We start from the raw sequence: 123,983 nt of genomic DNA, 5'->3' as shown, positions 1-123,983 counted from the left end.
ACTCTTGGACTCAAGCGATTTTCTGGTCTCAGTCTTCTAAGTAGCTGGAACTATAGGTGCCCACCACAACTGGCTATTTTTAGGGAAGGGATCTTGCTCTTGCTCAGGCTGATCCACTTGCCTCAGCCTCCCAGAGTGCTGGGATTACAGAGAAACGATTAATTTAAAAAATGTCACCTATAGATCCTCTATCATAATGCAAGAATAAACCTCAACAAATAGGAAATATACCCTTTAGTAAACTCACTTCAAGAATACTTAGCTGGCTCAGTGCCATAGCTCAGTTGAGTAGGGCACTGGCCACATACACCAAAGCTGGCAGGTTCAAGCCCAGCTTGGGCCTGCTAAAACAACAACTGCAACAAAAAAATAGTTGGGCATTGTGATGGTGCCTGTAGTCCCAGCTGCTTGGGAGGCTGAGGCAAGAGAATCGCTTAAGCCCAAGAGTTTGAGGTTGCTGTGAGCTGTGACACCACTGCACTCAACCGAGGGTAAAACTTGAGACCGTCTGGAAACAAAACAAAAAGAATAGTTAGCTGCAGGACAGTCCAATGGGGGCGGGGAGCATTGTTTCCGTTGAGTTGACCTATCTGGCTTTCTATCTTTGCTTTAAAAAAACCAACAAACCCCAAAACTAAAAACTCAAGTTTCTGTGCACACAGCTTTCTCATTAGATAGCTCCTGCAAGTGAACAGCATTCAAATGTTGCTGAAATCCTGATGGAACTTCCCAAATTGAGATCTAGTCAATAGGTTAGAACCACCTGCCCCCCAGGCCCCAGCCCTGAGCAGGAGCAGAGCAGTAAAGTCACAGGGGTTGGGTCTGGGTCTGGGAAATTAAAGTGCAGCCCCTGCCACCCATGCTGCCCATTATTGCAATTTCCAAAGTTTCTCTCCTAAAGTTTTGTTACTTTGGAATGGGAGAGTGGAAGTGTCAATTCATACTCCCACTAGTGGTGCAGAGGCTGATTCATCACTTGCACCATGGAAAAGCAGTCACTCCAGCATCAGCCTGAGGAGCCCTCACGTGCAGAGACCTTCCTGGCCCAAACCCCCTGGAGCATCACTGCCTAGAAGCCAGCGCCCAGGCACACGAGAGCGGGCCCAGCCTTTGACCACACAGATCCTTACTTCTGCCTGCCTTCAAGGTGGGGATCCTTCAAGTGGGTAAATTAATGGGCCTTGAGTCACACTTGACACCCATGCCTCCAGGGGGTCTAGGGAAGAGCAATGGCTGGGAGTTGGGTGAGACTTGCTCTGTCCTCTCTCAAAGGAGGGGCCCTGAACCTGGCACATTATTTATGCCCATATTTGCATTTTTCTTTTGCAATCAGAAGAGTCTTCAAAAGAAACTGAGGAAGCTAAGATTGTGGTGGATGAAGCCAAGGTGCACCAGAATAAAGTGCCATGGCTGGCAACCTGCCCACCTCTGTGCTGGCTCGCCACCTCAGGGCTAACGGCAGGCAGGGAGGTCAGACTCACATGCTCACTTGCTTGTGTGGGTTTGAAAGAACCTTCCAGGTTCAGAGTGCAGGCTGGACCCTGACACTCCTCCCAGTGAGAGCTGGTGGTCCTAGGTAGGGGGACGGTTAAGACTCCGGTGAACAAGCTGAACCGGGATCACCTTTGTGTTCTAATCTGAGACATCTGGATACTGAACAGTGCAGCTAAATTTGAACCCCAAGTTCTTGGCTGTATCCCAGGAGGAGAATTCACCGCAGAGGGCAGTGGGGATCTCTGCCTGGCATCACGAAAGCTGGCACCCCAGACGTGAGCACCAGCACTGCTGGCCACATGGAACCTGGCTCCAGTGGAGTGGCTGGCTGGGACTAGGTTTCAAGGCCAGCTCAGACACTTGGTAGTGCAGGGAAGGCATTTAATCCATCAGAGTCTTGATTTCTTCCATAAAGTGGAGAAGGCAGCCAGGAGGGTGCAATCATCTGACTCCCTGGCAGTGCCCAGTCTTGGTTGGGCCCAGCACGGGAGGTTTCATTTTCTTTTCCTCGGCCTTGCATGGCACATTGTAGGAGATAGGTTCAGTAAGGATTAAAAACCTTTCCAATCAATTGTCTGCTAGAATTTGTTGCCCTGCATACTGCTAACCTGAATGGGCCATGAGGTTTTATTTGTGAAGTTTTAACTGCAATCAAGCTGTTCTTTTTTTTGAGACAGAGCCTCAAGCTGTCGCCCTGGGTAGAGTGCCATAGCATCACAGCTCACAGCAACTTCCAATTCCTGGGCTCAAGCAATTCTCCTGCCTCCGCCTCCCAAGTAGCTGGGAAGACAGGCGCCTGCCACAACTCCCGACTGTTTTTGGTTACAGCCATCGTTGTTTGGCGGGCCCTGGCTGGATTTGAACCCGCCAGCTCAGGTGTATGTGGCTGGCGCCTTAGTCATTTGAGCCACAGGCACAGAGCCTTAGGTGATTCTCTTGCCTCAGCTTCCCGAGTATCTGGGACTATAGGCGCCTGCCACAACGCCTAGCTATTTTTTTGTTGCAGTTTGGCTGGGGCTAGATTTGAACCCACAACCCTTGGTATGTGGGGCTGGCGCCCTACCACTGAGTCACAGGGGCCACCCATCAGGCCGGGTTCTAATCCTCACCAAAGAGCCTCACAACTGAAGTACACATTACAGATCGGAAGCTGGGCTCCAGGGATGAAGGCACATATCCAGGGTGGCAGAGTAGGCTGGGGTGGTTGGGGGCCATGCCTAGGTCTGTCGGTGGTATAGTCCAATCCTGCAGTTCATAGTCTTTTTTTTTTTTGGACAGAGTCTGACTCTGTCACCTTGGGTAGAGTGCCATGGCATCATCATAGCTCACTGCAACCTCAAACTCTTGGGCTCAAGCAATCTTCTTGCTTCAGCCTTCTGAGTAGCTGAGACTACAGGTGCCTGTCACAATGCTCAGCTAATTTTTCTGTTTCTAGTAGAGAGAGGGTCTTGCTCTTGCTCAGGTTGTTCTCAAACTCTTGAGCTCAAAGGATCCTTCCATCTTGGCCTCCCAGAACACTGGGATTACAGGGTGAGACAAGCACCCAGCCTCAGCTGTCTTTTTTTTTTTTTTTTTGAGACAAGGCCTCAAGCTGTCACCCTGGGTAGAGTGCTGTGGCATCACAACTCACAGCAACCTCTAACTCCTGGGCTCAAGTGATTCTCCTGCCTCCGCCTCCCAAGTAGCTAGGACTACAGGCACCCGCCACAATGCCCAGCCATTTTTTTTTTGGTTGCAGCCACCATTGTTGTTTGGCGGGCCCAGGCTGGATTCGAACCCGCCAGCTCAGATGTGGCTGGCATCTTAGCTGCTTGAGCCACAGGCGCTAAGCCCAGTTCATAGTCTTGACACACAAAGGAGCTGCCTGTGGAAACTGGAAAGATGGCTTGCCGCCCGTAGTTCAGTGGTTAGGGTGCCAGCCACATACACAGGGGCAGGCAGGTTTGAACCCAGCCTAGGCCTGCCAAAACGACGACAGGTGCCATGGGTGGCACCTGTGGCTCAAATGAGTAGGGCACCGGGCCCATATGGTGGAGGTGGTGGGTTCAAACCTAGCCTCGGCCAAAAACTGCAAAAAAACAAAACAAAGAAAAAAAAAAGAGAAAAGAAAATTCTTTGGCAGTGCCTGTGGCTCAAAGGAGTAGGGCGCCAGCCCCATATGCCAGAGGTAGCTGGCTCAAACCCAGCCTGGGACAAAAAAAACCCCAAAAAACACAACAGGCTCGGCGCCTGTGGCTCAAGCAGCTAAGGTGCCAGCCACATACACCTGAGCTGGCGGGTTTGAATCCAGCCCGGGCCAGCCAAACAACAATGACAGCTGCAACCAAAAAACAGCCAGGCTTTGTGGTGAGCGCCTGTAGTCCCACTACTTGGGAGGCGGAGGCAGGAATTGTTTGAGCCCAGGAGTTAGAGGTTGCTGTGAGCTGTGATGCCATAGCACCCTACCCAGGGTGATAACTTGAGGCTCTGTCTCAAAAAAAAAAAAAAAAAAAAAACCACAATAAATAACTGGGCATTGTGTGGGGCGCCTGCAGTCCCAGCTACCTGGGAGGCTGAGGCAAGAGAATCGCTTAAGCCCAAGAGTTTGAGGTTGCTGTGAGCTGTGATGCCATAGTACTCTACCAAAGGTGACATAGTGAGACTCTGTCTCAAGAAAAAAAAAAAAAAGGAAACTGGAAACATGTAAAACCCAAGTATCCACCTGGTATCCAGATCTATGACAAACTCCTACAACTGAAGGACAGAAAGACAAGCAACCCAATTTAAAAACGGGTAAAGGACTCTATAGACATTTTTTCAAAGAACATATACCAATGGCTAATAAGTCCATAAAGAGATGGTTAATGTCATCAGATAAATGCATATCAGAACCACATGAGATGCCACTTCTCACCCACCAAGATGCAAACAAAGGAAAAAGAGGGAGATGTGTGACTCTTCTCGCAATGGCTACAGTCATTTTTGAGTCCTGGGTAGAGGGCCACTGTCCAGCAGAGCTGACCTTCCCTAGAGAGTGATCTGGACCTTGTGCTCCTTAACACGGGGAAGCCACAACACTTTCTCAGTTTCCAGGACAATGAATGGCCACCTGGTCCTAGTTTACTCATTTCCTAAGATAAAGGGAACAGGTCTGAGGAAGTGACCCTCACTACCCTACCCTGCCCTCATCTGTTTTGAGGACAAAAGGGACGAGTATGTCCAGGCTGGTGGCAAAGGCTGCATTTCCGGGGTTTCTTAACTGTAGACGCTGTGTCTGACGAATTGGCTCGTGGTCTTTTACTTCTGCCCTCGGGCCCTTGGGTTCTTCCTCTACCCTGTTGCCAGGGTGGGACTCCAGAAGTTCCTGTGGGAAGAATTAGGGGAAGACTGCATTTAGAACTGACACACAAAGTGGCAAGAAATACAAGTCACAGTGCAGGGTAGAGGGTGTCCCAATATAGTCACATCTACCTCATAGGCCAAGCCTCCCTCATTCTCTGTAAGGTCGAGATATATTTTATTTACCAGATATAATATATTTACCATCTAGTGTGATCTGATGCCTCTCCTAAAGAATCTTAAGCTCCTGGAGACATTGCCTCATACTCACTGCCCTGGTAAGGGGGTACTGATGTCACTGTGCTGGATCTTTGTTAAGAGGTGGTTAGTGGTTAGCTTAGTGGTTAGGGTGCCAGCCACATACACCAAGGCTGATGGGTTCAAACCTGGCCTGGGCCTGCTAAATAACAGTGACAACTGCAACAAAAAAAACAGCTGGGGGTGGCACCTATGGCTCAAAGGGGTAGGGCGCTGGCCCCATATGCTGGAGGTGGTAGGTTCATACCTAGCCCTGGCCAAAAACTACAAAAAACCCAAACAAACAAACAAACAAACAAATCCGGCCAGGTATTGTGGCGGGCGCCTGTAATCCCAGCTACTTGGGAGGCTGAGGCAAAAGAATCGCTTAAGCCCAAGAGCTGGAGGTTGCTGTGAGCTGTGATACCACAGCACTCTACCAAGGACGACATAGTGAGACTGTCTCAAAAAAAAAAAAAAAAGTGGAAACCCAAGCAGACAGCTGGCCTCTGGTGAGGCAGCAAAGACACGTAACCTGTGACCTGCAGCCTGCTCCCCATCTATCTACAAGAGGACCTGAGCTCTGGACCCTGCCAGTCCCAAGCAGGTCTCTTGGTATCAGCTGTCCAACTACTCAAAACTATCCATCAGGTGACATGGAGGTCAGACACCACTTCTGTCTAAGTGAGAAGGGAAGTGGCCCTGGCCACTTAAGTGTGCAGGCCAGACTGCTCTCACAGTCTGAAAAGGTGAGTCTGCATGGTGATACTGTCTCTGGTTCCTACAGCACCAGCAGGTGGCTCAAAGGCCTATACGTTTTACCAAGCCTCTGGGTGCCAGTTTTTATGATACACATTTTTGTTTGTTTTTTTGAGACACAGCCTCAAGCTGTCGCCCTGGGTAGAGTGCCGTGGTGTCACAGCTCACAACAACCTCCAACTCCTGGGCTCGAGAGAGTCTCCTGTCTCCACCTCCCAAGTAGCTGGGACTACAGATGCCCGCCACAGTGCCCTGCTATTTTTTGGTTGCAGCCATCATTGTTGTTTGGTGGGCCTGGCTGACTTCGAACCCGCCAGCTCAGGTGTATGTGGCTGGCGCCTTAGCTACTTGAACCACAGGTGCCGAGCCCATGATACATATTTTTGGGACAATGGCTCAAGCTGTATAACCCTTGACAGGTTCCTAAATATCACCAGTCAGTCTGTTCATCTAAGAAATAAGACTGATGGTAATAATCCTGCAGGGGTACAAAGGTTGAGGACTGGGCAGACCTACCTTCAAATCTTGGACTCTGTCACTGTGTGACCCTGTGCAAAGGCACTTGTTCGTTTGGGCCTCACTTTCCTTACCTGTAACACTGTGAGCACAATGCTCGCCTTAAGAGGATGAAGAAGAGTATATGTGAAGCACACTTAGCACAAGCTGGGCACGCAGACACACTAATGGTTACACTTCAAGCTAGAATGAGGACTGTGTGTTCATCGCCTTGCTAAAAGTGAGGACACCAAGGCATAAGGCAGCCCAGGTGGCCTTCCTGATCCCACATGACACGGCCCTGCCTCCCCTCTGCTGTCTCTGGTCTCTGAGGTGGGAACACTGTGAATGCCTAAGGCAGGCGCCTGCCTGCTACTCTAGGCCTCACCTGGGGCCATGTTCTCATCAACCCACTGGAAGAAGCCGCACTGGTGCTCTCTCGGCTTGGCACACGTGTGGAACTGGCGCCCCTTGTTGGGCCCATCCTTCTGGACAGTCCGTGTTACGGCTGGCTGGCTGCATAGGCAGGATGTGCCACCACCGCTATTACCAGGGTTGGCGAACCCACCCAGGTGGCTCCCTGAGCCTGGCAGTCGTCCCAGAGAGCTGCCTGTGGGTCTTGGTACTTGAACAGGAGGCCCTTCTCCTTGCAGATGGCTACTACTGTCTGCCCATAGGAAGAAGTTACAGCCATTCCCGCTGCACCTATAGAACTGCCGTCCCTGGTTGGGGCCCTCCTTACGGACAGTAAGCAGCACGGCCTCCTGGCCACAGTTGCAGGTCACGGAATTGCCTTCACCAGTGGCAGTGGGTGGTGGGAGGGTCTGAGCTGGAGCCTTTGAGGGCCCAGTCTGTCTGAGGCCAGGTAGGGGGTGGCCGTCCTGGTTGCCATCCATCCTGTTCATTGACTGGCTAGCCTGCAGGTGGCTAGAGGGCTGGCTATCTCTGGGAGGGCCTCGTGAGAATCTTAGGCCCAGGGTCTCCCTCAGGGTCTCATCACATCCGCCGACGCAGCTGACAAACTCTAGAGGCATGGTTGGGGGAAGGCTGCCACGCTTAAACTTGAACTTCAACCTGGTGAGGTCGGGAGATGAGACAACATTAACAAAAAGATGCCAGCATTTCCCTGCTCCAGCCCTAGACCTCTCCCTCATCGGTCCCCTAGGATCCCGAAGTCATCACAGAGGGAAGCAGTGCAGATGACATCCAAGGCCCTTGTCCAAGTGCTCAGTGACGTTACACCCGATAAGCCCCATCTCTCTGCGCCAGCCACTCTCAGAGTGTGATTCCAGGGTCCCTGAGCACTCCTAAGCCCTTTCAAGGGGAGGTCAGAAACTATTTTATAATAATGCTGGGAAGTTATGTTTATATTGCTCCTGTTCTTCCCTGTGGGTGCTCTAGAATTTTTCAGAGGTTACAGTACACACAGTAACTCAGCAGACTGTGGAGGCAGATATGGAAAATAGGAACTTTATTATAAAAACCAAGTTAGTTATCTATGTTAGTAAACAATGCAGTTACTGTAAATGAATAATTATTTTAAAAGATGTCTTTAGGCTTGGTGTCTGTGGCTCAAGCTGCTAAGGCGCCAGCCACATACACCCGAGCTGGCGGGTTCGAATCTAGCCTGGGCCTGCCAAACAACAGTAACTGCTGCCACAAAAAATAGCCGGGCGTTGTGACGGGTGCCTGTGGTCCCAGTTACTAGGAGGCAGAGGCAGGAAACTGCTTGAGCTCAAGAGTTAGAGGTTGCTATAAGCTGTGATGCCATGGCACTCTACCTAGGGCGATAGCTTGAGGCTCTATCTCAAAAATAAATAAAAAAAGATGTCTCCACTTTAACTGTGAATATGGTATAAATTGATAAATGACCCATGACAAAGCTCTGTGGGCTCCTCAATGATTTTTCCGAGTGTGAGGGGTCCAGTGACCAAGCAGACTAAAAGCCACTATCCTACACCAGGGCTCTTCATTTTCAATGCGTCATTTCCTGAGCCCAGTGCAGCTATGATCTATCTGGGGAGGGCAAGGAAAGGTGCCCTCCTGGGTGGGGACTTGCCATCTGGAGCCTTCTCTCAGGCTGGGCTGAGGCAGTGATGGCATGAAACACAGCAGAAGTGGCCCAGGTCAGGTGACTGGCTGCTGCTAACTGCAACTGGAACCCTGCGGGGCCTCAGTTTGAGATTCCCAGGGACTCACTTCCCAGAGGCAGGCCAAGATGGGCACTAGGGCACCACACTCACTGAGAGGTAGTCCCAACCACACCAGCCAGCTCACCTGTACACGGGCTGCGGGTGACAGACTGGACACACGCTGCCATCCCTGCTGGCCTCCAGCACCGAGTCAGGAAACCACAGGGCTGCTCGACACTCTGGGAAACCCACGCAGCTGAGGTAGAACCTGGGGACAAGGCTTCAGGTCAGACGATGTCACTGGGTATACAGGCATTGATACTGAACAACTCAGAAAAAGGAGCCTGTTTAATTCCAACTTCTCTAGAAATGAAGGCACGACTGCTGAGGCTCCTGCTTTGTACTTAAAACAACAACCAACCAAGCAGGAGATGCTCATTTTGCTGCCTGCCAGTTTGGGGTAGGGCCAGCACAACCTCTGGTTTGCAGGTGAGTAAACAGAGGCTTGGAGCGCTCCGGAAAGCTGCCCAAAGACATGCATGAAGGGAGCAGGAGCCACATGGGGGAGGCATCTGCTGCCAGGGGCCTAGTGCCCAGCGCCCACGCCACTTAGTGTTCCTGGTCAACACATCTCAATTCCTTCCAGTCATGGAACTTCAGGGTCTGACTAGTCCACACGCGTATCACTTATAATCCCTCTGAGTGTGCCTGGGTATGGCTAGACAGGAAAAACCAACACTAAACCCCAATTACTTAAATAGGAAATTCACAAACTGAGAGATGGAAGTTATCAGATGAACCCTGATGTGCTAATTCCATGAGACAATTTCCAGACTCTGAGAAGCATTCCTTTGTTATCAAGTACCTGGAGAATGCGGAGCTAAAAAAACAGCAGCCTTTCCCTTATATTCTAGTGATCACTGATCTAGTAACCTACTCATGTGGCAAAGAAAACCACTGCCAGCACTTACTCCACACAGAAATGTGCCCAGATTCTGGGCTGAGCCTAGAGTGGCACTGGCTGCTGTCTGTGGGTGGCATGAGCCCTGCTGACCTGCTTCCAGGCCTAGCCCACAGACCTCCTGCTCCTGAGAGCTGGAGGGTGCCTTCTCTTCCTCTAGGCCACCCAGTAACCTGGCAGCTGGAAGCGAGGCAGGAAACCTCCTTCCTCACTCAGCAGCAGGCAGGCAGCACAATGCTGCAAGCCAGGCAAGAGCAAGGGGCAGTGAAGTCCTGGGTTCAAACTCTGCCTTTACTGCTTGCCAGGGTTGTCTGACTCTGAATAGTGACCCACCCAATAAGCCTCAGTTTTCACTCTTTAAAAAACAGGGGAAAAAACATCCAAGTATCAACTCCAGCCGCCCAGATGCTGGCACTATGGTCATGGCAGAGGGGATGGCTGTGCTGAGGAGGAACAGGCTGGGCACTAAAGCACAGGATTTCTATAATTGGCCTGATGAATCACTGGATGAAATGGGACAGTACACTAGCTGTTCAGCAGTATATTCAACAGAACAGAAGAGCAGACTGCTTCAATACTGACAAAATTCTTGAACCACCTGAAGGCCAAGATGAAGGTGTATGGAAGTATGAACATTTGAGGCAGTTCTGCCTTGAGCTAAATGGACTTGCTGTCAAACTTCAGGGTGAATGCCATCCAGATACTCGTACTCAAATGACAGCAACTGAACAATGGATTTTTCTTTGTGCAGCTCATAAAACTCCAAGTGTCCTGCTATAGACTATGCTAGATGCACACGTGATAGTGCTGCATGTCCTCTGAATAGCAATAAATATTTTCCCAGCAGGGTTAGCATAAAGGAATCATCTGTAGCAAAACTGGGATCAGTATGCCATAGGATTTACAGAATATTTTCATATATATATTTTCATCACTGGCAGGTATTTGATGAATGAAACATTTTTGTGTCATCGGTTTACTAAATTTGTGATGAAATACAATTTTTTTTTTTAAGAGACGAGTCTCACTTTGTAACCCTCAGTAAAGGGCTGTGGCGTCACAGCTCACAGCAACCTCCAACTCCAAGTCCTGGGCTTAGCCAATTCTTTTGCCTCAGCCTCCAGAGTAGCTGGGACTACAGGCAGCCGCCACAACACCCAACTATTTTTTTGTTGCAGTTTGGCCAGGGCCGGGTTTGAACCTACCACCCTTGGTATATGGGGCCGGCGCCCTACTCACTGAGCTACAGGCACTGCCTCTTGAAATATAATTTGATGTCCAAGAATAACCTGATTGTACGAATTTTAGAAGAGGAAGTTCAAAATTTAGTTTGTGAGGAAAATGAAGCATGAAGGAATCGTATAGAAAAATATGTACCGATCACATAATTAACATTAATTATGCACTGTATATATATATCATTTTAGACACATCAATCATGTATTCGTATTATAGCTTCTTCGTTTAGTGTAGTTTTGTATGCTATGTTTGCCTTTTAAAATGGGAAATACTTTTTAAGTTATTCATAAGCTGTATATTCACTGGTGTGGCACTCATGGTTTTTAAATAAGATTAGTATTATCTGTTTATAATGCCTGTTAATAAAAGAATTTACAGTTTGGTAAAAAAAAGAAAAAAAAAAAGAAGGAAAAAGGGGCAGCGCCTATGGCTAAGGAGTAGGGTGCCGGCCCCATATACCAGGGGTGGCGGGTTCAAGCCCGGCCCTGGCCAAAACTGCAAAAAAAACAAAAAAAACAGGGAAAAAGGTCAGGCATGGTGGCTCACGCCTGTAATCCTGGCACTCTGGGAGACTGAAGCAGGAGGATTCAGTTCAAGAGTTTGAGACCAGCCTGAGCAAGAGCAAGACTGCATCTTTACAAAAATAAGAAAAATTAGCTGGGCACGGTGCACACCTGTAGTCCTAGCTCCTTGGGTGGCTGAGGAGGATCGCTTGAGCCCAAGGGTGTAAGGTTGCAGTGAGCTTTGATGACGCCACTGCACTCTATCATAAGCAACAGCACCAGACCCTGTCTCCAAAAAAATGGCAGGGGGAGAATCCTTGCCATGCAGAATGCAGAGTGGTTATGAAGATGGAGGAAGACAATGTTTACAGAGTACCTCGCATCATGCCAGTGAGGGACAGCCCCCAGTGAATGCCAGTTGTGACCCCTTTTCCAGCACTTCTTTCCCCGTGAATTTCCTCCGGTGGCCAGTCACTAACTTGGACAACTAGGCCAGACTAGGCAATCCAATCTGGGGATAAACTGTCCGTTCAGATCCAGTACACTAAAAACGAACAGGGAATTAAGCTTCCCAAGCCCAATTCAGAACAAGTACTTGGTAAGCACTTCCAATGATCTAGCAATATGCTGCACAATCTTTTGTTTCTGAAACAGAGTCTTACTCTTTGTCACCCTGGGTAGAGTGTCATGGCATCATAGTTCACAGCAACCTTCCTACTCTTGGGCTCAAGCCATCCTCTTGCCTCAGCCTCCTAAGTAGCTGGGACTACAGGTGCCTGTCACCCTGCCTGACTAGTTTTCCTATTTTTAGTAAAGGGGTCTCACTTTTGCTCAGGCTGGTCTGGAACTGCTGAGCTCAAGCGTTCTACTTGCCTAGGCCTCTCAGAGTGCTAGGAGCCACCACATCCCATCCTGATGTACAGTCTTGATCCTTTTCATCAAATCTTCATCCTTAGCACGGCTTGTGAGGAATATACCACTGGCCTTGTTTTATGAAAGAAGAATTTGGGGCTTAGAGTCATTAAGTAAGTTGCTTTAGGTCACACAGCTTACTTCAGAGAGAAGTGGGATTTAAACCCACATCTATCTGGATCTACAGCTCATCTCCCTCCACCATTCACTATACATTGGGTAAATGATGTCCCACCCATGGTGGACCAAAAAACCCATTATCACTCAGTCCCTCACCTCCTTTGAATTCCCATAGCACTGCACACTTCAACTGTGCTATCCTTTTAGTCCAATACCTTGCTGGGGCTATAACAGCAGGTGCTGGGGAACAGAGGCAGGGGAGAAGCCAGGACACTGACCCACCGCTCTTCTTAGTCTTGAGGACCATGTCCTTGTTGCACTGTGGACACTTTCTGACGGGCTCTGGCATGGTTGGGTAGATCTCTTCCTGCTGGGCCACCTCTGCTCCTTCCCCAAAGTACTGGGCCAAGGCCTCGTCCAATCTGAAGAAAAGGCAAAGACACATACCAGCCAGCCATCATTGCAAACCACTCACAACATTCTGATGTCTATACAACATTTATGACCTTGGAACCAGCTGGTCAGTGAGCCACAGGCCTACTGCAGAGAACAGAAGCAGAGAGAAGAGAATGAGCTCACCACAGAGCCCTGGCTCCTGGTTCCTAGCTAGTTATGTGGGAGGAGTCTAGCTATAGGCAGATAATTCTGTCTTGTCATGGGCCCCAAAGTATACAATGACACAGGGTCTACACATAAACTCCCAAAGTATCTGTCTGCCTTAAGTTTAAACCAGTGCATGCATTTCTTTTCAGAATTAGTGTGAGGTACTCTGAAAGGCAGGAAAAACTAAATTTACTTCCTATTATACTCTCACAGCACACTTCTGATATCAGATGTGTGGTTTTTTTAACCACAGGCCAAGAAATTCCCCAGCAGACACTAGCTAGGTGTCCTCTGATTCAATTCAATTCTGACACTACGTACCTGGAAACTGTTCCACAATTAAAGGATCAGTCACAAATCCCAGTCTGTGACCTGTGGTTCTGTACAACCAGTTATAAACCAGAAGGTCCCCAGGACCACCGCTTGGATGGAGTTAACTCGCTAGAGGAACACTTTATTTACACTTGTCCATTTATTACAAAAGAAACAGATAAAACCAGATGGAAGAGACACACAGGGCCTTGGGGGTGGGTGGGTGTGGAGCTTCAAAGCCCTTTTGGGATCACCACTCTCTAGGAGCCTCCACATGTTCAGCTATTTGGGAACTCCCCAAATCCAGGTCATGGGGGTTCTTATGGCAGCTTTATTACTTAGGCATGACTGATAAATCACTGGGCACTGGTGATAAACCTGACTTTCAGCCCCTCCTCCCCTAGAGGTGGGGGTGGGTGGGACCAAAAGTTCCAACTTTCTAATAACATGGTTGGTTCCCGGGCAACCACCCCCAACCTGAGGCTGTCCAGGAGCCTCCAACCCTCAGTCACCTCATTAGGAGACAAAAGAAACTTTGGAGACTTTAAGGGTTTCAGGACCTGTGTGCCAGGGAATGAAAACTAAATACACATGTACCTTATTATGTATCACAGGTAGAAAATATGTCATTTCTAACAAAATGCACTTATTGCTTGCCAAATGGACACCTGATACCTTTGAATAAAGTTACCACAGCCTAGCACTTGGCTTTACTGATTTAAAAGACTATGCTGCTTAACTCAAGACAGCATTAATATCAAAAAAAGGGCATCTGGAAGCCAAGTTGGGCGGACTGCCTGAGCTCGTGAGTTCCACACCAGTCTGAGCAAGAGCAAGACCCTGTCACTAAATAATAGTTGGGCACTGTGGCAGGTGCTTGTAGTCCCAGCTATGTGGGAGGCTGAGGCAAGAGAATCACTTAAACCCAAGGGTCTGAGGTTGCTGTGAGCTAAGATGCTACCTCATTCTACCATGGGTGACCAACTGAGACTCTGTCTCAAAGAAAAAAAAGAAAGGCATTTGTAGAACCATTAAACCAGAGTAACTACAGCAGTTCCTTCTGACTGTTGTTTCTACACAAAACTCCTAGGAAGGAAACTCAAAGGGGAGAAGCAGTGTGATGAGCCGCAGGGCAGGAAGCTGCTGTTGAGCAGGAACCTGGCAGGGGTGAGCAGCTATAAGACCTCCCACTGCTCCCTGAGGAAAGTTACTGCCCAGGCAGGGGAGCAGCATCGGGTACTCACTTCTTTGCTTTAGCCACTGCTTCAATGAAAACCTGCTTGTATTTTTGCACTTGCTGCCTCAGAACCACATATTTGTCCTTCTTGCCCTCACAGATCAGCTTCAGATCAGCTTCCAGCTCAGCCCGGAGGTCAGGCTTGGACATCTCATAGCCCATGGAATCATAACCTGCAGGAAAAGAGTGCTGCTCTGTCAGCCCACCCAACACCACCACCCGCACCCCTGCAGGTCCCCTCCTTGCTTACCTTCTACAAGCCCCATGCCCAGGTGCCCAGGAAGGAAGCGCTTGTCTGGGGTGAGGCCCACATACATCCGGGCTTTGATGGTCTCAATGTGTTCAGCATGGGTGGCATCAGTACCTGGAAGCCATTTCCCAGTTACACTGAGGTGCAAACAACTGTACTTGGAGGGCGCCTTGCTCATCCTGGACCCCTTCTCTGCCTGGACAGCCAATATAGGCAAGATGCCTCCATTCCCATATGGCTTATGAGAGAAATCACAATGGCACCCTCAACCCTCACATCTGATTACCCATCACAGCTGTGAATTCCACCTTCAAACCTCCTTTAAATCTTTCTCTTCCCTTCATGTGTCAGAGCTGCATCATCACAACATCCTCATTCTATTTCTGGTCTTTTCCACCACCTAACCCATCCTCTAAGCTGTGGGAAAAGGACCTTTTAAAATGTAGCTCTGTGGTGTAAATCAAAACCACAATAAAATACTTCATAGCCATTGGTACAGTCATAATCAAAATGATTATACCTAGTGTTGGTGAGGATGTGGAGAAACTAGAACCCTAGCACATTATAGTGGGAATGTAAAATGGTATAGCCACTGTGAAAAACAGCTCAGCATGCCTCAAAAGTTTGAAAGTACAGCTACCACATGACACAGCAATCCCACCCTAGACATACACCCGAGAACTGAGAACACTTGTTCACATAAAAGCTTGAAGGTGACTGTTCACGGCAGCATCATACTTTTGTATGATGGCCAGAAAATAGGAAAAAGCTGAATGTCCACAGACTGGTAAGTGAACAAACAAAATGTAATCTATATACACAATGGAATATTATTTGGTAATAAAAAGAAACAAAATGAAGTTTTTTTTTGTGGCCCAGGTGACACCTTGATTTCAAGGAATGAAGTTCTCAAGCCAGGTGCAGGGGCTCACGCCTATAATCCCAGCACTCTGGGAGGCTCCTTGAGCTCAGGAGTTTGAGCTGAAGGAGCCTCATTTTTAGTAGCGATGGGAAGTGAAATCCCATCTCTACTAAAAATAGAAAAACTGGCTAGACATTGTGGCAGGTGCCTATAGTCCCAGGTACTTGAGAGGCTGAGGCAGGATCCTTTAAGCCCAGGCCTTCAAGGTTGCAGGAGCTATGATGCTATAGCACTGTACTCAGGGCAAGTGAGACTCTTTCTCAAAAACAAAAAAAAAAACAAAAGGAATGAAGTTCTGACATGTGCTGTAACATAGATGAACCTGAGGACAGTTACAAAAGGCCACATACTGCATGATTCCCTCTATAGAGAATGTCTAAAATAGGCAAATCTCTCAATCAGAAAGCTTAGTAATTGCCTAAGGCTGGAGGCTTAGAGGGAAGGATGGAAAGTAACTGCTATAAGGGTACAGGGTTTCTTTTTTTTTTAGCCGGGGCTGGGTTTGAACCCGCCCCCTCCGGCATATGGGACCGGCGCCCTACTCCTTGAGCCACAGGCGCCGCCCAAGGGTACAGGGTTTCTTTGTAAAGGGACCAAAACATTGTAAAGCTGATTGTAGTAAAGACTTCACAACTTTGCAAATGTACTAAAATGTGAATTATACATTTTTTTTTTAGACAGAGCCTCACTATATTGCCCTTGGTAGAGTGCCGTGGCATCACAGCTTACAGCAACCCTACCTCTTGGGCTTAAGCGATTTTCTTGCCTCAGCCTCCCAAGTAGCTGGGACTACAGGAGCCCACCACAATGCCCAGCTATTTTTTTGTAGTTGTCATTGTTATTTGGTAGGCCCAGGCCGGGTTCGAACCTGCCAGCCCCGGTGTATGTGGCCGGCACCCTAACTGCTGAGCTATGGGCGATAAGCCTGAATTGTACATTTTAAAACAGGTGAATTGTATGGTGTGTGAGTTATAACCATACCACTATACTCTGGCACAGGCAACAGAAACCGTTTTTATAAAAATAAATAAAAGCCCTGCCCCATACTGGGCTTGCCTTCATCGATCAAAAAGTCTTACCATGAGGTTCCAGTCTGGTGTAAATGAAAACCATGCCCCACCCATGACATTTCTTCCTGCTCCCCACAGACCCATCATATTGTATTTAATGTGTTGGTTTGGTTTGGTTCTTTTATTAGACTGATCTTTGCAGGGAAAGATAAGGTCTTATTCTTCTTTGGGCCCCATGTGCCTAGTCCAAGGTCTCATTCTGTCGCCCTCTGCAGAATGCAGTGGCATCATAGTTCACAGCAACCTCAAACTTGTGGGTTCAAATGATCCTCTTGCTTCAGCCTCCTGAGTAGCTGGGACTACAGGTGCCCACTACAATGTCCGGCTAGTTTTTTTGTTTTTAATAGAGACAGGGGTCACACTCTTGCTCAGACTAGTCTCTAACCCAAGTTCGAGCAATCCACCCACCTCAGCCTCCCAGAGTGTTGGGATTACAGGCATGAGCCAATGTGCCTAGCTGGCCTCATTCATTCTAATGAAGTCATGATGGTGAACCCTCTCATTTCACTTCAGCCTCCAGGTGTTCTGGGGATCTCAATGACAGCCATCGACTCCAGGTTGGAGGACCTTTTTTCTAAGTCATAGGATCAGGAACCCCCTTTGTAGGTGAGGCAGGTGTGGCCAGGATGGAAAAAACAGTTTCCTTAACATATGTAAAGGGCTCTCCTTCTATTACGCTGCTGGCCTTCTTGGATAAGGTTTTGCTAGAGACAGCCCAAGAAAGCTATGATCAAAAGCGATGGAAGGACAGCAGATCTTTCACAAGGACCCACCTGCAATGCTTTAGGCACAAGACTTTTTTGGAAAAATGTAATTCTGGTTCAGTGGGTTTTTTTTTTTTTTTTTTTTGTGCTTTTTGGCCGGGGCTGGGTTTGAACCTGCCACCTCGGGCATATGGGACAGGCGCCCTACTCCTTGAGCCACAGGCGCCACCCAGTGGGGTTTTGTTTTTTTTTTTTAATAAACCTGATTTCTGATTCCTAAGCAATATGGGAATTGCTTTAACAAAAAGCTAAGAATCCAGATGGCGCCCACAGTTCAGTGGGTAGGGAGCCAGCCACATACACTGAGGCTGGTGTGTTCAAACCCAGCCCAGCCCTGCTTAACAACAACTGCAACAAAAAAATAGCTGGGCATTGTGGTGGGCACCTGTAGTCCCAGCTACTTGGAAGGCTGAGGCAAAAGAATCACTTAAGCCCAAGAGTTGAGGTTGCTGTGAGCTGTGATGCCATGGCACTCTACCCAGGGTGACAACTTGAAACTCTTGTCTCAAAAAAAAAGCTAAGAATCCAGCCACCTAGGGCTAATAGCAGGGTCTTGCCATGTATACGCAGTGAGAGGGCAGTGTGCGCACAGACATGTGGGGACAGATGACACCTCACTCACTATTCCACAGGGAAAGGAGGCCCAGGCTGCCAGGTCTGATACTTCAAAAGATAACTATGTAGTTTTTTTCCTTTTTGTGTTTTGTTTTAAAAGGTAATGACACAGCTTAATTGTCGATACCTTATTTGTTTCACTTTTTCCTTTGTGAAACAGTCTTACTTTGTTCCCCACAGTAGAGTGCCATGGGATCACAGCTACAGCAACTTCCAACTCTTGGGCTCAAGTGATTCTCTTGCCTCAGCCTCCCAAGTAGCTGGGACTACAGGTGCCCCTACAACGCCAGGCTATTTTTATTTATTTATTTATTTTCCAGCTATTTTTAGAGATGAAGTCTTGCTCTGCTTCAGGCTAGTCTATTCACCCACCTTGGCCTCCTAGAGTGCTAGGATTACAGGCATGAGCCACTGCAGTCAGCCTAAAGAACTACAAATCCCCTTGCAGTCAAAGGGTGCTCCTAGCTGAGTGCTCTGAGTCAGAGGAAATGTGTCACATTGTGTTGGAGTGCAGGGATCCCAGAGCACCGATCATGGAATGATTTGGATCAGGTTAAATAACACACACTATATAACCTCAGGTAAGTCCTTCACCTCTGTAAGCCTCACTATAACTATTAAATGGGGTTAGGAATATAGCACCTGCATTAGTGAGTCATTTGAAGACTAGAGATTGGTGCCTGGCACATAGTGAGTGCTTGGGAGATATGAGTCACCCAGAGGAGAAACTGACCAATGCCGTGCTTCTCCATGAGGGCAATGAGGTCAGCCTCGGTGAGCAGCTGGGGTGGGCTGGTCTCCCCGTCCACCATCTCCACGGTGCTGGGTTGAAAGCGGGAGCCTTGTTCATAGACAGGGAGGATCTAAGGGAGCAGCAAGCATGCAGTCAGACCATCTATCATCACACTCAGGGAAAAGACAACCTCCATTTCAAATACAGTGTCTCTCTACTACATGGCTTAGGGCTAGGACACAACTGTACTCCCTTCTCCCCGGGCCCCACCTCTTTATCACCTTATCACTCCAGCAGTCATATGGATACACATCCAGATAGTTTCGAGCCAGAATCATGAGGCCCTGGGCCACAAAGCGTTCCTGAGCAATGTCAATCTCCACATTGGTCTCCCGTCCCTGAGCATCCTGCGAGCAGCAAGCCAGAAAATGGCGAACAATAAATTCATACAGTTGCTGTTCATCTCCCTAGGAAGAGAAGGAGAATTTGAAAGTCCTTTGAGATTATTCTCTCTTGTTTAAACCTGGTTCTGCCTAGAAAAGGCTGTACTGCTCCTCAGGCCCTGCTGACGTGGGGGCCAGGAAAGTCCTAAGGAGTGGGTGGCTTTAGACCAGTGGTTCTCAACATTCCTAATGCCGCAACCCTTTAATACAGTTCCTGTGGGTCATGACCCACAGGTTGAGAACACACCTCACCCTCCAGTGGGGCAGAGGGAAACAAGGGAGCCACCTTCCTTCCAGACCAGGAAGTGGTTCCTTCACATAAACCTTGGGAGACAAACAAAAAAAAAAAATTGCTAGGTACTTAATTGGTCTATAAAAAACAGAAAGCACTTGGTACTACCTGTAACTACCCATCTCAAATCGCTAACTCAACTGAACACAAGGTGAGCTACAGTGAGAAGCAGAGAACATGATGAAAGCCTAAGCTAGCTTGCGACGACCCAATACGAGACACACAGTAACAATGTGCTTGACAGCCTGAGCCCAATCACATGCACACGCTCAACTAGTAATTTGTTGGTGTGAGTTTTGATCAATTGGGTAAATCAAGGATTTAGTGAGTCTCACTCCATAAAAATTCCATGAGACGTTTATATGCACATCTCATGATCTGCCATCTAGCAAGTTATTCAAATGAAGTAAAGATATACACAAATGTTAACCATTTTTTAATTTTGAGATAGTTTCATTTTGTTACCCTCAGTAGAATGCCGGGGCATCATAGCTCACAGTAACCTCAACTCTTGGGCTCAAGTGATCCTCCTGCTTCAGTCTCCCAAGTAGCTGAGATTACAAATGCCCACCTGCAGGATGCCCTCGAACTCCTGAGCTCAGGCAATCCACCCAGCTTGGCCTCTGGAGACCAAGGATTACAGGTGTAGAGCCCCCATGTCTGGCTCCAAATGTTAGATATAGTATAAGATACATGAGAATGTGTGAACAACTTACTGTTCCAAAAACAGATTTGACAAAATATAGTACATCCATCCAATCATCCAATGTTTTTTTTTTTTTTGAGACACAGTCTCACTCTACCCTCAGTAGAGTGCTGTGGCGTCACAACTTACAGCAACCTCAAACTCTTGGGCTTACGTGATTTTCTTACCTCAGCCTCCCAAGTAGCTGGGACTACAGGTGCCTGCCCCGCTATTTTTTTGTTGCAGTTGTCATTGTTGTTTTAGCTGGCTGGGGCCAGGTTCAAACCTGCCAGCCCTGGTGTGTGTGGCCGGCACCCTACCCACTGAGCTATGCACGCCACCATTCAATGTTTTTTTTTTTTTTTTTAAGAGACAGAGTCTCACTTTATCGCCTTAGGTAGACTAACGTGGCGTCACAGCTCACAGCAACCTCCAGCTCTTGGGCTTAAGTGATTCTCCTGCCTCAGCCTTCCAAGTAGCTGGGACTACAGGTGCCTGCCACAACGCTCGGCTATTTTTTTGTTGCAGTTTAACTGGGGCCAGGTTCGAACCCGCCACCCTCAGTATATGGGGCTGGTGCGCTACTCACTGAGCCACAGGCACTGCCCATCCAATGTATTATTATTATTAATATTTTTTTGAGACAGAGTCTCACTCTGTTAGCTCTGGGTAGAGTGCAGCAGGTATCATCCTATCTCACAGCAACCTCAAACTACTGGGCTCAAGGGATCCTCCTGCTTCAGCCTCCCAGAGTGATAGATGTATTCTTTAAAATCAGAAGGAATGTGTTATTAAAGGAAGAAGAAGTGCTCATGCCTACAATCTTAGCACTTTGGCAGGCTCAGGTGGGTGGATTGCCTGAGCTCAGGAGTTTAAGACCAGCCTTATCAAGAGCAAGACCCCATTTCTAAAACTAGTTGGGTGTTGTGGTGGGCACTGGTAGTCCTAGCTACTTGGAAGGATGAGGCAAGAGAATCACTTGAGTCCAAGAGTTGGAGGTTGTTGTGAGCTATGACTCCATGGCAGTCTACCAAGGGTGACAAAGTGAGACTCTGTCTCAAAATGAATAAATAAAGGAAGAAGGACCAAATTTCACTCAGCTCTGTGATAGCTTGTAGAAGGCAGCAAGCCTAGCAGAGCCTATCTCCACTGAGTCCATCATACAGAGTCAATGGGAAACACCACCACGGTTAAAGCACAAGAGAAGGGTGGCGGCAAAGTCTCAGGAAGGCAATGGAACATGATGGACTCCTTGTCACAGGAGGACAGACAGAATTCTCTAGTCACAAGGGACTATAAATGGATGTGGGGCGAGGGCTGAGCAGGGGGTAGGGATGGCCTGGGCTGTGTCAGGGTCAGGGAAGAAGCACTGGGAGCCCAGTGTTGCTAGGGCTAGAGCAAGGGTAATGCCCACCAGGGGGTCTTCATGAAAGCCAGGCACAAGACTGTGAAATAGGAAAATTTTGACACTGACTTCCTTTTTCTGAAATGAAGGAGATACTTCAAAACCACTTATTCCCTGCCATCAGAGCCTGCAGGGTAAATTCAAATCTGACTATAGGCTGTCAGCACCTCACTCTGGGTCCCAGTGGGCAGCCCAGTCAAAGAAACCTACCTGCAGGCTGCTGGTGTATTTGGTGGGGTGGATGGGAGGGTGAGCTTGGTCAGACTTGTTCCCGTTGCGTGGGGTAGGGCCACCTTGCTCCAGAATGCTCTGGGCAAAGGCTCCCCAGCGTGCATCTCGGGTCTGCTGCTCCACCAGTGCTGTCAGGTTTAAGTCTCTGGGAAAAATGTTTGTTTCCGTTCGGGGATAGCTGATATACCTAAAACAAAGGCAAACAAACTGAAAAAGAAATTTCTAGGCTCTTAATTGGCTTATACACAACTGATAGCACCTGGCAACACCCGCAACCGCCCATCTCATAAAGCCAACTCAACTGAATGCAAGTGAAGTTACCTATACTGAAAAGGTTCTGAGGTACCCCTCAGAGTGAAAAGCAGCCAGCTCTGCCGCCAGGGTACTCAGAGAAGCCAAAGGGGAAGGGAAAGGGCCAGCTCCGCACAGGACCAAGGCCCAGGACTCTTGACAACACCTCCTGGCTGAGGGCACATCACAGGCGCCTCACTGCTCCAGCAGCTCCAATAGTTTGCACTTCTCCAACTTTTCTTAGAGTACAAAGAACAATGCCACCCAATAAAACTACTGCAAAACACTTCGCAATTTAAATCTTCAATGAGCTACTTAAAATTTGAGATAGTTTATATTCTATTTTCATACAAATCTTAAAAATTCAGTATATAGGGGTGATTTTCACAGGTAAACAACTCTCAGAGGTTCTGCTTGCTCTTTGCCACTTGCCAGGGCACCACCAGTCGAGAGTAGGACCTGGATTTACTCATGGGTTCTCAAATTGAAATGCCCTTTTCAAAGAGGGCACAACGTCCAAATCCTTCCACATCAGAGCATGGGTGATATCTCAACTATGTGTATTTCCTCATAAAGTTTATTTCTAAACTTTCATCCTGATAAAAATGCTTCAAACTCTCCCCCACATCCAGAATACTCACCCTTGAGTATAGAGCTTTTCCGCAATCCTCATGGTTTCTTTAGCATTTATTCTCAATTTTCGTGAAGCCAGTTTCTCAAGCTCCTGTAAAATGGGTCGATAGACACATCAGGTATGAGTTGGAGGCATGGTCCACTACACAGCTCATCTGCTCAGACCAGTCTGGGCCCTGTCACTCTGGGCTCTTTTGAGAGTAAGAGAGAGTCTTTTGAGTTGCCCAAGAATGATCTGTGGGCCTGGCAGCAGTGTATCCCAGCCCAGTGGTCTCAGTCTGATGTGTAAGATTCACACAGGAAACCAGCAGAGTCATGGGCACAGTCCCCTGGGGACACGGACAGAGCAGGGCAGGACAGAGGCTGAAATGTGCACTTTCTTTTTTTGTTTTGTAGAGACAGAGTTTCACTTTATTGCCCTCGGTAGAGTGCCGTGGCATCACACAGTTCATAGCAACCTCCAACTCCTGGGCTTAGGCGATTCTCCTGCCTCAGCCTCCCGAGTAGCTGGGACCACAGGCGCCCGCCACAATGCCCGGCTATTTTTTTGTTGCAGTTTGGCCGGGGCTGGGTTTGAACCCGCCACCCTCGGTATATGGGGCCGGTGCCGCCCGAAATGTGCACTTTCTAACATGCAGCCTAATGGATGCCTAATACATGCAATCTTTTTAAGTCGATTTTTTTTTCTTTTTGCAGTTTTTGGCCTGGGCTTGAAAATACATGCAATCTTAAGAGTCACATTTGGGGCTTGGTGCCTGTGGCTCAAGGGGCTAAGGCGCCAGCCACATACACCTGAGCTAGTGGGTTCAAATCCAGCCTGGGCCCACCAAACAACAATGACAGCTGCAACCAAAAAATAGCTGGGTGTTGTGGCGGGTGCCTATAATCCCAGCTACTTGGGAGGCAGAGGCAGGAGAATTGCTTGAGCCCAGGAGTTGGAAGGTTGCTGTGAGCTGTGATGCCACAGCACTCTACCCAGGGTGACAGCTCGAGGCTCTGTCTCAAAAAAAAAAAGGCTCGGCACCTATGGCTCAAGCGGCTAAGGCACCAGCCACATACACCTGAGCTGGCAGGTTCAAATCCAGCCCAGGCCTGAAAACAACAATGATGGCTGCAACCAAAAAATAGCTGGGTGTTGTGGCCGGTGCCTGTAGTCTCAGCTACTTGGGAGGTAGAGGCAAGAGAATCGTTTGAGCCCAGGAGTTGGAGGTTGCTGTGAGCTGTGATGCCACGGCACTCTACCCAGGGTGACAGCTTGAGGCTCTGTCTCAAAAAAAAAAAAAAGTCACATTTGGGAATCCCATCCAAGCCCCAGTACAAACTCCCCTGGGGGATGAAAACCATTCCTTGAGGCCCCTTGGGGAACAACCAATTGTTCTCTCCAGGTGACATACCAACAATGCTGTTGACTATTAAGTCAGAGCACATTTAACCAGAAAGGAATAAAACACATATGCCTTGTAATCCTAGCACTCGGGAGACTGAGGCAGGTAGATTGCCTGAGCTCACAGGTTCAAGACCAGCCCAAACCAGAGTGAGACCTTGTCTCTAAAAATAGCTGGGGGCGGTGTCTGTGGCTCAAAGGAGTAAGGTGCCAGCCCCATATGCTGGAGGTGGCGGGTTCAAACCCACCCTCGGCCAAAAACTGTAAAAATAGCTGGGTGTTGTGGCGGGCGCCTGTAGTCCCAGCTACTCAGGAGGCTGAGGCAAGAGAATCATTTCAGCCCAAGAGTTGGAGGTCACTATGAGCTATGACACCACGGCACTCTACTGAGGGTGATAAAATGAGATTCTGTCTCAAAAACAAAAACAAAACCCCACATATGCCTCATATATAAAATCAAGCCCTGACTTTGCCTCAGAATCCCTGTACACATACACAAACTTCCTGCATGCATGCTTCCTAGGTTCACATTCTGTATGATCAACTTCCTGCGTTAAGCAAATTAAGACAGTAGCTCTACACTGAATGTTCCTACTAAAGGGTGCCTGGAAAGGCACACTCTTAATGTCATTTACTTAAACTTGTGTCCCATGGGATGACTCTTCCTGTGGTCAAAAATGCAAGAAGCCATGTGCTAAGGTAGGTTCGTATAGGTTCACATTGCATATTATTTAAAATAACACAGATTATGCAGAAACAAAAAAATGCTTGGGTGGAAAAAACAAGCTACTCTAATCATGATGCTGTAAAAAATATGAATATGAAAAAAAAATCAAGGAAAACACCAAAATTACATCAGCAATTATGTGAAGATTGTGAAGTTATAGGTCACTTGTATTCCTCTTTTTCTCAAACCTCACATAAAGCAGTTATATTGCACTTGATAACTTAAAAAAAAAAAAAAAAACAAGCGGTAAGATGCAAGCAGGAATGTATCTTTCCCAAGTGTTCTGCTGTGTGGCCTGGTGATAGCTGATATTTCCTTCCACTGGGCCACAGTCCATGCAGAGCTATAGCCCCAACCTCAAGAAGTAATTGCTTCTTAGTGCCTGAAACTGTCTGGAACGTACCACAGTGTCCAAAGCTTGAGGCCGCCACTTGCTCTTGGGCTTAGATCTGACCTCTACCACAGTTGCCATGGGATCCTAGGAGTCAGGAAAGCAAAGATAACATGATCCTGTTGGTGAGTCATCTCAGCCTTGTCATAGGCTGCGTTGCTCACCATTCCAGGCCATGCTGACCATGTTTAGGCCACAGCAGTAGCCCCAGAATAAAACCTACTTAATGGTGTTTGTAGCTGACAGTGTGGTGGACACCATCACCCCTTTCCTAACCCAAGCTAAGATTCTGAAGGGCAATTTTCACAAGCTTTAGAGTGCCTCCTCCAGAGCCTATGAAATACAACAGCTTCTGCAGCTCCTGAGTGCGGTTTGGTATGTACACATGAAATGTGGTTAGAAATAGGAGAAATTATACAACATAAGCTAGAGAACGTTAAATCTTAAAAGCAACTTCATGCTTTTAAGAGCCTATAAATCAGTGGTTCTCAACCTGTGGGTCATGACCCACAGGAACTGTATTAAACAGCTGTGGCATTAGGAAGGTTGAGAACCATTGCTATCAACGAACAAAGAACTCAGTTTAAGTGGTTTGCTAAAGAGGATATTCATCTATCAAAATCCAAACCTCTCAGTCTCAAGAGACTGGGTACCAGTCACTCATAAGCTCATAGCACATCACTGCCATGTGTCCCTGCAACACATCCCAGTGAGGGAGAGATACTATAGTGTGGTATGGGTAGACACCTAGGCAGGGGCACACTGGTGCCCAGTGCTCTGCTGCATACCACCCCTTAAGTCTGTGGGTAAGTCACTACTTTCTCTAGTGTTCTTATCTATAAAATGGAGATGCCATCACCCCCCTCATAGGCATTATTAAAAATTTGTTTCTTTTTTTTTTTGAGACACAGTCTCAAGCTGTCGCCCTGGGTAAAGTACTGTGGTGTTGTAGCTCACAGCAACCTCCAACCTCCAACTCAGGCTCAAGTGATCCTCTTGCCTCAGTTTTTCTATTTTTAGTAGAGATAGGGTCTCACTTTTACTCAGGCTGGTCTCAAACTCGGGAGCTCAAACAATCCATCCGCCTTGGCCTCCCAGAGTGCTTGAAGTACAGACGTGAGTCACAGTGTGTGGTTGCGTTATTTATTTATTTTATTTTTTGTTTTTGTTACAATTTGGCCGGGACTGGGTTTGAACCCGCCACCCTTGGTATATGGGGCCGGTGCCCTACCCACTGAGCCACAGGTGCTGCCCTGCATTATTAAAATTAAACAAAATATCATGAGGAAAGAGTACCTGGTTAGGCGTGGTGGCTCTGGCCTGTAATCCTAGCACTCAGGGAGCCTGAGGCGGGTGGCTTGCTGGAGCTCACGAGTTTGAGACCAACCTGCGTAAGAGCAAGACCCTGTCTCTAAAAATAGTTGGATGCCTGTAGTCCCAGCTACTTGGGAGGCTGAAACAAGAGAATCATTTTAAGCCCAAAAGTTTGAGGTTGCTGTGAGCTGTGATACCACGGAACTCTACCCAGGGTGACACAGTGAGACTCTGTCTCAAAAAAAAAAAAAAAAAAAAGGAAAGCATGCCTGGTGTACACCAGGGGCTTTTAGTTACCACTCCCTTTACCAAATTAATAACAGTCCTGTCAGTAGGCTACAGCCAAGAAGCAGCCACAAATCATCAACCACAGAGGTTCACCACTACGTACAGCCCCTGGATTAGACCAGGCTGACTGACAGGAAGTGGCACCACAAAATGGACCAGTTCAAGGGCCAGGAAATGTGAAGGTGGGGCCCCACTGTGTCACTGACTGGCTGTTGTGCCTCTGCACGTATTCTAAGATGCAGCTTCTCCTGCTCTCCTGCTCCTACCCTGGCAGCCCCTACTCAAATGCCACCCTTCTGGGAGGCCATTCATGACCACCACATCCAGAACAGCCCCTCCCTGCCCCTGGGCTTCTCTATCCTTTTCTTCTTTCTTTTCTTCCTGGCTTTTATCACCACATGCAATTAACGTGTTCATCTGTGACTTTCATCTCTCTAGATTTCTTTTTTTTTCTTGAGACAGAGCCTCAAGCTATCACCCTGGGTAGAGGGCCATGGCATCACAGCCCACAGCAACCTCAAACTCCTGGTTTTAAGTGATTCTTTTGCCTCAGCCTCCCGAGTAGCTGAGACTACAAGCATCTGCCATAACGCCTGGCTATTTTTTGGTTGTAGTTGTCATTGTTTGGCAGCCCATGTACGCCAGCTCTGGTGTATGTGGCTGGCACCTTAGCAGCTTGAGCCACAGGTACTACCCTACCCACTCTAGATTTCTTTATGTGACCAAAGTAAAGGGGACAGGTGTTGTTCAAACTGCTTCACATAGATGCCCTAGGAATTTATGATCTGGACGGCTAGCTAACCTTTCCTATAGGATTTGTGCTATATAGTTCTCAAAATTTCTGAATTTAAAAGGTCTACAGATCCTTCATTTCCATATTTTCAGTGCTATTTTCTGCAAACTTAAAGCTAACGTTCAGTGGGAGACAGTGGGCTTAGGAGGTGTGCAGAATGTTTCTTAGATCATTGGGATTTCAGAGAACTTCTTACCTCCATACATAGCTGATAGAGAACAAGACAAGCTGTGTGGTTGAAGAGTCGATACCTTTTCCAGTTGAATTCTACAACACCATCTTTGTGGTCATGAGTTACTGTATTGAGAGACAAAGAGAAAGGCTGTGTCTCAGGGAAACCACATAATATGACGGATAGAAAAATGTATTTTACAGTTAAAGCCAAAAGAATATGATAACAAAGGAAACATTAAATAGGTTCTGAATATATTATTGGGGCAGGGAGAAGGACAGCAAGATTTTTTTTTTTTTTGAGACAGAGCCTCAAGCTGTCGCTATGGGTAGAATGCCGTGGCATACAGCTCACTGCAACCTCCAGCTCCTGGGCTCAAGCAATTCTCCGCCTCCCAAGTAACTGGGACTACAGGTGCCTGCCACAACACCCGGCTGCTTTTTGGTGGCAGCCTTCATTGTTGTTTGGTGGGCCCAGGCTGGATTTGAACCCGCCAACTCAGGTATATGTGACTAGCAACTTAGTTGCTTGAGCCACAGGTGCTGAACCAGCAAGATTTTCCTTTTTTAAACACACTTTTATTTACTGAAACCAGAATATTACTCTATCACCCTCAGTCGAGTGTCGTGGCGTCCTAGTTCACAGCAACCTCAAACTCCTGGGTTTGAGTGATCCTTTTGCCTCAGCCTCCCAAGTACCTGGGACTATAGGTGCCCACCACAACACCTGGCTAATTTTTCTATTTTTTTTTTCTTTTAGTTGAGATGGGGCCTTGCTCTTGCTCAGGCTGGTCTCGAACTCCTGATCTCAGGCGATCCACCTGCCTTGGCCTCCCAGAGTGCGAGGATTACAGGTGTTACCCAGTCAAAAATCACACCTCTAATCAGTATTGTTAATACCACTCCCTGGTCCCGTTATTCCTGGGCCCTGGGCGCCATCCAGAAACAAGCCTCAGCCTGACCTTTAATCCTGTGGAATGCCTCTGGAACGAAAGCCTGAATAGCTTTGAACCTCTCCACCACGAAGCCTAGCGTGGGGAACTGGCAGCTGCCATAACTGATGAGTTGCTCCGCCAGCACCTCTGGGAAAATCCTCTGAAGCCGCAGGGTCTGGAACCTAGTGAATGCAGCTCCTGGATAGTGAGGTTGGAAGAAAGAAAGAAAGAGAAAACAATGGATGCCAAGGTCAGAGCTGGCTACAAACATTTATACAGAACCTCATTTTTGGTTTCCTAACCCAACATCAATGTGCCCCACAGCTCTGGGAGGGATCCGTCTGGCTACTCACCGATTCTCAGGTCCAGCTCCTGCCTCACATCTACAGCATTGCTCACTTTCTCATCAGGCTGGGTAAGGTTTTCACAGGCCATCCTGACGGCACGGGATGTGATCTCAGAAAAACGGGCTCGCAGCACCCACAGACTGGGCTTCACTAAGGAATACAAGGTGACACCAATGTCAAAGTTAGATCCACTGCTTTCCATCACAAAGGGCTTACTTTTCTTAAATTACCTTGAAATAAAGGCAAACCAGTTCAAGAAACTGTGACACACCCAATTTACCTATACATCAAATCAGTGTCTAAACGGGAAACATCACTATAACCATCAAACTGAATGACATCAGCAATAATCACAGAGTAAATTTTAGCTATCAACTACAATTCACTTGATGAGCCTTTTGAGACTTCAATCTTACTTGTTTTCTCAGGTCTTTAGGGGAAAGAAAAACTTAGTTAATTAAAGGGTCCTATGGGGGCATTTCATGTCCCTCTAGGAAAGAATGTAGGACATATCTATCACTTTTGAAAGTTAAATGCACTGAAATTTCCAGGAGTCATTATAGCTGGAAAATACCACTTAGGGAAAATAGCCACCCCACAATGTGAGCCAGAGAATGGCGTGTTCATCTCTTCCTCAAAGTTACCTGAAATCACTAACACTGTGCAAGCCACTCAAGTCCATTTTAAACAGTACACTCAGACAAAAAAAAAAAAGAAACCAGCAGTTGAAGTTGCTGTCAGCTATGATGATGCCCCTGCACTCCAGAGTGAGCAACAGAGAAAGATTCCATATCCCAAAAGAAAAAGAAAACATTTTAGAATTACTATTTACACTATACTTATGCAGAAGAATATGTCTATTCTTCTGCATATATTCAGTATACAATTTTATTTTTATTTATTTATTCATTTATTTATTTTTTAGAGAGAGTCTCACTTTATTGCCCTTAGTAGAGTGCCCTGATGTCACAGCTCACACCAACCTCCAACTCCTGGGCTTAGATGATTCTCTTGCCTCAGCCTCCCAAGTAGCTGGGATTATAGGCACCTGCCACAATGCCCATTTTTTTTTGTTGCTGCAGTTTGGCCAGGGCTGGGTTCGAACCCACCACCCTTGGTATATGGGACCGGCACCCTACTCCCACTGCCCGATTTAAAAAAATTGATTAGGGCAGCACCTGTGGCTCAGTGAGTAGGGCACGAGCCCCATATACCAAGGGTGGTGGGTTCAAACCCAACCCCGGCTAAACTGCAACAAAAAAATATAGCCAGGTGTTGTGGCGGGCGCCTGTAGTCCCAGCCACTCAGGAGGCTGAGGCAAGAGAATCACCTAAGCCCAGGAGTTGGAGGCTGCTGTGAGCTGTGTGATGCCATGGCACTCTACCCAGGGTGATAAAGTGAGACTCTGTCTCTACAAAAAAAAAAAAAAAATTGATTATAAGGTCTCCCTGTTCTTAAAAATCTAGGAATCGACTTACACTTAAGAAGGAATAAGTCCTGGGCTAACTGGTCTACACTATCATTAACTCATTTAATTCCCATAGCCTCCATAGGTTATGTGTCGATTGGTCCCACAGGAGGAAGTCAAGGCTCCCAAGGATTCAGTGATCTCCTCCAGGACAAAGAATGTCTGCAGAGGAGCTCAGCCAAAGCCCACATATATACATATACAAGAGAACTCCACTATGGGGTTCCAAAGGACAAAATTCTAAATGCAACAGCAGCAGTAGCAGCAGCACTTACCAGCCCTGCACACATGGATGATCTCAAATCCAATGTTTTCACCTTCTCTATCACAGTCAGTCCAGATCACCAGAGCCTGACACTGCTGTGTCTCTCGTTCCAGAGTTTTCTGAAGTTCATGGTGGGGAAAGAGCAGTGAGAAGACAATTATAGCTGGGCTTGGTGGCTCATACCTGCAATCCCAGTACTCTGGGAGGACAAGCAGGTAGATTGCCTAAACTCACAAGTTCAAGATCTGAGTAAGAGTGAGACCCCATCTCTAAAAAAAAAAAAAGAAATAGCTGGGCACTATGGCAGGGGCCTATAGTCCCAGCTACATGGGAGGCTGAGGCAAGAGAATTGCTTGAGCCCAAGAATATGAGGTTGTTGGGCAGCACATGTGGTTCAGTGAGTAGGGACCCAGCCCCAAATACTGAGGGTGGTGGGTTCAAACCCGGCCCCAGACAAAACACAACAATAACAAAAAAAATAGCCGGGCGTTGTGGGAGGCGCCTACAGTCCCAGCTACTCAGGAGCCTGAGACAAGAGAATTGCCTAAGCCTAAGAGCTGGAGGTTGCTGTGAGCTGTGATGCCACTCTACCCAGGGCAACAAAGTTGAGACTCTGTCTCTAAAAAAAAAAAAAAAAAGAATATGAGGTTGCTTTGAGCTATGATACCACAGCACTCTACCCAGGGCAACAAACTAAGACTCCATCTCTAAAAAAAAAAAAAAAAAGAGAGAGAGAATTGCAGTCCAATGACTTTACACCTTGACACTGAAGGACTCTTAACTGTTCTCGAAGTGTGTCATCTTGGCAAGGGAAATCTGCTTGTACTAGTGTTAACTCCAGACACACAAATGAGCTTTTCTTTTTTATTTATTTATTTGAGACAGAGTCTCACTATGTCACCCTGGGTAGAGTGCCATGGTGTCACAGCTCACAGCAATGTCAAACTCTTGGGCTTAAGCAATTCTCTTGCCTCAGCCTATAGCTGGGACAATAAGCGCCTGGCACAATGCCTGGCTATTTTTTTGTTGTAGTTGTCGTTGTTTGGCAGGCTTGGGCTGGGGTTGAACCCGTCAGCTCTGGTGTAGATGGCCAGCACCCTAGCCACTGAGCTATAGGTGCCGAGTCCACAAACAAGCTTTTAGAAGACAGAGAGTTTAATACAACTGCGTCAATGTGATGAGACCTAAAACTCAGCTCTCTTACAACTCAGGTGATTCCGATTATGTCTTGTTTTAAAAATAAATGCCAATGCAAATTGAATTTCATCCCAAGGTGTCCCAGTTAGCAGTGAATTAACCGTAGGCACCCTGACTGTTTAGGAATTGGCAGTTTACTGTCAAACAACCATTTATACTTTGTAGCCTCTCCCATTCTAACTTGGGGTGGGATGATGGTTAGCACTAATAATTTAACAATACTTATTCCTAGGATATAAACAACTACTATTCATAAAAAGGGCTTACTTTAGTCTCTTTGCCACTAAGTTCGAACAGTCTTACTTACACAACAGGTAGGAATTAACTTTTAAATTATAGTACTGAGTTTGGTAGAAAACCTTATCGATAAATTCTAATGAATTAAAAATACACACCCGTAATTCTAGCACTCTGGAAGGCCAAGGTGGGTAAATTGCCTGAGCTTACAGGTTCGAGACCAGCCTGAGCCAAAGCAAGACCTCAACTCTAAAAGTAGTCGGGTACTGTGGAGGGCACCTGTAGTCCCAGTTACTTGGGAGGCTAAGGTAAGAGAATCGCTTGAGCCCAAGAGTTTGAGGTTGCTGTGAGCTATGACGCTACAGCACTCTACTGAGGGCAACAAAGTAAGACTGTCTCAAAGAAAACAAAACAAAACAAAACAGAAATCACTCAGTTTGATTCTTTATGGTTGTTCCAATTTCAATGCCATATATCTTCAAAGACCCTACCTTGATGTCTACAAAATTCTCTGGGCAGTACTTTTCAATTTTTGCTTCAAAGAGGACAAGAGGATTACAGCTCTGCCTAGAAAAGAAAAACAGAGTCCCACCTCAGCTTGCAATGGAGAACCCCCCCATTCCAACCAGCACAAACTGCTCCAGTGGGTTCATGGTAAATACCCAGCAAACTGAAAGGAAGTCTATGCCCCTCTGCAAAGCACACTGTCTGCTTCTCCATAAGGATCAACAGGAGCTGCAAAAACATTCTGGAATCCTTTCATGGGTGGGTGCAGTTGGATAAATACAATCTAATGACTGCATGAAAAAGGTCTGGCTATTTTGGGAGAATTCTTTAAAAGTATCTATTTATTCTAAAGATCTGACACAAATTCACAATGAATTAGATGATTCTGGGTCATCTTATAAATTACACAGTAAGATCAATATGCCTCAAAATTCCTGTAATATTTCAAAATTTACTGCAATAATCTGTAAGTCCTTCCCCAACGAATTGTACTGACCATTTTCGAAACTGCATCTGGAAATCATGAGCCAGCAAATGTCCAGAAACTGACGTCATTATCATGGTAACATTCTGAATGATGACAAAACTCAAGTTAGTCTTTTTGCAGTTATATTTTGCCAAATTATCAAATGGAAGGGAGGAATTTCTTTATTTTATTTATTTATTTTTTTTGTAGAGACAGAGTCTCACCTTATCGCCCTTGGTAGAGTGCCGTGGCATCACACAGCTCACAGCAACCTCCAAATCCTTGGGCTTAGGCGATTCTCTTGACTCAGCCTCCCAAGTAGCTGGGACTATAGGCGCCCGCCACAACGCCCGGCTATTTTTTTGTTGCAGTTTTGGCCAGGGCTGGGTTTGAACCCGCCACCCTCAACATATGGGGCCAGCGCCCTACCCGGAAAGGGAGGAATTTTCTATTAAAGGAAAAAAAAAAAAAAACTCAGCTGACTGGGAAGACACAAACGTAAATATAGCTCTTCAAAGCCAAAAGCCATAGGAATATAATCACCATTCTTTTTATTTAATACCTATGATAAGACTATCACTATTTTGGCTCCACGCCCATAGCTCAGTGAGTAGGGTGCCAGCTACATACATCGAAGCTGGTGGGTTCAAGCCCTGCCTGGGCCTGCTAAACAACAATGACACCTGCCACCAAAAAATAGCCAGGCGTTGTTGCAGGCGCCTATAGTCGCAGCTACTCGGGAGGCTGAGGGAAAAGAATTGCTTAAGCTGAGTAGTTTGAGGTTGCTGTAAAAGCTGTGATGCCACGGCACTCTACCGAGGGTGACATAGTGAGACTTTGCCTCCAAAAAAACAAAACAAAACAAACAACAAAAACACAACAACAAAAAAAAAACTATCGGGCAGTGCCTGTGGCTCAGTGAGTAGGGCGCAGGTCCCATATACCGAGGGTGGTGGGTTCAAACCTGACCCTGGCCAAATTGCAACAAAAAACAATAGCCAGGCATTGTGGCGGGCGCCTGTAGTCCCAGCTATTCGGGAGGCTTGAGGCAAGAGAATTGCCTAAGCCCAAGAGCTGGAGGTTGCTGTGAGCTGTGACACCACAGCACTCTACCAAGGGCGACAAAGTGAGACTCTGTCTTTTGGGAAAAAAAATAAAAAGACTATCACCATTTTAATCCCAGTACTATTATGTTTGTCGTATCATTTAAAATTTCCTCAAGCTATTGTTTCTTTTTTTTTTTTTTGTAGAGACAGAGTCTCACTTTATGGCCCTCGGTAGAGTGCTGTGGCCTCACACAGCTCACAGCAACCTCCAACTCCTGGGCTTAAGCGATTCTCTTGCCTCAGCCTCCCGGGTAGCTGGGACTACAGGCGCCTGCCACAACGCCCGGCTATTTTTTTTTGTTGCAGTTCGGCCGGGGCAGGGTTTGAACCCGCTACCCTCGGTATATGGGGCTGGCGCCGACTGAGCCACAGGCACCGCCCAAGCTATTGTTTCTTGTTATAAAGAGCTGATACAAAACCATATTTTAATAGAAAGAGGAAATTTGATTAAATTTCCTTATAAATTATGAAATGATCACCTGTAACCAGGGACTCTTAGATCATAACAATAGTTACTCTTAAGACAGTGACTACTCCCTCTTGGTTGAAGAACTCTAAAGCAATTTAGGGAGAAGGCTCAACCCAAGGATAGTATACCAAATAACACATGGACCTGAAAGCACACTTCAGCTTCATCATGGCAATATTTTAGCACATACCTGGCCATACAAGTGGTAATCAAATTCGTAGATCTTGTTGAATTTAGAAAGTCCTTCTCTCTGTAAAATAAAACAAAATCAAAAATATAAATTATGTCTAAAAAAATCAAATGCCTCCTCAGCATCAGCAGCAAGCAAAACCCTAAGATGTGGGAATATTAAAAATGTAAAATAAGGCTGGTCAGGGCAGCTCACACCTGTAATCCTAGCACTCTAGGAGGCTGAGGTGGGTAGATTGCTTGAGCTCAGGAGTTCCAGACCACACCAGCCTGAGCAAGAGTGAGACCCCATCTCTAAAAAATAGTCAGGTGTTATGGTGGGCATCTATAGTCCCAGTTACTTGAGAGGCTGAGGCAAGAGAATCACTTGAGCCCAAGAGTTTGAGGTTGCTGTGAGCTATGACACCACAGCACTCTACCGGGAGCAAGAAAGTAAGACTCGGTCTCAAAAAAAAAAAAAAAAGGGCGGTGCCTGTGGCTCAAAGTGACGGGTTCAAACCTAGCCCCAGCCAAAAGCCGCAAAAAAAAAAAAAAAAAAGGCTGGCCCCTGTAGCTTAAGCAGCTAAGGCGCCAGCCACATACACTAGAGCTGGCGGGTTCGTACCCAGCCAAACAGTGACAACTACAACCAAAAAATAGCTGGGTGTTGTGGCAGGCACCTGTAGTCCCAGCTATTTGGGAGGCTGAGGCAAGAGAATCGCCTAAGCCCAGGAGTTGGAGGTTGCTGTGAGCTGTGATGCCACCGCACTCTAATCAGGGTGATAACTTAAGACTGTCTCAAAAAAAAAAAAAAAAAAAGAAAGGTGAAATAGTATTTGTTTCCTATAGAATAAAAACTAGGCTAAATTACTAAGATCATTTATTAATGAACCCCTCAAAAATAGCTGCCAAACACATATTCAACAGACTCTATTGAATTTTCTTTATAATTAATTAATTTATTTTTTGAGACAGAGCCTCAAGCTGTTGCCCTGGGTAGAGTGCTGTGGCATCACAGATCACAGCAACTTCCCAATTCCTGGGCTCAACCGATTCTCCTGCCTCCACCTCCCAAGTAGCTGGGACTACAGGCACCTGCCACAACGCCCAGTATCTTTTGGTTGCAGCCATCGTTGTTGTTTGGTGGCCTGGGCTGGATTTAAACCCGCCACTCAGGTGTACATGGCTAGTGCCTTAGCTGCTTGAGCCACATGTGCTGAGCTGACTCTATGGAATTTTCATGCTGAAAGGTAACCCTGAGATCTGTTAATATGTATAACATTTTTATATAGATTGAGAAATGGACTTTTCCAAGGTCACACAATAACTTAATGACAGATGTCTCTTTTTTTTTGAGACAGAGTCTCGCCATGTTGCCCTGGGTAGAGTGCCGTGGTGTGAAAGCTCACAGCAACCTCAAACTCTTTGGGTTTAAGCGATTCTCTTGTCTCAGCCTTCCAAGTAGCTGGGACTACAGGCACCCACCACAACACCTGGCTATTTTTTGGTTGTAGTTGTCATTGTTGTTTGGCAGGCCCGGTCTGGATTTAAACCCGCCAGCTCTGGTGTAGGTGACTGGCGCTCTAGCCACTGAGCTACAGGTGCCAAGCCTAAGACAGGTCTCTTGATGATTTTCTTTTTCCTTCCCATACATTCCTGCTGTTTCCTGGCCATACCAACAAACTGGTGACCACGGGCAAGTCACTCAGCTTTCTAAGCCTCAACTTATTCCTGAAGTCCTTATTTCTGAGGTTCATTTTTGGCTCTGAAACTCAATGCCACCAGGCACAACTGGAATCACATCCTATCTACAAAGCACTTCTTCAGCTGCAATTATGGACAATCAAGACCTTCTCTGAGTAGATCCCACCTTCTTCCACAAATGAACTGAAAGCAGTGAGGCCTGTGAATTTTTACACCAGCACTGAACAGAAGACAAGAGAAAAGTCAAATGGGGCCTGGGGAAATGCTGAAGGACCAAGAAAGGCCAGTATCAGAAAATTCTCCCTCAGTCTCAAAAAGATAATTTTTCTGTGTGTAGCCAGGCAGTAGCTCCCACCTATTGTTTCAGCTATACAGGAGGCTGAGGTAGGATTGCCTGAGCCTAGAAGTTCAGAAGGCCAAGGAGGTAAATCCCATTTGAGAAAAGGCCTAAGAATTCTGGCATTGGACATCTGGCCCAAAAGGGAACCTCATCTGCTTTGTCATCTGCCCCACTGCCACCAGTTGCGGTGGTAAAACAGCTACTACCTATAAGTAGCCAAAGCGTCTCCTTTGACTAACCAATTTACCCGGGCCTTGGACTGCCAAATAGTTACTCAATTACTCCAGCAGGACGACAAGCACCGACCAGAGAAAGCAAGAGAAACAGAATCACATCCCATGCTACTGGCCTGCGGAGAAGTTGTTGCTAGCAAAGTTGTCCCTACTCAGAGACCACCTGTCCTTCAAGCAAGGGTTAATACCAAAGGCTCAGCTAGTAGTGACCACATATAACATGGATCCCACTGAATTAGCTGTCCTCCTGCAAGCCCAGTGTTGAAAGATAGAGATTTCCTATTGCATCGTTAAGGGGAACCCAAGACTGGGACCTCTAGTCCACAGGAAGGAAGACCTGTACCACTGTTGCCTTCATACAAGTTAACATGGAAGAAAAAAGAGCTCTGAGTAAGCTGTGCAAGCTATCAGGACCAATTACAATGACAGATATGGTGAGATCTGCCATCACTGAGGAGGCAATATCCTGGGTCTAGCTTGGTAATGTGAGCTGGACGTTACCAAGCTGGAAAAAGCAAAGGCTAAAGAACTTGCCTTTAAAGTGGGTTAAATATACACTGTTGAGTTTTCTGTATGTAAAAATAACAGAAATTCCTTGTTCCTCCCACCATCCCCCCAAAGCTTTTCTTTTTGACCAGAACTGCCATCTGGTCAAAAAGATGAGGCACCTCTGGGCCATTTAGCAAACATGGAGCCACACTTACAAGAATCAACAAGAAATGTGATATTGCAGACATCAATGGGTGTTGTTCAAAAAGGATTGTTTTTGAATCCCTAGTGGTATGTACAATAGTCCCAACTACTCCAGAAGCTGAGGCAGGAGGACTGCGTGAACCCAGGAGTTAGAGGTTGCAGTAAGCTATAATCTCATGTTGAAAGGTCTACAATGTTACCAATGTTACACACCATGCTATTGACTTTTTTTTTTGAGTCTCACCCTTAATAGAGTGCCCTGGCATCAAGCTCACAGCAACCTCAAACTCTTGGGCCTAAGTGATCTTCTTGCCTTAGTCTTCCAAGTAGCTGGGACTACAGGCGCCTGCCACAACACCCTGCTAGTTTTAGAGATGGGGTCTCACTCTTGCTCAGGCTAGTCTCAAACTCCTGAGTTCAGGCAATCCATCAGCCTCAGTTTTCCAGAGTGCTAGGACATTGTTGCAAATGAAAAAGTTAAAGACCTGAGGCACCTGTGGCTCTAAGGAGGTGGTGGGTTCAACCCGGCCCCCAGCCAAAAACTGCAAAAAAAAAAAAAGTTAAAGGCAAGCTCCTTGCCCAGAGAATAATATGCATACTAAGCATATTAAGTTCCTGAAATGCAAAATGATTAAAAAAGAAGGAAGCCAAAGAGAAAGATATCTGGCTCAGTTCAACTGAAGCACCAGCCTGCTCCACCCAGAGAAGCACACTTTGTAGAACCAATGTAACTACAGAAATCTATTCCCTATGAGTTCATGGTTATACAAAACAAACAAACAAACAAACAAACTGACTTCTGGACTGGAGAAAGGGAGGGAAGAGGAAAGAGAAATCAAGATTTTAGCAGAGCCCTGAAGGATAGAGAAGTTAGGTATAGGTCTCAAGAGGCCCATGACCCTAAAAGTGCCCTGGTCACCAGAACTTCTTGACTGGAGAGCAGTGAAAGCTCTCAGCCAGCATTCACACAACCTTAGCTCCTGCCCCCACTGTCTCTGAACTGGAAACAGATCCAAAGATCCTGGGATCTGAAAAAGGGTGTAGGGATATTCCACTCATTCTCTTAGAAATGTCCTCCAGAAAACCATTCTAGGATTCACTTTGGTTATTTGATTTTCCTGAATAGCTCTTTACTGTCCCATCACCTCCGTTACGAAACATTTTAACTTTCCTTTCCATTTGTGCCTTGAGTGTGGGTAGAACACATTCTTATCCCTTACTTGCGTCTCTTGGAATCATTTCACAGAGGTAGGAACAGGGCTGATCCCCAAACCTTGCAGTGCTGCCCTGTCGGTGTGCACTTTGAGATGGCAAAATCACAAAGGCTGCAGGACGCAGGGGCTGAGGCCCAGAATGGGGAGGACTGGGTTAGGTGGGGGAACGACCGGGAAGAGCTTGGATGCCAAGTTAAGGAAACGTGTTCAGTGGTTTCTAACTGAATTGAATTTCAGAACCTTGAGGGAATGTTAACCCAAAGCTTTAGCCAGTGCCGGAGGCGGTTGCGAGAATCAGACAAGGTAGGAAAAGCTGCTGTAGGCAAGGAAAACAAAAGGTCTTCAAACAAGTGAGTGAAACGTCTAAACTACACTTAAAAATGCCTATCAGTTGGAGGAGAGTCTATGGCTTGGAAAGGCAGACAAGAGGCCACAGCAATAGTCTGGGCGAGAGGTGGCACGTTCTCAGAAACCGGAGAAATAGCCTTCATTTCGATTCCGGGCATTCCACGGGGTCCTGCTCGGTGGGCCTCCCTGAAGGCAGCTGAGATGATCCGAAACGCGTTTTCTTACCCGCCTCATGCGACCGCTGGATAGCAGGTCGGCAATGCCCTTGGCCGCGTCGTTTTTCTCGGCCACACAGAGGACTTTCCTCACCCCTCGGAAAGCCACCTCCATGGCGGCGCGGGACAAGGCACGGCCTCCGAGCCGTCGGTGCCACCGGAGCGCGAAGTGGGCAAGAGGAAAGATCATTCCCAGGCCCCGCGCCCTCAGCAGCTCCCAGGGTGCCCGTGCATGTTGGGGAAGCCAGAAGCGAGGCCCGGCGCTCGCCGTAAGGAAGCTAGACCCTCCGGGAGCTGCCGGGGCGCGGGTTATCTCCACACAAACCCACTGTGTTTCGCTCCGTGACAACTACGCGTTCTGCCAGCCCCTGCCGTGGTCTTTACGCCAAACGCGAACCTTAGCTGCCAGCTTCCGTCCGCCGATCAGGTCACTTCCGCCGGGCGCGCGCTCTACAGAGATCGCAAACTACAACTCCCAAGTGCCCCGCGCCTGCGGAACCCTCGTCTTCCTTTCCTCTCTGTCCCCACGCCCACTTTTTCTTCCTTCCTAAAATTGGTTGGTTAATCGGACTACTCCCTGGGCGAGGCCGTTAAACAGTCGAGTCCTTAGCGCTCCGTTTCTCATAATCTTCTTCCTCTCCTGCTCGGATATTTGGGCGGACGCTTCCGGGGGACGCGGCGCTGATGCCAGAGGTCATGTGACATCAAGATGGCGGCGCCGCAGTAATTGGCTCCAGGTTGTAGTGTCCTAGGAACCGCGACGGTTTCTGCCCTCAGGGCCGTGGGGGCGGCAACGCTTAACTGACCCCTGCAGCATCCCGTAGCTTCCAGTTAAGCACTGGTTCAGGGCAGGGGCTGTTGCTATCGCGGTTCGGAGGAACGCAAGTGACCTCGCCGCAGGTTCCTTGTGCCGGCCGCGCTGGGTGGAGGAAGCGGAGGAAGGAGCAGCGCAGGCAGTTACTCGGGTCTTCTGGGCCTGCGGCTTTGAAGTTCATGAGACCTTCAAAGGAGCTCCACCTTTGAGGCGGCCGCGGGAGTTCACGTCCTCGGGTGTGTGAGAAACAGCCTAGATCCTCAGGGGAGCGCAAACAGGGCCGCAAGGACTTCGTTTTTTCTCCAGAGGCCTAGCTTCCCCGCGTCTGTTAACTCCATTTTCCTTCTCACCACTTCTCGATGTTTTCTCCATATATCTGGAAATATGATCAGCGCCCCTGACGTAGTGGCCTTCACCAAAGAGGACGAGTATGAGGAAGAGCCTTATAATGAGCCGGCCCTGCCCGAGGAGTACTCTGTGCCTCTCTTTCCCTTCGCCAGCCAGGGTGCCAACCCATGGTCCAAACTGTCTGGGGCCAAGTTTTCCAGGGACTTCATTCTTATTTCCGAGTTCTCTGAGCAAGTGGGACCCCAACCCTTACTGACCATTCCCAATGACACCAAAGTTTTTGGCACTTTTGATCTCAATTACTTCTCTCTACGTATCATGTCTGTGGATTACCAGGCTTCCTTCGTGGGCCATCCTCCTGGTTCTGCATACCCCAAGCTGAACTTCGTAGAGGACTCCAAGGTGGTGCTGGGAGACTCCAAGGAAGGAGCTTTTGCATATGTGCACCACCTTACTCTGTATGACCTGGAGGCCCGTGGCTTCGTAAGGCCCTTTTGCATGGCTTATATTTCAGCAGACCAGCATAAAATCATGCAGCAGTTCCAGGAGCTTTCCTCTGAATTTTCCAAAGCTTCTGAATGCTTGAAGACTGGCAACAGGAAGGCATTTGCTGGGGAACTTGAAAAAAAGCTGAAAGACTTGGATTACACCAGAACAGTGCTGCACACAGAAACAGAGATTCAGAAGAAAGCCAATGACAAAGGCTTCTACTCATCTCAGGCAATTGAGAAAGCCAATGAACTGGCCAGCGTGGAGAAGTCCATTATTGAACATCAAGACTTGCTGAAGCAGATCCGCTCATACCCTCACCGGAAGTTGAAGGGGTCTGATCTGTGTCTTGGGGAGGGATATACCCAAGATCAGGCTGACCGCGCATCCACTACCTCTAACCCTGATGAATCTGCCAGCACAGACCTTTACACTTGCAGACCAGCATACACCCCAAAACTCATCAAAGCAAAGTCCACCAAGTGTTTTGACAAGAAGTTGAAGACCTTAGAGGAACTTTGTGACACTGAATATTTCACCCAGACCCTGGCCCAGCTCAGCCACATTGAGCACATGTTCAGAGGAGACTTGTGTTACCTCCTGACCAGTCAGATTGACAGAGCACTTCTAAAACAACAGCACATAACAAACTTCCTCTTTGAAGACTTTGTGGAGGTTGATGATAGAATGTTGGAGAAACAAGAGAGCATACTCACTAAGCCAAGTCAAGACAGGCTGCCTTCCAGGTCTCTGGAAGAATGCCCCATTCCTAAAGTGTTAATTAGTGTTGGTTCTTACAAGTCCAGTGTGGAATCTGTGCTGATCAAGATGGAGCAGGAACTTGGGGATGAAGAGGAAGTGCAGGTGACAGAATTGAGCAGTTTTGATCCACAGGAAAACTTGGACTATCTGAATATGGATATGAAAGGGAGTATCAGCAGTGGTGAAAGCATCGAGGTTCTGGGCACAGAGAAATCTGCCTTTGTGCTGCCTATGTCTGACAGTCAGGCCAGCCTCACAGTACCATTGAGCCCCCAGGTAGTCCGAAGCAAAGCAGTTAGTCATAGGACCATCAGTGAGGACAGTATTGAAGTCCTTAGCACCTGTCCCTCGGAGGCCCTCATCCCTGATGATTTTAAGGCCAGCTACCCAAGTGCCATTAATGAAGAATCATATGCAGATGATAATGAGGAAGCCATCCACTTCCAGGCAAGCATCAGTCCTCTGGAGCTCGGTGAGGCAGAGGAAGGCAGCTTAGAAAACACCCAATCAGAAGTAGACTCCTCCTGCTGTATTGGGAAGGAGAGCAATGGTCAGCTGGTGTCACTTTCTGTTCCAGCTCATGCACTCTCTGATGAGGACAGAGTGGTGAGCATCCCCCCACAGCGCCATAGGCAAAAGGACCAGGGGTTCCATGTCGACTTTTCAGTGGAAAACTCTTCTTCCCAAGACAACAATTGCGAAGGGTTCCCTGCTTATGAAGTGTACCCAAGCCCCATGCTGGCTAACCGGGATATCAGCAAGACTAGCCTGGACAACTACTCAGACACCACCAGCTACATGAGCAGTGTAGCCTCCACCAGCTCAGACAGGATTCCCTCCACTCATCCTGCTGGCCTGTCTTCCGAAAGGCATAAAAAGAGGGCTGGTCAGAATGCCTTAAAATTCATCCGCCAGTACCCGTTTGCACACCCAGCCATCTACTCCCTGCTCAGTGGGAGGACACTTGTTGTCCTGGGGGAAGACGAGGCCATAGTCAGGAAGCTTGTGACAGCACTGTCCATCTTTGTCCCCAACTATGGCTGCTATGCCAAGCCTGTGAAGCACTGGGCCTCCTCCCCTTTGCACATTATGGATTTTCAGAAGTGGAAGCTTATTGGCCTACAGAGGTAACTGGTTCCAGGTGGTGGGGAGGGGCTCTGGCCGTTAAAAGTGAGGCAGATTGGGGTGGTGGAGCCAGAATCAGGAGATGTGGCTCCTAGGCAGGGCCCACCCCCAACTCACTGAGCTACTCTTTGCAAGTCCTTCCCCTCTATTTTCTGCTTCCTTGTCTGTCGTGAGGAGGCTGCACTTTTCTAAGTGGTTTCCAACTGCAGTCTGTCCCCTTGCTGTGTTAGAATTATTTGAGAGAATTTTTCAAGTTGTGGATTCTGGCTGGGTGTGGTGGCACCCACTTGTAATCCCAGCATTTGGGAGACTGAGACAGGATGATTGGTTGAGCCCATGAGTTATGCAGTGACATTGATGTTGCCACTGCACTCTAGCATGGGCAACAGAGCCAGACTCTGTCTCAAAAAAAAAAGAAGAAAAGTATTTTTGGTCCTCACCTTCAGAGCTTCTGATTCAGTTGGTGTGAGATAAAGACCTGGAATTCATCTGGTGTACAGGAAGGTTTGTACAGGAAGGTTTGAGAACATCTGGACCTCAAGCTCTCATGTCCTTGCTCACTGTCTCACTCATACTATGGTGTAAGTGACAGAGGCGGCCTGCTTCTGAGAAAAGGCTGTGATAATGATGGGGAAGGTAGCCATCATTGGTGTGAGGACATCTAGGGGCTCCAGTGGCTTTCACTCCACTGTCCTGTTTTTGTTTTATTTTTTTATACATAGTCTCAAGCTGTTGCCCTGGGTAGAGTGCCTTGGCATCATAGCTCACAACCTCCAACTCTTGGGCTTAAGCAATCCTCTGGCCTTTTTTTTTTTTTTTTAATTTTTAGTAGATATGGGGTCTTGCTTTTTGCTCAGGCTGGTTTCGAACTTGTGAGCTCAAGCATTCCACCCACCTTGACCTCCCAGAGTGCTAGGATTATAGGCATGAGCCACAGCATCTGTGCTGTCCTGTTTGTTTTAAAAAGCCTTTTTTTTTTTTTTTTTTTTTTTCGGAGACAGTCTCATTCTGTCACCCTGGCTAGAATGCTGTGGTGTCATAGCTTAGACCAAACTCAAGCTCAAGGGTTCAAGCGATCCTCTTGCTTCAGCCTCCCCAGTAGCTAGGACTATAGGCACCCACCAGCACACCTGGCTAGTTTTTCTATTTTAAGTAAAGATGGGGTCTCCCTCTTGCCCAGGCTGTCCACCCACCTCAGGCTTCCAGAGTGTTGGGATTATGGGTGCGAGTCTGGCCAAAACCTGTCTTTTTTTTTTTTTCTGAGACAGAGCCTCAAGCTGTTGCCCTGGGTAGAGTGCTGTGACATCACTGCTCACAGCAACCTCCAACTTCTGAGCTCAGGCGATTCTTCTGCCTCTGCCTCCCAAGTAGCTGGGACTACAGGCGCCCGCCACAACGCCCAGCTATTTTTGCAGCCGTCATTGTTGTTTGGCAGGCCCAGGCTGGATTTGAACCCGCCAGCTCAGATGTATGTGGCTGGCACCTTAGCCGCTTGAGCCACAGGTGCTGAGCCAGCCAAAGCCTATCTTACTGAGGAAAGGCTAGCACAGTCCCTGCTTCCTCCCTTGAATGCTTTCTCTGTTTTTCCCTGGGTTACTTGTGCATTAATAGGTCCTTCTGTGTTTCAGAGTACTGTTTGACAGATTTGGCTTGAGGGACTCCCTCAATGCATGCCTTATGTTTGGTTTCCTCATTTTGTGACTGTAGACAAGTCACTTTCCTTCTCTGAAAAACAAAGGTGCCAAACTAGGTGATCATCCACAGTCCCTTGTAACAGAGACAGGCTGTTCTTCCCATGCCACACAGAAAGGGCAAAGGTGCCAAATTAGGTGATCATCCACAGTCCCTTGTAACAGAGACAGGCTGTTCTTCCCATGCCACACAGAAAGGGCAAAGGTGCCAAATTAGGTGATCATCCACAGTCCCTCCTAACAGAGACAGGCTGTTCTTCCCATGCCACACAGAAAGAGCAAAGGTGCCAAATTAGGTGATCATCCACAGTCCCTCCTAACAGAGACAGGCTGTTCTTCCCATGCCACACAGAAAGAGCAAAGGTGCCAAATTAGGTGATCATCCACAGTCCCTCCTAACAGAGACAGGCTGTTCTTCCCGTGCCACACAGAAAGAGCAAAGGTGCCAAATTAGGTGATCATCCACAGTCCCTCCTAACAGAGACAGGCTGTTCTTCCCATGCCACACAGAAAGGGCAAAGGGATTTCATACACCCTGCAACCAGCAACTGTGTGTTTCTACTTTCCTGGGTTAATCTTACGTGGGTCCCTAATAGCAGTGAGGTTACCGTCTCTCTAGTACTCTGTGTCTGCCCCTCTTGGAAGTCACCCACCCCTTGGAGCCCTTGCTGCGGCTTTACCTGGGGTTGTGGGGGCAATTAACAAGTGCAGCTTCCACATTCTGACTTAACTTGCTTGTTGAGAATCCACTCCAGGCCGTGCTGGCAGGAGCTGGGTGCCAGCTGGAGGTCCCTGAGCAAGGCCACTGCTCTGGAGGAGTTCCCAGCCCAGGAGAGGGGATAAATGGGTGACCAGAGCATTGCGCATCAGGGAAGATACAAGTTGTGGTGGGAGCAATTCAGTGACACACAGGAAGGGAAGAGACTGTTGGTGGTGGTCTGGGCCTTTCGCTTGAGTGAGCATGAGGGTGGGTTTGCAAGGCACTGATTTAGCCAGAAAGCACAGTGAGGGCCAGTTGTGAGGACATGCTGAGGTGGGGACTTGGGACAGAGCGCCTGGGATACACCTGGAGAGCCCTGGCACCGCAGGGTCACCATCCTGTTCTGCCTCTGGATGTGTGTCTGAGGCTTAGAGGGTTCAGTGTGTTCATTTCATTCTCTGCCAGGACCCTGTCCCTCTGCACCAGTGCCACCCATCTCTGGACTCTCAGGTTTGAGCAGTCTGTCCCCCACAGGGAAGGTTTTTCTGGATTCTTTTTTCCTATTGTTCTTCTGGAAGGATGGCTCAGTGTCTCTGTTTCAACTCCCCTAACCCCAACCCTTGACTTTGACTTTTTTTTGTTAGTTTTTTTTTTTTTAATTTCAGTTTAATATGAAGGTACAAACAACCAGGTCACAATATTAGAATTGTGACCCTCTTGTGGTTGTGTCCCACACCCAAACGGTATGCCATCCACCCATACATTGTGCTCATTAAGTGGGAGTGCACCACAAATACCCTCCCTCCTTTTTCCTTTGTTCTCCCTCCCCCAACTTGAATTGAATTTTTTCTCTTGTGTGGGTGTGTATTAGATTGTCTACTGGCTTCATATGAGTATTGAGTACATTAGATACTTGCTTTTCCATTCTTGTGAGACTTAGAAGAATGTGTTTCAACTCCATCCAGATTAATACAAAAGATGTAAAGTCACCATCTTTTCTTATGACTGAATAGTACTCCATGGTATACATGCACCACAGCTTGTGAATCCATGGGCATTTAGGTTGTTGCCACATCTTGGTGATTGTAAATTGAGCTGAGATGAACAATTTAGTGCAAATGTCCTTATGATAAAATGATTTCTTTTTTTTGGGTAAATGCCTAGGTGTGGGATTTGGGGGTCAAATGGGATGTCTAATTTGAGTTTTTTGAGGATTCTCCATACTTCTTTCCAAAGAGGCTGTATAAGTTTGCAGTCCCATCAATAGTGTAAAAGCCTTGGGTGGCGCCTATGGCTCAAGGAGTAGGGCGCCGGTCCCATATGCCGGACGTGGCGGGTTCAAACCCAGCCTCGGCCAAAAACCACAAAAAAAAAAAAAAAAAAAAAAAAAAGTGTAAAAGCCTTGACTTTGTTGTTTCTCCTAAAAGGTGGCACATCCAACTGACACAAGTAGGGATAGCTCATCAACTTGTCAGCATGAGATGGCTGATCCCAGCCAAAGTTCAGGAGGGGCTTTCCCTTTCCAGGGGCTTTTCCTAAATTTCCCTCTCAAGAATGGGCAGCTGGCTGGAGTCCTTTGCTGAGAAGGCTTCTGAGGGCTCTGCGGGGCTAAGTTTCAGAGACTGGCTGTGATCAGCTAATGATGTTGAGGAGGGTGTAGAGAAAGCAGCTGGCAGGTGAGCAGTGTTGGCCCCAAGGAGGGGAAGAGGAGGTCTGAGTTCTGGGGTCTGCCCCACCAATTGGCTCATTTTCAGTGGGCACTTGGACAAGTCACTCCTCCACTGTAAGAAACGCCTGTAGTTCAGTGGCTAGGCACTGACCACATACACCAGGGCTGGCTGGTTGGAACTGGGCCCAGGCCTGCTAAACAACAATGACAACTACAACAAAAATATAGCCAGGCGGGCGGCGCCTGTGTCTCAAAGGAGTAGGGTGCTGGCCCCATATGCCGGGGGTGGTGGGTTCAAACCCAGCCCTGGCCAAAAAAACTGCAAATAAAAATAGCCAGGCATCGTGGCGGGCACCTATAGTCCAGCTACTAGGAGGCTGAGGCAAGAGAATCGCTTAAGCCCAAAAGTTTGAGGATGCTGTGAGCTATGATGCCATGGCACTCTTGAGGGTGACATGTGAGACTCTGTCTCAAAAAAAAAAAAGAAAAAATGAGAGGGTTGGATCACTGACCATTTACCAGATATTGAGAGTTCTAAGTGCCAGGCATTGCTGAGTGCCAAAATTACAAAGTGGTCCAGCTGTGGGGTATCTTGTGATGGCTGAGTGTGCTCTGTCCCCTCTCCACTGTCACCACAATGTGGGCTTCACCTCTTTGACACTGTTTCTTCATCTGCAGAAGGAGCTAACAGGACCTACCTTGGGACAGTAGATGACACAGGGCCTGATGGTCATGAGCACTTCTGACAAGTCTAGCAGACTGTGTGAGGCAGGCAGGCTGGGACAGCTGGAGCTCAGACCAGGGAGCATCCTTCTGTGAAGTGTCAGTTGAGATCTGTGCACAGACTCCTAAGGAGGGCTGTGTCCGACTGTGCCCATTAAACTCTCCTCCCTGCACCTTCTAAGCACATGCAGATGTTGGGCTTTGGGAACATGTACCTCTGGTGGCCTGCACGGGCCTGAGGCAGGGTGGGGGTGGGAAGCCTGTGCCATCGGGGACGGTTCCTTGGAGTGTCCACTGAGGGGCCAGAACTGGATTGGCAATGGAATGATGACAGCTCAGCCAGAGTAGCCCTGGGGGAGGGGAACAATGGGCACTATGTTACTGTCAGGAGATGGAACCATGGGAGCAGCTGTGGCAGGAGCCGTGGCAGTCACAGGGAGCAACAGCTGGTCTGGGTCAGGTCCTAGTGCTGCCACTACTAGTGAGTTCAGACCAACCATCTCCCCATATTCATCCAGTCACCAGGTGTGGTGAATTCCTGCAGGGGACTCCTGGTGCCCACCTTCTGCGCTGTTGGAAGCTCTGGCACAGTGCCGGAGGAGAGGTCTGAGAAACTGGACAGGTGGCCTGAGACCCACCTGAGCCTCCTTTAAAAATCACAATGAGTGGGAGGGGTGCCTTTGTGGGTGTGACCTTCCTGTCCTGGAGGGGCTGAGCCGTAGAGGACTGGTCCTGTGTGCTGGGTTAATACAAGAACAAGTGAGCCAGGAGCATCTCTCCCTACTCAGGTCCTTTGACTCCACCTAAAACCAGCTGAGATGATGAACTGTCTCTAAGGACTGTCATCTCAGACCAGCAGTCTCACTGGCCCTTGATTATGTTTTGTTTTTAAACTAACATAGGCCCTTTGCATGGAAGTATTTGTTAGTTGGATCAGCCATTTGAAGGAATAAGAGGTGGATAAACTGATCAAGCTGGGTCTCCTGTCATTTTATTCATTTATTTGTTTATTTATTTATTTTTTGAGACAGAGTCTCACTTTGTCGTCCTCGGTAGAGTATAGTGGCATCATAGCTTACAGCAACCTCAAACTCTTGGGCTCAAGTGATTCTCTTGTCTCAGCCTCCCGAGTACCTGGGACTACAGGCGCTTGCCACAAAATCTGGCTATTTTTTAGAGACAGGGTCTCATACTTGTTCAGGTGATCCATCTGCCTCAGGCTCCTGGAGTGCTAGGATTATAGGCATAAGCCACTGTGCCTGGCTCTCCTGTCATTTTAAATTAACACCAGGGATAAGTGTATCGCTTACTAAGCAGCAATAACAAACCCTAGACTGTAAAACAGAGCTCACTTCTGGCTGGAGAAAGTGCTAGCCCAACATGGGCCAGAGCTCCTGGGTTGTGTCCTGGCTTAGCCTCTTGCTAGCTGGGTGACCTTGGACAAGCCACAGCCACATCTGGGTCTCAGTGTCCTCATTGGGGAAGAGGTGTCCTCCCTACTTTGAGGTGGGCCTTAGCAATCTAGGGCATGTATATGAGGCAGAGGGTGAGGCGCTCAGTTGGGGTACCAGGTAGCTGAGGGACCGAGGCCGGGGTCTTCCTCCTTCCCCTGTCATCTGGCCTCTGGAGGTCATTTTTGGAAAACAAACACAGTAATAGTTAGGAATAGCATCTTTCAAAAGAAGTAGAGCCACCATTGGGGGTGTGCCAGAGCTGTGTTGGGGGGGCTGGGCCTGAGAGTAGGTGTCCCAGCAGAGACAGGGATGGGAAGGATGGAGGTGAGGCCGGGTGCTCTGCTGCAGTGGGGATAGCTGTGCCAAGCTCAGCGCTGGCCCTCCTTGGGGGAGGTGAGGGTGCCTTAGGAACAGCCTGAGCAGGCAGGAAAAGGCGTAGGGCGTATTTCACAGACATCTCTCTGCCCTCGTGAGCAGCAGTCTGTAGGCCCTGATCTCTCCTGGTGGTCTACAGCCCACTGCTCTCCAAAGGACAGGATGAAAGAGCTGGGTAGGTCTCGGCCATTGTATCTCTGTGATCTTGTTCTTGCTGGTCTGCCACATCTTGTGCAGTCCCCAGAGCCCACCCTTTTTCCAAGGCCCAGCTCCGAGTCCACTCCACGAACCTCGGTTTTCCTGTGTGCGTCTGCCCTCAAGTCACGGTGCTCATGCACATTCGTGTCTCTCGTTGTCCTGGTCAAATTGAGCTCATACAGGACAAAAATCCTGCTCATTCTTCTCTAGTCTCAACTCCCAGGGCAATGCCTGGTGTATAGTAGATGCTCAATACATGATGGTTAAATATGTAAGAAGGTAAAACCTAAGAAGTAAAAAATAATTGATATTCCTTTTGTCTGGCAGGCCCTCTTACACGATACCTATGTCTGACACAAGCCCTAAACGTCCAAGACATGTTATCTGTAAAATCTTAGCTAGCCAGTTGCCAGACTGTGCCAATCCCTGCTCCTTGAGGTATACTGCTCTAAAAGGAGATATTTAAGGTGCATCTTCCCTTACTGAGCCAACATTGCCTTCCTGCTGCTAATGTGCCAGGCATGTGGGGCATGAGACCAAATTAGATGGAGTCCTGGGTCTCTAGAATCTAGAATGTCCTTCTGTGGTGATGGTGGTGAGGGTTATAAACAGCAGTCACCACACTGGTCAGTGCTAGGCTAAAAGTCATGATGAAGATGACAGCTCCTACGAGGGCTAGCCCTGGCTTGGGCTCCACTCATGTGTCTATTTAGCAGCCCCATGAGGAACATCATAGTAGGAACTGTTATCTCCAACACAGAGGTGAAGCTCAGAGAGATTAGGGGACTTGGCCAAGTTCACATCATGAAAGCAGAGGGGCACAGAGGTGGGATCAGGGAGGGCTGAACGGCGTTTAAATTGGCACAAGCCAAGCACAGGAGGGAGAGGGCCCTCCAGGCAGACCAGAGGGGTTGGTGATTTTCAGGTGCTGCTGAAAGCTTGACATGGCTCCAAAGGAGAGTGCACATGGGAAGTAATAGCTGAGGCTTCAGAGGCCAGCGGGAGTCAGAACGGAAGGGCCTTGTGGACCAGGCTATGGTGTTTGACCCTTGGTCATGAGTGCTATGAGGAGGCCTTTGAAGATTGTGGTGACTGGGTCTGGCTTCTGGGAGGAGTCAATGTGTGCTGGCTGGGTGGGAGCTGGCTGGGGTCTGGAGGCTGCATCTCCCAAGCCTCTGCCTTCCTAGCCCTTACCCTTCTTCCTGATTTTGGCCTGTCTGTTTGTTTCAGAGTGGCCTCCCCTGCTGGTGCTGGCACCCTCCACACCCTGAGCCGCTACAGCCGCTACACGAGCATCTTGGACCTGGACAACAAAACCCTGCGCTGCCCCCTCTATAGAGGCGCCCTGGTGCCCCGCCTGGCAGACCACCGCACCCAGATCAAGCGAGGCAGCACCTACTACCTGCATGTGCAGAGCGTGCTCGCCCAGCTCTGCTCCAAGGCCTTCCTATATACCTTCTGCCACCACCTGCACCTGCCCTCCCATGACAAGGAGGCTGTGCAGTTGCTGGCCAGCCGCCAGGCCAGCTTCCTGAGGTTGACCCTGGGCCTGGTGAATGAGGATGTCAGGGTGGTGCAGTATCTGGCTGAGCTGCTGAAGCTGCACTACATGCAGGAGGTTCCTGGGACCAGCCACCCTGTGCTCAGGTGTGACTACGTCCCCAGCTTTTTGTACAAAATCTGAAGTTGGTCCCAGCCACTGTGACCAAGGCCTGTGACTCAGGGTATGGGGAGAGGAGGGCTTGGCCTGACCAAACTGTTGGCTTGAGCTGGGCTGTTTAGGCTTCTGGTATCTGGCAGCTGTGGTTCCAAAGTGGCTCACAGCAAAGGCAGCAGCTTGGTTCCCTGTGAAGGTATCTGGAAAGACATTGACAGTTGTTCTTGGGTCCCTGGTGAAGGTTGGCCCTGGATGGGGGGGAGGAGGGGTTGTCTTGACTTTCTTGGGACTGGCAGCCAGGGCAGAAGAGAAGCCACCAGTCGATGAGGGGGAGGTAAAGGATGAGAAGGCCAAAGGCTGTGTGGGAGGAGCATCCTGGCTACATTCAGCATCACGGGACACTTGCCTGGCAAAATCAGCAAGGGCGGGAGCTGGTTAACTGATGGTTTAGTGGAAAACAGGACAGAATGTCCATCACTGCATTCAGACCCCGGCTGCAGCTGTGTATGTGCCTCCTTGAGCCCATCACTCCAAGGGAGGCCCCTGAACATGCAGGTGGAGAAAGCCCAGTGCACTCTGGGTGGTGGGAAATGCACACTCTCCTGGGCCCTAAGGCGCAAGAGTGTGAGCAGTACCCTGTCATGTCCTCACCTGGGAGAGAGACTGTGTGGAGGGCCTGAGGATTCATTCCCCGTGGTCAGCAAGAATGAGTGGTCACTAGTTGCTTTGTGAAGCAGGCACAGATGACCAAAGCCAGTGGTGAGGACCGCCCTAGGGACTGGAGAACACAGTAGACAGAGCAGGGCCCCTGTGCTATGAGGCCATCACTGCTGTGCAAGAGAGGAGCAGTAAGCAGCTCTCCTGGGCCACTAGCTGGGTTCTGCCCACCAGAATTCATGAGCACTGATGGGGAAGGTCTCCAGACCCTCCAGAACATGGCAGTGGCCGCCCTCCAGCCCTTACCCATGCAAACCTCTCCAGCCACTTCACTACCTCTCACAGGTCTCTTGGGCACAGCAACAGCTCAATCTGTTTAACCAGTAGGGCTGCATGGTCAGGCCACCGGGTGAGACCTCAGATGGCAGGGACTTCCTGGACAAACTCCCACTTGGTACTCTCCGGGGTATACCTTTGGGAGGATGTGTGCATCTCAGTACCCAGGGGAGTCCCTCCTTTGAGGAAGAAGTTTGAGATGAAAAGAGACACCCTCTGGTTCCCCCAGCTCCTCTCACTGACAGTGACCGCCAGCCCCTCAGGCTCCTTACAAAGTTGCCACTAGTATGTAGATGGAGGGTTTTATTCCTTGATTTTTAAAGCTGTTTCTCCCCCCAAGTGGGGACAACTCTGGGTATTACTGTGGCTTTTTAATTTATTCCACAAAAATTGTGCTGAAATGGACCTGAATCAGCCACATATGCACCTGCTGGGGCTTGTGCCCGCATGACTGGGTCTCCCACGGGAGCAGCCCGATTCCCTTCTTGACAGGGAGGCAGAAACCCTAGGTGGAAGGCAAGAGCGACAGAAGAGGGCTTTGTGTCACATCACTCCTGTTACAAGTCCCTTCCTTGCCCCATCTTGGCACAAGGACACCATCTGTTGTTGTCTGTGGCTATCAGCTCCCATTAGAGGGTGTGTGGTTTTGCTCCTGAGGCTGTGACCCACAAGCTATGTGGCACATGCCCTTCCTACATCCCATGGGTTCTCTATGCGTGTGTTCCTGTGGTGCAGGTTCTCAGATGGGAGTTGCCAGGAATGCCTTGGCCGGCAACTTGTTAGCGCGACACATGTGTTGTCTGCAGGGGAGGCAGGTCACACAGGAAGACCCTTGGCCGGCAACTTATAAGCGCGACACATGTTGTCTGCAGGGGAGGCAGGTCACACAGGAAGCCGGCTCCTCCTCATGGCTCTCTTGTCCGTACCCCCTTCCCCCCTGCATATTCTTGGGACCGCTTTGTTCTCTCACCCTCCAGCTGATTGCTGTCTACTGATGCTGCTAAGGACATTTTATCTTGAGGGAAGGTCAAAAAGATTTTTGGTGCTAGTGCTGTTGAGTTCTCATGTGTCACATCAAGTCAAAGACTCAGAGCTAACATTCTTCTCACTGGGAAACTTGCAAAAGGCAGAAGACAGGTTTGGGGCAGATGCTGGACTGCAGCCATATGTGGCCTTCTAGAAGCTGAAGCTGTGTGCTTAGTGGTCTCAGTCCACTTGGGAGTATTTATTTGCCAGATATCAGCCTTGGGCGTGGTTCAGGTCATAAAGAGGCCAGTGGGGGAGTGAATGGAACAAGTATTTTGTGGGCAGCCCTGGAGATGGCAGTTGGGCAGGTCTCCATTAAGTAAAGATGGCTTCATTGGCTAATGTTTGAACTCCAGGAAGTAGACTTTGGTTGAAAGCTAATTTTTCGATGTGCCCCTTTTAAAGGATTACTTGATTCAAAGTGTTTCCTTTCAAAGATCTTAAAAGTACTAGCACTGAGTCATAGTGGGCAAAGGCAATTACTGTGAAGCTCTGCCCTCCCTAGCCCCTGTCCATTCTGGGGAACTTGAACCTACCAGAATTCTCACCTTTTTAAGCCTGCATGGCAGGGAGTCTCGTCAATTTGTATTTGAGGTGTCTCCTAGTCAACAGCATATTTTAGTAAGAAATTTTAAAACTACTTCCCAGAACATGGATGATAGCAGTACCCCATCTTGCTGCTGCCCAGGGCCCAGGTACTGAAACTGGTTGTCTGAGGTGCCAACTTTCCCTCCAGCCCATCCCCCTGGCCCCTTCCTAATGCAATCCAGGTGAAGAATGTGGAAGAAGCTGCACTGCAGAGATGAGGCTGTAGCCCTTAGGGCGCCTGCTTCCCTGGGAACCTCATGGACCTCAATAGCTTACCTGTCATTCTCCATTAATCTCTAACTATTTTGCTTCAGCTCAATGCTGTATTCAAGGCATAGATTTCAACTCCACACAAATAACAAGGCCCATTTCAAAATCCTAGGCGGCCAGTTCTTGTTATACCAAATGCCAGGGTTGTTACAGTTGAGCTATTTCTGGAGGTCCAGAGCAGACATCTGCTTGCCAGCTCCCTCGCACACTCTGCCTGCCCCCTCTGGTATGCTCTGGGCCCAGCATCACAGGTGGGTCGGCATTTCCTGCTGCTCCAGTCTGCACCTGCATAGCCGTTAGCACTGGGGGAGGGTGTGCAAAGCCTCTGGAGGGACTGAGCCCCCAGGGTAGGCAGGCAGGTTTCTTCCAGCCTGTATCTTCCTACCTCCCTGAAAAGCTCAGAAGAAAGTGCCTTAGTTTGTACTTTGAAGCAAACCAGCCAGCTTTTTGGCTTTGCCCCAATACTGTGATTAAAATGTAATTTTAAAAGAGATGTACTAAAAGGAAAAGCCTCAAATTTTTGCTTCTGGCTGGAAAGCAAAACCAACCTCAGCTGATAAGGCTAGGCAAACTAAGTTCTCCTGAGCCCATTCTCCTTCCAGCACTGGCCTGATCTGGCCTTCTATGAGTAAGGTTTGGTTGCACCTGTGGGAAGGAGGTGGCAGGCATGGATGTGGGGAGGGCATGGGCACCACAGCAAATTACCTTGCTGGTGTGGGGCCAGCTTCCTGGGGGCTGTGCATAGTGGGTCCTGGAGATGTCTTATCATGTCTTCAGCTGGGAGGAGTTGTGCCCTAGACTTTAAGACTGCGTTGGCAGCACATTAGCTCCCAGTGGAGGCAGAGATGCAGGGACTGGCCTGTTACCTACACCTGGTAGACTATAGAAGCTGTCCCCATGCAAGGCTGGATCCCAGGTTGCACGGGCTGCTGTTTGAATGGTGGGACTACGGGGTGTCTAACCCAGGCTGTCCAGCACTGGACGGTGGGAGTCAACAGGATGGATCAAGATAAATGCCACCCTTGAAGTTGCAGTGAAAATACAGTCTGTGATGAATTCGTATTTGTTATTTTTAAAAGAGCTATTTTATTACTGCATGTTCCTGTTCCTGTCTGTGGACGCTGAGTCCCAACCCCCATGAGCTGCCGTTGCAGTGCCTGGTGCATGTGTGGTGGTGTCTCATAGGTGCAGCTGCACAGGGGCTGACCAGAGTCAATGCCAAACATATAGTATGAGAACTGTGTACTTTTTAAGAAATTAATTTATTTGAGTTCAGATATTTTTGGAATATAAAAATTGGTTGTATTTTTTAAAGCTATAATTCTTGTAGACATTCTGTGGTTAAAAATTTGACTGTGCTTATTAAAAATGGTCACCTATGTTTTGCACTTCAGCTATGTGAAAAATAAAGTTTCTTCAGGAAGGTGACATTGGGTTTCCTGATTACGCAGGGCATTGTTCTCTCAGGTGGAGCAGGAAAGCCCCTGGTTGGTTTTCACAGGGTGAGGCTGGGGACTTCCCCACCTGGAGGGTGGAGATGTTTCTACAACACACAGAGCTGCTGAGAGCACACCATGAGCCCTGTCTCACTTTCCCTTCCAACTCACAGCACACAGCAGTGTCTTCAGAAGTTCCCTTTTTAGGTGTAACGTCCTAATTCATTTCTCCTCTGGCACCATGCTGGGTGACAGGCTAGAATGGGCAGTGTTCACAAGCTGTGAGCTGGGGCAGGGAAAGCCCAGTAACTCTTAGGACAGCGGTTCTCAACCTCTTGAGTCAAGACCCCTTGGAGGGTCAAACAACCCTTTTTTTTTTGTAGAGACAGAGTCTCACTTTATGGCCCTTGGTAGAGTGCCGTGGCCTCACACAGCTCACAGCAACCTCCAACTCCTGGGTTAAGCGATTCTCTTGCCTCAGCCTCCCGAGTAGCTGGGACTACAGGCGCCTGCCACAGCACCCAGCTATTTTTTGGTTGCAGTTCAGCCGAGGCCGGGTTTGAACCCACCACCCTCGGTATATGGGGCCGGCGCCTTACCGACTGAGCCACAGGCGCTGCCCCCAAACAACCCTTTCACAGGGGTCGCCTAAGTACATCCTGCATGTCAGATATTTACATTACGATTCATAACAGTAGCAAAATTACAGTTATGAAGTAGCAACGAAAATAATTTTATGGTTGGGGGTCACCACAACATGAGGAACTGTATGAGGTTATACCATTAGGAAGGTTGAGAACCACTGTCTCAGGACAAAGGTAAGCAAAACCCTGGAATCTTCCTGGAGGCTTTGCCCCATACCATTGTGTAAACAACTTAAGGCTAAATGGCTACATAGTATTTTCTCTTTCTAGAATAATTATATACAGTGGTAAGAAAGTGAGATTTAAATTTGTTTTTTTTTTTTTCGAGACAGTCTCAAGCTGTCACCCTGGGTAGAGTGCTGTAGCATCATAGCTCACAGCAATCTCCAACTTGGGATCACACCATCCTCCTTCCTCAGTTTTTCTATTTTTAGAGATGGAGTTTCGCTTTTGCTCAGGCTGATCTCAAATTCATGAGCTCAAGCAATCCACCTGCCTCAATCTCCTAGAGTGCTAGGATTACGGGCGTAAGCCACTATGCCTGGCCTAAATTTGAATTCTTTAATAACCTGTACCAGAATTACTCATAAGGGAACTTAAATTTTGGTTTGTGAAGAAACGTGAAAAAAGTTCAAAAGAGACTCCCTCAAAGGGCACACAAAGAAGCTAGCAGGTCCCCTATGGGGCAGGTCTTCTGTCGCAGGAGCCTGGGTCCTCCAGCAGGCTGCTTCCTGGATAGCACTGTGCAGGCGCAGAGCAGGCAGCTCTGTCAGAAGTTAGGCAGGCCGGGCAGAGGGAAGACTGAAGCAAAGTTCTCCACCTCCTCCCGGAGAGCCTGCACGGTGCCCCGGTACATGTCCCCCGCCAGTCTCTCCTTAAACTCCTTCAGACTGGCTCTCACACCGACATCGTCCTGGATCAGCAGAGTCAGCTCTATCCCTGTGCAACAAGACACAGTAAGTCCCTGCCAGGTCCATCCCAAGCCACACTCCTGGAGTGGGGAAGGGAGGCTGTGAGCCAAGGTGCGGCTGCAGAACATCCCCACAGTTGGGAGCAGGAGAGCACTCGGCCCCTGTACCCCTTGGAAAGGGTTCTTGGGTATACCGTTCCCTGAGCAGACAAGTGGTTTTTGCTGTCTCCCGCCCCCAGCCTCAGCCTTGACACAGTAGTGTCTTCAGTGATGGGGTCTCATCTACTGTCATAATCAAACTTCCAAAATTTTATCCTCACCTCTGTGAATAAAGTGGGCTACTTTTTGAAAGTCTTTTTCCAAAAGTCCTCGGGATGTCAGTGCTGGGGTCCCTAGTCGCAGTCCGCTGGGCCGCAGGGCACTTCTGTCACCTTCAAGATAAACAGAGCTCTAAGCCACACCCAACTCACCATTGTGACCACTGTGCATTTAAAAAGGGACCTGTGGGCAAAAAAGAATGGGCCTGAGGATACTGGTTTGATCTACCAAGAAGAGTACCACTGATGAAAAACCTAGAAACCAAACCCAAGTTGGAGTCACATTGTGGTCACTCTGTTTTCACTAGGCCAGTAAGTGTTCTGTGACATGAGAGAGGGGAACTTCTGTCTGGATTTGAGATGCATCACCTATGTCTTACTGACAATGAATTGAGAAACACATCTTCTGGTTTCAAGGGCCTCCTCTATCCCCATTCAGTGACTCCCATCTCCAAGGGCTCCATGAGACAGTCTTTTCATTTCTGCTTATGGGGAGGAGTGGAGCTTGGTCCAAATGCATGGCCAGGACAGAGCCAAGGTTTAGTGCTCTCCAGTCATCTGAGGTCCGTCCCCAGAGCCAAATACTTTCATCAGCTACAACTCTGGTCAGAAGAAATGCAGATAGGAAAGGCTGGGAAAGAGAAGATCAAGGAAGAGTCTCACCTGGGCAGGTGTTCTTGTTGCAAGCAATGGAACAGGCTTCTAGCACCTTCTCAGCCCTCCCACCATCTGTGCCTTTGGAACGGAGATCCACAAGGATCAAGTGGTTGTCAGAACCCCCTGGAAACGAAGTTGAACACACAGATATGCGGACAGTTGAGCACATACTGGGTGAAGGAAGCTGTCTCTTTCTAGGAAATGAGGGTCGGAGTGTAGGAGGCCAGGCAGGAAGATGTACACACCACCACATGGCCTAGAATTTTAATCACCCATGACAAAAAAGATGCTTCAGCCTAAGAATCAGAAAGAAAGGACATAGCACTTTAAAAAGGGGTAAATGGGAAGGAGTGTGAGACTGATGGGTCCAGCAGCTTTTGTGGCACAGACAACCCCTTTCCTTTACAGCAGGGGTCCTCAAACTGCGGCCCGCGGGCCACATCAGGCAGTGTGATTGCATTTGTTCCTGTTTTGTTTTTTTACTTCAAAATAAGATACGTGCAGTGTGCATAGGAATTTGTTCATAGTTTTTCTCTAACAGTCTGAGGGACAGTGAACTGGCACTCTGTTTAAAAAGTTTGAGGACCCCTGCAGTTTACAGCATAATAGGTGCTAACGCAGGGGCCTGAAGCTTCTCTGGGTAAAGGATGGCTTGCTCAGGCCACTCATGGCTTTTGTTTTCTCTGAAAAGTTCCCTGGGAATTTCCCAAGTGTCTGGCATTGATCTTAAAGGCTCCCTGGAAGGTAGCATCAGAGTAGTGGGCAGTGGTTCAATTCCTGTATTGGTGGGGTTATGACAACACTCACCAAGCACACCTTAGATGCCAGACACTGTGCTGGCCTGTCATGTATTTTATACTGAGTCCCGTGAGGCTGACAGTAACATCAAAGTGGGAAGATGAGGTAGGGGGGCTGACAGAGCTTTCTGGACCTGGCCCAAGTTCCCACAGGAGTCTTTAGAACCTCTGGATCTTTCTGCCTTGAAACTTCATTCAACTAGGGTGTTGACTGGGGTGACAACAGTGTCCTCACCTCTGCTACTGCGCTATGTTGCAGAGATGAGTTCAAAGATGCAGGTGAACTATGGAGCCATCTTGGTGTGCAGCCCACAGCTGATTCCACTTAATTTGGTGTGTGGCTTTCGTCAGGGAGCTCATCATTTTGGAATCTCAGATGCCCATTTGTTAAAGACCAACAATTCAGTGGCTGTCAGATTTAAATGAGATTCTAGACATGGTCCTTGCCACTGCATCAGGCACAAAACAAGTCCTCAAAACCATTACGTGCTTCAGCTGTCTGCATCATGAGCGAGGAGCAGTGAACACAGAGTTAGGGCAGACCCGGGGCTGTGGCAGGCAGAGGACACTTGTTCTCCTAAGACTCACTAGGAGTCCTAGGGCAGGGCTGCCAGGAGATGCCTGTGGGGCAATAGACTGTGGCCTAAGCCCTTGCAATGCCAATGGTGGCTCCCAGACCACATCCCCTGGGAGCTCCCACCCCAACCTGCATTGCAACAGGACCCCAGGAGGTCAAGTGGACATCCCAGTGTGAGAATCAGTGACCTAAGGGGCCTGAAGGTCACAGTCCACACTGGGAGTTCTAGGGCTTTATTACTGGAAGAGAAAAAGGAGAAAGGCCAGACAGGAAGGAAAATAGAACACAAAAGATGGTGCAGCCAGGATTACTGAGCAGAGGCCACTTCAGCCTCAGCCAGCTCTGATGCTCAGGGACACAGTTTGGTGGGAGACACACACCTCAGATGCGGGAGGTGCTGGGATCCCCACGAAGGGCAGAGGGTCGGGTGAGGGAGTGGGCACTCCGGTCTGCAGATACCTGGACCTGTCTTTCTAGTCCACACCTCTGTTAGCACATAGAGCAGTCTCATGAGCCTAGGAATGAAGCCACCCTTCCTCAGGATAATTGAGATGCTGCATGCTGCAAGCAAGTGTCATGAAAGACCTAGTGACGCCACTTTGGGCTTTCATCCTCCATTTTAGAGCAAACCCGAAAGTCCCTAATTTCGTTTCTTGGTAAACCACACCCCTCTCAATCTCCTAGAGTGCATCCGCTGCCACCCCACCCCACCCCCCGCCGTTAAAATTGGCAGGACCCAATCAGCTTTAAACTCTAGTATAGGCATAAGAAATAACCAATCCAGGGACCACACTTTATTTCCCACACCCCTCACCCCATATAAACCCTGCCCGCCAGGAGCACAGGGGCACTGGGTCCCAGCTGCGTCTGGGAGTGCCAGCAGCCCAGGCTCGAGCTTGAATAAAATGCCCTCGTGTGATTGCATTGGTATCTGGCTCTCTCATGTGGTCATTGGGGACCCTGATCCTTGGGTGCAACAATCCCTGTGGAAACCTACAGTGACTAGGAGGTGGACACTACCACTGAAAGGCCATCTCACTTTCAGTTAACCACCCCAGGACTGCCTTTATTCAAGCAAACATGGCCATAGCAAGCCAGCTCCCCTGGACAAACGCAGGAAACCAGGAGACTTCCCTGATGGGGAGCTGCCACACCCTGCTGCAAGCCAAGAGCACACACCTGGGAACACAGTGCAGGCATCACTGTAGGAGGTCCTGGTCCTCCCAGGTCAAGTCTTGGCTCTGCCACCAACCTAGGCTGTGACCACTGTAGCCCAGCCTCTCAGGGGAGCCTCAGGTGTCCTGCCACAGAGTCCCTCTGAGGACATGCAGTGCTCACACTGGTGACAAATGGCAACATACTGATTGCACAAACCAAGGAGTAAGATACAAAACAGCCCTGCTGAGGCACCACTTGTGTCTAACCTGTGACGATTTTGTAGCCCAGCTCCTTCAGGGCCTCAGATAGAGCCCTGCAGTTGGCCACCACCTGGTGCTGATAAACTTTAAATTCCGGAGTCATGGTCTGCTTCAAGGCCACAGCAACCCCTGAAGAGGAAGAGACACTGACTCAGGAGGGCAGGATAGCATCAAAGGCAGTATGTGAAAAAGAAAAAAATCCCTCGTTTCCAATCAAACTTCTTTGCTTTCAACATCACCGAAAGGACATTATTGCATTTTCCTTCAAAATGATATATTTTCAACCCTATATTACTAAGCTAATCTTCCAGACCTTTATTGAAGAAGCTTTTCTCTGAGGAACTGCTTTTGAGGTGACTTTTCTCATGGAAGTATAGTACTAATATTATCATAGCAAAGCTGTTCATTAGCAAGATGGATCTTATGGTCCTTTTTAATATTGATGTCCGAGATAATTACTTCACAGCCCTAATAGCTGATGCCTTGATGCCAAGCTATGCAGACCCTTGGGACCAAAGTCCAGACGGGAGGTGGGCCCTGCTCTACCCTGGACCTGCGTTCAGTCCTAAGAACTGCTTAAGGGACAGAGAATGGAGGAGAATGCAAAGCCCACCGCCTGAGTGCCAGCACAGGGCATACAATCAATGCTTTGGAAACAACAGCAAAGGGCCAAGTGGCCTGGGACCAGGGGGTCCCAGCATCCCAGACTTGAAACCTTGGATGCTGAGAGTGTAAGTGTAAGGAGAGAACATAAGAACATCCCCTGGACCCCTGATACTTCCCACAGCTGTGTCTAAGATCTCCCATTCACTGCCTGCCTTTTTGTTTCCTCTTTGGAAATACTAGTGCATCTCCTGACCCAGCAGTGACACTTTCATCCCCAGCACCTGGGTCGACAGTGGGATGATGCTGAGATCATCATAAATGTCCTAAGAGAGCCTGCAGGGCAGTCATAGAACCCAATCAGGAGTTATCAATGTGGCACCAGGTGAAGTGGATGATCGTCACCTCCACAGCCAGGGCCTGTCGTGGGAGAGGGGCCTGCCCCACAAGATCTGGACCTTAACCTTCTCCCCCTCTGCCATGCCCACCTCTGCCTGCCAGGCTCCTTCCCCCTCATACCTTACAGACTGGCCTGATAACAGGGTTGCCTTCAGGTGGCCGTAATGCAGAGTGGACAAAACTTCCTTCCTGCCTCTACCTGACAACACAATCTCAACTCTTCCCCCATTTCTTCTGTTAGCATCTCCTGGACAAAACTGCTACTTGGTTCCCAGTGTGGAAGGACAGATAAGATGGGAATTAGGGCCCCCAGGATGAGCAGAGTGGGAGATGACACTCACCAGCAATGGCGTGGTTGTGGGGCCCTCCCTGCAGGCCTGGGAACACGGCAGAATTGATGAGTGACTCCAGATTGTACAGAATGTCCTTGCCAGTCTTGGGATCCACGCTGCGCACTCCTGCATGAAGGGAAGTATCACCACAGGACCCAGGCAGTCCCATCTGAGGATGCCACAGGAGCGTCGAGCACCCAGCCTGGCCTTTACTCCCAGCAGCAAGAACTTCCTAGTGACGCAGCAGGACAGAGGGGCTCTGAAACACCACCTCACTGCACCTGCCTGCTCTGATGGCTTCTCTGCTTAGCAGCTTGACTAGAAAAGAGGCTTCAAAAATAAAAGGACAGAAACATCTCCACTGAGGCTGTAACAAAGAACTTGCCTTGGGCATATTTCCTCAGTGTCCAGGATGACCTCTCTGAAGGAGACCATACTCATTTGGCTATATATGGGGAATAAGGTTCATTTCCGAGAAAAAGCTCAGAGTAATAATAACAAGTATTCAGTAAAAATCAGCAACAACTTTTATATAGCTTCTTACAAGCCAGAAACTACTCTTAGCAGTAGTTCAAGGAGATCATTAGATTCTCTCCTTGTGAGATTGTCAGGCATTAGATTCTCACAAGGAGCACACAACCTAGATCTTTCACATGAACAGTTTACAGTAGGGTTCATGGTCCTATGAGAATCTAATTCTAATGCCACCCCTGACCTGATAGGAGGCAGAGAAAGGTCACCTTAAAAGCAGTTCTTCTCTTAATGTACTCTAAGCACATTACAGAAATCAGTTCATTTAATCCTCAAAGGGATAGGTACCATATTGTCACAGAGAAGCTGCACAACTGACTCAAGCTCCCACAGCAGGTAGTGGGTGTGACAGAGCTAGAATTCATCTGACCATCTGTGCCACAGCCCAGCAGCTCTGGGTCAAACGAATCACATCAACACCCAGTGGGGAAAACCCAAGTGCCTCCTAGGCAGATGGGAACATCATAAACATCAACACAGGTAAAAAAGGTCCCCAGGAGAGCAGAGGCAACAGGGCCCTGAGAGGCTGCATAGGCACAGGGCACCCTGTGTCGGGGTGAGAGCACTGCAGTTGCAAGAAGGCTGCTTCTCTGCGGATCCAAGTTAGCAGGTTAGCATATCAGGTCTCCACGTGGGCTTTCTCGGCCATGGAAATCCCAGAACAAGGGGAATGCCTACAGCTGGGTTGTAAATATAAATACTGGAAAGAGAAATTTCTCACTAAGATGAGTGAACTTGTATTAAGGTTTATATACTAGTGTCTTGTAGTTTGATTACTGTAAGTCTTTTTCTCTGAGAAACATGCTAGGCCAAAAGAAGTTCACCAGAACACCGCTGCACTGTGAGGCCTCTGGGAGCCCTGGCCAGCCACACACAACTTTCCTTTCATTCAAACACCTGCCTATGCAGGGGAGGTTAAGATGAGCAAAAGGCCATTGACAACAACCACCACCATTCCAACACAGAGCAGTTGCCCATCTCCTTCCTGCCTTCCTTGGACCTGGATACACAGGAATGAAGCAAGAGCTATACGTGGCTGAGCTTCCTTCCAGACCCTTTCTGTAAAGCCTGTCACTGCTCCTTCCTAAAAAGCTCCCTGAAGGATTGAGGTCCTTATATCTTGGCTCCCAGGTCAGAGTTGATCCACCTCCCTCAACTGAATCTGAATCTCCACAGGAGAAATGTGGACCATGGGACCCTTCTGCACCCCACACTTGGAGCAAACCTCTCCTGTAGAAGATCATGCCTGCTCGGCAGCCTCTCAAGGTCTTGTGAGTTGTGGTGGTCACCACATGGCAGTGTTCAAAAGGAGAGGGCACCACACCAGCCGCCACAAGCCCGCTGATGTGTGCCATGTCCGCCATGAGGTACGCTCCATTCTCATCTGCAATCTTCCGCAAACGCGCATAGTCCAGATTTCGGGAGTAGCAACTGGTTCCTGAGATAGGAAAGGTGACACAGCCAAGTCAGGGGTGTCCACAGGCCACCTGAGTTGGCTTCAGTGCAAATCTGGAAAATGGCCTCTAGGTATGCACATCTGGAAGCCTGGAGAATAGAAATGAAGAATGCCCTTGAAAAACATCTTTGGGCAAAAGGCAGACACTCTAATCTGCTTCTCCAGCGTCATGGTGATAGGGAAGGCCCCCAACTATTATCGCCAACCCAATGGGTCAGGGATTAACATTTCCATGCTTCTCTGAGACCAGTCTCAGATCTTATCCCACACACCACTAATGGTGGCAAACAGACCTGTGTCTTGAAAGAAAAGAATATACTGTGACCCAAGAAAGTTAGGTACCCAAGGCAGAAACTACCAGTGAGGTATGCTGGAGCAGAAACATCTTTACACATCATTCAGTAAGAGACAAGGGCACTGCTGATGATCAAGGTCCCTTTCTACACGCCCATCACCTGCAACAATCAGCTTTGGGTGGAAGAGGCGGGCATTTTCCTCCAGCTGGTCATAGTTGATGTAGCCAGTATCTGGGTTCACCTGCAAGATGTCAGAGAGATGTGGCTCAGGCTACTCCACCCTCCCATGACAACAGGAGATGTACCAGATGAGGAATTAAGGGTGAGATAGGTATATTCAGCTTGTACAATTGGTGTAGACCAGTGGTCCCCAACTTTTTAGCACCAAGGGCCAGTTTCATGGAAGACAATTTTTCCATGGACTGGGGTAGGGTGGGAGTGGAGGTGGAGGTGGGTTCCGGATGATTCAAATGCATTAACCCTCCAGCTCAGATCGTCAAGCATTAGATTCTCACAAGGATTACACAACCTAGATCTTTCACATGAATAGTTTACAGTAGGGTTCATGCTCCTATGAGAATCTAGTTCTAATGCCACCCCTGACCTGATAGGAGGCAGAGCTCAGGTGTGTATGTGAGCAATGGGGAGCAGCTGTAAATACAGAGGAAGCTTCCTCACTCGCCTGCTCATCTCCTGCTGTGCTGTTACTGGTCCATTGCATGGGTGTAGGGGGTCAAAAGTCTAAATAGCCAAGTATCACTCAAGACCTACAAGTTCCTGAGGAGTCCCAGGGCAAAAAATTGAGCCCCGTCCCTGGGCCAATACCCTTGGATGAGAAGGAACCAAAAAGCCCCTGCACAATGAAACAGACACAGCAAACAGACACACACAATGCAGATTGAAGAACAGTTACCTTCAGGAACGAGACAGAAATGCCTGCCACCACCACCTCTACTCCAAGTATAATGAGGCAAGAAAAAAGTAAAAGGCTAAGGATTAGGAAAAAGAAATAAAAAAAAACTGACGTTACAGATGACATGGTTGCATACCTAGAAAAGTTAAAGACTCTGGGCAAACTGTTAGAACTAAGTGAACTTGGCAAGGTCACTAGACATACCATTGAAAAATAAAAATTATACGTATATAAAACCACGAAGAAAACAAAAAATGAAATTTTAAAATTATTATATTAGTATGAAAAACCACAACGTATCTAATTAAAAATGTGTAAGATCTCTTACCAAAACATTGAAAACTTTTTTTTAAGCAGTCTCACTCTGTTGTCCACGTTGGAGTGCAATGGCATCATGGGCGAGTGGGTCCACACTGCTTTTTTGTCCACATGGATACCCAGTGGCCTGGTGCCACTTACTGGAAAAGTCATTCTCTCCCCCATAGTCCTGTGGTGTCACTATTATCATCGTTCTGATGACCTATCATGAATGTTCTGTTTCTAGGCCTGCTCTGTTTCATCAGATTGTTTTCCCTTCCACAGATGCATGCTGCCTTAATTATCATAAATTTTCAAGTATTAAACTAGGGCAGCACCTGTGGCTCAAAGGAGTAGGGCGCCGGCCCCCACCAAAGAACTGAAAAAAAAAAAAGGGAAAACTAGCCTGGTGTTGTGGCAGGCGCCTGTAGTCCCAGCTACTTGGGAGGCTGAGGCAGGAAGATGGCTTGAGCCCAGGAGTTTTCAATGCCAATGAGCTCTGATGACACCACTGCACTCCAGCCTGGGCAACAGAGTAAGACCATGTCTCAAAAACAAAACAAACAAAATGGCTCAGCGCCTGTAGCTCAGCAGCTGGGGCGCTGGCCACATGCACTGGAGCTGGCAGGTTCAAATCCAGCCCGAGCCTACCAAACAACGACAACTACAACTAAAAAAGAAAAAAATGGCCGGGCGTTGGGGCAGGCCTCTGTGGTCCCAGCTACTTGGGAGGCTGAGGCAGGAGGATTGCTTAAGCCTGGGAGTTTGAGGTTGTTGTGAGCTGTGACGCCATGGCTCTCTACCCAGGACAACAGCTTGAGACTCTGTCTCAAAAAAAAAAAAAGAAACAAAATTTAAATTATAAAAATGACATCCATTTCAGATGGATTCCAGATCTAAATATGAAATGTAAAACAATTTTTTTAAGCGACACATTTCTTAGATAGTTCAGTTTATTAAAGTTCTTCGAAAACACATGGGTCAAGAGGAAGCAAACATCACCAAAGGGCAGCGCTGCAGGGAACTGTGGTAGAGAGGCCTCCAGCGTTGGGAGAGAAGTTCCTGTCGGGTTGCCCCGCCCCCAGCTTGCCTCCCTCACCAGCTTCGCCCCACCAGCAATACTAGCATATCTGGAATGAAAGGTTTTGGGTCTGGCAGTCTTTCCAAGTAAAAAAGGCACTTAGAATCTAATATAATTCCAGGGGCGAGTGTGCAAGATTATGTAAACTGAGGCCTCATCTGGAGACTCAGGTTCAAAGATGATTTGCGCTTTTGTTTTGTGTCTTTTGCCTCAAGGGTGTGCTTCTTTCTCAGGCATCTGAACTTAGCAAAGAAACTGCTACCCTGATGAAATATCAACAACTGACCCCCAGTAAAAGAATGGGCATAATAATCCTATATACTTTTTAAAAAGCCATAATTACAAAAAAAAAAAAAAAAGAAGAATCTGTGTTGTCTTCTTCCATGGTTTGCTTTTTAAATTTGTCAGGGTTTTTTTAAAAAGTTTTTCTTTTCGGGCGGTGCCTGTGGCTCAAAGGAGTGGGGCACTAGCCCATATGCCAGAGGTGGCAGGTTCAAATCGAGTCCTGGACAAAACTGCAAAAAAAAAAAAAAAAAAAAAAAATTTTTTTTTCTTTTCTTATTTTTTAAAATCTTAGAAAAGTAAGACAAGAGAACAATTCCTGGAAGAATTCACAGGCATTTATAGCGTGCTGTGGGAAGAGGGTCAGAGCAGTGTGGAGGCCTGCAGAGGAGAAGGGAAGCCACCACAGACACTGAGGACCAGGGACACAGGTGGACTGGACACAAAACAGAAGAACAGTGTCCCTGCTGCTCCATAGGGAAATGAATGTCTGGCTCTGTGTGGGGTGCAGCAGGGGCTGAAGGCAGAGATAAAACTAACCAGGAATGGCACACCAAGCCAGTCGGGTCTATTTCCTCCTCCTGCCCACCCAGATGGTGCCCTCAGCATCCCTGAAGCATCCCTGTAGCACCCCTGCAGAGTGTAAGCAGCACCCCCTGCAAGCCTCCCAGGGCCTCAGACCCCACCCCCTGCTGTATCCCAGGGCTGTGGCCTGTACAGTGCACGCGAAGATGTGGGTGGCCAGAGGGAAACTGACACAGGACTGTACTTCCGAATGCCTAAAACAGGCTCCTTAGAAAGGCAGGACACTGGCCTGAAAAGCATGAATGAGGCTGCAAGGCCTCAGTTCAAGCTCCAGAAAGCAAGACAGTAAATATCTCTGCCACAAGTCTTCCAATGATAAAAAAAGTATAGAAACTGGTTTTTATGTTCTAAGTCCAAAGACAAAGTACTTTGTTACTACTGTCGTAGGTTTCAAAATCCAGTTTCAAGGCCAGCCTTGGCCAGTAAGATCTGTTCCTGAAAACACCTAGGCCTTCCATGAAAAAAATGAAAGTTACTTGCACAAAAGAGCACATGGGAAATCACTGGAAGTGGGACAAAGGCTGAGTAAACAGAGAAGAAACAGCAAGCAACAAAGACCACGCAATGCCGGACAGGACACAGGCCTGATTCTCTCTCTCTCTCTTTTTTTTTTTCTGAGACAGAGTCTCACTATGTCACCCTGGGTAAAGTGCCATGGCGTCACAGCTCACAGCAACTTCAAACTCTTGGGCTTAAGCGAGTCTCTTGCTTCAGCCTCCCAAGTAGCTGGGACTACAGGTGCCTGCCACAATGCCTGGCTATTTTTTTGTTGCAGTTGTCATTGTTATTTAGCTGGCCCAGGCCTGGTTCAAGCCTCAGTGTATGTGGCCAGTACCATAACTACTGTGCTATGGGCGCCAAGCCCTAATATTCTTTTTGTTTTTTTCAAGCTGTCGCCCTGAGTAGTGTGTCATGGCATCAGAGCTCACAGCAACCTCCAACTCTTGGGCTTAAGTGATTCTCTTGCCTTGGCCTCCCAAGTAGCTGGGACTACAGGCATCCGCCACAATACCCAGCTATTTTTTGGTTGTAGTTGTCATTGTTGTTTGGCAGGCCCGGGCTGGGTTTGAACCTGCCAGCTCTGGTGTATGTGGCTGGTGTGTTAGCTGCTTGAGCTATAGGTGCCGAGTCTGGATATTCTTTTTTTTTTTTTTGGCCGGGGCTGAGTTTGAACCTGCCACCTCCAGTATATGCGGCCAGCGCCCTACTCCTTGAGCCACAGGCACTGCCCATGAGTCTGGATATTCTTAAAAGAATAAAATATGGGCGGCGCCTGTGGCTCAGTGAGTAGGGCGCCGGCCCCATATGCCGAGGGTGGCGGGTTCAAACCCAGCCCCAGCCAAAATGCAACAAAAAAAAATAGCCGCGCTGTGGCGGGCGCCTGTAGTCCCAGCTGCTCGGGAGGCTGAGGCAAGAGAATCGCGTAAGCCCAAGAGTTAGAGGTTGCTGTGAGCTGTGTGACGCCACGGCACTCTACCCGAGGGCGGTACAGTGAGACTCTGTCTCTACAAAAAAAAAAAAAAAAGAATAAAATGTGTCCAGTATTTAGCTAAACATAAATATGCATGGCTGCCTTTTTAGTATGACAACAAACATGAGCTAACCAGGGATGGCACATTTGACAATAAAGAACACGAAAAGGTGTTCCTGAACATTAGGAAGAATCACAACACTGACCAATAAAATGGTACCCAAGTTACCTCTTCCCACCCCATCATCCTTTACCTGGACAGGTAAATCACTGTGCCTCAAGTGAGCCCACACATCACATATATATTTTTTAAAAATTTAATTTTCTTTTTTTGGAGACAGAATCTCACTTTATCACCCTGGGTCGAATACCACGGCATTATCATAGCCCACAGCAACCTCAAACTCCTAGATTCAAGCAATCCTCCTGCCTCAACCTTCCACCACAAAACTGGGCTATTTTTTCTATTTCTTTCGTTAAATTTCAGATTGATATAAGGATACAAATAATTAGATTACATTGTTTGCACTTGTTAGGTAGAATCTAAGTTGTGATTGAGCCCTCACCCAGGAGATGCGCCATGTACCCCTAAATTGTGCCCAATAGTGGGAGCACTTCAGATAGTTTTTCTCTTTTTAGTACAGATGGGGTCTCGTTCTTGTTCAGGCTGGTCTCAAACTCCTGAGTTCAAGGGATCCACCTACCTCAGCCTCCCAGAGTGCTAGGATTACAGGTATGAGCCACTGCGCCCTGCCCTTATATGTATTCTTTTTACCTAATTATTTATATAGATAGGGTACTTCATAAAATAAGTATTTCCCTAGGGCCCTGCACACCCTGCTGGCAGCCCTAGGCACTGGGTGTGATGGTGCTGGTCCCCTGCTGGGCACACTGGCTACAGCTGGCTGAAGACAGGTCCGTGCAGAGGGGTGATGGTAGGGTATATAGATGCTTCTTGACTTACAACTTCCTAAAAAACCCACGGCAAGCTGAAAATACTGTAAGTTAAAAATGTCACAAGTCAAGAATATTGTTAAGCCAAAAATGTATTTCATATACCTAACCTAATGAGCATTACATCTTAGCCTGGCCTGTCTTAAACGTGCTCAAAAATACTAGGGTGGCACCTGTAAATATAAAAAAGGGTGGCACCTGTGGCTCAAAGGAGTAAGGGCGCCAGCCCCATATGCTGGAGGTGGTGGGTTCAAACCCAGCCCCAGCCAAAAACTGCAAAAAAAAAAAATACTTACACTAGGCTACAGTTGGGCAAAGCTAACACAGAACCCATGTTATAAGAAAGTATTTGGTATCTCATATCAAATACTATATCAAATACTGTATTGGAAGGGAAAAAAGAATAGTTGTATGCAGCTCCAGGAGGGTCTCTACTGGGTGGGCATCATTTTTGCATCACCATAAACTAGAAAAAACAGTGAGTCAGGTTTGGCGCCGGTAGCACAGTGGTTATAGCGCCACCACATATGCTGAGGGTGGCAGATTCAAACCCAGCCCGGGCCAATTAAATAAAAATGACAACTGCAACAAAAAATAGCTGGGCTCAGTGGTGGGTGCCTGTAGTCCTGCTACTTGGGAGGTTAAGGCAAGAGAATTGCTTAAGCCCAAGAGTTTGAGGTTGCTGTGAGCTGTGACGTCACAGCACTCTACCAAGGGTGACATAGTGAGACTCTGTCTCAACAAAAAACAAAACCCAAAAAAAACACTGAATCAAACCACGGTAAGTCAGGGACCAGGAACACCCACCAAAGCCACCATACACAGCCAGGGACCGGCTCTAGCTCTGTGGAGGCCCGTGGCTGTTGGTGATGGGGCTACAGGTTATCAGTGCTGGGGTCACGGGTGTTGTCATCCCTGTCACTACTGAGTCCTTACAGCTGCTACCCCACAGGGATGTCACCAAGTGAGGGTGGAGCCGAGGTGGTGGCTGTTGCGGGGGGCCCTGCTGTAGCTGACCTGCTGTGGGAGTTGGTGTTCCCCAGAAGACGCTGCCCCCATGGACTCGGAGTGGCCCCCACCTCTGCTGTGTCCAAGCCCTCTCCAGTAGCTGCCTCCTCTCCTGGCAGCTAGGGTCAGGAACTCATCTCCATCCCAGCTGCCCCCAGGGGTCCCTGAAAGCCTGAGGAGTTCCCAGAGCAGAAGTGGGGACTTTTTGCAGTACCACATGAACAAAACCATGGTACTTACCTACAGGCACAGCCAAACATTGGAGGTTTTCTCTTTTTTGTTTGAGACAGATACTCACTCTGTCACCCTGGGTAGAGTGCCATGGGGTCATAGCTCACAGCAACCTCCAATTCCTGTGCTCAAGTGATCCTCTTGACTCAGCCTCCTGAGTAGCTGGGATTACAGGTGTCCCCACAACGCCCAGGTCATTTTTCTAATTTTAGTAGAGATGGGTCTCACTCTTGCTCAGGCTAGTCTTGAACTCCTGAGCTCAAGCAATCTATCTGCCTCAGCCTCCCAGAGTGCTGAGATTATAGACCTGAGCCACTGTGTCCGGCCACTTTGGAAGTTTTCTGAGGAAATAACAGCTATAGAGAGATACACACTCTCACCTTATAAGGCATAGATTCAAAGAAGATGGATGTGGCAGAGATTTTCTTCTTGTCTGTCATGAAACCGTGGGTCAGGTGGCCCCCATCAGGCAGGTCCAGACCCATGATGCGCCCATGGGGTTCCACCAGGGCAGTGTACACTGCAAAGTTAGCAGGGGAGCCTGAAACAGGCAAACCAAAAGAAACGCAATGATTTCTATCCCAGGCGCCAAATGGCACCCAGGAGTGGAGAGAACAGACCTGGCCCCCCCTTCCCTGAGCCCTAGGAAGTATCCTTGCATTAGGCCTCTCAAGAGTAAGTAGAAGGGAAGTTCAGAGACAGGGTGCTGCCCAGGAGGGCATGGAGAGGCAGCCCCAGGGCAATGGGAAAAGACCCATGTGCCTAGGAGGGTTTGGCTAATCTGGACTTCTACTTTATGGGTTATTCTTTCAGCACGGCTCTTAATGCACATCAACCCTGGGTACCAGACACAAAGGCACTGCACTGGCCTATCTGGACATGCCAATCACCTGAGTAGGGCTGGACGTTGACTCCCCAGCACTGTGGGTCCAGATTATAGGCCTGCAGTGCACGCTTCTGACAGAGCATCTCTAGCTCATCGATAAACTCAGTCCCTCCGTAGTATCTGCAGAAAAAGAGCAGGGGACGTAAATCCACTCTGGTCCCATGAAACTCTGTGCTTCGTACAGGTCAAAGAAGCTAAGGGTTGGGATAGAGGATCTGAAGCAGAGGTTGAGGTCAACATGATCAATCTTTCCATCAACAGCTCTGGAATTGGGCGGCACCTGTGGCTCAGTGAGTAGGGCGCCGGCCCCATATGCCGAGGGTGGCGGGTTCAAACCCAGCCCCGGCCAAACTGCAACAAAAAAATAGCCAGGTGTTGTGGTGGGCACCTGTAGTCCCAGCTGCTGGGGAGGCTGAGGCAAGAGACTCACGTAAGCCCAAGAGCTGGAGGTTGCTGTGAGCTGTGTGACGCCACGGCACTCTACCAAGGGTGGTACAATGAAACTCTGTCTCTACAAAAAAAAAAAAAAAAAAACCCAGCTCTGGAATCAAGTCAGGAGACTAAACCAGCTGCGGGACTTTAAGCAACTATCTCATGGATGAAAACAGGGGTTTTGAGCCTTAAAAAGGGATGAAAGCCTGTGACATGTTCCATCAGGGATGAATCTTGAAACCACTCTACTAGGTGAAATAAACTAGTTACAAAAAGACAAAGACTGCATTAGGGACACAGTGTAGTCAAATTCACAGAGGCAGAAAGGAGAGGTGGTTGCCAGCTAGAGAAGAAGGACTGGAGAGTTATTTTTTTTTTAATTGCTGCATTTCTAATAAAATTCTGTTTTCACTTAATAATTACATATCAAAATTTATCATATATTTGTTTTTGATTATTCAGTATACTGATAATAACCCAAGCCAATGTTTAACTCTGAGAACTTATAGTCACAAAAAGGTTTAAAAATTAAAATATAACCAAGAGAATTGCTTGAGCCCAAGTCTAAGGTTGGCTGTGAGCTATGATACCATAGCACTCTACTGGGATGACAAAGTGAGACTCTGTCTTAAATAAATAAATAGAATATAATTTTTTTTGTAGTAAAAAATACATAATATAAAATTTACCACCTTAACCATTTTTAGGTGCACAGTTCAATAGTAGTAAGTGCAGACGCTCCTCAACTTGCAAAGGGGTTATGTTCCAATAAACCCACCACAAACTGAAAATATCATAAATTGGGCCAGGCAAGGCAGCTTGTGTCTATAATGCTAGCATTTTTTTTTTTTTTTTTTTTGAGACAGAGCCTCAAGCTGTCACCCTGGGTAGAGTGCCGTGGCATCACAGCTCATAGCAACCTACAACTCCTGGGTTCAAGCGATTCTCCTGCCTCTGCTTCCCAAGTAGCTGGGACTACAGGTGCCCGCCACAACACCCGGCTATTTTTTGGTTGCAGCCTTCTTTGTTGTTTGGCTGCCCAGGCTGGATTCGAACCTGCCAGCTCAGGTGTATGTGGCTGCCGCCTTAGCAGCTTAAGCCACAGGCGCCGAGCCATAATGCTAGTATTTTTGAGACCGAGACTGGAGGATGGTTTGAGGCCAAGAGTTCAAGAGCATTATGAGTAACATAGTGAGACACCCGTCTATACAAAAAATTAAAAAATGAGCCAGGCATAAGCCTACAGTCTTCCTAGTTACTCTGGAGTCTGTGACAGGAGGATCACTTGTGCCCAGGAGTTTGAGGCCACATATAGCCACTGCATCCAGCCTGGGCACAGAGAAAGAATGTCTATAAAATTAAAAAACAAACAAACACTTAAGTCCTTAAGTTGAAAATGCATTTAATGGGGCGGCGCCTGTGGCTCAGTCGGTAAGGTGCCGGCCCCATATACCGAAGGTGGCGGGTTCAAACCCGGCCCCGGCTGAACTGCAACCAAAAAGTAGCTGGGCGTTGTGGTGGGCGCCTGTAGTCCCAGCTACTCAGGAGGCTGAGGCAAGAGAATCGCTTAAGCCCAGGAGTTGGGAGGTTGCTGTGAGCTGTGTGATGCCACGGCACTCTACCGAGGGCCATAAAGTGAGACTCTGTCTCTACAAAAAAAAAAAAAAAAAGAAAGAAAATGCATTTAATGCACCTCACCTACCAAACATCACACTTTAGCCTGGCCTACCTTGAATACACTCAGAACACTTACGTTAGCCCTCAGTTGAAAAATCTATCTAATGCAGCTCTCCAGTTTATAATAAAGTGTTGAATATCTCCAGTAATATCTCACTGTACTGAAAAGTGAAAAACAGAATGGTTGTATGGGTATTTGAAATATGGTTTCTGCTGAATTTGTATCATTTTTACACCACTGTAAAGTTAAAAAAATCTTAAACCATCCAAAGTTGGCCACCTCAATAAGCATATTGTTGTGCAACAGATCTGTAGCACTTTTTATCCTTCAGAACTAAAACTCTACACTCATTAAATAACAACTCCCATCTCTCTATTCCCCATCCTATTTTCTGTTCCTAAGAGTGGCTATTTTAGATACCTTATATAAGTGGAATCGTGTAGTGTTTGTTTTTTGTGACAGGTTTATTTCACTTAGCATAATGTCCTCAAGGTTAATTGGAGGTTGTAGTATGTAACTAGATTCCCTTTTTCTTTTTTTTGTAGAGACAGAGTCTCACTTTATCGCCCTCAGTAGAGTGCCGTGGCGTCACACAAGTTCACAGCAACCTCCAGGTCCTGGGCTTAGGGGATTCTCTTGCCTCAGCCTCCCAAGTAGCTGGGACTACAGGCGTCCGCCACAACGCCCAGCTATTTTTTTGTTGCAGGTCGCCGGGGCCGGGTTTGAACCTGCCGCTCTTGGTATACGGGGCCGGCACCCTACTCACTGAGCCACAGGTGCTGCCCAAGATTTCCTTTTTTTAAAAGGCTGTACATATTGTATGTACATATCACCTTCTGCCTATCTATTCATCTGTCAGTGGATACTGGGGTTGCTTCCACGTCTTGGCTATTGAGAATAATGCCCCAATAAACATGGGTGTGCAAATGTCTCTTCAATACTATGCTTTCAATTCTCTTAGATATACACCCAGAAATGGAACTGCCAGATCATATGGTACTTCTATTTTAAACTTTTGAGGAACCATCATGCTTTTTCCATAGTGGCTGTAACAGTTTACATTCCTACCAACAGTGGGTTCCAGTTTTTCCACATTTTTTCCAACACATTTTATTTTTCTTCACGAGTCACTCTAACAAGGATGAGATAATATCTCACTGTGTTTTTTAATTTGTATTTCCCTGATGATTACTTATATGGAGTATTTTTTCAAATACCTACTAGCAATGTGAATGTCTTCTTTTAAGAAGTGTCTATTCCTTTGCCCATTCTTGAATCTAGTTGTGTTTTCTTGCTATAGTTTTCTGAATTCCTAACATACTTTGGATATTAATAATCCCTTACCTTATGTGATTTGCAAATATTTTGTCATTCTATTAGGTTGTCTCTTCACTTTTTTTTTTTTTTTTTTTTTGAGACAGAGTCTCAAGCTGTTGCGCTGGGTAAAGTGTCGTGGCATCACCTCTCACAGCAACCTCAACCTCCTGGGCTCAAGCGATTCTCCTGCCTCTGCCTCCCAAGTAGCTGGGACTATAGGTGCCCACAACTCCCAGCTGTTTTTTGGTTGCAGCCGTCATTGTTTGGTGGGCCCAGGCTGGATTTGAACCTGACAGCTCAGGTGTATGTGGCTGGTGCCGTAGCTGTTTGAGCCACAGGCACCAAGCCCTCTTCACTTTTTTTTTTGAGACAGAGTCTCATTATGTTGCCCTCAGTAGAGTGCTGTGGCATCACAGCTCACAGCCACCTCAAACTCTTAAGCTTAAGCAGTTATCTTGCCTTGGCCTCCTAAGTAGCTGGAACTACAGCTGCCTGCCACAATGCCCAGGTATTTTTTTGTTGTAGTTGTCACTGTTGTTTAGCAGGCCCAGGCCAGGCTCAAACCTGCCACTCTCGGTGTATGTGGCCAGCGCCATACTCACTGAATTACGGGCATCGAGCCTGTCTCTTCACTTTTGTTTCCTTTGCTGTACAGAAGTTTTTTAGCTTGATACAAATTCCATTTGTCTATTTTTGTTTTGGGGATCATATCCCCCCTGCACAAAATCACTAACCAGAATTTTTTTGTTTTTGCTTCTTCCTTTTCTACTTTTTTTCCTTCCTTCCTCCCTCCCTCCCGTTCCTCCTCTTCCTTCCATCCTTCTTTCCTCTCACTCTGTTGCCCTGGGTAGAGTGCAGTGGCATCAGCCTAGCTCACAGCAACATCCAACTCCTGGTTTGAGTGATCTTCTTGGCTCACCCTCCCAGGTGAGCCAAGAAGATCACTACAACGCCCAGCTAGTGATCACACCACAATGCCCAGCTAGTTTTTCTATTTTCAGTAGAGTTGGAATATCACTTTTGCTCAGGCTGGTCTCAAACTCCTAAGCTCAGGCGATCCACCTGCCTTGGCCTCCCAGAGGGCTAAGAGTATAGGCATGATCCACTGCACCCGGCCACTACCCAGAATTTTCTGGGTTTTTTTGAGACAGAGTCTCACTCTTTTGCTCCAGGCTAGAGTGCCATCACCTCAGCCTAGTTTACAGCAATCTCAAACTCCTGAGCTCCAGCAATCCTTCTGCCTCAGCCTCCAAGTAGCTTGGACTATAGGTGCCTGCTACAATGCCTGGATAGCTTTTTAATTTTAGTAAAGACAGGGTCTCACCTTTCTCAGGCTAGTCCCAAACTCCTAAGCTCAAGTGATCTCTCTGCCTTGCTCTCTCAGAATGCTGAGATTACAAGCAGAGCCACCATGCCTGGCCTTAATTGCAGCTTTGATTTGCAGTTCTCTAATGATTCGTGATGTTAAGCATCTTCTCACATGCTTGTTGTCAGGAAATTAAATGGGTACAGCTTTATTTTGGCAAAATGAAAGGTTCTGAAGATAGACAGTTGCACAACAGTGTGACCATACATAATGTCCTGAGATATATACTTAAAAATGGTTAAAATGGTAAATTTTATGTTATATACATATTTTTTATTTTACCACAATAAGAGGAAGTTTCCATTGAATCACACACTCTATATGGGTGAATTATATACTATGTGACTTATATCCCAAAACTATTATTAGAAAAGTTTAAAACACTAGGCATGGTAGCATATCCCTGTAGTCCCAGCTCCTCAGAGGACTGAGGCAGGAAGATAACTTGAGCCCAAGAGTTGGAGGTTGTAGGGAACTATGATGATGCCATTGCACTCTAGTGCTTCAGCCTAGGCAAGACTCTGTCTTTCCCTTGCAAACAAATAACAATAAAGTTAAAAATAAACTCAGAACTTTGTTTTTAGGTTCATATCAGGCAAAGATGTCAATGTTAAATCAATAATATTTGAAAATATCAACTTTGATCATTAGTAATGTTCCAGAAGATAAATTCACATTATTTAATATGATAATGAAAGACACAGTAATCAACTTTTTTTTTTTTTTTTTTGTAGAGACAGAGTCTCACTTTACTGCCCTTGGTAGAGTGCCGTGGCGTCACACGGCTCACAGCAGCCTCCAGCTCTTGGGCTTCCACGATTCTCTTGCCTCAGCCTCCTGAGCAGCTGGGACTACAGGCACCCGCCACAACGCCCGGCTATTTTTTTTTGTTGTTGTTGTTGCAGTTTGGCCGGGGCTGGGTTTGAACCCGCCACCTTCGGCACATGGGGCCGGCGCCCTACTCACTGAGCCACAGGCGCTGCCCAGTAATCAACTTTTTAAAAGAATTCTTTAACATGAATAAATGATTTAATTATCTACACTTCTCTTTATAAGTTTTTAGTGCCAATTTTATTTGGTTCAGCTAAGTAATTAAAAATCACAGAATGGGTCTTAAAAACCAAAAGGAGGCCTGGCACACTGGCTCACACCTATAATCCTAACACTCTAGGAGGCTGAGGTGGATGAATTGTTTAAGCTCAGGAGTTCAAGACCACCCTGAACAAGAATGAGACCCCATCTCTACTAAAAATAGAAAAAATTACCCAGGTGTGTTGGCAGGTGCCTGTAGCCCCAACTACTCAGGAAACTGAGGCAAGAGGTCACTTGAACCCGGCAGTTTGAGGTTGCTGTGAGCTATGAAGCCACAGCACTCTCCTCAGGGTGACAAGGTGAGACTCTGTCTCAAAAAAACCCCTCAAAAACCAAAAGGCGAGCTTCACTAAATTACGTCGAAGGTCCCTTTCAGCCTGGAGTTCCCTACTCTGTGACCTAGGAATGGTGTGGTCTCCACTAGGTTAAAGGACAGCAGATTATAGACTGCCAGGCTTTAAGGGGTCTTAGCAATGAACCATCTACCAGGGGAGCAAACACTGGTGTTTTGGGGTCACAGCAAGCTCTAGTGCCCTGCTTGCCTCAAACTGACCCAGACATTTGGACACTAGAAAGGCCTTGCAAGTACAGCCAGTGCCCAACCAGACCCTGGCTCTACCAATCATTCCCCATCTGTGTAACTTGGAGCAGCCTTTCATGGGCCCAAGTTCTTTTTTTTTTTTTTTTTTTTTGCAGTTTTTGGCTGGGCCAGGTTTGAACCTGCCACCTCCGATATACGGGGCCAGCACCCTACTCCTTTGAGCTATAGGCACCCCCCGATGGGCCCAAGTTCTTATCTTTGAAAGGTAGATGATCATGCTGACTACACAGTGAGGTTATGGAAGAAATAAAAATAGGGGATGTGGGCTTGGCGCCTATAGCTCAAGTGGCTGAAGCGCCAGCCACATACACCAGAGTTGGTGGGTTCGAATCCAGCCCGGGCCTGCCAAACAAGCTGCAACCAAAAAATAGCCAGGCGTTGTGGCAGGCACCTATAGTCCCAGCTACTTGAGAGGCCAAGGCAAAAGAATCGCTTAAGCCTAGGAGCTGGAGGTTGCTTGAGCTGTGATGCCATTGCACTCTACCCTGGGCGACAGCTTGAGGCTCTGTCTCAAAAAAAAAAAAAGAAATGTGTGGGTGGTGCCTGTGGCTCAGTGAGTAGGGCACCGGCCCCATATACCGAGGGTGGCGGGTTCAAACCTGACCCCAGCCAAACTGCAACAAAAAAAAAATAGCCGGGCATTGTAGCGGGCTTTTGTAGTCCCAGCTACTTGGGAGGCTGAGGCAAGAGAATCTCCTAAGCCCAGGAATTGGAGGTTGCTGTGAGCTGTGTGATGCCATGGCACTCTACTGAGGGCAATAAAGTGAGACTCTGTCTCTACAAAAAAAAAAAAAAAAAAAGAAATGTGCATTATAATCAGCCCAATGTCTAGAACCTAGCACTTCATCAATTTAAGACATCCTCAATTGTACAATCACCATTATTTTACTAATTTCTGAGAAAGAAAGCAGCATGCTCATTTCCTTTTTTTTTTTTTATTTTTAGACAGAGTTTCACTCTGTCACCCAGGCTAAAGTGCCGTGGTGTCATAACTCACAGCAACGTCAACTCTGGGACTTAAACAATCCTCCTGGCTTAGCCTCCTGAATAGCTGGGACTACAGCCCCCTCTCTCCCCAACAGGCTTGGCTACTGTTTTCTATTTTTAGTAGAGATGGGGTCCCTCTTTTGCTCTGGCTGTCTTTAACTCCTGACTTCAAGAGAATCCTCCTGCCTCAGCATCCCAAGTGCTAGGATTACAGGTGTTGAGCTACTGCGCTGGACCTGGCATTTTCAATTCAATTATGACTCACCACCAGTTAGACTTATCTCAGTTTCAAACATGTTAAAGTATGAAAAAAACATGCGTTTAGGATTGATGATATTCAGTAAATACTTAAAATAAACATTAGCAAGTGTCTCAGCTGCATAGAAACTCAGTTCTGAGCAAGGGATTCAGAAGACTGACAACCCATGCTCTTCAATCAACCTCCATTACATTCAGTGGAGGAAACCCTATATATTCACGAGGTGTGGAAAAAGCCCAGAAGCCATCAGAGTATTTTTTTTTTTTTTTCCCCAGGTTTTGGTCAGGGCTGGGCTTGAACCCATCACCTCCGGCATATGGTGCTAGTGCCTCACTCCTTTGAGCCACAGGCGCGGCCCGATCAGAGTATTTTCAATAAGACAACTAGAGATGTTGGAACCCCCCAGACAGGTTGGTTGTGTGGCTGTTTTCCCACATCCACAACCAATTCTGACACTAACTGCCTAGAGCTAATGCAGGCACCACAGGTTAAGGGCTCAGTCCCAACAGATGGCCCCAGGTACCCCTCACATCTTTCCAACTTGGTTGAAAATTCAGGGGTTCCCACAACCCCCACTCAGGTTCACTAATTCATTATAACTACAGAATCAGGAAAAGACTCTCCTTATGATCCCCAGTTTATCATAAAGGACACAACTCTGAAAGAGCCAATGGAGGTGCCCAAGGCAAAGCCTGAGTGGGGAGTGCGGTTAGTGCCCCTCCCTACAGGGTACACTCAGTCCGAGTGGGGAGTATAGTAAGTGCCCTCCTTCTAGGGTGCACCCAGTCTGAGTGGGGAGTGCAGTTAGTGCCCTCCCTCCCGGGTGCACGTAGTCCGAGTATAGTTAGTGCCCTCCTTCTAGGGTGCACCCAGTCTGAGTGGGGAGTGCAGTTAGTGCCCTCCCTCCCGGGTGCACGTAGTCCGAGTATAGTTAGTGCCCTCCTTCTAGGGTGCACCCAGTCTGAGTGGGGGGTGCAGTTAGGGCCCTCCCTCCAGAGACAGGCAGTCCAAGTAGGGAGTGTAGCTGTCCAGGGGCCCCACCATGAATCACCTTGTAAGTATAAACTCAGGTGTATTTGAAAGGGACTTGTAATGAGTTAAAAAAGATATGCTAATTACTTAGGAGATTTCCAGGAACCAAGGACAAAGAACAAATAGTTATTTCTTCTTATACCACAGTATAAGAACATCTGGATTCCAGTCTCAGCTTTGCTACCTGTGTGCAACTTTGAGAAGTCTGAACTTGAGCAAGTTTCAGCTGCCCCATCTTTAAAATATGGAAGACTTCACCACTTGCCCTATAGCAGTGGTTCTCAAACTTGCCTCCTTGTTACAAATAGAAAAAAGGGGTTGTGACCCACAGATTGAGAACCACTGCCCTATAGACTGCTGTGAGGATCAAATAAAATATTACTTGTGAAAACACCTGGTGAATTCTTCAAGGCACAATGTAAAAGTTAGTTATTCAAAGTACAAGACTTTGAATAACACCTTCAACTTGATTTTCAGTTTTCTACATGGAGCTTCAAGAACATCTCAGGACAGAATAGCAGTTCATTTTCTAAGGGTGACTTTTCTTTTTCTATGTCCTTTGGGAAAAAATACACAGGCCAGCAAAAACTATGTCAAATTCTGTAATTTCTTTTCTTTGCCTGGTAATGATTGTAAAAAATAAAAATGAATATAACTTATTGTAATTCTCAGGGTGAAACAGTTGACTGAAAGCCACTGCATGTTTAAATCCAACATTTACAATAACCATTTGGAGGGTACAGTGACTTAATAAGAATCAAATACTATTTATGACAAATTTTAAACATCTTAGCAGTAAAAGTCTTTGTGAGAGAAAAAATGTAATATTTATTTGTGTGGGTAAATTGTTTGGGTTAAATCAAAACAAATTATTATCTATATTATTAAGGCAAAAGGCCATTATGAACATTTTCTCCTTCAAACAGATGTTGAAACTCTGCAGATCATAATACAGATATAAATATCAAAGGTCATTATGATTTAGATAGCTGTTGTCTATTGGACACTTTTGAAATATTATTCTTTAGCTCTGCCTATTTTTCTCATGGGTTAGAATTAGATACTGACATGTAAAAGAAACATGTGATCTAAAGCTGATTTTACCCAATATCCATTCTCCCTTTCTTGGAGAACCTGGAATGCTTAGCCCTAAATAAAGTCCATATATTATTTAGAGTCCTAGGCAATAATTATTAACAAAGCAATCATTTAAGTGGGCCATGTACCAAATCTGCATCTGCTGGGAAACAAAATGCAGCCCTGTGTACTTCTTCTTAATTGGGCTCTTAAGAGAGAGGACAAGCCTTCCAGGTACTATCCGCCCTTTGCTGGGGGCCTGCCTGTGGATGTGGCAGTGAGCCAGCTATATCCAGTAAGAAGCAGGAAGGGCCCCCGTTCTTGGAGTCACCATGAGTCCTGGACTGACAAAACATACGTTGATATATGAGAGAGAAATAAACCTTTTCCTTTCTATAACCTATCTTATAAATTTTATCTATTAAGATGATCAGTTTTTTTATATTATCTAATGATACGAGGAATTACGTGAGTATCGAATCTAAATATTCGATGAATGAATATCTTGCATTCTTGAAATAAACTCTACTTGATCAACTTAGCAATTAAAAAAAAAATCCAACATTTATAAGGCAGTAACAGTCTCTAGTACTCTAGGATCAGCTTTTACTTTCCCGCCACTTATAATACAGACTTGATGACTCATCCGACAACAGCCACCTTCTGCTGCATCCTTTAGAGACACTGACCTCTTCTAGACAGAGGCTAGACAACAGTCCAGAGGCTCAATACTTCTTACAAAACCCTAACCTTAATCCTATTCCTGGACCTGTTAGTCCAGAAAGCCCTGAAAAGGGCTGTTAAATGTGCCCCTGAGTATAGCTGTTCTAAGAACATTAGTAGTGTCTCATCCTGGGAATTATAAAAGTTATATTAGAGGACAGGAGCCGGAAGGAAATCCCACAGGTGGGAACCTTGCTATTTTCTGAAATTTTCAGATTGTTTAGAATTCAGGCATCCTCAAACTTTTTAAACAGGGGGCCAATTCACTGTCCCTCAGACCGTTGGAGGGCCGGACTATAGTTTTAAAAAAAAAAAAAACCATGAACAAATTCCTATGCACACTGCACCTATCTTATTTTGAAGTAAAAAAACAAAACGGGAACAAATACAATCACACTGCCGCATGTGGCCCGCGGGCCGCAGTTGGAGGACCCCTAGTTAGATCCTGCACTGATTCAGTACTCCATGCCACTGAGGCAGAAGCAGGCGTTTGAAGACATTTACATACCTCTGGCCTGGGTACCCCTCAGAGTATTTGTTGTTTAAACAAGAGCCTAGGGCCTCCAAAACTGCTCGGCTGGTGAAGTTCTCTGAGGCAATCAGCTCCAATCCAACCCTCTGCCGGTTACTCTCATTCTTGATGATGTTGTAAACCTTATAAGAAGAAAATAGACACTAGACATTTGGACTTTTTAGTTTAAAATTTTGCTCCAATCAAATCCATAACCTTCTAAAGAGAGAAAACACTATTACAGAATTGTAATGTGCCCTCAGAAGCTGACCATAACCCAGCTAACCAAATTAAGACAACTCATGTAATTCTTAAAGAATAGAACTAATCTTCCTCAAAGGCTTTATCTGGGAAAGAACCAACAGAAGTTAATGAATTAAAGAAAACAAAAATGATTTAAGAGAAAATTACCTTCAAGTATCCCACATAAATTTTAATTCTACACCATACTGTTATTTTATCCCTGTATTTCACCAAGTTTCTCCTGTCATAAAACTTATTCTTTGTTACTCTTCCTTAAAAAAAAAAAAAAAGAAGAAGAAGAAGATACTTTCCCAAAAAGTAGAGATAGAAAGCAAATTAGTGGTTGTCCAGGGTTAGGGACAGGATGAGTATGGGATGACTGCTTAAAGGTTTCTCTTTAGGGAGATAAAAATGTTCTAAAAGTGACTGCAGATGTACTAAAACCCACTGAAATGTACGGTAAGGGGAGGATAACTCAAAACCGCTGTAACTGTGACTCTTCCCCTTCTCCACTTCCTCCAGAGCACCCAGGGCTTTGTAGAAACTCAGAAATTGTACAAATTTGCCCTCAAAGTACTTTTAGCCACTGCCTCTAAATCTGGCAAGCTTATACTAACTGTAAGGTTGTCCCTAATACAGTTAATTTGACATCAGAACTAGAGCTTAAACAAAGGCCTCCACTATAAAAACATTTGTGAAGACCTCACTGATCTCACCTCAGTGTCACTGTCCTTGAGAGGCTGCACCAGCATCTTATCATGTGAGGACCACAGGTTGGCATTCTGGTGGGCCCCGTTGACTGAAGTCGCCATGGCACTGGTTCAAAGTTGCCTAAAAATGGGAAAACTGTATATAGCTTCCAACATTAAATTCAGTCAAAGTGCATCACAATTTGTTCTCCTGAATTGCTAAACTACGAACACATTTTTTTTGGCCTTTTCCTCAGAATTGCTTGGTAAACATGAGCATGTTCTATTGCAAAACCACTGTGTGGAACTTCTGGTTCCTTTTTGAACTGTGAAGTCAGCTCATCTTCAGTCAGTGATGAGAACTGACTCTCGTCTCTCCAGCCCTGCCCACCCTAGACCCTCCCTCTGCAAGGGTCTACGCTCAAAGAAACTGCATGGCTTATCTCCCCAACTGAACTACATTCCTCAAAGGCAGGTTTGTCACCCTCGGTAGAGTGCTGTGATGTCACAGCTCACAGCAACCTCCAGCTTTTGGGGTTAGCCGATTCTCTTGCCTCAGCCTCCAGAGTGGCTGGGACTACAGGAGCCTGCCACAACACCTGGCTATTTTTTTGTTGCGGTTTGGCTGGGGCCAGGTTCAAACCTGCCACCCTCAGTATATAGGGCCGGCGCCCTACTCACTGAGCCACAGGCACCGCCCTCCCCCAGTAGTATTTCATAAATCAATTTAAATATAGCAAATAGCAGCTATTCATTCAGTCAGGGCACATTTCTCCAGGCTCTAGAAAAGTACAAATGGGTGTTTTCCTTTAAGAAAGGCCTCTACTAGGCACTGAATTTAAGTTATCTTATTTTAATCCTAGCAACACTTTTTTTGTTTTGAGGGGGTAGGTTTGATACAGAGTTTTACTCTGTGACCCCAGGTAGAGTGGAGTGGTGTCATCATAACAGCTCACTGCATTCTCAAATACCAGGGCTCAAGTGATCTTCTTGCCTCAGGCTCCCAAGTACGTGAGACTACAGGTACACGCCACAATGCCCGGCTAATTTCTCTTGCTCAGGGTGGTCTTGAACTCCTGACCTCAAGTGATCCTCCTGCCTCAGCCTCCCAGAGTGCTAAGATTACAAGTAAGCCAACTGTGCTGGCCCCTAGCAACACATTATTATTATTTTTAAAAACTTCAGATCAGGGGCAGCGCCTGTGGCTCAAAGGGGTAGGGCACTGATCCCATATGCTGGAGGTGGCAGGTTCAAACCCAGCCCCAGCCAAAAACTGCAAAAAAAAAAAAAAAAAAAACTTCAGATCAATATGAGGGTACAAATGATTAAGTTACAATGCCATTTGTTAGGTAAGGTCCCTGTTGTAGTTGCGTCCCACTCCAAAGAGGTATGCCATATACCCTTACATTATGCCCATTAAGTGGGAGTATACTCCCTTCCTTCTTTTTTTTTTTTTGAGACAGAGCCTCAAGCTGTCACCCTGGGTAGAGTGCCGTGGCGTCACAGCTCACAGCAACCTCCAACTCCTGGGAGCAAGCTAGTCTCCTGCCTCCACCTCCCAAGTAGCTGGGACTACAGGTGCCCACCACAACGCCCGGCTATTTTTTGGTTGCAGCCGTCATTGTTGTTTGGTGGGCCCGGGCTGGATTCGAACCCGCCAGCTCAGGTGTATGTGGCTGGCACCTTAGCTGCTTGAGCCACAGGCGCCAAGCCCTCCCTTCCTTCTTGCCCCTCCCTTCAACTTGAATTAAACTGAGTTTTTCTCTAGTGTAGGTATGTACTAATTTGTCTAAAGGCTTCATGAATGCATTGGATTCTTGCTTTTCCATTCTTGTGATACTTTACTGAAGAGAATGTTCTCTAACTCCATCCAGGTTAATACAAAAGATGTAAAATGTCCATCTTTTTATGGCTGAGTAGTATTCCATGGTACACATATATCAGTTTATTAATCCACTCATGGGTTGATGGGCACTTGGGTTGTCTCCACATCTTGGCCACTGTAAACTGAGCTGAGATAAACAATCTATGCAAATGTCCTTATGATAAAATGATCTTTTTCTTCTAGGTAGATGCCTAGTAATGAGATTGTGGGATCAAATGAAAGGTCTATTTTGAGTTCTTTGAGGATTAGCAACACTAATGTGTTAATTTCTTCTATGTTTCAAGTAATGAAAAAGAGGCTAGGCTCGGCACCTGTGGCTCAAGCGGCTAAGGTGCCAGGCACATATACCTGAGCTGGCAGGTTCGAATTCAGCCTGGGCAGCCAAACAACAATGATGGCTGCAACAACAACAACAAAAAAAATAGCTGTGGGTGGCGCCTGTGGCTCAAAGGAGTAGGGTGCCAACGCATATGCCGGAGGTGGCTGGTTCAAACCCAGCCCTCGCCAAAAACTGAAAAAAAAAAAAAAGAATAGCTGGGTGTTGTGGTGGGTGCCTGTAGTCCCAGCTACTTGGGAAGCAGAGGCAGGAGACTCACTTGAGCCCAGGAGTTGGAGGGTTGCTGTGAGCTGTGATGCAACAGCACTCAACCTAGGGCGACAGCTTGAGGCTCTGTCTCAAAAAAAAAAAAAGAAAAAGAGGCTAAGAAAAGTAAAGTATCTTATTCTAGGGCTACACAGCAAATGGGCCACTCAGGTAGGAACTCAAAACTCCAAAATATATGCTCTGAGTGCCCCTTGGAGTTTCCGAGAAGCTCTAGGTAAAACATGGATCTTCCCTTAAGGTTTGCACATTTATATTTCTATCAGAAAACTATATCCTATTAAAATATAGATGACTGGAAAATACATTTATCTTAAAATATTTCTATAGCCAACTGTGGTGACACACACCTGTGGTCACAGCTACTAAGGAGGCTGAGGCAGGAAGATGGCTTGAGCCCAACAGTGTCAGGTTGCAGTGAGCTGTGATCATACATACCACTGCACTCCAGCCTGGGCAGAAAAGGGAGACATCATCTCTCAAAAAACCAAAAAGTAGGAAATGCTCTGGGGGTGGGGCCTGGGAGGAGGAGATGAACAAAAAAGTAAACTGAGGAGGTAAAAACAAAAGGACAAAAGGAGGTAAAAAACAGGCTGGTGGCTGGTCAGGGCAGGGAGGAGAGGGCTCCCTTTTAGGTAGCTGGGACAGGAGGCCTATTTGAGGAGAGGGTGTCTAGAGTGAAAGGGGCTAATAATGCACAAGGAGACAGCCCCTTTCCCAAAAGAGCACACACAGTATAATTTGCCAAATTATAACAACCATTAAAATAGCTTAATATTTCTAAATCACAGCAATCCTTCTTGATCTCTGGCAGAGCCAGTAATAAAGAAACTATCAATAATCTTTAACCAGGAAATTCCAAATGGGGCTTTCAAAGCAGTCATTATTGGAACATAATGACTAGGGACACTTCTAGCCCTGGTAGTAGCAAGGGACACTTCTGTGGCCAGAGTTGTACAGTTGTACCACTGCTTGCTTGGGCCATACTCAGCAAGGCTGGGTGGGTCCTTCAGCAGTCTTGACAGTGAAGCCTAAAAGGCTTGGGCTGGGCCCCCCGTTTCTTAAACCCCTAATGGCCAAGACAGGCCTTCTGGTCCTAGAATCCCAGAGAGAAACATTCCTTAAACACTACTCAAAGTTAAAAAGATTCAGTTCAGGAGTTAGAAGTTGCTGTGAGCTGTGATGCCATGGCACTCTACCCTGGGCGACAGCTTGAGGCTCTGTCTCAAAAAAAAAAAAAAAAAAGTTAAAAATTTTCAAAGGTGGCCAGCAGCACAGATGGGATATTTCTAAACCACTAAATAACTAAAGTTCATTTGGAAACCTCCTCTAAGGAGAGGTGCCCCTACAATGACTCTCTGAAAGGGATTTGGTTCAGGTCAAAGTCTCTACCTTCCTCTAGGACAGTTTGCTTCAGCATAACCACTTGCAGCCCTCCTGCCCTCACTGCAAACCCTTTTAGGATCCTAGATGCCGATTCCGAGTCACAGTTCCTTCCTAACCCTGGTAAGAGCTGTCAGTTCCCCACTCCTCTGCCCAGCAGCATTGTTACCCATCCATCTGGGGGCTTCTACTTTGCATCCTGTTACTGTTTAGGGTCAAGGAAGCCCCCCAAATCCAAATACATAGGTAGCATCTTACCTCGAGGTTGGCTGAAAAATATGTACAGTACTTTTAACTTCTCCCTTGCCTTTTTTTTTTTTTTTTTGCCTTTAAATTATGATAAAGTTGACCAGGTGTGGTGGTTCACACCTGTAATCCTACCAACTCTGGAAGGCTGAGGCTGGTGGATTGCCTGAGCTCACAGATTTGAGACTAGCCTGAGCTAGAGCCAGACCCCGTCTCTAAAATTAGCCAGGTGTTTTGGACTAGCCGGGCGTTGTGGCAGGCTCCTGTAGTTCCAGCTACGTGGGAGGCTGAGGCAAGAATCACTTGAACCCTAGAGTTAGAGGTTGCTGTGAGCTATGACAGCACTGCACTCTACTGGGGGCAACAAAATTAGACTCTGTCTCTAAAAAATAAAAAAATAAAAATAAATTATGATAAAGTAGGCTGGGCATGGTGGCTCACGCCTGTAATCCTAGCACTCTGGGAGGCTGAGGTGGGTGGATTGCTTAAGCTCATGAGTTCAAGACCAGCCTGAGCAAAAGTGAGACTCCCATCTCTACTAAAAATGAAAAACTGAGGCCAGAGGATTACTTGAGCCCAAGAGTTGGAAGTTGCTGTGAGCTATGATGCCACAGCACTCTACCCAGAGTGGCAAAGTGAAACTCTGTTTCAAATAAATAAATGAATAATGACAAAATACACATAACCTAAAGCTTACCATTTTAACCATTTTTAAATAAGCAATTCGGTAGCATTAAATACACTCTTGTTGTATAGCCATCACCACCATCCATCTCCAGAACTTTTTCAACACCTCAAACTGAAATTCTGTACTCATTAAACAAATTCCCCATTCCTCTCTCTGCCCAGCCCCTGGCAACCACCATTCTACTTTCTGTCTTTATGAGTTTCACTATTCTAGTACTTCATGAAAGTGGATTTATACAATATTTGCCCTTTCACATCTGGCTTATTCTACTTAGCATGTTTTTGAAAGTCTTCCATGTGACAGAACTTCATTCCTTCTCAAGGATGAATGGTATTGATATATATACCACATTTTTTTTATACACTTATTTGTTGATGGACCTTTGGACTGCTTCCACCTTTTGGCTGCTGTGAATAATGCTGTTATGAACATTGGCATACACATACGTGTTAGAGTTCCAGCTTTTCTTTTGGGTATACCCAGAAGTGTAATTGCTGGGTCATATGGTAATTTCATGTTTAATTAAAAATAAGGGTTTTTTTGCCTTGGCCTTATTAGGGGTGGGAAAAAAGAGAAGTTTTTGACATCTATGAGCTAAAAACTGTATTGTTATTAGCCTACAATGAATTCATTCATTCAATAAACATTTACTGAGCAACTTCTATGTCCCAGGCAGAGCTAGGCACTAAGAATATAGGAATTCTTCTCCTTAGGCCCTGCACTAATTAGAAATAGATAAAACATAAGTAAACAACAAAATACACGAGATAATTTCAGGTGGTGATGATTGCTTCAAAGCAGTAAATTGGTGGAAGCGACTTTCCATTGGGCCATGGAAAGCCCCTGAGCTGAAATTTCAACAGTGGACAGAAGCCAACCATATGAGATCTGGGGTGGGAGCAAACTAGGCAAAGCAAACACCAAGTGCAAAGACCCAAGATAGGAAGAGACGTGACTTCCTTCAGATTACTGTCAGAAATCAGGCTCATGTGGCTGAAGCTAGGGGAATAAAGCAAAGTCACAGGAGATGACATTCCAAGGCCCAAGAATAAGAGCAAAGATAGGAGAGCAGATTTTCACCTTGACATTACCTTTTTTTTTTTTTTGAGACAGAGTCTCAAGCTGTTGCCCTGGGTAGAGTGCCATGATGTCACAGCTCACACCAACCTCAAACTCTTGTGCTTAAGCAATCCTTTGCCTCAGCCTCCTAAGTAGCTGGGACTACAGGCATCCCCCACAACGCCCAGCTATTTTTTGGTTATAGTCGTTCGTCATTGTTGTTTGGCAGGCCCCAGGCTGAGCTACAGGCACCGAACCAACATTACATATTTTAAGAGTTTCAAACTGTTTTCTAAAAATCTCCTTCTTATCTTACTTCTCAACCCTTTCGTGAAATATGAAACTAACAAGTAAAAAACCTAATGGAGGATAAAGCTCTTTATGTAAAAGAGCAGGACATCTGACAAACTAGACACGTTTAATTCTCCCACTTCCCCGCAGGGAAGAGCCACACCTGGGAAGTGTGTGCTGAAGCTCCCTACAGAAAAGGTGGTGGTGACAGCATGGACTCTGGGTTCAAATCCCACTCTGCCACTTATTAATGTGCGACCTGAATTAATGACAACTCTATGTCTCAGTCTCCTCACATATAGCACAGGAATAATGAGAGTTCTGAAGCTAGGCGTGAGAGCTAAAATGAGACATCAGGCAAAAAATATTCAGAACACTGACAAAGTAGTAAAACAAAATTAGCAATTATTATTATTATTTTTTTTTTTGTAGAGACAGTTTCACTGTACCGCCCTTGGTAGAGTGCCGTGGCGTCACACAGCTCACAGCAACCTCTAACTCTTGGGCTTATGCGATTCTCTTGCCTCAGCCTCCCGAGCAGCTGGGACTACAGGCGCCCACCACAACGCCGGCTATTTTTTCTTTTTTTAGTTGCAGTTTGGCCGGGGCTGGGTTTGAACCCGCCACCCTCGGCATATGGGGCCAGCTCCCTAGTCACTGAGCCACAGGCGCAATTATTTTTATTAAAGAAACTTGAGAACTGCTTGAGGCCCAGTGTTCAAGACCATCCTGACCAATGTAGTGATGCCTCCTGTCTCTACAAAATTAAATAAAACAATTAGGTGGGCATGGTGGTTCCTATCTGAAGCCCATCTACTTGAGAGGCTGAGGTGGAAGGATCATTTGAGTCCAGGAGTTCCAGGCAGGGCAGTGATCTATGATTAGGACACTGCACTCCAGCCTGGGTGACAGAGTGAGACCTTTAGAGAGGAGGAAATAGGCTCAGAGAGCTAACTTGATTAGGGTTATATAATAATCAAGAGTCAGGATCTGAACTCTGGTTTACCTTTAGTTCCAAAGTCTTCTCCCAGGACACTACACTAAATAAAATCACAATTACCCAGCTCTGTTGCATGTTCCCTCAAGTAAGAAATTTAAAATACGGCTGCTCGGGAGGCTGAGGCAAGAGAATCGCGTAAGCCCAAGAGTTAGAGGTTGCTGTGAGCCGTGTGACGCCACGGCACTCTACCCGAGGGCCATAAAGTGAAACTGTGTCTCTACAAAAAAAAAAAAAAAAAGAAATTTTAAAATATGATTCCCTAAGAACCTAAACTGGTGTTTCCAGTCCAGCAACTGACTGAGAGCTCGTATCTGTGCTGACCTCAGCTGACCAGAGGGTCACTTAATTTCTGGAACCCTGAAACACAGGCACCAGACCAAGAACTTTACAATGCAATATTTGTATTGTAACGGGTGAAGATTGCGACCAGCTAGAAGAGCCCATCCCCCACTGGGACACGCGCCCAAAGTAGAGCCACCTCAAGTGTAGTGGCTGGGAGTGCGGACTTAGAGAAGCAGGGCTCTGCCACTAAGTGGACTCCTCTCTCTGAGCCTCATTTTCCCCATCTGTAAAATGGGGGAAACGCCAGCACTCAACGTGCCGCTTTGTCCGAGCAAGGTGAAGGGCAGTACTTAAAATGGAAATACCTGAGAAAAGTGCTCAGCAGAGAGCAGTTATATCCGCAATAAGCCTTCGCTTCTGTGCCAAGGCCACAGGCCACTACCATTACACCGGCTGTGCCTACGAACGGCGCGGTACGGCTGCCGCCGCCCACCCCCAGGCCAGGCGCTAACCCGGTACCCTCTCCCGGCACTCCGGCTTCACAGAGGCGCGGGGGACAGCGAGGAAACTGGGCACCGCAGAGCGCTCAACCGGCGCCGGCACGCTGACGCTCCAGGCCCAAAGCCGCTCACCTACCGGAATGGATCCCGCGCACGTTCCCAGCGGCGCCTCGGGCCTACGTTACCGCGGCTCCGACCAGAGTCCCGGACGCCCGAAATAGCCGACTCGCACTCACCACGCGCCCACAGCGTGAACCACTAAGCCAACTCCGAACTCCGAACTTGGCGCGCAAAGGCTCGAGCCCCTTCCCAGCGCAAGGTGCCGGGAGCCCCCGCCTGGGCACGCCCCCTAGAGCGGCCAATCAGAGTGCGCAACCAGGCGGATCCCGCCCCCAAATGCATGGGCGCTATTGGCTGCGGCTGAGGGGACCAGGACTTGTTCCTACTTCGCAGGGGATCTGTAGCCTGGTGCAGCTGCTTCCCTAGGGACAGGACCTGTTGGGATCGATCGGCTTTGTCTGCTGGCCAGGTTTGGGGGAGGGCGCGAGTATTTCCGGGACGACAGCTGAGGGCCCGCCCCATTTACTCAGGTAGGCCGCTTGGCCTTGGGATTGTAGGTGAATGTCCGTACTTAGTTTAACCTCGAGGTGGTCCTACTTCAGTTAGCACCATGGTCACTTTGGTAGGACAAACGTGGGTCCAGACCACAGCATTATTACTCTGTAGATCGAAACACCAGACAGGTCACTTCATTTTGTGACTTTTACGTTTCTCATCACTGAATTGGAAACATTTATATTTGCTCGGCTCAGCTGTCAGAATTAATAGACACCAAACATTGTGCTTGGCGCATGAAAAGGACTCCATACATTTTTTTTTTTTTTTTTGAGACAGAGACTCACTATGTCGCCCTCAGTAGAGTACTGTGCCGTCACAGCTCACACCAACCTCAAACTCTTGGGCTTAATCAATTCTCCTGCCTCAGACTCGCAAGTAGCTGGGACTACGGGGGTCTGCCACAACACCCGGCTATTTTTTGGTTGTAGCTGTCATTGTCGTTTGGCAGGCCCGGGGTGGGCTCGAACCCACGACCTTAGGTGTCTGTGGCTGGCGTCCTAGCTACTGAACTACACGTGCCCAGCCTGGAATCCATAAATATTAACTATCGTGCTGTGGCTCAGTGGGTAGGGACCCGGCCTCATATACTGAGGGTGGCGAGTTTGAACCCAGCCCCTGCCAAATTGCAACAAAAAAATAGCCGGGCACTGTGGCTGGTGCCTGTAGTCCCAGCTACTCTGGAGACTGAGGCAGGAGAATTGCCTGGGCCCAGGAGTTGGAGGTTCCTGTGAGCTGTGATGTCAGAGCGCTCTACCAATGGTGATAAAGTGCAATTCTGTCTCAAAAAAAAAAAAAAAGAAGAAGAATGGCCCCACCAGTGGCTCACGCCTGTAATCCCAACACTTTGAGAGAGTGAAGTGGGAGGATTGATTGATTCCAGGAGTTCAAGACTAGCCTGGTCAACATAGAGAGACACCATTGATTTAAAAAAAAAAAAATTTTTTTTTTTTTTTTTTTTTTTGAGACAGAGCCTCAAGCTGTCACCCTGGGTAGAGTGCAATGGCATCACAGCTCACTGCAACCTCCAACTCTTGGGCTCAAGCTATTCTCCTGTCCCCGCCTCCCTAAGTAGTTGGGATTACAGGTGTCCGCCACAGCACCGCTATTTTTTTGTCGCAGCCATCATTGTTGTTTGGCGGGCCCAGGCTGGATTCGAACCCATCAGCTCAGGTGTATGTGGCTGGCACATTAGCCTCTTGAGCCACAGGCGCCGAGTCAATTAAAATTTTTTTTCTTTAATTAGTGGAATGTGGCTTAGCGCCTTTAGCACAGTGGTTTCATTGCCAGCTAAAACAATGATGATAACTGCAACAAAAAATAGCCGGATGCAGTTGCGGGTACCTGTAGTCCCAGCTACTTGGGAGACTGAGGCAAGAGAATCACTTAAGCCCAAGCGTTGAGGTTGCTGTGAGCTGTGATGCCACTGCACTCTACCCAGGGCGACAGCTTGAGCCTCTGTCTCAAAAAAAAGGCTGAGCATGCTGGCACGCACCTGTAGTTCTAGCTACTGCGGAAGCTAAGGGAGGAGTATCACTTGAGCCCAGGAGTTCCATCACTGCACTCCAGCATGGGCAACAGAGAGAGACCATTTCTCTAGAAAATAAATAAATAAATAAGAATAATACAAATCAAGGGGCTGTATGATATAGGGGAAAGAGCCCAGACACATGCCCCTGCTTTACCAAATAATGTGATCTTTGGTAAATCATCCTCAGCACTTTGTAACTCTCTCACAATATTCAGCAAATTTTCAGAATGTTGAAGTAAATGTGGCTAGTATGACAGTTAATGCGTGGATTCAAAACATTCAGACATGTACAGGGAAAGACCAGGAGAGAGTAAGAATCCTTATGAAGTTTAGACAAATTCTACAGTGACAGTGGCAGTGGAAAGAAAGCAAGGCAGGGAGAGGGTGGTCTGCAACTGCACAAGCGTGGTTGGCCCATTCTGTCCTTTGTTTCATCTCTGACACCAGTGTGTCTCCTTGTCTTTTCCCTATTTAGCAAAACTTAAAAACAAACAAGAAAACCTTAAAACTCCACTGTCATTACTCCTGCATGTTACCATGTGAAAGTATTATTCTCAGAATGTTAAAAATTTGAAATAGACCTGTAGCACCTATGGCTCAGTGGGTAGGGCGCCGGCCCCATATACTGAGGGTGGCGGGTTCGAACCCGGCCCGGCCAAACTGCAGTAAAAATATATATACATATTTAAAAATTAATTTGAGGGCAGTGTCTGTGGCTCAAAGGTGTAGGGCGCCGGCCCCATATGCCGGAGGTGGCGGGTTCAAACACAGCCCCAGCCAGAAACTGCAAAATAAATAAATAAAGTAATAATAATAATAATTTGAAATAGACCTCTATTTCCAGTGAAGATGTAGTACAAAGGACTGGACCTTCTTTGATAAACAACCAGAAAACTACAAAACACAGAATCCTCACAGTGTGCAGACATTGGACAAGAGGCAGCCTAAGACTAGGAAAACAAACAAACCAAGCCACAGGCGCTACAGGTCTATTCCATCCCTGGCTGGATGCTTAGAGACTATTGATGGATGGTAGGTTCAGAGAAGGGGCTCACAACAAGGATGGTGGTCTCAGGGAGACTAGGAAGTGAACATGAGGGCTGGGAAGTCTGTGAGACCTGGAAGCTATGGGACATCATTCCAGAAAGGAGGGTATCTGCAGAAAATGAGCTCTGGAAATCTGTGAGGAGTCCCTTTGAGTGTTTGCTAAGTATGTAGCTATGCACATGTAGAATGAAACTCCACAGAGCTGGGCATTGGGCAACCAAAGATTTGTAAACTGAAAAATTCCCAGAGTTCGCACAGGCCCTGAAGATATTTAATCTCTGACCAGCCAAGATAGGTTCCTTAGAGATTACCAGGGCCTTACAGTAGGAACCTGAGGGAGCATGCCTTAGTAATAAGTTCATTCCACCCCTGGAATGAAGGCTGCCCTACATCTGCCTTAGCAAAACTGTAAAACAAACCCCAGCCAGAAATCAGCCAAGGATATAGGACTCAACCCCACCATCACCCAACAAGATCTAATCAACATTTAACAAACACTCCACCCAACAGTAGTGGAACACAACTATTAATCAAGCAACCAAAGAATATATGCCAAGAAAGAGCATATCGTGAGCCATAAGACTAACTTCAGGCCATGCATGGTGGCTCATGCTTATAATTCTGGCACTCCGGGAGGCTGATGTGGGAGCACTGCTTGAGCTAAAGAGTTCAAGACCAGCCTGAACAAGAGAGAGACTCCCATCTCTATTAAAAATAGAAAAATTAGCAAGGTGTTGTGGTGGATGCCTATAGTTCCAGCTACTTGGGAGGCTAAGGCAGGAGGATCGCTTGAGCTCAGGAGTTTGAGATTGCTGTGAGCTAGGCTAATGCCATGACATTCTAGCCTTGGCAACAGAGTGAGACTCTGTCTCAAAAAAAAAAAAAAATACTACATCAAATTTCAAAGAGATGAAGTCAGACAGAATATGTTCTCTGACTACAATGGAATCAAACTGGAAATGAATAACAAGAAAATAATGAGAACATCTCCAAATACTTAGAAACTAAATAACACACATTTAAAAAGAAATCTCAGCTTGGCACCTGTAACTCAAGCAGCTAAGGCACCAGCCACATACACCTGAGCTGGCAGGTTCGAATCCAGCCCAGGCCTGCCAAACAACAATGACAACTACAACCGAAAAATAGCCAGGCATTGTGGTGGTCACCTGTAGTCCCAGCTACTTGGGAGGCTGAGGCAAGAGACTCACTTAAGTCCAGAAGTTGGAGGTTGCTGTGAGCTGTGATGGCACAGCACTCTAATGAAGGCAACAGCTTGAGGCTTTGTCTCAAAAATAAATAAATAAATAAATAAATAAAAATAAATTGCTTAAGCCCAGGAGTTGGAGGTTGCTGTGAGCAGTGATGCCATAGCTCTCTAACAAGGGCGACAGTTTGAGGCTCTGTCTCCCCCCACCAAAAATAAATAAATAAATAAAAATAAATAAAAAGATATCTCAAGGCTTGGTAGCTGTAGTACAGTAGTTACGGTGCCGGTCACATACACCAAGGCTGGCAGATTTGAACCCAGCCCAGGCCAGCTAAACAACAATAACTACTGCAACAACAAAAAAATTGCTGGGTGTTGTGTCAGAAGCCTGTAGTCCCAGCTACTTGGAAGGCTAAGGCAAGAGAATTGCTTGAACCCAAGAGTTTGAGGTTGCTGTGAGCTGTGATGCCATAGCACTCTACCCAGGGCGACATAGTGAAACTGTCTCAAAAAAAAAAAAAAAATCTCAAGTAAAATTTTAAAAATACATAAAAATGAATAAAAATATATGGGACAAAAAAAATATATATATATAAGACAAACTAAAGCCACACTGAAAGTTATAGCCCCAAATGCATCTGAAACTAGAAAAATCTCAGATCAATCATCTAAGCTCACACTTTAAGAAAATAGAAAAACAAACCCACAGCAAGGAGAAGCAAAGAAATAATAATAAAAAAGGGAGCAGAAATCAATGAAATTGAAAACAGAAAAACAACAGAGGAAAAAAATAAAAAAACAAAGCTAGTTCTTTGAAAAGCCAATAAAATTGATAAATTTTTGATGAGACTAAAAAGAAAAGATACAAATCATTAAAATCAGGAACAAAATGGGGAACACCACTACAGACCCTACAAACATCAAAAGGATAGTAGGGAATACTGTGAACAACTCTACACACATAACTTTAACAATGTATGTGAAATGAGCTAGTTTCTCAAAAAGCACACGGATCACCACACCTCACCCAGTGTTAACCAGGTAATTTGAGTGGGCCTATGATTATTTAAAAGATGGAATTCAGCTCAGCGGCTGAAGTGCTTATGCGGCTAAGGTGCCAGCCACATATACCAAAGCTGGGCATTGTGGCGGGTGCCTGTAGTCCCAGCTGCTTGGAAGGCTGAGGCAATAGAATTGCTTAAGCCCAGGAGTTAGAGGTTGCTGTGAACTGTGATGCCATAGCACTCTACCCAGAGCAACAGCTTGAGGCTCTGTCTCAAAAATAAATAAATAAAATAAAAATAAAATAAAATAAAAAATGGAATTCATAAAAAAACCTGAATTCATAATTTGAACTCTAGAAAAAGAAATCCCCAGGCCCAGATGGTGTCAATAGAGATTTCTAACCAACACTTAAGCAGCCACACCATTCTATAGCAGTATATAGAGTTTTTTCAAATTCATCTTATAAGGCCAGTATTACCCTAATAACAAAGACAGAGGAAGATAGTACCGAAAAAGAAACCTACCAAAATCCTTAACAAAATATTAGCATATAGAATATATCAATATGTAAAAGAAAATTATACACGTGACTAATTTGGATTAATTCTAGGAATGCAAGATTGGTTCAATATTGAATACTAATCAATGTAATCCACCATATTAATAAACTAAAGAAGAATAATTACATATAATGCCAATTGATGCAGCTGAAAATAATAAAACATTGGTGAAAGCAAAGAAGAGCTGAATAAATGGAGAGACATACTGTATTTGTGGATTAGAAGACAACATAAATAAAGAAGTTACTTCTCCCCAAGCTGATACACAGATTTTATACAATTTCTACCAAAATTTCTAGCAATATTTTTTGTGGATATACACAAAATTATTCTGAAATGTATATGGAAAGATAGAAATTAGGGTAGCCAAAAGAGTTCTGAAAAAGAAGAATAAAATGAGAAGAACCATACTGCCCAGTTTTAAGACTTATCTAGCTGTAGTACCGAGACCGTGTAGTATTGGGGAAAGCAGGGACATGTCTAGTGGCACTAAGTAGAGAACCCAGAAATAGACACACCTAAGTACAGAAATGATTTTAGACAAAGATGCAAAAACATTTCAAAGGAGAAGTATGATCTTTTCAATAAATGGTACTGGAGCAATTGGATAGCCATAGGCAAAAAAATGAACCTTTGCTCAAATCTCACAGCTGACAGGAAAATTGATTCAAAATGAATTATAAACTTAAATATAAACATAAAACTATAATATTTTTAGAAGAAAATATGGGAGAAAATGTCTGGGGGTTGGTACTTTTTTTTTTTTTTTTTGAGACAGAGCCTCAAGCTGTCACCCTGGGTAGAGTGCCGTAGCATCACAGCTCACAGCAACCTTCAACTCCTGGGCTCAAGCGATTCTCCTGTCTCCACCTCCCAAGTAGCTGGGACTACAGCCACCCGCCACAATGCCTGGCTATGTTTTTGGTCACAGCCATCATTGTTGTTTGGCGGGCCCCAGGCTGGATTCGAACCCGGCCAGCTCAGGTGTATGTGGCTGGTGCCTTAGCCACTTGAGCCATAGGCGCTGAGCCGAGGTTTGGTACTTTTATACATAATACCAAAAGCACAATGGCAAAAAGAAAAAAAGTGATAAATTGCATGTTTTTCAAAATTAAAACTTTTCTTTCTATGAGAGATATTATTAAGAGGATGAAAAAATAAGCTATAGAGGCTCAGCGCCTGTAGCTCAGCAGCTAGGGTGCCGGCCACATACACTGGGGCTGGAGGGTTCAAACCCGCCCTGGCCTGCCAAACATTGATGACAACAACAACAAAAATATCTGGGCATTGTGGGAGGTGCCTGTAGTCCCAGCTACTTGGGTGGCTGAGGTAAGAGAATCGCTTAAGCCCAAGAATTTGGGCTCTCTACCGAGGATGACATAGTGAAACTCTGTCTCAAAAAACAAACAAACAAAAAAAAACTACAGACTGGGAGAAAATATTTGCAAATCACATAAATGACAAAGGACTCATATCTAGAATGCATGAAAATAAAGTTCTTTCAAAATTAAACAATAAAAAATATTCTATTACAAACTTGGTGTTTTTAATGAAAAAGGTATGTCAAATAAGCACATTAAAAGATGTTCAACATTACTAGCCATTTGCAGGCATCCTCAAACTGCGGCCCGCGGGCCACATGAAGTGGTGTGAATTGTATTTGTTCCCGTTTTGTTTTTTACTTCAAAATAAGAGATGTGCAGTGTGCATAGGAATTTGTTCATAGTTTTTTGTTTTAAACTATAGTCCGGCCCTCCAACGGTCTGAGGGACAGTGAATTGGCCCCCTGTTTAAAAAGTTTGAGGATGCCTGCATTAGGGGAATGAAAATAAAAATCATTATGAGGTTTTTTGTTGTTGTCATTGTTGCTGCCACTGTTTTTGTTGTTGTTGCTGCTGTTTGTTTTTTTGAGACAGAGTTTTTCTCTGTCGCCTTGGGTAGAGTGCAAGGACATCATCCTACCTCAATGCAACCTCAAACTCCAGGGCTCAAATGATCCTCCAGCCTCAGCCTCCCAAGTAGCTGGGATTATGTGCTACTGCACCCAGCTAATTGTTATATTTTTAGTGGACACGAGGTCTTGCTTTTGCTCAGGCTGGTCTTGAACTCCTGAGCTTAAGTGATGCTCCCACCTTAGCCTCCCAGAGTGTTAGAATTACAGACATGAGCCACTGAGCCCAGCCCATTATGAGACATTATTTTACACCTATTAAAATGGCTTAAAATAGTGTCAATACCAAATGTTGCAAAGATGTGACAAAACATACATTGCTCATAAGAATGTAGGATGGTACTGCCACTCTGGGAAATAGTTGTTTAGTGACTTAACAAACTAAACGTACACTTTCCATATGACCCAGCAGTTGTACTCCTGGGCACTCATCCCAGAGAAATGAACACTTATGTTCACACAACCTATACATGAGTGCTTTATTTGCAATAGCCAAAAACTAGAAACACCCCAAATGTCCTTCAGTAGATGAGTGGTTAAACAAACTTGTATGTCCATGTATGGAATACTAGTCAGCAATGTAATGAGTTATTGATATATACAACAACTTAGATGGATGTTAAGGGCATTATGCTGCATGAAAAAAACAAATTTCGAAAGGCTATGTATATATGATCTACAGGTGCCAGCCATAATGCCCAGCTATTTTTTTTTTTTTAAGAGATGGAGTCTGGAGCTTGCTCAGGCTGGTCTTGAACTCCTGAACTCAGGCAATCCACCTGCTTCCTGACTCAGGCAATCCACCACCTCCCAGACTGCTAAGATTACAGGCATGAGCCATCACACCTGGCCTTCATAATTTTTTTTTTTTTTTTAGCCAGGGCTGGGTTTGAACCCACCACCTCTGGCATATGGGACTGGCGCCCTACTCCTTTGAGCCACAAGTACTGCCCTTCATGATTTTTTTTTTAAGCAGAGTCTCACTCTGTCGCCCTGGGTAGAGTGCCATGGCAGCATTATAGCTCAAAGCAAGCTCAAACTCTTGGACTTGAGCAATTCTCTTGCCTTGGCCTCCCCAGTAGCTGGGACTACAGGCACTCACCACAACACTTGGATAATTTTTCTATTTTTAATAGAGATGCGGTGCGGAGGGGTCTCTCTCTCTTGCTCAGGCTGGTCTTGAACTCTTGAGCTCAAGCAATCCATCCGCCTCAGCCTCCCAGAGTGCAAGGATTACAGACATGAGCTGCTGCACCAGGCCTTAGTTTTTGGTAGAGATGGGGCTTGCTCATCTTCAGTCTGGTCTCAAACTCCTAAACTCAAACAAGCCACCCACCTCAGTCTCCCAGAGTGCAAGGATTACAGGCGTGAGCCACCATGCTGCCCGGCCCATTTTATTTACCTATTCTAGTTCATGTAGTATAGTGGTATATTATGGTGGGTTTTAATTTGCGTTCTCCTGATGACTAATAAGATCGGGCATCTTTTATTGTGCCTATTTGCTGCTTGTATATCCTGTTTGATGAAAGATGTGTTGGAATCTTCTGGCCATTGAGCTAGTTTCCTTTTACTGCTGCAACAAGTCACAAATGTAGTAGTTTAAAAGAGTACAAATTTCATGACAATCAAACATTTCACTTAATTACTTTAGAGAAAAATTTAGAAAGATGATATGGTTCCCTCAGTCTTACTATCTTTGTAAAAGGGTAAAGACATTCCAAAAGATCAGATGCATAGAATATACTTGTCCAAATATTCCCTAGTGCCTGAAACTACCTCTTCTGGGATTCTTTCTCTGACTTGACCACACAAAGATGTTTATTGAGTTCTAGCTATGTACTAGAAGCAGTGAGATTTCACCCATTTCTAGAATGTACAATTCTATTTATTTATTTATTTTTATTGTTGGGGATTCATTGAGGGTGCAGAGGCCCAGATACGCTGATTGCTGTTTTGTTAGGTAAAGTCCCTCCTATAATTGTGTCCTACCTCCAAGAGGTATGTCACATACCTTCATTTATTTATTTTTTGAGACAGAATCTCTGTCACCCTGGGTAGAGTGCCATGGAATCATAGGTCACAGCAACCTTAAACTCTTGGGCTCAAGAGATCGTCTTGCCACAGCCTCCCAAGTAGCTGGGACCACAGTGGCCCACCACAACACCTGACTAGTTTTGGTATTCTTTTTTTTTTTTTGTAGAGACAGAGTCTCACTTTATGGCCCTCGGTAGAGTGCCGTGGCCTCACACAGCTCACAACAACCTCCAACTCCTGGGCTGAAGTGATTCTCTTGCCTCAGCCTCCCGAGTAGCTGGGACTACAGGCGCCCGCCACAACGCCCGGCTATTTTTTGGTTGCAGTTTGGCCAGGGCCGGGTTTGAACCCGCCACCCTCGGTATATGGGGCTGGCGCCTTACTGACTGAGCCACAGGCGCCGCCTAGTTTTTGTATTTTTTTTTAGTAGAGACGGTGTCTCACTCTTGCTCACATTCCACTGGTCTTGGACTCTTGAGCTCAAGTAATCCACCTGCCTCAGCTCCCCAGAGTGCTAGGATTATAGGCATGAGCCACCACACCCGGCTTAGAATGTATAATTCTAATAGCAGAGATCAAAGTTTAAATTGAATGGTAAGAGCATGATAGAATTTCACCTCCCAATTTATTGAGACTGAAGTCCCTAGTAAATGCTGTGTTTACAGGCACAGAGAGATGGGAAGACAGTTAAGAAAGGGAATATTGATGGCAATTAATTAGGAAAAAGACTAACTTTACAGTGACATTCACCCCCCAGAACACTTAAGTGTTTTCTTCATGCCTACTACTGTGCTGAAGAATCCACATACTGCAAATTTCTTTTCTTTCTTTTTTTTTAGGTTAAGTGTTAACATCCTATAGCTCTGTGGGGATTTTTTTTTTTTTTTATTGTTGGGGATTCATTGAGGGTACAATAAGCCAGGTTACACTGATTGCAATTGTTAGGTAAAGTCCCTCTTGCAATCATGTCTTGCCCCCATAAAGTGTGACACACGCCAAGGCCCCACCCACCTCCCTCCTTCCCTCTTTCTGTTTCCCCCCCATAACCATAATTGTCATTAATTGTCCTCATATCAAAATTGAGTACATAGGATTCATGCTTCTCCATTCTTGTGATGCTTTACTAAGAATAATGTCTTCCACTTCCATCCAGGTTAATACGAAGGATGTAAAGTCTCCATTTTTTTTAATGGCTGAATAGTATTCCATGGTATACATATACCACAGCTTGTTAATCCATTCCTGGGTTGGTGGGCATTTAGGCTGTTTCCACATTTTGGCGATTGTAAATTGAGCTGCAATAAACAGTCTAGTACAAGTGTCCTCATGATAAAAGGATTTCTTTCCTTCTGGGTAGATGCCCAGTAATGGGATTGCAGGATCAAATGGGAGGTCTAGCTTGAGTGCTTTGAGGTTTCTCCATACTTCCTTCCAGAAAGGTTGTACTAGTTTGCAGTCCCACCAGCAGTGTAAAAGTGTTCCCTTCTCTCCACATCCACGCCAGCATCTGCAGTTTTGAGATTTTGTGATGTGGGCCATTCTCACTGGGGTTAGATGATATCTCAGGGTTGTTTTGATTTGCATTTCTCTAATATATAGAGATGATGAACATTTTTTCATGTGTTTGTTAGCCATTCGTCTGTCGTCTTTAGAGAAAGTTCTATTCATGTCTCTTGCCCATTGATATATGGGATTGTTGGCTTTTTTCATGTGGATTAATTTGAGTTCTCTATAGATCCTAGTTATCAAGCTTTTGTCTGATTGAAAATATGCAAATATCCTTTCCCATTGTGTAGGTTGTCTCTTTACTTTGGTTATTGTCTCCTTAGCTGTACAGAAGCTTTTCAGTTTAATGAAGTCCCATTTGTTTATTTTTGTTGTTGTTGCAATTGCCATGGCAGTCTTCTTCATGAAGTCTTTCCCCAGGCCAATGTCTTCCAGTGTTTTTCCTATGCTTTCTTGGAGGATTTTTATTGTTTCGTGCCTTAAATTTAAGTCCTTTATCCATCTTGAATCAATTTTTGTGAGTGGGGAAAGGTGTGGGTCCAGTTTCAGTCTTTTACATGTAGACATCCAGTTCTCCCAACACCATTTATTGAATAGGGAGTCTTTCCCCCAAGGTATGTTCTTGTTTGGTTTATCAAAGATTAGGTGGTTGTAAAATGTTAGTTTCATTTCTTGGTTTTCAATTCGATTCCAAGTGTCTATGTCTCTGTTTTTGTGCCAGTACCATGCTGTCTTGAGCACTATGGCTTTGTAGTACAGACTAAAATCTGGTATGCTGATGCCCCCAGCTTTATTTTTGTTACAGAGAACTGCCTTAGCTATACGGGGTTTTTTCCCGTTCCATACAAAACGCAGAATCACTTTTTCCAAATCTTGAAAGTACAATGTTGGTATTTTGATAGGAATGGCATTGAATAGGTAGATGGCTTTGGGAAGTATAGACATTTTAACAATGTTGATTCTTCCCGTCCATGAGCATGGTATGTTCTTCCATTTGTTAATATCCTCTGCTATTTCCTTTCTGAGGATTTCATAGTTTTCTTTATAGAGGTCCTTCGTTAGGTATATTCGTTAGGTATATTCCTAGGTATTTCATTTTCTTTGAGACTATGGTGAAGGGAGTTGTGTCCTTAATTAGCTTCTCATCTTGACCGTTATTGGTGTATACAAAGGCTACTGACTTGTGGACATTGATTTTATATCCTGAAACATTACTGTATTTTTTGATGACTTCTAGGAGTCTTGTGGTTGAGTCTTTGGGGTTCTCTAAGTATAAGATCATGTCGTCAGCAAAGAGGGAGAGTTTGACCTCCTCTGCTCCCATTTGGATTCCCTTTATTTCCTTGTCTTGCCTAAGTGTATTGGCTGGAACTTCCAGCACTACGTTGAATAGTAAAGGTGACAGAGGACAACCTTGTCTGGTTCCAGTTCTAAGAGGAAAAGCTTTCAGTTTTACTCCATTCAGTAAAATATAGGCTGTGGGTTTGTCATAGATAGCTTCAATCAGTTTTAGAAATGTGCCACCTATGCCTATACTCTTCAGTGCTCTAATTAGAAAAGGATGCTGGATTTTATCAAATGCTTTCTCTGCATCTATTGAGAGGATCATGTGATCTTTATTTTTGCCTCTGTTAATATGGTGGATAACGTTTATAGACTTGCGTATGTTAAACCAGCCTTGCATCCCTGGGATGAAGGCTACTTGATCATGATGAATGATTTTTTTGATGATAAGCTGTAATCTATTGGCTAGGATTTTGTTGAGAATTTTTGTGTCTATGTTCATGGGTGAGATTGGTCTGAAATTCTCCTTTTTGGTTGGGTCTTTTCCTGGTTTTGGTATCAGGGTGATGTTTGCTTCATAGAATGTGTTGGGGAAGATTCCTTCTTCCTCAATTTTTTGGAATAATTTCTGCAGTACAGGAATAAGCTCTTCCTTGAAGGTTTGATAGAATTCTGGAGTGAAGCCATCTGGACCAGGGCATTTTTTGGTTGGAAGATTTTTTATTGTTTCTTTGATCTCAGTGCTTGAAATTGGTCTGTTCAGGAGCTCTATTTCTTCCTGGCTGAGTCTAGGGAGAGGGTGTGATTCCAAATATTTATCCATTTCTTTCACATTGTCAAATTTCTGGGCATAGAGTTTCTGGTAGTATTCAGAGATGATCTCTTGTATCTCTATGGGATCAGTTGTTATTTCCCCTTTATCGTTTCTGATTGATGTTACTAGAGATTTTACTTTTCTATTCCTCGTTAGTCTGGCCAATGGTTTATCTATTTTATTTATTTTTTCAAAAAACCAACTCCTTGTTTCATTAATTTTCTGAATGATTCTTTTGTTTTCAATTTCATTGATCTCTGATTTGATTTTGGATATTTCTTTTCTTCTACTGAGTTTAGGCTTAGATTGTTCTTCTTTTTCCAATTCCATAAGATCTCTTGTGAGATTGTTGATGTGCTCTCTTTCTGTTTTTCGAATGTAGGCATCTAAAGCGATGAATTTTCCTCTCAAAACTGCTTTTGCAGTATCCCACAGGTTTTGGTAGCTTGTGTCTTCATTGTTGTTATGCTCAAGGAAGTTAATGATTTCCTGTTTTATTTCTTCCTTCACCCATCTGTTATTCAACAGAAGATTATTTAGTTTCCATGCCTTTTGGTGGGGTCGAGCATTTTTGTTAGAGTTGAGTTCCACCTTTAGTGCCTTATGGTCTGAGAAGATACAAGGTAAAATTTCAATTCTTTTGATTCTGTTGATATTTGTTTTGTGTCCAAGGATATGATCAATTTTGGAGAATGTTCCATGGGGTGATGAGAAGAATGTATATTCTTTATCTTTGGGATGAAGTGTTCTATATGCGTCTATCAAGCACAGTTGTTCTAGGGTCTCATTTAAGTCTCTTATATCCTTGTTTAATTTCTGTTTAGAGGATCTGTCCAGCTCTGTAAGAGGAGTGTTAAGGTCCCCTGTTATTATGGTATTATCAGATATCATATTGCTCAGACTGAGTAAGGTCTGTTTCAAGAATCTGGGAGCATTTAAATTGGGTGCATAGATATTTAGAATTGAAATGTCTTCTTGTTGTATTTTTCCCTTGACCAATATAAAGTGACCATCTTTGTCTTTTTTGACTTTAGTTGCTTTAAATCCACATGTATCTGAAAATAAGATTGCAACTCCTCTTTTCTTCTGAATTCATTTGCCTGAAAAATTGTCTTCCAACCCTTGACTCGGAGCTTGAATTTGTCTTTTGAAGCCAGGTGTGTTTCTTGCAGACAGCAAATGGATGGCTTGTGTTTTTTAATCCAGTCAAACAATCTATGTCTCTTCAGTGGGGAATTCGAGCCATTAACATTTATTGAGATAATTGATAAGTGTGGTAGTATTCTATTCGTCTTATTTTGTGAGAGTCAATTGCTTAGTTTTATCTTTTGCATCAGTGTGGAGGTTAGGTTCTGTCCTTTAATTTCTGAGTTCTTACTTTGCTGCTGATCCATTGTGGTGGTCAGTGTGCAGAACAGGTTGAAGTATTTCCTATAGAGCTGGTCTTGTTGTGGCGAATTTCCTCAATGTTTGTATATCCATAAATGATTTGATTTCTCCGTCAATTTTGAAGCTTAGCTTAGCAGGGTACAGAATTCTGGGCTGGAAATTGTTCTGTTTAAGTAGATTAAAGGTAGATGACCATTGTCTTCTTGCTTGGAAAGTTTCATTAGAGAAGTCTGCGGTCACTCTGATGGATTTGCCCCTGTAGGTCAACTGGCGCTTACTCGTGGCAGCTTGCAGAATCTTTTCTTTTGTCTTGACTTTGGACAGGTTCATCACAATGTGTCTTGGAGAAGCTCGGTTAGAGTTCAGGCAACCTGGGGTCCGATATCCCTCTGAAAGCAGTGTGTCAGAATCTTTGGTGATATTTCGGAAATTTTCTTTTATAATATTCTCTAGTATGGCTTCCATTCGTCTGGGGCATTCTTCTTCCCCTTCTGGAATTCCTATAACTCGTATGTTGGAACGCTTTGTAAAGTCCCATAATTCTGACAGTGAACGTTCTGCTTTCTCTCTCTTCTTTTCTGCCTCTTTTACTATCTGAGTTATCTCAAAAACTTTGTCTTCTACCTCTGAAATTCTTTCTTCTGCATGGTCTAACCTGTTGCTGATACTTTCCATTGCATCTTTAAGTTCGCTGATTGACTGTTTCATTTCCTTCAGCTCTGCTATATCCTTTTTATATTCTTCATATCGTTCATCTCTGATTTGATTCTGTTTTTGGATTTCCTTTTGTTTATTTTCCACTTTATTAGCAGTTTCCTTCATTGTTTCCATCATTTCTTTCATTGTTTTCAACATGTGTATTCTAAATTCCCTTTCTGTCATTCCTAACATTTCTGTATAGGTGGAATCCTCTGCAGTAGCTACCTCATGGTCCCTCGGCGGGGTTGTTCTGGACTGGTTCTTCATGTTGCCTAGTGTTTTCTGCTGATTCTTCCTCATGAGTGATTTCTTTTGTCTGTTTCCTTGCCCTAATTTTCCTTTCACTTCCTCTTGCTCTTTAAGTTCTCGTGCCTGTGGATGAGCAGAAGCTTTCTCAGGGAAGTGCTTGTTGCTGGAATCACTGCTGAAGTGGCTATCCACTTACCCTGTGTGTCAAAACTGGTCTCCCTCTGCCTACATACTGCAAATTTCAAGCATTAAATTTGGTTAGGCAAAATGTACATCAACCGTGTAAAAGCACTCACAGAATACGATCGAAACTTTCTTTTTCTTTCTTTTTCCTTCTGCTTGGCATTGTGACACTCACCAAAAGCTCACTTCACATGCTGTTCAGTTGCTTTGCATAACTGCCCTCAACACCGATGGAGTTCCTGAAGCAGATGAATGAACTTAATAATCCTATGTCATCTATTTCAAAAAGGTCACAGTCTGCAGCAACTCAGGGGAGTGAGGCTGAAGGAGCTGGAGCAGGACTGCCTGGGTTCCCAATTTAATGGTGTGGAACAACATTAAAATAGAACACAGGAACAAGGACACACAGTGAATTTTAAAAACTGACCTCTTGACTGCTTGAGCCTAGGAGTTTGAAGTTGCAGTAAGCAATGACCTTGCCACTGCACTCTAGCTCAGGCAACAGAGAAAGATCCTATCTATAAATAAGTAAGTAAGTAAATAATCAACCTTCCCAAACACACAAAAGCACAATCAAGGGCCTACCTCTCACAAACCTTTTTTTTTTGAGGCCAGGTCTCACTCTGTTGCCCAGGCTGGAGAGGCACGACCATAGCTTACTGCAACTTCCAACTCCTGGTCTCAAGCAAGCCTCCCACTTCAGCCTCCTGAGTAACAGGACTGTAAGCCATGTGCCTATTTGCTGTCTGCATATCCTGTTTGGTGAAAGGTCTGTTGAATCTTCAAGCCATCAAGTTTTTTTTTTTTTAATTGTTAAATCATAGCTGTGTACATTAGTGCAATCAAGGGGTGCAATGCGCTGGTTTCATATACAATCTGAAATATTCTCATCAAACTGTTCAACGTAGCCTTCATGGCATTTTCTTAGTTATTGTATGTAGGCATTTGTATTCTGCCTTTAGTAAGTTTTGCCTGTACCCATTCTAAGATGCACCGTAGGTGTGTCCCCACCCATTACCCTCCCTCCACCCTAACCTCCCCCCTCCCTTCCCCTTCCTTGGCCCTTTCCTCATAGTCTTGTGCTATAGTTGGGTTATAGCCTTCATGTGAAAGCCATAATTTAGCTTCATAGTAAGGCTGAGTACATTGGATACTTTTTCTTTCATTACTGAGGTTTTAAATTTTTTGTAGAAATGAGGTCTTGCTATTTTGCTCAGGTTGGTCTTGAACACCTGGCCCAAAGTGATCCTCCTGCCTTGGACTCCCATACTGCTAGGATTACAGTTGTGAGCCACCACACCCAACCACAAACACTTGAATCAACTCTCCCATACTGAAATGAATGGAAACGACTGAAACAAATGCCCCAGATTATCTTCTCTTTTTTGTCTCTTCTACCTTAGTCATTCCATCAGAATTGTACCTTGTGAGGCCAGATGTGGTGGCTCACGCCTGTAATCCCAGCACTCTGGGAGGCCGAGGCAGCGGGATCCCTTGAGTTCAGGAGTTTGAGGCCAGCCTGAGCAAGAGGGACACCCTCCCTCTATTAAAAATAGAAAAATTAGCCAGATGTTGTGGTGGGCACCTGTCATCCTACCTTCTCAGGAGGCTAAGGAAAGAGGATCAGTTGAACCTAGGAGTTGAAGGTTGCTGTGAGCTGTGATGATGCCACTATAGTCCAGCTGAGGAACAGAGTGAGACCCATCTCAAAATTAAAAAAAAAAAATTGGAAATGGTCAGATGTCCTTCAATATGTGAGTGGATAAATAAACTGTGCTATATTGCGGTTTTTAAAAATTCAGGGTATTTAGTATATACACATATATGTACAACACTATATGTACATTTTAGAGCATTTTCATCATCTGAGAAAGGAACCCTGCACTCTATATAAATCACTTTACCTCCCCATCTTCACTCAGTCCTAAGCAACCTCTAATTTACTTTTTGTCTCTATAGAAACATTTATTCTGAATATTTTCCGAAAATGGAATGATATAATATGTGGTATTTTGTGGCTTCATTCTTTTACTTGGCATAATGTTTTTAAGGTTCATCCATTTATAGCATGTATGAGAATTTCTTTCCTACTTTTAGTTGAATAATATTTCATTGTATAGATATACCACCTTTTGTTTATCCATTAATCAGTTAATGGACATTTCATTTGTTTCCAACTTTTGGCTATTGAGAATAGTGCTGCTGTGAACATTCATATACAGGTTTCTTTTCTTTTTTGTTGACATGGATAGAGTGCCATGGCATCATAGCTCACAGAAACCTCAAAGTCTTGGGCTCAAGCGATCCTCTTGCTTCAGCCTCCCAGAGTGCTAGGATTACAGGCATGAGCCACTGTGCCCTGCCCCAAGTACAGGTTTCTGTATGGACATAGGTTTCATATCTGCTGGGTAGCAACCTTGGAGGGGAATTCTGGGTCACATGGTAATAATATGTTTAAACTTTGGAGGAACTTCCAGACTGTTTTCCAGAGCAGCTGAACTAATTTCCCATTCCTACTAGTAGAATATCTGACAGCTCCTATTTCTGAGAGCTTCTATTTTTCTCTACATCCTCTCCCATACTCATCTGCCTTCTTTTTCCTTTTTTTGAGACAGTATTACGCTGTTGCTCTGGGTAGAGTGCTATGGTGTCATAGCTCACAGCAACTTTCAACTCTTGGGTTCACGTGATTCACTTGCCTCAGTTTTTCTATTTTTAGTAGAGACGGGATTTTGCTTTTGCTCAGGCCTGTCTTGAACTTGTGAGCTCAAGCAATTCACCCAACTCGGCCTCCAAGAGCACTAGGATTACAGACATGAGCCACCGCACCTGGTCTCATCTGGACTTTAATTTTATCTATTCTAGTGAGTGTGAAGTGGTTTCTCATTGTGGTTTTGATTTGCATTTCCTTAATAATTAATGATGTCAGGCACATTTTTTGTGTGTGTTTATTGGCCATTTGTGTATGTATTGTCCTTGAAGAAAAGTCTATTCATATATTTTCTTCATTTTATTATTGAGTTATAAAAGTTCTTTATATATATTATGTATGAGACCTTTATCAAAACATCATTCAGAAATATTTTCTGTCATTTGTAGATTGGTTTTTCACTTTTTTGAGGGTGTCTTTGAAACGCGAGTGTATTTAATTTTGATGGAGTCCAATTTATCTATGTTTTCTTTTGCTGCTTGTGATATTGCAATCATATCTAAGAATCTATTGCTAAACCTGAGGTTATAAAGATTTAGCCCTTTGTTTTCTTCTAAGTGTTTCATAGTTTTAGTTGTTACATTCAGGTCTTTGATTTTGAATTAATTTGTACATGATCAGAGGTGGGGGTCAAACTTCATCACTTTGCATATAGGTATCCAGCTGTCCGCTATTTGTTGAAAAGACTGGTTTCTCCCATTGTATAGTCTTAGCAGTCTTGTTGGCCATAGACAGTTGGAATTATTTCTGGACTTTTGATTCGATTCCTAATTTTTATGTTATCTTTATACCTCTAATTAAATAATTAACAGTATTAATTACTATAGCATCTAGCAAGTTTTGAAATTGAGAAGTGTCAGTCCTCTAACTTAGTAACTTTGTTAGTCATTTTCAAGATTGCTTGACTATTTTGGTTCCCTTGCACCCTTTTATTTTTCAGACAAAATCTCACTCTGCCACCCTGGCTAGAGTACAGTGGCCTCATAGCTTGCTGCAACCTCAAACTGCTGGACTCAAATGATGCTCTTGCCGTAGCATCTCGAGTAGCTGGGACTACAGGCAGCTATCACAATACCTGAATAATTTTTCTATTTTTAGTAGAGACAAGGTCTCACTCTTGTACTCCTGAGCTCAAGCAATCACCCTCCCAGAACGCTAGGATTATAGGCGTAAGCCACCACGCCCAATCTGTAGTATGAATTTTAGAATCAGCTTGTCAATTTCTACAAAGAAGCCAGTTTGTATTCTGAAAGGGAATTTGGGTAGTACAATAATAAGTCTTTCCCATTTATTTACCATTGATTTAGGTCTTAATTTCTTCTAGTAATGTAACTAATGTTCCAATAGTTTTCAGAGTATAAGTTTTACACTTATTTTGTTAAATTTATTCCTAAAGGTTTTGTTGGTTTTTAATAGTATTGTCAATTTTGGAATTGTTTTCATAATTTCACTTCTAAATTTCTTATTTCAAGTGTATAGAATTATTATTGATATTTGTATGTTGATCTTATATCCTACAACCTCACTGAATTCAACTTTTAGTTCTAATGGTTTTTGGGTAGATATCTTAGAATTTTCTAAATAGAAAAGAATGTCATCTGTGAATAGAAATAATTTTACCTCTTACTTTCCAATGTGGGCCTTTTATTTCTTTTCTTCTTTTGTTTTTTTCTTTGCCTAATTGCACTGACTAGAAGCACTAGCATAGTGTGGACCAGAAGTGGTGAGAGCAGGCATCCTTCTCTTGATTGTAGGGGAAAGCAGCTAGTCTTTCACCATTGGCTGTTAATTTTTCATAAATGCCCATAATCAGGGTGAGGAAATTTCTGTTCCTCATCTGTTAAGTGTTTTTATCATGAAAGAGTGTTAGATTTTGTTAAATGCTTTTTCTGCATCATTGAGATAATTATGTAGTGCTTGTTTTTTAGTGATATTGATAGGGCACAGTATCTTAATTTATTTTCACGTGTTGAAACAAAATGGGATTTATCCCAGAAATCCTTGTGTTCTTGGAATAAATCCAACTTGACTAAAGTGTATTACAATTTTTTCAAGTTCGTAGATTTAATTTGCTAGTATTTTGTTGAGGATTTTTGTTCTATATTCGTTAGTGATGTTGATTTCTATTTTCTTTTTTTGTGTTACCTCTGTCTGATTTGGGTTTCAGGGTAACTATGGCCCCAGAGAACAGATTGAAAAGTTCTTTTCAGGGCGGCGCCTGTGGCTCAGTTGATAAGGCACCGGCCCCATATACCTAGGGTGGCGGGTTCAAACCCAGCCCCGGCTGAACTGCAACCAAAAAATAGCTGGGCGTTGTGGCGGGCGCCTGTAGTCCCAGCTACTCGGGAGGCTGAGGCAAGAGAATCGCTTAAGCCCAGGAGTTGGAGGTTGCTGTGAGCTGTGTGAGGCCACGACACTCTACCGAGGGCCAGAAAGTGAGACTCTGTCTCTACAAAAAAAAAAAAAAAAGAAAAAAGAAAAGAAAAGAAAAGTTCTTTTCTCTCCTATTTTTGGGAAGAGTTTGTGAAGAATTGTTATTATTTTTTCTTTTGAGTGTTTGATTGAATTTATCTTGAAGCTGTCTGGATAGAGTGCTGTGGTATCATAGCTCACAGCAACCCCAGACTCCTGGGTTCCAGAAATCCTCTTGCCTCAGCCTCCTCAAGGCTAGTTTTTCTATTTTTAGTAGAGATGGGGGTCTCACTTTTGCTCAGGCTGGTCTCAAACTCCTGAGCTCAGGTGATCCATCTACCTCAGCCTTCCAGAGTTCTAGGATTGCAGATTGAGTCACCGCGCCCAGCCTGGGCTTTTCTTTGTGGGTGGTGTTTCAAATACTAATTCAATCTCTTTATAGGTATATTTAGATTATGTATTTTTTCTTGACTTAGTTTCAGTAGTTTTTGTGTTTCTGGAAATTGTCCATTTCATCTATTTAATTTATTTACATATATTTCTTTCAGCCATTATTTTTTCAAATATTCTTTTTTTTTTTCTTATGCTCCCGTTACATGTGTGTTGGTGTGCTTAATGGTGTCCCAAATTTCCCTGAGGATGTGTCCAGTTTTCTTTTTTTTTTTTCTCTGTTCTTTGGATTGCATAATTTTTTATCAATCTATATTCAGGTTCACTAATTCTTTCTTCTACCAGGTCAACTCTACCAGTAACTCTACCCACTAGGCTCAATAGCTAAGATGAAAAATTCCAGAATGAATTTTTTATTTCAGCTGTTGAAGTTTTCTTTTCTTTCTTTTTTTTTTTTTTTTTAAGTTTTTGACCTTTATTTCTGCTGTTGAAGTTTTCAATTCTAGAATTTCCATTTGGTTCTTTCTTATAATTTCTATCTCATTTTCTTTTCTTTTTTTTTTTTTGCCGGGGCTGGATATGAACCCGCCACCTCTGGCATATGGGACCGGCGCCCTACTCCTTGAGCCACAGGCGCCACCCCACTATCTCATTTTCTAATAGTCTTTATTTGATGGACCATTGCCACCAATCCTTCCTTTACATCTTCAGTCATGGTTTTCTTTAGTGCTTTGAACATAAAGTATTTATGTGTTCTTTGAAATCTTTGCCTGTTAAATTTGACATCAGGTCAACTGTGCCCGTAGCTCAGTGGGTAGGGCACTGGCCACATACACGGAGGTTGGTGGGTTGGAACCCAGCCCAGGGCAGCTAGAACAACGATAACAACTGCAAATATATATATATATATATATATATTGACATCAGGTCCCTCTGAGGAACTTAATGTCAAGTTTCTCTTGCCTGCTCCCCTCACCCCGTGTGTGTGTGTGTGTGTGTGTGTGTTATCAATCCTGTTTTTTTTTGCATGTCTTGTAGTTCTTTACGTGAAAACTAGGTATGTTGTATAATATATTAGCTGGTTATAATTTATTAGCTGGTTCCTTGGGGCTTGCTACTGTTTGCCTATTTACTTATTTAGTGACTATGGAGATTATTTTAGTGAAGTCTACTCCCTGTGCCCCCCTGTAGTGTGAAGCCCCTGGTGCTGGTCCCTGGGTTGGGGTTTCCTGGGCTGTGCCTGCAACTGCCCTGGGAGCACGGGACAGTGGCAGCATGTCTCTAGCTGTGTCTTTTGGGGACTGCTCCCAGAGGTTCAGCTCCACTGACTGCTGGCTGATCATGCTGTTGTATTCAACAGTGCCTTGGGGCATAAATGTTGCACAAACTGATCCAACCAAATTCGAAGGGGTAGTTTCTGAGGTAAGTGTTTGACCCCAGGAGGGGGTCTTCTCAGGTGTTTCTTTCCCCAGACCTCAGCAGCAAACTAGCAGGACTATAATTTAGCCCAGTGCCTGGGGTGGGTATGATGCAGCCCAACACAAAATCATAAACGTACTTAAAACATACTAAGTTTTTGGTGGAACTCGACTGCATTTCTTGAGGATGAACTTTGTAGACGACAACATCATGTCACAATGTCACACAAAATAAGCATACATATGTTCTCACTACTTGTACACAAGTGTGGCTTCAGTTTTGTGGCGGTGGCGGCTTCCAGTGTGTTGTCTTACAAACACAGACCGTCAAATTGACACCGTCAGACATTACATGTGTTCTGGTGACTTGGTAAGGTAGCAATTATCAATAATATTTCAACCAACCATTGCAACGTTAGGCATTTAATGTTATCTAGAAGCTGCATGAGCATTCTTATCTGATTATTAAGGTACTTTCACACCTTGGTGCCTCATACATCATCCCCCACACTTTACAATTGGCCTCTGCTTCCCCCTGCTTCCTCCAAAATGTGGAAGAGCCCAAACCCTGATTTCTATTTTCCTGTCAATTAATTTTCATAATAAAAGTAAATATAGTCCCTTATCTATTATTATTTTTTAATCCCAGCAGGGCTTCTACACCATCTCGATAGAAAGCAGACCCCCCCCAAAAAAAAATGATGGATTAAGGAAGATGACTACATTTTTGTCTAGGCAAAAGTAAGGCACTCTGCTTAATTTGTAGGGAATTTGTGCACGTTTTCAAAGACTACAATTTGAAAAGGCATTATATGCAAGGCATGCTGCCAAATTCAATGTGTATGAAGGATTGTATTGTAAGGACAAAACAGTGGAAATGAAAAAAAGTCTGTCTTCTCAACAAAAATTTTTTTAAAGTTATAACTCAGACAACTTCCATTGTAAAAGCTATTATGTGGTAGCATATTTAATAGAAAAAAAAAACCAAAACCATTTACTGATGCTGAGTTTGCTAAGCAATATACAGAAGCATGGCAGGTATAATTTGCCCTGGAAAAAGGGGATATTTCTAAAATCAGTTTGTGTCACCAGACTATAGCCAGGTGAATTGAAGAATCTGGAAAATCTACCAAAAGAAGTTTGGAGAGTAAAGATGCCAATTTTAAATTTTATACTTTGGTGATAGATGACAGCACTGATGCTACAAATATGGCTCAACTTGCCAATTTTATTACAGGTATTGATGACAAATATAATGTCGCTGAAGAAATGGCTTCTTTACTGCCATTGAAAAATACAACTAAATCAATAGATTTATATGGAGCAGTAAAAAATATGTTAGTTGCTGGTGGTTCCCCAGTGATGGTAGATAAAAGAGAGGGACTTGAATAATTAATAGAAGATGATGCAATTGCCACCCCAAACTCAGATTTGATGAAGTATCATTACATAGTACATCAACAAAATTTATGTGCAAAAGCTTTAAAAATGGATAAAAACAACATGCAAATCATCATCAAGACTGTGAATTTCGGGCAGCACCTGTGGCTCAAGGAGTAGGGCGCCGGTCCCATATGCCGGAGGTGGCGGGTTCTAACCCAGCCCCGGCTAAAAGAAAAAAAAAAAAAAAAAGACTGTGAATTTCATAAGGGCCAATGGATTAAATTGTCACCAATTCCAGGAATTCCTTAAAAAAAGTGTTGATGCTGACTATGGTGACATCATTTACTTTTTGGAAGAAAGAGGGTTAAATTGAGGTCAAATGTTGAAAAGGTTTTTTATTTTTATTTTTTTTGTAGAGACAGAATCTCACTGTACCGCCCTCGGGTAGAGTGTCGTGGCGTCACACGGCTCACAGCAACCTCTAACTCCTGGGCTTACGCGATTCTCCTGCCTCAGCCTCCGGAGCAGCTGGGACTACAGGCGCCCGCCACAACGCCCTGCTATTTTTTTGTTGCAGTTTGGCTGGGGCTGGGTTTGAACCCGCCACCCTCGACATATGGGGCCAGCGCCCCACTCACTGAGCCACAGGTGCCACCCTGTTGAAAAGGTTTTATGATTTGTGATATGTTATCAAATTGGTTATGATATCAAACACCAAATTTATGCCAGAACTTGACCACAAAAGCTGGCTTACAGATTTAGCATTTTTAGTGGATTTAAATATTTAAATGAGTTAAACAAGTTCTTCAAGGTGAAAACCAACTTACTGATGTAATGTTTTAAATCATAATCATGTTCCAAATGAAACTGAAATTAAGGCAAGTTCAAATTAAGGCAAACAATTTTATGCATTTTGACACATTGGCTAGACACAGTGGTGTGAATAGGGAAAAGTATCCAGCGTTGCTTTTCGATTTGATACAAGAATTTGAAAACAGATTTCAAGAGATCCAGGAAAATAATCAACATTTTGGTGTATTTGTGACTCCATTTTCAGTCAGTACAAATATGTTACCTGCCAATTTTCAACGTAGCGAGATGCCATCTCCATAAAAAGTAGAAAAAATTATCTGGGCTTGGTGGCCCGTGCCTGTAGCTCCAGCTACTTGGGAGAGAGACTGAGGCAGGAAGATCACTTGAGCCGGGAGTTTAAGGTTGAGTGAGCTATGATGATGCCTTCTAGCCTGGGCAATAGAATGAGACCCTTTCTTAAAAAAAAAAAAAAAAAAGGCGGGGGGCAGCGCCTGGGGCTCAGTGGGTAGGGTGCCAGCCCCATATACCGAGGGTGATGGGTTCAAACACAGCCCCGGCCAAACTGCAACAACAACAACAACCAAAAATAGCCAGGTGTTATGGCAGGCGCCTGTAGATCCAGCTACTCAGGAGGAGTAGAGGCAAGAGAATCACCCAAGCCCAGGAGTTGGAGGTTGCTGTGAGCTGTGATGCCACAGCACTCTACTGAGGGTGATAAAGTGAGACTCTGTCTCTAAAAAAAAAAAAGGTACAATTTTCTATATTTACATTGCTGTGCAACCATCACCACTATCTAGTTCCAGAATTTTTTTTTTTTTTTTTTTGAGACAGAGCCTCAAGTTGTTGCCCTGGGTAGAATGCCATGGCATCACATCTCACAGCCACTTCAAACTCCTGGGCTCAAGCGAGTCTCCTGCCTCCGCCTCCCAAGTAGCTGGGACTACAGGCGCCTGCCACAGTGCCCTGTTATTTTTTTTCATTGCAGCCGTCATTGTTGTTTGGCGGGCACGGGCTGTATGAACCCACCAGCTCAGGTGCATATGGCTGATGCCTTAGCCACTTGAGCCATAGGCGCTGAGCTTAATTCCAGAAATTTTTATCACCCCAAAAGAGCTCTGTAATGTATCTGCAACTTTCATGTAGGACTAAAATTATTCCCCCCCCAAATATTGTGACATTTATTAGGAGTTTTAATTACATATTCTCACAGAACCAAAAATAAAAATATAGCCTTAATGATAGTTAATTATTAAGTGAAAATTTAAAGGTTGATTTGAACAGTCATTTCATTAACATTCATTATACATTCACTTTGTGTTCATTTTTTACTTTTTACTCATCATGATTTTTTTTTTTTTTTTGGTTCCAATATGACTTTATTTACAAGAATAGGTGGCAGGATGCTGCTGTCAGTTCCAGAGGACACCCAGCTCAGAGCGTGAGTGAGGCGGTGGGCCCTGCGCAGAGCCTGCCCTTAGTGTCACTGCGGGTGCATGACAGCTCTCACTCAGGCGTTGCGCCCTAAGCTCCGTGTCTAGTGTAGCACATGGGAAGAAGCATCTTGGGGATTGCTAGAATAACCTCTCGTTTGCCTTTTGCGATTCTATGGAGGTGGAGGAACAGCCTCCTCCCAGGCAGTGCCCAAGTGTCACCCCCAGTGCCATCTGGCTGGGGCTATTTCTTTTTTTTTTTATTTTAAACTTTTTTTTTTTATTGTTGGGGATTCATTGAGGGTACAATAAGCCAGGTTACACTGATTGCAATTGTTAGGTAAAGTCCCTCTTGCAATCGTGTCTTGCCCCCATAAAGTGTGACACACACCAAGGCCCCACCCACCTCCCTCCTTCCCTCTTTCTGTTTCCCCCCCCATAACCATAATTGTCATTAATTGTCCTCATATCAAAATTGAGTACATAGGATTCATGCTTCTCCATTCTTGTGATGCTTTACTAAGAATAATGTCTTCCACTTCCATCCAGGTTAATACGAAGGATGTAAAGTCTCCATTTTTTTTAATGGCTGAATAGTATTCCATGGTATACATATACCACAGCTTGTTAATCCATTCCTGGGTTGGTGGGCATTTAGGCTGTTTCCACATTTTGGCGATTGTAAATTGAGCTGCAATAAACAGTCTAGTACAAGTGTCCTCATGATAAAAGGATTTCTTTCCTTCTGGGTAGATGCCCAGTAATGGGATTGCAGGATCAAATGGGAGGTCTAGCTTGAGTGCTTTGAGGTTTCTCCATACTTCCTTCCAGAAAGGTTGTACTAGTTTGCAGTCCCACCAGCAGTGTAAAAGTGTTCCCTTCTCTCCACATCCACGCCAGCATCTGCAGTTTTGAGATTTTGTGATGTGGGCCATTCTCACTGGGGTTAGATGATATCTCAGGGTTGTTTTGATTTGCATTTCTCTAATATATAGAGATGATGAACATTTTTTCATGTGTTTGTTCACTATGGTGAGGGAGTTGTGTCCTTAATTAGCTTCTCCTCTTGACTGTTATTGGTGTACACAAAGGCTACTGACTTGTGGACATTGATTTTATATCCTGAAACATTACTGTATTTTTTGATGACTTCTAGGAGTCTTGTGGTTGAGTCTTTGGGATTCTCTAAGTATAAGATCATGTCGTCAGCAAAGAGGGAGAGTTTGACCTCCTCTGCTCCCATTTGGATTCCCTTTATTTCCTTGTCTTGCCGAATTGTATTGGCTAGAACTTCCAGCACTACGTTGAATAGTAAAGGTGACAGAGGACAACCTTGTCTGGTTCTAGTTCTAAGAGGAAAAGCTTTCAGTTTTACTCCATTCAGTAAAATATTGGCTGTGGGTTTGTCATAGATAGCTTCAATCAGTTTAAGAAATGTGCCACCTATACCTATACTCTTCAGTGTTTTAATTAGAAAAGGATGCTGGATTTTATCAAATGCTTTTTCTGCATCTTTTGAGAGGATCATGTGATCTTTATTTTTGCCTCTGTTAATATGGTGGATAACGTTTATGAACTTGCGTATGTTAAACCAGCCTTGCATCCCTGGAATGAAGCCTACTTGATCATGATGAATGACTTTTTTGATGATAAGCTGTAATCTATTGGCTAGGATTTTGTTGAGAATTTTTGCATCTATGTTCATGAGTGAGATTGGTCTGAGATTCTCCTTTTTGTTTGGGTCTTTTCCTGGTTTTGGTATCAGGGTGATGTTTGCTTCATAGAATGTGTTGGGGAAGATTCCTTCTTCCTCAATTCTTTGGAATAATTTCTGCAGTACAGGAATAAGCTCTTCCTTGAAGGTTTGATAGAATTCTGGAGTGAAGCCATCTGGACGAGGGCATTTTTTGGTTGGAAGCTTTTTTATTGTTTCTTTGATCTCAGGGCTTGAAATTGGTCTGTTCAGGAGCTCTATTTCTTCCTGGCTGAGTCTAGGGAGAGGGTGTGATTCCAAATATTGATCCATTTCTTTCACATTGTCAAATTTCTGGGCATAGAGTTTCTGGTAGTATTCAGAGATGATCTCTTGTATCTCTGTGGGATCAGTTGTTATTTCCCCTTTATCATTTCTGATTGATGTTACTAGAGATTTTACTTTTCTATTCCTCGTTAGTCTGGCCAATGGTTTATCTATTTTATTAATTTTTTCAAAAAACCAACTCCTTGTTTCATTAATTTTCTGAATGATTCTTTTGTTTTCAATTTCATTGATCTCTGATTTGATTTTGGATATTTCTTTTCTTCTACTGAGTTTAGGCTTAGATTGTTCTTCTTTTTCCAATTCCATAAGATCTCTTGTGAGATTGTTGATGTGCTCTCTTTCTGTTTTTCGAATGTAGGCATCTAAAGCGATGAATTTTCCTCTCAAAACTGCTTTTGCAGTATCCCACAGGTTTTGGTAGCTTGTGTCTTCATTGTTGTTATGCTCAAGGAAGTTAATGATTTCCTGTTTTATTTCTTCCTGCACCCATCTGTTATTCAACAGAAGATTGTTTAATTTCCATGCCTTTGGGTGGGGTCAAGCGTTTTTGTTAGAGTAGAGTTCCACCTTTAGTGCCTTATGGTCTGAGAAGATACAAGGTAAAATTTCAATTCTTTTGATTCTGTTGATATTTGTTTTGTGTCCCAGGATATGATCAATTTTGGAGAATGTTCCATGGGGTGATGAGAAGAATGTATACTCTTTATCTTTGGGATGGAGTGTTCTATATGTGTCTATCAAGCACAGTTGTTCTAGGGTCTCATTTAAATCTCTTATAGCCTTGTTTAATTTCTGTTTAGAGGATCTGTCCAGCTCTGTAAGAGGAGTGTTAAGGTCCCCTGTTATTATGGTATTATCAGATATCATATTGCTCAGACTGAGTAAGGTCTGTTTCAAGAATCTGGGAGCATTTAAATTGGGTGCATAGATATTTAGAATTGAAATGTCTTCTTGTTGTATTTTTCCCTTGACCAATATAAAGTGACTGTCTTTGTCTTTTTTGACTTTAGTTGCTTTAAATCCACATGTATCTGAAAATAAGATTGCAACTCCTCTTTTCTTCTGAATTCCATTTGCCTGAAAAATTGTCTTCCAACCCTTGACTCGGAGCTTGAATTTGTCTTTTGAAGCCAGGTGTGTTTCTTGCAGACAGCAAATGGATGGCTTGTGTTTTTTAATCCAGTCAACCAATCTATGTCTCTTCAGTGGGGAATTCAAGCCATTAACATTTATTGAGATAATTGATAAGTGTGGTAGTATTCTATTCATCTTATTTTGTGAGAGTCCATTGCTTAGTTTTATCTTTTGCATCAGTGTGGAGGTTAGGTTCTGTCCTTTAATTTCTGAGTTCTTACTTTGCTGCTGATCCATTGTGGTGGTCAGTGTGCAGAACAGGTTGAAGTATTTCCTGTAGGGCTGGTCTTGTTGTGGCAAATTTCCTCAATGTTTGTATATCCATAAATGATTTGATTTCTCCATCAATTTTGAAGCTTAGCTTAGCAGGGTACAGAATTCTGGGCTGGAAATTGTTCTGTTTAAGTAGATTAAAAGTAGATGACCATTGTCTTCTTGCTTGGAAAGTTTCATTAGAGAAGTCTGCGGTCACTCTGATGGATTTGCCCCTGTAGGTCAACTGGCGCTTACTCCTGGCAGCTTGCAGAATCTTTTCTTTTGTCTTGACTTTGGACAGGTTCATCACAATGTGTCTTGGAGAAGCTCGGTTAGAGTTGAGGCGACCTGGGGTCTGATAGCCCTCTGAAAGCAGTGTGTCAGAATCTTTGGTTATGTTTGGGAAATTTTCTTTTATAATATTCTCTAGTATGGCTTCCATTCCTCTGGGGCATTCTTCTTCCCCTTCTGGAATTCCTATAACTCGTATGTTGGAACGCTTCATAAAGTCCCATAATTCTGACAGGGAACGTTCTGCTTTCTCTCTCTTCTTTTCTGCCTCTTTTACTATCTGAGTTATCTCAAAAACTTTGTCTTCTACCTCTGAAATTCTTTCTTCTGCATGGTCTAACCTGTTGCTGATACTTTCCATTGCATCTTTAAGTTCCCTAATTGACTGTTTCAGTTCCTTCAGCTCTGCTATATCCTTTTTATATTCTTCATATCGTTCATCTCTTATTTGATTCTGTTTTTGAATTTCCTTTTGGTTATTTTCCCCTTTATTAGCAGTTTCCTTCATTGTTTCCATCATTTCTTTCTTTGTTTTCAACACGTGTATTCTAAATTCCCTTTCTGTCATTCCTAACATTTCTGTATAGGTGGAATCCTCTGCAGTAGCTACCTCATGGTCCCTCGGCGGGGTTGTTCTGGACTGGTTCTTCATGTTGCCTGGAGTTTTCTGCTAATTCTTCCTCATGAGTGATTTCTTTTATCTGTTTCCTTGCCCTAATTTTCCTTTCACTTCCTCTTGCTCTTTAAGTTCTCGTGCCTGTGGAGTAAGGGTTACCGGACCAGAAGTGTGAGAAGGTTGAAGAGCAAAAAAGGGATGAAAGAAAGGAGGGCCGAATGATAAGAAAAAAAAAGAAAGATAGAGAAAGGAGAGGGGGTGGGTAAAAGGAATATTGACAAAAAGAAGAGAGGCACAGAAAGAGGGAGACGGAGCAATATAGGTGTACAGTAGGGTACTTTGATACAACCTTAAAAAAAAAAAACCCACCTTCTGGGGGTGCCCAGTTGGGTGGTTCCCTTGAGGTCAGCAGCTCTTTGCTAACCTGATCAGACACAGTACCCCACCTCCACCAAGTAGAGAGGAAAGACAA

At 45.6% G+C, this 123,983-nt stretch overlaps 3 protein-coding genes and 1 pseudogene across 10 annotated transcripts; 2 read left to right on the top strand and 2 right to left on the bottom strand.

Annotated features, from left to right (window-relative positions):
- Nucleotides 1-3,996: 3,996 nt before the first annotated feature.
- Nucleotides 3,997-40,222, bottom strand: TOP3A (DNA topoisomerase III alpha). Of its 5 annotated transcripts, none has more exons than XM_053568579.1 (19): nt 39,647-40,222; nt 34,912-34,971; nt 33,177-33,250; nt 32,665-32,740; nt 30,750-30,858; nt 29,013-29,156; nt 28,687-28,857; nt 27,750-27,850; nt 25,171-25,245; nt 22,665-22,747; nt 21,712-21,919; nt 18,958-19,143; nt 18,677-18,806; nt 14,573-14,686; nt 14,330-14,495; nt 12,386-12,592; nt 8,581-8,703; nt 7,046-7,377; nt 3,997-4,837 (listed from the first exon to the last, which is right to left on the bottom strand). In XM_053568579.1, the coding sequence occupies exons 1-19, from the start codon at nt 39,824-39,826 to the stop codon at nt 4,659-4,661; spliced, it is 2,718 nt and encodes a 905-aa protein (XP_053424554.1). In that variant the 5' UTR covers nt 39,827-40,222; the 3' UTR covers nt 3,997-4,658. The 5 variants fall into 5 exon arrangements, with proteins under 5 accessions (XP_053424554.1, XP_053424551.1, XP_053424553.1 ...); XM_053568576.1 differs by having other exon boundaries at nt 3,998-4,837; nt 6,692-7,377; nt 39,647-40,219; XM_053568577.1 differs by having other exon boundaries at nt 3,999-4,837; nt 6,692-7,377; nt 12,449-12,592; nt 39,647-40,216.
- Nucleotides 9,662-11,089, top strand: LOC128569937 (MOB-like protein phocein; annotated as a pseudogene).
- A 53-nt stretch (nt 40,223-40,275) lies between the features above and the next one.
- On the top strand, nt 40,276-51,680 carry SMCR8 (SMCR8-C9orf72 complex subunit). Its single transcript, XM_053568581.1, has 2 exons — nt 40,276-43,176; nt 51,215-51,680. The coding sequence occupies exons 1-2, from the start codon at nt 40,835-40,837 to the stop codon at nt 51,666-51,668; spliced, it is 2,796 nt and encodes a 931-aa protein (XP_053424556.1). The 5' UTR covers nt 40,276-40,834; the 3' UTR covers nt 51,669-51,680.
- A 4,081-nt stretch (nt 51,681-55,761) lies between these two features.
- SHMT1 (serine hydroxymethyltransferase 1) lies at nt 55,762-92,892 on the bottom strand. 4 transcript variants are annotated; one of them, XM_053568614.1, is made up of 12 exons: nt 92,674-92,892; nt 84,634-84,748; nt 83,672-83,817; nt 72,604-72,719; nt 72,094-72,254; nt 65,051-65,132; nt 64,365-64,577; nt 62,618-62,734; nt 61,281-61,403; nt 58,489-58,605; nt 57,829-57,939; nt 55,762-57,537 (listed from the first exon to the last, which is right to left on the bottom strand). In XM_053568614.1, exons 2-12 carry the CDS (start codon nt 84,727-84,729, stop codon nt 57,368-57,370), a joined length of 1,452 nt encoding a protein of 483 aa, XP_053424589.1. In that variant the 5' UTR covers nt 84,730-84,748; nt 92,674-92,892; the 3' UTR covers nt 55,762-57,367. The 4 variants fall into 4 exon arrangements, with proteins under 4 accessions (XP_053424589.1, XP_053424591.1, XP_053424588.1 ...); XM_053568616.1 differs by having other exon boundaries at nt 92,778-92,892; XM_053568613.1 differs by having other exon boundaries at nt 92,678-92,891.
- Between the last annotated feature and the right edge of the window lie 31,091 nt (nt 92,893-123,983).

This window comes from Nycticebus coucang, chromosome 18 (assembly GCF_027406575.1).
Source record: "Nycticebus coucang isolate mNycCou1 chromosome 18, mNycCou1.pri, whole genome shotgun sequence".
Lineage (NCBI taxonomy): Eukaryota > Metazoa > Chordata > Mammalia > Primates > Lorisidae > Nycticebus > Nycticebus coucang.
Note: the sequence above shows the minus strand (reverse complement) of the source record. Positions and strands in the feature narration are given on the sequence as shown.

What these genes read in the sequence shown, in the direction of transcription:
- SHMT1 (XM_053568614.1), bottom strand. Translation starts at nt 84,729, where the DNA reads ATGGCGACTTCAGTCAACGGGGCCCACCAGAATGCCAACCTGTGGTCC. An exon ending in CAACGTCCAGCCCTACTCAG is followed by an intron (nt 72,255 to 72,603) that starts GTGATTGGCATG and finishes TGCCTGTTTCAG; the next exon opens with GCTCCCCTGCTAACTTTGCA. An exon ending in TTGAATCTATGCCTTATAAG is followed by an intron (nt 65,133 to 72,093) that starts GTGAGAGTGTGT and finishes GACATCTTGCAG; the next exon opens with GTGAACCCAGATACTGGCTA.
- TOP3A (XM_053568576.1), bottom strand. Translation starts at nt 39,826, where the DNA reads ATGATCTTTCCTCTTGCCCACTTCGCGCTCCGGTGGCACCGACGGCTC. An exon ending in AATACACCAGCAGCCTGCAG is followed by an intron (nt 19,144 to 21,711) that starts GTAGGTTTCTTT and finishes TTCTCTTCCTAG; the next exon opens with GGAGATGAACAGCAACTGTA. An exon ending in GGGCATGGGGCTTGTAGAAG is followed by an intron (nt 14,496 to 14,572) that starts GTAAGCAAGGAG and finishes CTTTTCCTGCAG; the next exon opens with GTTATGATTCCATGGGCTAT.
- SMCR8 (XM_053568581.1), top strand. Translation starts at nt 40,835, where the DNA reads ATGATCAGCGCCCCTGACGTAGTGGCCTTCACCAAAGAGGACGAGTAT. An exon ending in AAGCTTATTGGCCTACAGAG is followed by an intron (nt 43,177 to 51,214) that starts GTAACTGGTTCC and finishes TGTTTGTTTCAG; the next exon opens with AGTGGCCTCCCCTGCTGGTG.